The sequence below is a fragment of the Malus sylvestris genome, chromosome 2, assembly GCF_916048215.2.
Source record: "Malus sylvestris chromosome 2, drMalSylv7.2, whole genome shotgun sequence".
NCBI lineage: Eukaryota > Viridiplantae > Streptophyta > Magnoliopsida > Rosales > Rosaceae > Malus > Malus sylvestris.
This window is the reverse complement of record NC_062261.1, coordinates 4670182-4800015: the sequence shown is the minus strand read 5'-3', so window position 1 is coordinate 4800015 and position 129834 is coordinate 4670182. Positions and strand designations below refer to the sequence as shown.

Genomic DNA, 129834 nt, shown 5'->3' with positions numbered 1-129834 from the left:
CCGAATACCCGAAACCACGAAAGTTGTTCTTCAAGATGGAAGAAACATCTTCATCCAAGTTTGAATAAATGGCATCAAGCACTATTAGCAGCAGCAAGTAGACATGAAAGCGGCGCCAATTACTATGACGAAGTTAGTGTTTTTACAGTTTATTTTCAATGTTTAATTATATTACATTAATTTCGTGAATTAATTTCCTAAAATTTTTTTAATTATATTTTCTAGGTACGCCAAGCGGAGGAATTGTATATGGAGGGCAGCTCAAAACCCTTTCAGTTTCACGGTTGTTGGGAAATTTGTAAAGGGTGGGTGTTATTTGAAGATCCACCTCAACATAGAGTGGATCCTTTGGAAGCTGCATCCCCATCTGTAGATATGAATGAAGATGGATCTCCTACCGTTCAACAAACAAGGGTAGAAAATCCGACTCCATCCGAAATTTCTTTACCTAGGCCTATGCGACGAAACAAGGCCCGAAGGTTGAGGGAAAAGGGCAAGGCAAATGCTGATTACGCCGCTCAACATGAAGTGGCGGCCTCATTTCGATTACTGGCGGAGCAAAATGCCCGTGAGGCGAAAGAAAGGAAGTGTAGACATGAAGAGCGAGCCAAACAAATACAAGAAGAGATGGATGATAAGAATATGGAAAGGAACACTTCGAATTACACTCCAATGAGTAAGGCCTATTTTGATAGGAAAAAAAAAGAAATTATGGCTCGGCGGCAATTGTTTATCTCTGACTATACTCCTACAATGGCGGATGATGAAGATAATATTGATTATGGATATTAAATTTAAGTCGTTGTAATTTTTAAATTTAAGTTAATGTTGTTTTTAAATTTAATTTGTAGTGTTTAAATATAAGTTGTTGTTTTTAATTTAAGTTGTTGTAGTTTTTAAATTTAAATAATAAATTATGTTTGGCCCTATGGCCCTTTGGCCCTCGGTTGGAGACAGTTTTTTGTGACAGGGCTAAAACGAGCTCTTTGGCCCTCTGGCCCTCGGTTGGAGACGGAAGCAAATATGGCCCTGTACTGTTCATTAAAATATTAATATCTTGGGGAATCTTGGAGGGCCAGAGGGCTCAAACGAGCCATCTGGCCTGCCTTCGGTTGGAGATGGCCTTAGGGCCGGCCCTGACGATCACACACATTAATGGGAGTAGGAGTAAATACTAAAAACCGTGAATTTGTAGCTCCCATCCACAACGACTTTACAATGGTAGACGTATGCTTTTCCAGACACCCAATCGAAAGTCCACATCCCACCGAAAACATGAAAGGGACATTAGGGCATTAGGCATGTTTGGACTTCAAATTAACATGGAGGTGGATTTTCTGCCCTCCTATTTCTATACTCTTCTCATCATTTCCTATTTATGTGGTCACGGTTAAACCACGTTAATATTTTATATTAATTTTTTTCTAAAAATAATAATAATAAAAAGTAATAAGAATATAAAATGTTGACGTAACTTAACCGTGATCACATAAAATAAGAAGGGATGAAAATAGTATAAAAATGAGAGGCCAGACAATCCATCTCCAATTAACATTGGCTCTATGAGGCTCAGACTCACTTTTTCAGTTAATGCACAGGTGAATATTTATGTTGATAAAAGTGAATGGTGTGCAAGCCCAAGAATTTTAAAAGCATTTTCCACAGGGCTTTATGGGCGGCAAAACCCTCTTTCACACTGGACAGTTACCTCGGTCAGGTTTTACAGAGGAAAGCCACTTTTTGATGAGTTTTGAAGGGATGAAAACTAAGTTGCAATGTAAATTCTTATCTCCTGTCAGTAGTCACATCAACAACTAGGAGGAGAGAGAATTACTTTGAAGGGAAAATATGTTCTATATAAGGTAGCAGAAACGCAGAAAACAATAACACTTAACTCACAATACAAAAACTTGCTGCAACCTACCTTTTTCCAAATTCCTTTGAAATTTGACATATCTCTGTAATTGCATCTGCTACATTGCCTATATTAAAACTTCATTTCAAAAGTTTTATGTCCTTAATTGAGATTGGAAATTTTGAGTGACCCTCCAAATTTTGCCCGAGCTGGCAAAAGTTTTCTGTGTCTTTGCTTTTTATGAAGTATGTACTACAGTTAAATTTGTTTGAAAAAACAGCTTCATCCAAAAGCTTTGTTCATCATTTAGATATAAAAAAAACCTGAGCTCAAAAAGGTGTTTCGTAAACATTTAAAAACAGCTTATTGTCACAGTTTTGAGTGAAAATAAACTGAAAACGTGAAGCAGCAAAAATAAGTTTATTCTCACAACCCAGCAGAAATAGTTTTTTTTCAAAGCACAGCAATATCAAACCAACCCTAAACAATGCATCTTTATTTCACAAGTTTTCATACGACTACAGAATTACAGAAGGATTTTGAAGCAAAACTTAAAAAAAAAAAAAATTAGAAAGGCGAACTTTTACTAATAGAAGTATTGATAGCCAGCAAGTGGCTTTACAAAAACTGAAATAACAAAAGAAAATAAACACAAACGAACAGAAATTACAAATGAGCATCCTTAGCTAGGGCAACAATCCTAGCATACACAGTCTTCATGTCAATCTCCAGCCTCTCAGGTTCTTCAACTGCGATGTTGCTGTTGACCAACTGAGCATCCAAAATATCTACTTGTTGACTTGCACTTCGGGCCTCGACCACTTTCACAGCTAGTTCACTAGCCAAGCTAGCTTTCTCAGCGTTCAGTTTGGCCAACTCTTCCTCTAGCTGCTGAATTTGTTGGTCCACTACAGAAATACTATCCCTAATTTCGGTTCCTTCTCCAATAAGAGATTTCAAAAGAGTAGAGAACTCAGAGTGTTGGGGTTTCATTTGTTGCATATGTTCAGCCTCTTTGGCAGCTTGGAAGTATTGTTCCTGCAACTGCTTTAGAAACTGGAAGAAGGATTTAAAGGTCTTGAATTGCTCTTCGGTGATCTCATTAAGCTCATACAGCTTCTCAAGTGTACTCTCAGCTTGATTAAGCATGTCGCGTTGGAAGTTGACATCAAAACCACCTTCCAACCAGTGTTTGAAGGATTGTTTTAGATCTTGAGCTTGTTGGACTGATGGCTTCTGGCTCGGGGAGTCAACCTTTTGCTTGAGTTTCTGAAGTTCGAGCAAGATCTCAGAGAGGGATATGTTGGGATAAACCACAGCTAGAAGAGTTGGCTGCTCTGGTAAGTTGGAAGATGAGGAAGAAGCCTTTTCTTTTTGCTTGTTGCTCTGAGAGGGTGTGCTAGGCTTTTCCTTGCTAGCATCAGGCACAGAATGAGGAACAAGGAAATATGTGTTGTGAGCTTCTTTTGTCGAGCTAGGGGCCTTCCCTTTCTCCCTTGACGAACTGTCAATATCCACTACTCCAATTGCTGGGGTATAGGGAAGGTTGATAGTTAGATAGGCCTCTTCATGTGTGGCTAGTAAAGATGGAGCTGCTGAACCCTGAAATCGAAGTGTGTGAGGCAATGAAAATCATGGTAAAGTTAAAAAGGATAACTGCAAAAGTAAATAGATAAATGACAACGAATATACCTGTTCGGGAATTGTTGCTACCTCTACAGGCAAATCAACATTCTCAGCCTCTATCAAAGCAACCTTTGATTGCTCGACGACAGGAGGTGAAGGAGATTTGTTGCCCGAAGGGAAAGTGAAAGGCTCCTTTGACATCTTAGGCTCTGCATTAGCACCAGAAGGGCCTGAGGGATGAACTCCTGAACTCCCAACCTCATTAGGATAAAGGATATCTTGGAGAGGTTCATTCATGACTTGATTCTTTTGTTCCTGCTAGAACAAGCGGTTAGTTATCCATGGACAAGAGGCATAAGAGAAAATTAGGATTTGTGAACCACAGAAAAATGTAAATTGAATATCTAAAGGATGACTTATGGCAGCAACAACATTTTTATTGTGGTTTCTCTCGTAAGTTAGGTGAAAACTCACCACCTTTGAAGGAGATATTATAGTCTTGGGCCGAGTCTTTCTTCTGGTTGAACTCCGACAATCCTGTGTTAGAATTCATCGGTAAGTTATATAAACTAACAACTCATCAAAAAGCACTTAATCACTTATTGGCTGCTCCCTTCTTCTTCCTACCAACTGTCCCAGAAGCTTCACCTATTTTGAGACCAGTATCGGGCCTAGTCCTCTTTCTGGTTGAAGTCTAGGAAGCCTCTGAGGCAAGAGTGTTGTGCCTAGCCTTAGTTCTCCTCTATCTGAGCATCTTTGATGAAGATGAAGAGGTAGGAGAAGTTGCTCGAGCCCGAGAACTAGCATCTTTTATGGCTAATCATCATATTGATTCAAGGCTACAACGAGAGGGATCCACTAACTTCCATACCCTTTAAAGGGTTGGGGAACATGAACTTATTCATCTAATAGAGCAAGAAGTCCATGTGCTCTTGATCTCTATTGGTGGAGAAGGACGAGGACGAGGGGCCATACTTGCTTTTAAAATAGCTGAGAAAGCCAAAGTAGTAGGTCGCACAAGCCTGAAACCCTGAAGATAGATACTTAATCTTCACTGTTGGTAGAGTGGCCTCAACTTCTCTTTTCTTCTTCTTCGACTGCAAGTCCCAGTGAGACAACTAATCCTTTGAGACGTCAATACACCTACCTCATGGCCACATACCAAACAGCTGAGCCTCTGAAATCAAAAGTATTGATTGCATTATTCCAGAATAGCAAGGCTGCACTGAGCAGTTCGGGCTTCAGGGTCACAGAAGATTTGGACATCATAATTCAGGTCATAAATCCCATTCAGTGCCCATCTTGCTATAAAGAATGGTTCTCGAGCATCAACCCACTTCGACCACTCTTGACCAGGGGCGGTCGGGAAACCTCTAGAAGCGTTACTCCACCTGGTCGGGCAAATTCCCTTCGAATTAGATTAAGGAGAATGAGAGAGCTAGGTGGCTGGAGGCTTATTGTTCTCAACTACATCTGACATTTCTTGGTACCACAATGGGTCCAAATAGTAGGATTCCCATGGTGAAAGTAGACTGGAAGATTCAGACCACCTTGCACTTTGTAGAGTGTTCAATCGAGTTCTAAGGCTGGTAAGACCTTCATCAGACTCATGACGAGAAGCTGTTGAAGTCGACATGGATGAATTGATTGAGAGTTTGAAATTTTCAGAAACGGATAGTTGAATTCAGTTTTCGGAAGATGAAATTATCGATCTTTCGAAGACTTAAAGTTTTCTGGAAACTGAAGGTGAAGTGAAAATTGATAGCGTGTTCCCTTTTATATCCTTTAAAATTTGCCCGTTAGAGCTAGTGGATTAGAGGAAAAGTTTATGCTAATAACGGTCACTTAATGGTGATAACCCCCTTCCCGACAAGCCGAAGGTGAAAGGTTTTTTATAATTAAGCCAAAATTAAATTGCTTAATTACATTTAAACGGGGTAACATTAGCCCTGTTCGAGGCTCAATCTCTTGTCAGTAGTCACATCAACAACTAGGAGGAGAGAAGATTACTTCGAAAGGAAGATGTTTGAACTAAAGGGAAAATTTGTATAAGGTGGTAGAAAGGCAGAAGACAATGACACTAAACTCATAATACAAAAAGACTTCAAATTTCTGCAACCTACCTTTTCCAAATTACTTTCGTAATTTGATACCTTTGCAGTTGCATTTACGTTTAAAGCTCTGCCACATTGCAAGTAGTATCGATTGTCTGTAGTATCTCCTGTCAGTTGATCACAATGAAAGAAAATCATGAAACAGAGAAAGTGCAACATATCTGACCTTGAAAAAGTTGAACCGGAGTGATAGAATAGAAGTAGGAGGAGGAGCAGAAGACGGGCCTTGAAAAAGAAAAGTACGGGCATCTTTCGAAGGAGAATTCGAGGGATAGGAGTAAAAAGCAATCGTAAAAGAAAAACAATCAGAAATGACACAATCCATGAACGAAAATCTGACCTATATGAACAGGACTGATGAGAGGAAGAGCAGATGATGGGCCTTGAAAAAGCGATGTACGTGCAGATTTCGAAGGTGGTGCAGAGAAATAGGAATCTAATTGCTTCTGTCCTCCACTAGTACTCCCTGCAACTCACATAGCCAAAGTGCCAAGTTTCAAAGAGACAGATTAACGGTCCATTACTAATCAACGGTTCACTACTAATCACATCGATATTGTCCTAGTTTACATCTATATTATAAGAGAGAATTATCACAAAAGAGCCTCGGCAATATTAGAAGTGAAACCTTTCTTTATATATTTTAATTCATTTTATCAATTGATAGTTTTCCGTAGGATTCTTGCATTCTTCGAGAGAATAGCAGAAATCGATTTTAAAAATAATCAGCCAAGAAAACCCATCACTGATCAACCAAAACAAAACAACCCAAGAAGTAAAAATCTGACCTTGACGACCGGGAGTGATTTGGGAAGCAGAAGACGGGCTGTGAAGAAGCGGAGAAGCAGCAGGGTCAGGCTTGGAAGGGGAAGGGGAAGGAGAACGAGAACGAGAACGAGGGGCACATTGGTACCTTTCTTGGCGGAGCCAGAACCGGATGTATCCACTGAGGCTTTGGATCTTTTTACTATTGTAAATTTTGCCGAGGAGTTCGAGTGCCTTCTCCTCCCCCAGCAAACCCAGCCTCCTTCTCAAATCAGCGTCCGGCTGCTGCTGGTCTCTCTCCTCACATATGCTGTTCAGTTTTTGCTCCACCGGCAGGGGCAGAGGCACATGGAGTTGCGTTTCTGGGAAATCGTCTCCGGCAGTGGCCGCCGCTGCTAGGCGTGGCTGGGACAAAGTTCTAATGGCGGAGGTGGGGAGTTGAGAGTAGCTGAGAGAGGAAGCGTCGGGATTTGACAAAACGGGTTCATCGAAACCAACATCCGCAATCTCTGTGTAACTGCGTTTGGAACCGTAATTATGCGGATGATCCATTAGTTAACTTTGTAATTAACTGGAAAGGAAGAAAGGAAGGAGGTTTTCTGAAAAAATCCAGTTGATTTCAAATCCGGTGGTTTAAAAGGAGCTACTACGTACTATTCCTTTTTCCTTTCCATTTCTTCTTCTTCCTGTGATTTGAATTCACATGACGTCCCTCTGCCATGTGAACCAGACCAAGTTTATATTTACACTTTTTTTATCTTGGGATGAACCGGACGAAGTTTTCTGTGTACAGAGACTTTGGATTGGATCAAGACTCCAAGCTGATCCATGCCCGACAAGGTAAAGTGGTCCTTCATCCTTTTTCAACGATAGAAGAGATGACTTCCTCGAGGAGTTACAGTACCTTAGTCACCAAGTATATCATCCTTTTTCAGCTCTTTTCTTTTTCCTTTAGGGCTCTTTTGTGCATGGTCCACTGGTCCATTAATTTTTAAAGAATTTTAACGAAAAGTTTTTGTTACTATTTATTTTAACGAAAAATAATATTTTTACATTAAAAAATCATATTCATTTTAACTTTTGTTCTGTCATTTTCGTTAAAACTCAAAGTTTTCAAACAATTTTCATTAGTTTTCTTTAATTTTTCACCAAACTCAATTTCAAACGGTAACTCACGTTTTAATATACGAAAATTAATGAAAACCTCTATTTTATATTTTTTACATAGTACGTAAATCACGAGGTCATCATCGTTGTGTTCGGTTTAATTATATAATATTTTGTATAAATTCTTTTATGCCTGATTCGTAACAGTAAATCTGCTTTATGTAAATTGTTGAACGACTTTACCTCCATCTCCATGTGCAGCTTAAGATTCTGTATAATGACGCAGATGGAATTTTCAATAGGAAAGACTTTTCAAGCACCAATAAATAATATAATAAGAGAAATATTATCGAAATTCTCTCAAATTGACATTCTTTATAGACTTTTACATCTCATATTTTTTTACACGGATAATACTAAATGAGACTAAATTTGCAAATTGATGTGTTATTGATAGATTGAGTACGTATATCAATACTTAACTAATAATACAATCATCAAATTTTCATTTTATTAGTTTTTCTTTAATTTTTAGGGAACTTTAACGAAAATTTCTCTATACTGTTCATTTTAAAGAAAAATCATATTTTTACATTAAAAAATCAATCATGGTACTATTCATTTTACCTTTTATTTTGTCATTTTCGTTAAAATTCAAAATTTTTAAATCTTTTTCATTAATTTTTCTTAATTTTTAACTAATCTTACTTAATTTCAAACCATAAGTGACATTTTAATATACGAAAATTAATGAAAACCTCTATTTTATATTTTTACATGGTACGTAAACCACGAGGTCATCATCGTTGTGTTCGGTTTAATTATATAATATTTTGAATAAATTCTTTTATGCCTGATTCGTAATATTAAATCTGCTTTATGTGTAAATTGTTGAACGACTTTACCTCCATCTCCATGTGCAGCTTAAGATTCTGTATAATGATGCATATGGAATTTTCAATAGGAAAGACTTTTCAAGCACCAATAAATAATATAATAAGAGAAATATTATCGAAATTCTTTCAAATTGACATTCTTTGTTGACTTTTACATCTCATATTTTTTACACGGATAATACTAAATGAGACTAAATTTGTAAATTAAATGATGTGTCATTGATAGATTGAGCACGTATATCAATACTTAAGTAATAATCTAATCATCAATTTTCATTTCATTTATTTTATAAAATTTTATCTACAAATTTAGTCCTATAATATTATTTTTTTGCATAATATTTATAATATTGAACAAAAATTAACGTTAAAATATAAAATTTACAAAGATTCCACTTTGAGATAGCATTTATGATATGGAAGAATCCAAATAATATTGGGATTGGGATCTGCTGCCTTGCTAAGTGTCAGGGACACAGTAGTGAACAGTTGGATTTTTTTCAGGAGCTTACTAAACAAGGCAAACCCTTTGAGTTCATTGGTGACGGCAGATTTTGAGATTGTGTAGTAGAAAAATTAAATTAAACTTATCCAAAAACAATTAATAGGATGACATGCAAAAATATTTCTCAGGACTTTTGCGTCTTTTCTGCTTTGACAACATACTACAAATATTTTTCAAATGATTATCATATTGTCATTGTGTTTAAATTGAAATTGCAATTTTTGCATGACTCATTTCACACGTATTCTAATTACCGGAACAATTCACAACTCGTAAAAGTAGTGCAAAAATCACTTTCTTAAAGTTTTGTTCCTTCATTCCAACAGAAATTTATTGTCTTTTCACAATTTTCAACTCTTATGTTATTAAATTAACTAATTGATAATCAAATATTTGGGAAATGATTTTTGCTTTTTCATATATAGTCATGAATAATGTTACATTGCATTATTAATACAGCATTTACTTGCACACGTCTTGCATCCAAGCACGTTCACAAGTTATACACAGACTATACATAACGGGGATGCCTCGGTCCTCAGATGAATATTTCAGCCGAGGATCTTCAGCCCCCGTACCCCTTTCATTAGAGGATGTCCTTGAGAACAGAGAACGAGACTTCAAACGTGCGGTCCTCGTGTTTGGTCTTGTAATACTTACAGAGAGCTGAACCTGCAACTCTCCATGCAAACCCACATTTCCTTGCATCTTTTACTTTCCAAGCGTAGTCATACGCGAAACGATATATGGCGAGTGCCTCGTTGAATATTTCATCCAAGGGCCTCGTGCTCTTCTCGAAGTCCTCACAGCCATACAGAATCTGCAAAAATAATTTGAGACAAACCAGTGAGAGCAGAACAGGCACTGGAACATGTAACAAGTCCCGAAATGTTTGTTCATTAATCTTGCCTCTTTATACCGTCTTATGATCTTATCAGCAGCTTGATTCTTGCCCTCTTTGTCATCGTATTGCAAGACAGAGTTCATTTCACTCCTGTACTGCTCGTAGAGTTCGTACAACTTCTTCAAGCACTGCTCGGAGAGGTCTTCAACATCGAAACACGGAAGTTTTTCCACTACTGCATAAGGGCACAAGAGAAAAGTCAAAACTCTTGTTTTTCTATGGATAGCAACGTATGTAATATGATTAGCTAATATTAAAACATTTCATCACCTTTGTCAGAAGTGTCTTCCGGTTGATATTCCTCCACAGCGTCATAAATTTATCCCAAAATGGAAGTTGATTTGTACGATTTGGGCTTACCCATGTAATGAGGGAATAACCGCGGTTTCAAATCATTGGGGATTTCGACCTGTTACTCAGAAGTGAAATCCAAGTTTAAATCATCGGAGATCATACACAAACAGAAAATAACCAAACACTAGCTACTGAGTTCCGATTCCAATGCATGAACTGAAAACAGCAAGAGGGTGAGAATGTTCTTGCACCATATGCAATCGAATCAAAGGGTAATCGAAGAATGTTCTTGCACCATATGCAATCGAATCAAAGGGTAATCGAAGATGGACAAAAGTTCCATTTGTATAACATCCAGGAGAGAAAGTAAGATAATAATAAAGTCATATTGATATCATCCAATAACATGACTGAAGCACGAAATAACAGAACTAACCGTTCGACATTTTTTTGGAGCATCCAAAGCATCGTAGTATAAATCAATCAACCGCAGCATTTTTGCCTTCGTAAGGGTTTTCTCATGACCATCTCTCAGGGTCAAAAATTCATCCATATAAGCCAACCAGTTGTCAGAAGCCGTACTCATCGCAAAACTGAAAAAAAAAACAGAAATTATTTTGAGCACCAGAAACATAAGACTTGCTGTGGATGAAATGTTCGATTTATAAACAAATTTAATACAAATAAGCATGAACCACAGCCAGAGAGTGCCGTTTCAGTCTCAACAAATAGGGAGATCTACCATCCGATATCATATCGAGAAGAATGGAAACCAAATTAAAACGAGGTTCAACAATTACTTGATACTTTGTAACGGTCAAGAACGTACTAAACGTTAATAAGGAAAATTCTAATTTAAAGTTTCCTTTTGCCAGTAGAATTACTGAACTATGCTACCTTAAAGCATTCAAAACGATATCAAAAGGTTCTACTTAAGCTAAGAGCATTAACCATCGAGAAAATAGTAACTGCAACACATTTGGAACCTAAATAAAACCAGAATTTCAATGTAATTCAACCGAAATGGGTCTAATACAGATTCACCATACCTCGGTTCAAACCTAGTTGTCAAGAATTGTTTAAAGAGCGCATCCTCTATATGATCGGGCAAAAGCGCACTTGGTGGTAAGGTGGTGGCAGCTTTGGGCGTTGATGAAGTATCGATCCAAGGTTCACTTTGTTTGAAACATTCTAAAAGCTGAAATAATTCCAAGAATTAATGATGAACAAAATTATTTCCATTCCATGCATAAACTGGTTAAGTAGTTCTAGATGGTCTGTGCATGTTGAAGTTTCAAAATAATGACAAAGTAATCATGCGTAAATGCCAACCCGAGGGTTTCTTGAGACCCAATATAGATCGCCATCAAAATCTCCACCACCCATTTCATCAGCTATTGAACGCGAACCTTTGCGAGAGAAGAATATAGCAAAGCCACTATTTCCAACAAATTCTTTCAACTCATCCACGTAGGTGGCCTTCTGTTTGGGATAAAACTTAAACTTTGGGCTAAAATGGGGGTTAGCCCAAAAGAAGGTCCAGAAGGAGGAAAAGTCCAGGGCCCAGCCGAAGCCTAGAAGAAAGAAGGAGCCTTTTTTCCCGTCCAAGTGCAGATCATTCAAACCACCTGCTCACCTACCTAGAGGTCAAGTGGTGTAGACCAGCCAGCTAATCAGCCCTAAAGTACTTTACAATGGCAGTACAAGTATAAAGTTGATGGGTCACTACCCCTCAGATGCATTCGGGCAAAATCAATACTGCAGGCAGCCAAGCTAAATCGTCTATAAAAGGAGGAAGAAAAATCAGAGACAAGGACTCTCAATCAAACAAACAAATACAAGCATAAACTCTGCTCAAACCAAATTTGCCTTCACGAAGCTGTAGTAAGCCCCCAGCTTTCATCCCTTTCGGGATCAACTTTCACCAGAAAACATTTGTAAAAGCTCTGCTACCATGTTCAAATCTTATTGTAGTATCGATTCCCTCATATAAACTCATCTTCCAATCTCCCTTGTTAACATACAAACCCTTTGTAAATCACAAAGAGAGGAAGTTGCAAGACGATCAGCCTTGCCCAACCTCCTTTGTTTTTGTCTTTCATTCATATATCTAGTAATATGATGTATATTTCCATTTGCATCCAAGTTATTGCTAGCCAGTTTATGATTAAAAGACTTCTAAATTCTAACCATTCGGGCATACAAGATTGATCAATTAAAAGTCCTTGGTCTCAAGGCATAAACAAGAACTCTATGTGGACTTAACCCATCCACGACAATCCTTGATAACAAGAAGTTTGAAGTTACTTGGGGCGTAAGTAATTGGCTTATTCTCTAGTTTTACTTCTGTTATATCATGATTCCCACAAAACGCTTGAGTACAGAATTAACTCTGATAGGAAGCCTCAAGGCCTATACCTAAGGCCTGACAAAGGCACCTATCTGAGTTCATTCTGCTCTGCTAGCTCGGGAAATTAAAGTATAACGGTTGTGATACTTATACAACAATGAAACAACCAATATATGTTCAAGTATTCAGTTAGTTTTGACGGGAAGCCTCAAGGCCTACACTTAAGGCCCCACAAAGACACATTTCATAACTAACTGGGTCTCTCAGATATATACACAATAAAACTTAACATCGGTTTTACATCTATCATGCTAAAGATGGCAGTGGCACGCCTGGATACTTAAAGTTAATTTTGATTGTGAGCTTGAAGGCCTACACCTAAGGCCCTACAAAGGCACCTTTCAGAATTAATTCTGTCATTCTCTTATAGCCCGCCAATAAGTAAAAGCCCGACAGACGATATCAACCGGCGCCAACCTCTCGGGGAGCTGTGTGCTCGTTGGCCAGGAAACGTCCTCACTGGATATTCCGCTAGACGAACACCTTCAAAACATGAACATCACCAAAATGTAAACCTAGATGCCGGTACACTAGCACCTTTCCTTGAATTGGCCCGCTGTCACTGCAAATGTCATTGGGCCGAAAATTAGACCTTCAAACGATAAGTGAACCATATCTATTGACATTAAGATCCGCATGTATCGACTTCAATACCACATATTATTATATGTGTCCATGATATGGTTTAACCTAAATTTCCCTACTCACAAATTATACATTGTTGTATCAGAAAACAAATTTTGCTATGTCCTACAGTCCTAATAGACATTGTTTTAAAGCTCTTAATTGTGTTGAATTTTTAAATATGTATGAATTATAGATCTTTGTGAAATCAACTTCAGATTGATTAGTAGTTAAATTCCAATTATGCACAATTTTGCTTCTCTGGGATTTACCGACGATCTTGTCCATTTGTCTTTTTTATCTCCTCTCTTTTTCTTTATTAAAAGTAAATATGGTCAGGTTGAGGGTTCCATGACAATCTCGGCACTCAGATGGCACGTGAACGAAGTTATTTTTATTCAGGCTAGGATTGTTCTTTTCCTTTTTTCAACAAGTACTGTTTCAGCACCTGAGGTTCGTCAGATCCTTTATGATTCGAAGTAGTTTTTCATATTGCGTTTGATCTCTCCTTGATCTCATAAAACATAATTTCTTTTCTCTTTTGTGGTAGCAACATGACAATGATTTTGAGCTATTTTGTTTTACTTTTCTGATTTTAGGGCACAATATTTGATTGTAGGCAATAAAATATCTGGGTGTGCGTTTATTTTTAATCATCAAAATTGGGTTTCAAGTGGGCGGGCTTTGCTCAAAATATGGGATCAAGATGGTATGTATAATTCTTAAAGATTTCCTTTCATTTTTTATGGTGTCTGCCAACTCACTACATGAAAAACTTGACTATTGACACTGACATTAGATGCGAAGAATGCAGTGAGTAGAAGGCCTATCAATGACTAATCGTATGAGTAAACAACATATGACCGCCTAATCGGATTACCACTAATTGTCCTTTATCTCATTATGTGTAACCAAAGCTCTAAAAAATACTAAGTGCTAAGCGTCGGCTGGGGCCTAGGCGAATTTTTTATTTTTATATAACATATAAATTTAAACGTCTACTTATACTTAAAAAAAACATATAATTGTATTGGGATACGTAAATTGTAAAATAGAATAAAATATAAATTATAAATTATTAAAACATATTGAAAACATGAACTAGAATTATATATAAATTATAAAGTATTGAAACATATTGAAAACAAGAAGAATAATGTATAATGAGTGTTCAATCAAGTATGTAACAAGTTTCATACAATTTATTGAAAAAAGAAAATACAAATTAAAGTTATTTATTTTCTGTCTAAGTGAGAGCTGAGACATAGGGAGTGCCTAGACAGGTCTAGGGCCCCTTTCTTTAATGCTGAAGATATGCAAAAACTTTCTAATTTTCAGCTTGGTATAATCTTGTGTGCATGCAGGAACTATTTCCTGAACTGAAGGCATTTCTTGTAGGCCCTATAGCTTCACGTTTTGTTAGGAACATGTTTAATTCCTTCCTTCTATTTGTTTAATTAAATTTCATAAATATAATTGGGAATTTGGGATGCAGGCCCTTCAAGAATTGACGAGCTGTTTCGTTGTTGTTCATGTAAGTGTTATTGTTCCTTTTTTAAATTTTATATAAAGATGTCTGTATTCTACATCTTTTTAGTATAAAACATATGGTCATATCGACCTGATCTTAACAGAACCTCCATTTGATCTAATTGTGATTGTTGCAAATCACCCCCCCCCTACTAAATGAGTCTTAATTTGCTTGTAAATGATCAGGACGACGTTGTCTTTGCTAAGGGCTCATTTAATGGACTAAGGATAGTCAGGATGGTTGTGGAAGACTGCTTTGTTTATAAAGTTTCTGCTGAATCCCTTATCGCCAGGGTTACAAAGGAGGGTTTGCATGGTTGGAGTGCGATGAATGGTATTCGAGATTTGCATATATGATTTGTTGAGATCTGGATGGGGTTTCTTTTCAATGAGAATTCTAGACGGTATGAATATTTTGTTACTTATATTGATGATGCTTCACGAAAGGTTTGGGTGTATTTGTTAAAATCCAAAGACCAGGTGTTTCAGACATTCCAGGAGTTCCATGCCATGGTGGAGAGGGAAATTGGAAAACCTCTAAAGTACCTTCGTAGCGACAACGGTGGCGAGTACACATCTCACCAGTTTAGAGAGTATTGTGTGAAACGTGGCATACGTCATGAGAAGACAGTTCCTGGAACTCCACAACATAACGGTGTTGCTGAAAGAATGAACCGAACCGTATTGGAGAAAGTCAGGTGTATGCTGAGGACTGCAAAGTTATCTAACCAGTTCTGGGGTGAAGCTGTAAGGACAGCCTGCTATTTGATCAACCGATCTCCATCAGTACCATTAGGTCTTGATGTTCCAGAGAGAGTATGGACTAGTAATGATGTGTCTTACTTTCATCTGAAGGTGTTTGGTTGCAAAGCTTTTGTGCACGTGCCCAAAGAACAGAGATCGAAGTTAGACTACAAAGCTACACCGTGCATCTTTCTTGGTTATGGCGGTGAAGATTTTAGTTACAGATTATGGGACCCATACCAGAAGAAATTTATTCGAAGTAGAGACGTGGTCTTTTATGAAGATAACAATTGGGGATTCGGATAAAGAGGCACAACTAGATGGTGCAGTCAGAGGAGTTGATCCATTAGCTTCAGATGAAGAAAGTCACGATGACATCCCTGAAGTAGCTACCAATGAAGTATCTGCAGAACCAGATAATGCTGATCAGGGGGAGCCTGATCAAGATGTGTCAGACCATGAGATTGCTGATCAAGGGGAGCCTAGTCAAGAAAAGCATATTCAAGGAGAACCCAATTAGGGGGAGCCTCCAGCCCCGCAAGAGAATGAAGATCAGGTCAGAAGATCTAGCAGAAGTCGAAGATTGTCTACCAAGTATTCTTCATCAGAGTATATCATGTTGACTAATTATGGAGAGCCCGAAACTTATGAGGAGGCCAGAGCTCATAATGACAGTGATAAATGGATGAAGGCAATGGAGTTAGAGATGGATTCCTTATTAAAGAATGGTACCTATGAGCTGGTGGAGCTTCCAAAAGGCAGAAAAGCATTGAAAAACAAGTGGGTGTTCAAATTGAAAAGAGACGACAACATGACAAGGTACAAGGCTCGTTTGGTTGTCAAAGGTTTTGGTCAAAAGAAAGGAGTTGACTTTGATAAGATTTTCTCACCGGTGGTGAAGATGACTTCCATTCAAGTTATCCTTGGTAGTCACAAAATCAAAGTTGGAATTCTGCATTAAGGCTGCTGGGATGGACTCCAGGTAACTTGGAGTCATGATCGGAATTCCTCCCTCATGGACTGGAGGGGGAGATTGTTGGTATATGGTCCAGCCCATGATTAATGTTCTAGATTATTCTAGTAAGCAAGAGAGGTTGCTAGAGCATGCTAGACAATTCTAGCATATTATTAAGTTGATGGAAGAAGCTAGAGAGTACTAGCTTCCTTGGTTGCAAATGGAAAAATCTAGAAACTACAATTTTGTGGCTAGTCTAGATCTTTCTATGCTAGAGGTTTGAAGAATACACTAGAAACTAGTAGAATGCCAAACCCTCGCTTATAAATATGGGTGTGATGTTGTAGTGAAGTAACCAATTAAGAACCAAGTGTGAGTAGCAAAGGATCAAGTCCAAAGCTAGAGTTCCACTCCAAGAGTGAGAGTGAGAGTGTTCCACTACACATTGTGAGTGAAGTTTAGAGTGATAGAAAGTGTGTGTCATACTTTCTTGTATCCATCAAGCCTTGTCCTTGGCTTGGTAAGACTACTCTTGTTGTACTCATCTTTTTCATATAGTGAAGATTGATCCTTGTTTTGTGGACGTAGGCATAAATTGTCGAACCACATAAATTCTTGGTGTCAATTTTCTACTTTACCTTGAGCATTCTCTATCTTGTAGTACCAACATTCCTAACAAACAGAACCTCCATTTGATCTAATTGTGATTGTTGCAAATCACCCCCCCCTACTAAATGAGTCTTAATTTGCTTGTAAATGATCAGGACGACGTTGTCTTTGCTAAGGGCTCATTTAATGGACTAAGGGTAGTCAGGATGGTTGTGGAAGACTGCTTTGTTTATAAAGTTTCTGCTGAATCCCTTATCGCCAGGGTTACAAAGGAGGGTTTGCATGGTTGGAGTGCGATGAATGGTATTCGAGATTTGCATATATGATTTGTTGAGATCTGGATGGGGTTTCTTTTCAATGAGAATTCTAGACGTTATGAATATTTGGCTAAGTATACTACTGAGACATTACAACATTCTTCTTAATTGCCTGCATTGCACAATTGACAAGCTATATACTTGACTTGCAAGCTAAGCCACTAACTAACCAAGTAACAACCCTGTACTCTCAGCTAATAAATTCACAATAGCTAATTTGGCAGGCATGTCACCCATTATTCCAACATTTATAAAATTTCTACGATCAATTACAAGAACTACACTAGTATCATATCAGATTACAGAGTAAAGGTTTCCAGTGTATTTGGTTAATTAACACCCACAAGGCGTAAGATTTTTGGTTCTGTGTCATTCTACCAGACATTTTGGTGTGGAAACTTTTCCCGCCTACACCAGCAATATTGTGATCATACGTCGTCACCCGGATTCCTTGTTTGCAATGTTCATCACCATTCAAGGAGTATGGTTATGCAAAACCTTTATAATTGCGTATGGATTATGCTGATGTGGGCAAAAGGTGGATCAAATTTTTGTTAGGGTTTTCTAGTAGCTACCAAAAATTAATTTTGTTAGGGTTCTGTTCTTTATTAGAGTCGCCTTTAATTTTTGCATTTCTTAATAATTAATAAGAACTAATTGAGTGTAAAAAGAAGTTTAGATAATTGAGTTGGGTTTTCACAAGCAAGGGTGGTTTTTAGGAACTAATGTTGGATACAAAGATATAATAAATACATAAATCAAATAGAATGTGAACCACCTTATTGCTAGCCCATTGTAAGTGAGATGTCTTATGTTCGATTCTTGCCAAAGACGAATTTGAACCATATTATTACTAGCCCACTCTATAGCCCCTTAGTGTAGATAAATATCGTTTGTTAAAAAAAATCAAATAGAATGTGACTGTAGATATACAAAACATTCGAATAAAATTATGATATATTTACATTGAGGGGGTTAGAGAATAAATTGGTTGCCACTCGCCAATCCCGAGATTCAAATGTCACATTCCAGCCCAGGCGAGACCACTTTCTGAGCTCGACTCCACCGTAGCACGATATTGTCCGCTTTGGGCTCCGACCACGCCCTCACAGTTTTGTTTCTAGAAACTCATGCGAGAACTTCCCAATGGGTCACCCATCATGGGAGTGCTCTCGTGCGCTACTCGCTTAACTTCGGAGTTCCTACAGAATCTGAAGCTAGTGAGCTCCCAAAAGGCCTCGTGCTAGGTAGAGATAGAAATATACATATAAGGCTTACATGATCCATTCTCCTACGCGATGTGGGGATGTTACATCAAATCTAAGACCTCTCACTTACAAGTTAAGAGAAATACCACTAGACTGAAATACTAAGAGCTAGTTTGATATTGTTGTGCTTTTAAAAAAAAATTGTTTCTATTGTGCTTCGAGAATAAACAGTTGTAAAATAAAGTTGTTGAGTTTTTGATAAACTTTTTTTATAAGTGCTTATAGAAATAAAATAAAAACAATGTTTGAGTGTTTGATAAACCTTTTTTTTTCAAGTGCTTATAACAAAAAAAAAAAAAAGTATCTGAGTGTTTGATAAACTTTTATATAAAATTAATGTGGATATGTTAAATGACTAAAATGATATGGTATTGAATGTGTTATAATAATTGTCAAGGAGAATAATGCAGGGGCAAAAATTTTAATTTTATAAAGTATGCGGAGGTATACGTATTGTTTGAAAATTTCATTAAATGGGCACTGTTCACTATTCTTTGAAAAAAAAACCTTTTTTAAAAGTATGATAGACTCTGTTTCTACTTTTCTACTATCATTAACAATTTTTTTTAGAATTTTTTTTTTTTAAGCAAACACATTTGTTGTGTTGCTCCAAATTTTTAATCAGCTGCTTTTTTTAGAAACACCATAATCTCAAACCAACAGACAAACACAATGTTAATCCACACCTTCTTATTTTGCATTTTATCATTTATTTGTGCCATTTGTTTTATGATAGCCTTTTAGTGTAAGATTTTCATCTAATTTTAATCTTGAACAAAAGCTGTAATTTTATTTTTTTTACAAATTTTTTGTGGCCTTTCGGTTAAGAACTTTTACCTTTGCCTCAAGACCACGATTTGAAATTCCGGCCCCCTTCACTAATATTGCTTGCATATAATAATAACTAGCACGCGTGAGAGTGTTTTTTCCTAGTCATGAGCCCTACGCGGGACTTACAAGTTTTTATTAACTTGGGTTAGACACAACTTATAAATTTATATTTTATTTTCGGTATTTTTATTTACCAAGATACTTTTGTTAGACAAAGTTAGAAATACCAATCAAATCTGCTTTATTACATTGTGATCAAGTACATGAGAAATTTTTTATTGTGACGAGAACACGGATGGTATAACATGTGTTTTTATATAAGTGGTGAGAAATTTTACCTTGTAAGTTATTAACTTTTTGACACATATATCCCACCATTTGTATAATAACATGTGGTGTACCACCGCATGTGCCGGTCGCATTGAAAAATCTCTCTAAGTTGAGAGAGAGTTTCCTCACAAACAAAAGCTCTCATCAGATGAACCAAAGCTAACACACCACCATAAACTAAGGGTTATCATTTGGAGCATACAGAATTTCTGCATTCCTCTGTCTCTTGCCCCTCTCTATCTTCATATGTCGCTTTTAACTTCCTCAGGTTCCATAACCTTTAAATTGTCAAAGTCGTAACATAACTGGCCTGCATCTTGAGCGGTCGAAAGTACTTTAAGCCCTGTACTCGTCTCTTTTAGTCGGCAAACAATCCATTGCCTTGAGCGGTCTAAATCTCTTGGGCTGATTCATGGGTCTAGTACTTTGATCTTTCAGCACTTGTGGCTGTTCTCTTTGTAAAACAATTACTTGTTCATCACGAGGGAACAATTTACAAAACTTTCAAGCTCTCTCTCGCTAATTCTCTATGCACTCTTTTCTGCATTTCTTCAATTCTCACATGGTATCCTCGCCAAGAAACAATCCGCGCTTCCGCAATCTCCTTGAAAATTTCTCTTTCTCTTCTCAATCCTCTAGTTTGTACAACTTCGGAGATAAAATTGGGCAAGTACAATCATCCGATTCCCAAAAAAATTGGAGTTCTTGATCATGAAGATCCACTGTTTGATAAAATGCAGCAGTGAAGAGATTTTTCTCTTCCCACGGTATCAAATCGGCCGGCCTCACCTTCAACAACAGCTGCACCGGTCTAACCTGTGATCAATGTTTTCTACGTAGTTCTACACATATCATGGACACATATAATAATACGTGATATGGCAGGGACACATATAATAAAATTATGATATATTTACATTGATATGTTTCTGGAGAGGAGAAGACGGTCTCTCGAGGAAAGAGCCGCATGCTCAAAATCTCTCAAAGTTTCTAGGGTTGAGGGGAGATTTGCCAAGCTCTTTGGTATTTATACATATCACCTTGAAATCTTCCAAAATCCACCAAATCACAAATCCGTTCAAATCCACTTTCTTTTTCAATACACCTAAACTTTTAGAGACTTTCTAAAATTATGATTGAATACGCCTAAATTTATAGGGAATTGTAAGAAGTTTTTAAGAATCTCAATTGAATACACCAAGACTTTTATAAAGTCTTTTAAATTCCCAATTAAATACACCTGGAATTATTAATTCCCTGAAACTCTCTCGCAATCCTAATTGAATACACCCCCTAAGAGTTTCGAAAATCTTGAGATTCTTAGAGCCAAAAAGGTTGAGGATGCAATTAGAAATTTGGATGAGATTTGCCCTGGATTGATTCGATGATATTGACAACCGATAACTCATTCCTCCCTCAAGTACAATTCAACCAACAAACAAAACCCATTGGGGACAAGGCACAAATGAAATACTTTTTCATGGCAGTAGTAAGCAGTAATAGGTCTTTTAGGCCATTTCCAACCGAAAAGTGCTAAACGTAGCCTCATCCAGAAATATAGCCTGCAAAAAAATATTTTTACATAAACATTGTTAGACCATACTCATATACTATTTCCAATCGAATGGGCTAAATATAGCCCCCTCAATAATTTATTAGTATTAAGTTTATACTTTAAATTTGTTGGTTAATTAATTAAACTACGTTGGATGGTTTCAAATCTAGTCAGTGAATTTGAATCAATTATTGCAACTGAAGAGTTGGGCCCCAAAAAAGAAACTGCGAAAGGAACTACAATTGGCCAACACGATGCCCATATGGCCAAATAATGGCCTGATAGACTCCAAAGAATTATAGCCAAGTCATCGGTTGGAGGTGAGTTTCTGGACAAATTAGGCCATTTTTAGGCTTTTAAACCTTAAGCCATCTCCATTGGAAATGGCCTTAGCTCCTCTTGTTTCTTTCTTTTCTGTGTAGGCATCCCTGTCTCACTTATCCACAAATGGCCCAGCATACCGGAACTCCTCCTTCCTGGCTCATGTCTATATAGGACCACCCTCTTAAATTGAAAACAAGTACATTTAGAAACAAACTATTGAAAATGAAAATCCTAAATAAAATGGTTGGAAAACAAGAAATGAAAAAAAACGATGTGTGAAACAAAGTGAAAATTTGCATATGCTGTTGATGCTTGGTATGTATGGTATGGTATCAGTCGGGAAAACTAAAATGACTGATTTCGTCTAAATGATATTACAACTAATATAGGAAAGGATCCCCCAATTCTCCCTGGTGAAAGGTTTTTGTTCGTCATGATTTCCAATTAAAAAGCAAAACAACTCATTTACTTTCAGATATTCATAGGGTTATGCTTTTGTACTATATTTATCATCAAGGAAGGCTATTATTTTCCAGGCCGTAGAGAAATCATGAAATATAATTTGAGAAAGAAAATCCTAAATAAAATCGTTGGAACCAAGAAATGAAAAAAAAACAATGTGTGAAATGAAGAGAATATTACATCAGAAAAAAAGTTTCAATTTTTACTAATTTTTACCTAATTTTCAGTTTACTGCTATTATGATGCATATCATCTAACAATAAATTAGTCTTATACCTTTGTTTCTCTTTTCTTTGTTTTCATGAGAAATTAATTATCATTAGCAGCACTATAGAAAGTCATCTTTCTGCATTATTCTCTGCTTCATACATAATTACATGATTTTAGGTTTCATATCTAGCTTTTAGTTGTAGATTACTTATTGTTGGAAGTTAATCTGATTCAGCCTCCTTAATATTCTGTTTTAATTTAAGCAACTCAGTTGTAAAAGCTAACGGCTAGATTTTTTAATATCCTTATCTATAGTGTAAAGCTATCTCACGCTGGACACATGTATGTCTCATATTAGAGGTAAGGTGTATGGCTTAGATGAACAATAGCACAGTTGTAATTTGAAGACAATGTACCTGAGGTTGTAGCTAGATAAGGATGAATGTAAAGGAATGAATGTATTAATGAAATCAACTAGAGGAGCAGCTATGATTTGCTTACTCTAAAATTCTCTATAAACATTCTCTGAAAATTCCTTTGTTCTTCATCTTTTCTCTCTTAAGTTTTACCTTAAATCCATCATGGCCTCAGAGCCTTAGTTCGATCTGTGAACTTTAGGGAATTTCCAACAAGAAAACCCTAGAAATCTACTTTTCATTGGGAGCGATGGCTAGAACAGTAGGCAATGACTTGAAAGCTCCAATCTTTCAAGGTGAAAACTAAGACTTTTGGAGAATAAGGATGAGAACCATCATTGAGTCTCATGATCTTTGGGATTTGCTGGAAAAGGGATATGTAACCCCAGCTGTGAAAGAAACTCTCACGAAGGATGCTAAAGCTTTTGCCTTTATTCAAGGTGCAGTCTCTGACATCATATTTCCAAGGATTGCAAATAAAGAAACAACCAAAGGAGCATAGGACATTCTTCAAGAGGAATACAGAGGTGATAAAAAGGTTAGAAGAATGGAACTTACCTCTCTTAGATGTGAATTTGAGTACATTAAGATGAGGGAAATGAACCACTTAAGGACTATCTTGTTGGATTGTTTGATATTGTGAATCAAATGAAGAACTATGGTGAAGAACTCACAAATCAAAGATTAGTGCAAAAGCTGCTTATTAGTCTAACAAAGTCCTATTATAACATTGTGTCACTTATTGAAGAAGCTAAGGACTCATATGTAATCAGTGTTCAAGAAGTGATTGCATCACTAAGAGTAGTTGAGCAAAGGTTAGAAATGCATGCAGTAGATTATACAGCTACTGATAAGGCCTTTCAATCACTCACTATTGGTAAGAAGAACTATAACACTAGTGGACAGTCAAGCAACAGTCAAAAAGAGAAGAAACCATGGAAAGTGAAAAATAAGAAATGGGAGAACAAGGGTGGTAGTCTTGCAAAACCAAATACCACTGAAGGAACACAGAAAGTGGCTTTCAAGATATGTGATAAATTGCATTATGGTGCTTGATGGTTCAAGGGTAAACCCAAATGTCACAAATGTGAAAGATTTAGTCATTTGGCTAAAGATTGCAATAGTGGTAGAAGAAACCAATAGGTGCAATTTGCAAGCCAAGTTGATGAGGAAGAGGCTAATGTGTTCTTTGAATGTAGAGTTGCAACAATAGAAGAAAATGAGAGTGTGTGGTATATAGACAATGGCTGCAACAACCACATGACAGCCCACAGGTCTACTTATTGACTTGGATACAACCTATACTAGCAGAGTTAAAATGGGGAATGGAAACATAGTGGATGATGTTGGTAAAGGAACCCTGATTATAGACACTAAGAAGGGGAAAAGATACATCAGAAAAGGGATGTTGGTACTTGTGGTGGATGAAAACCTACTCAGTGTAGGACAGATGATAGAACATAGGTATTTCTTTCTTTTTGGTGATGATGTGGTTGAAATTTATGATGACAGGACCCTGCAAAATCATGTCTCCAAAGTTGAAATGAAGAAAAACAGAAGATTTCCCTTATTGCTGAGATTTCTTGGGAATCTTGCAATGAAAGCAACTATCAATGAGTCATCTTGGATATGGCACAACTGACTAGGCCACCTCAACTTTCAAAGCTTGAAAACTTTGCAGAACCAACAAATGGTTCTTAGCCTACCTAAAATAAAAATTAAAAAAAAAACTAGTGAAGTGTGTGAAGGATGTAACTTGGGAAAACAACACAGAAGCTTTTTTCCAACTGGTCAAGCATAGAGAGCATTAGTGCCATTGGAACTGATCACAGTGATATTTGTGGTCCAATGAAGACTGCTACACTTGATGGCAATATATATTTTTTGATTTTTGCGCAAAAGAGGGAACATTTCTTTGTACGACCAAGCACTGGAGAAACATCCAATTACACATGTGAAGCAACAAAAAGTAGAACTAATTACCTTAATTTCCACCTTTGTTTGGTGCATCTAGCTCATCGTAGTATATATCAACCAGACGATGTATATTTGCCTTCACTAAGTTCTTCTCATCAATGCTACTATCTCCGAGTGTCAAGTAGCAATCCATCATAGCCAGCCAGCTATCAGCTGCCTCACTCATTGCATAATGAAACAGAAGAAATTCTTTGTGAACTATAATTGAATGAATTGTAATGGATTGCTAGAGAATGCTCACTCAACTCCGACAACAAAGAGAGATTCACGATCCATAAAATACCCAGGACTGAATGTAATACAACCCAATTTGCTATAAAACATAGTCAAATGTATACCTTGGTTTAAATCTAGTTGTCATAAACAGTTTTATGAGCTCCTCTTCTAGGTCTTCTTTGGAAAGCTTAACTGGTTTGATAGAGAGCTCCTCACCAGTAAAACGCTGTCATCTCCCAAAATTTGTTGTAAGAGAGTTCTCTTTGCGGTGTGTAGATTAGGGCATTAGGCACGTTTGGACCCCAAATTAACATTGGGTCTATGAGGCTCAGACTCACTTTTTCACTTAATGCACAGATGAATATTTATGTTGATAAAAGTGAATGGTGTGCAAGCTCAAGAATTTAAAAGCATTTTCCACAAGGCTTTGTGGGCGGCGAAGGAGGATTCTCTCCTCTCCTAATTTCTCTCATCTTCCCTCCCTTCCTATTTGAACGGTCACGGTTAAGCTTCGTCAACATCTTATATTGTTTTTTTTATAGAGACAATAAGACAAAAAACAATGTGTGAAAGGAGGAGAGAGAAGGGGATGAGAATAGGAGGAGAGAGAATCCTACTCCAGCGGCAAAACCCTCTTTCACATTGGACAGTTACCGAGGAAAGCCACTTTTTGATGCCATTTTGGTAGTTTTGAAGGGATGAAAACTCAAGTTGCAATGTAAATTTTTATCTCCTGTCAGTAGTCACATCAACAACTAGGAGAAGAGAGAATTACTTCGAAGGGAAAATATGTTCTATATAAGGTAGCAGAAACGCAGAAGACAAGGACACTCAACTCACAATACAAAAACTTGCTGCAGCCTACCTTTTCCAAATTCCTTTGAAATTTGACATATCTCTGTAATTGCATCTGCCACATTGCCTATATTAAAACTTCATTTCAAAAGTTTTATGTCCTTAAGTGACATTGTAAATTTTGAGTGACCCTCCAAATTTTGCCCGAGCTGGCAAAAGTTCTCTGTCTTTGCTTTTTATGAAGTATGTAGTACAGTTAAATTTGTTTGAGAAAACAACTTCATCCAAAACCTGTTCATCATTTGTATTGAGATGTTGTGAATAAGAAAGCCTCTAAACAATGCATCTTTATTTCACAAGTTTTTATGCGACAACAGAATAACAGAAGGATTTTGAAGCAAAACTTAAAAAAAAAAAAATTAGAAATGCGAACTTTTACTAATAGAAGTATTGATAGCCAGCAAGTGGCTTTACAAAAACTGAAATAACAAAAGAAAATAAACACAAACGAACAGAAATTACAATTGAGCATCCTTAGCTAGGGCAACAATCCTAGCATACACAGTCTTCATGTCAATCTCCAGCCTCTCAGGTTCTTCAACTGCGATGTTGCTGTTGACCAACTGAGCATCCAAAATATCTACTTGTTGACTTGCACTTCGGGCCTCAACCACTTTCACAGCTAGTTCACTAGCCAAGCTAGCTTTCTCAGCTTTCAGTTTGGCCAACTCTTTCTCTAGCTGCTGAATTTGTTGGTCCACTACAGAAATACTATCCCTAATTTCGGTTCCTTCTCCAATAAAAGATTTCAAAAGAGTAGAGAACTCAGAGTGTTGGAGTTTCATTTGTTGCATATCTTCAGCCTCTTTGGCAGCTTGGAAGTATTGTTCCTGCAACTGCTTTAGAAACTGGAAGAAGGATTTAAAGGTCTTGAATTGCTCTTCGGTGATCTCATTAAGCTCATACAGCTTCTCAAGTGTACTCTCAGCTTGATTAAGCATGTCGCGTTGGAAGTTGACATCAAAACCACCTTCCAACCAGTGTTTGAAGGATTGTTTTAGATCTTGAGCTTGTTGGACTGATGGCTTCTGGCTCGGGGAGTCAACCTTTTGCTTGAGTTTCTGAAGTTCGAGCAAGACCTCAGGGAGGGATATGTTGGGATAAACGACAGCTGGAGGAGTTGGCTGTTCTGGTAAGTTGGATGATGAGGAAGAAGCCTTTTCTTTTTGCTTGTTGCTCTGAGAGGGTGTGCTAGGCTTTTCCTTGCTAGCATCAGGCACAGAATGAGGAACAAGGAAATATGTGTTGTGAGCTTCTTTTGTCGAGCTAGGGTCCTTCTCTTTCTCCCCTGACGAACCGTCATTATCCACTACTCCAATTGATGGGGTATGGGGAAGGTTGATAGTTAGATAGGCCTCTTCATGTGTGGCTGGTAAAGATGGAGCTGCTGAACCCTGAAATCGAAGTGAGGCAATGAAAATCACGGTAAAGTTAAAAAGGATAACTGCAAAAGTAAAAATAGATAAATGACAAAGAATATACCTGTTCGGGAATTCTTGCTACCTCTACGGGCACTTCAACATTCTCAGCCTCTATCAAAACAACCTTTGATTGCTCGACGACAGGAGGTGAAGGAGAGTTGTTGCGCAAAGGGAAAGTGAAAGGCTCCATTGACATCTTAGGCTCTGCATTAGCACCAGAAGGGCCTGAGGGATGAACTCCTGAACTCCCAACCTCATTAGGATAAAGGATATCTTGGAGAGGTTCATTCATGACTTGATTCTTTTGTTCCTGCTAGAACAAGCGGTTAGTTATCCATGGACAAGAGGCATAAGAGAAAATTAGGATTTGTGAACCACAGAAAAATGTAAATTGAATATCTAAAGGATGACTTATAGCAGCAACAACATTTTTATTGTGGTTTCTCTCGTAAGTTAGGTGAAAACTCACCACCTTTGAAGGAGATATTATAGTCTTGGGCCTAGTCTTTCTTCTGGTTGAACTCCGACAATCCTGTGTTAGAATTCATCAGTAAGTTATATAAACTAACAACTCATCAAAAAGCACTTAATCACTTGTTGGCTGCTCTCTTCTTCTTCCTACAACTATCTCAGAAGCTTCACCTATTTTGAGACCAGTATCGGGCCTAGTCCTCTTTCTGGTTGAAGTCTAGGAAGCCTCTGAGGCAAGAGTGTTGAGCCTAGCCTTAGTTCTCCTCTATCTGAGCATCTTTGATGAAGATGAAGAGGTAGGAGAAGTTGCTCGAGCCCGAGAACTAGCATCTTTTATGGCTATATCTTCATATTGATTCAAGGCTACAACAAGAGGGATCCACTAACTTCCATACCCTTTAAAGGGTTGGGGAACATGAACTTATTCATCTAATAGAGCAAGAAGTCCATGTGCTCTTGATCTCTATTGGTGGAGAAGGACGAGGGGCCATACTTGCTTTTAAAATAGCTGAGAAAGCCAAAGTAGTAGGTCGCACAAGCCTGAAACTCTGAAGATAGATACTTAATCTTCACTGTTGGTAGAGTGGCCTCAACTTCTCTTTTCTTCTTCTTCGACTGCAAGTCCCAGTGAGACGACTAATCCTTTGAGACGTCAATACACCTACCTCATGGCCACATACCAAACAGCTGAGCCATTCTGAAATCAAAAGTATTGGTTGCATTATTCCAGAATAGCAAGGCTGCACTGAGCAGTTCGGGCTTCAGGGTCACAGAAGATTTGGACATCATAATTCAGGTCGTAAATCCCATTCAGTGCCCATCTTGCTATAAAGAATGGTTCTCGAGCATCAACCCACTTCGACCACTCTTGACCAGAGGCGGTCGGGAAACCTATAGAAGCGTTACTCCACCTGGTCGGGCAAATTCCCTTCGAATTAGAATAAGGAGAATGAGAGAGCTAGGTGGCTGGAGGCATATTGTTCTCAACTGCATCTGACATTTCTTGGTACCACACAGGGTCCAAATAGTAGGATTCCCATGGTGAAAGTAGACTGGAAGGTTCAGACCACCTTGCACTTTGTAGAGTGTTCGATCGAGTTCTAAGGCTGGTAAGACCTTCATCAGACTCATGACGAGAAGCTGTTGAAGTCGACATGGAAGAATTGATTGAGAGTTTGAAATTTTCTGGAACGGATAGTTGAATTCAGTTTTCGGAAGATGATATTATCGATCTTTCGAAGACTTAAAGTTTTCTGGAAACTGAAGGTGAAGTGAAAATTGATAGCGTGTTCCCTTTTATATCCTTAAAAATTTGCCCGTTAGAGCTAGTGGATTAGAGGAAAAGTTTATGCTAATAACGGTCACTTAATGGTGATAACCCCCTTCCCGACAAGCCGAAGGTTAAAGGTTTTTTATAATTAAGCCTAAATTAAATTGCTTAATTACATTTAAATGGAGTAACATTAGCCCTGTTCGAGGCTCAATCTCTTGTTAGTAGTCACATCAACTACTAGGAGGAGAGAGAATTACTTCGAAAGGAAGATGTTAGAACTAAAGGGCAAATTTGTTCTATATAAGCTAGCAGAAAGGCAGAAGACAATGACACTCAACTCATAACACAAAAAGACTTTAAACCTCTGCAACCTACCTTGTCCAATTTACTTTTGTAATTTGACTCCTTTGTAGCTGCATTTACGTTTAAATCTCTGCTACATTGCAAGTAGTATCGATTGTCTGTGGTATCTCCTGTCAGTTGATCACAATGAAAGAAAATCATGAAACAGAGAAAGTGCAACATATCTGACCTTGAAAAAGTTGAACCGGAGTGATAGAAGTAGGAGGAGGAGCAGAAGACGGGCCTTGAAAAAGAAAAGTACGGGCATCTTTCGAAGGAGAATTCGAGGGATAGGAGTAAAAAGCAATCGTAAAAGAAAAACAATCAGAAATGACGCGATCCATGAACGAAAATCTGACCTTCATGAACAGGACTGATAGGAAGAGCAGATGATGGGCCTCGAAAAAGGGATGTACGTGCAGATTTCGAACGTGATGCAGGGAAATAGGAATGTAATTGCTTCTGTCCTCCACTAGTACTCCCTGCAACTCACATAGCCAAAGTGCCAAGTTTCAAAGAGACGGATTAACGGTCCATTACTAATCAACGGTTCACTACTAATCACATCGATATTGTCCTAGTTTACATCTATATATTAGAAGTGAAACCTTTCTTTATATATTTTAATTCATTTAATCAATTGATAGTTTTCCGTAGGATTCTTGCATTCTTCGAGAGAATAGCAGAAATCGCTTTTAAAAATAATCAGCTAAGAAAACCCGATCAACCAAAACAAAACAACCCATGAAGTAAAAATCTGACCTTGACGACCAGGACGGATTTGGGAAGCAGAAGACGGGCTGTGAAGAAGCGGAGAAGCAGCAGGGCCAGACTTGGAAGGGGAAGGGGAAGGGGAAGGAGAACGAGAACGAGGGGCACATTGGTACTTTTCGCGCAGCAAGAACCAGATGTATCCACTGAGGTTTTTGATCTTTTTTTTAGTATTGGAAATTTTGCCGAGGAGTTCGAGTGCCTTCTCCTCCCCCAGCAAACCCAGCCTCCTTCTCAAATCAGCGCCCGGCTGCGGCTGCTTTTTCTCCTCACAAATGGCGTTCAGTTTTTGCTCCACCGGCAGGGGCAGAGGCACATGGACTTGCGGTTCTGGGCAATCGTCTCCGGCCGTGGCCGCCGCTGCTGAGCGTGGCTGGGAAAAAGTTCCAATGGCGGAGGTGGGGAGTTGAGAGTAACTGAGAGAGGAAGGGTCGGGATTTGACAAAACAGGTTCATCGAAACCAACATCCGCAATCTCTGTGTAACTGCGTTTGGAGTTGCTGGAACCGTAATTATGCGGATGATCCATTAGTTAACTTTGTAATTAACTGGGAAGGAAGAAAGGAAGGAAGTTTGCTGACAAAATCCAGTTGATTTCAAACCGGGTGTTTAAAAGGAGCTACTACGTACTATTCCTTTTTCCATTCCATTTCTTCTTCTTCATGTGATCTGAATTCACATGACGTCCCTCTGCCATGTGAACCAGACCAAGTTTATATTTACACTTTTTTGATCTTGGGATGAACCGGACCAATTTTTCTGTGTACAGAGACTTTGGATTGGACCAAGACTCCAAGCTGAACCATGCGCGACAAGGTAAAGTGGTTCTTCATCCTTCCTCGAGAAGTTACAGTACCTTAGTCACCAAGTATATCATCCTTTTTCAGCTCTTTTCTTTTTCCTTTAGGGCTCTTTTATGCATGGTCCACTGGTCCATTAATTTTTTAGGGTTTTAACGAAAAGTTCACGGTACTGTTTACTTTAACGAAAAATTACATTTTTACACTAAAAAGTGAATCATAATACTATTCACTTTATCCTTTATTTTGTCCTTATCGTTAAAACTCAAAGTTTTCAAGCCATTTTCATTAGTTTTCCTTTAATTTTTAGAGAACTTTAACGAAAAATTCCCTATACTGTTCATTTTAAAGAAAAATCATATTTTAAGTCAATTATGGTACTATTAATTTTATCTTTTATTTTGTCATTTTCATTAAAAGTCAAAGTTTTCAAATATTTTTCATTAATTTTCTTTAATTTTTAACCAATCTGACTCAATTTCAAACCATAAATCACGTTTTAATATACGAAAATTAATGAAAACCTCTATTTTATATTTTTTACATGGTACGTAAACCACGAGGTCATCATCGTTGTGTTCGGTTTAATTATATAATATTTTGTATAAATTCTTTTATGCCTGATTCGTAACAGTAAATCTGCTTTATGTGTAAATTGTTGAACAACTTTACCTCCATCTCCATGTGCAGCTTAAGATTCTGTATAATGATGCAGATGGAATTTTCAATAAAAAAGACTTTTCAAGCACCAATAAATAATATAATAAAAGAAATATTATCGAAATTCTCTCAAATTGACATTCTTTATAAACTTTTACATCTTATACTTTTTACATAGATAATACTAAAAGAGACTAAATTTGTAAATTAAATGATGTGTCATTAATATATTGAGCACGTATATCAATATTTAAGTAATAATCTAATCATCAATTTTCATTTCATTTATTTTATAAAATTTTGTTTATAAATTTAGTCCCATTGTATTACCCTTTACACAATATTTATAATATTTAACAAAAATTAACGTTAAAATATAAAATTTACAAAGATTCCACTTTGAGATAGCATTTATGATATGGAAGAATCCAAATAATATTATTATTGGGATCTGCTGCCTTGCTAAGTGTCAGGGACACAGTAGTCAACTGTTGGATTTTTTTCAGAAGCTTACCAAACATGGCAAACACTTTCATTGGTGACGGCAGAGTTTGAGATTTTGTAGTAGAAAAATTAAATTAAACTTATCCAAAAACAATTAATATGATGACGAGTAAAAATATTTCTCAGGACTTTTGCGTCTTTTCTACTTTGACAATGACATACTACAAATATTTTTCAAATGACTATCATATTGTCATTGTGTTTAAATTGAAATTTCAATTTTTGCATGTCTCTTTTCACTTGCCCTAATTACTGGAACAATCCACCACTCGTAAAAGTAGTGCAAAAATCACTTTCTTAAAGATTTGTTCCTTCATTCCAACAGAATTTTATTGCCTTTTCACAATTTTCGACTCTTATGTTATTAAATTAACTGATTGATAATCAAATATTTGGGAAATGATTTTTGCTTTTTCATATATAGTCATGAATAATGTTACATTGCATTATTAATACAGCATTTACTTGCACACGTCTTGCCTCCAAGCACGTTCACAAGTTATACACAGACGATACATAGCGGGGGTGCCTCGGTCCTCGGATGAATATTTCAGCCGAGGAACTTGAGCCCCCGTACCCCTTTCATTAGAGGATATCCTTGAGAACAGAGAACGAGACTTCAAACGTGCGGTCCTCGTGTTTGGTCTTGTAATACTTACAGAGAGCTGAACCTGCAACTCTCCATGCAAGCCCACATTTCCCTATATCGTTTACTTTCCAAGCGTAGTCATATGCGAAACGATATATGGCGAGTGCCTCGTTGAATATTTCATCCAAGGGCCTCGTGCTCTTCTCGAAGTCCTCACAGCCATACAGAATCTGCAAAAATAATTTGAGACAAACCAGTGAGAGCAGAACAGGCACCGGAACATATGACAAGTCCCGAAATGTTTGTTCATTAATCTTACCTCTTTATACCGTCTTATGATCTTATCAGCAGCTTGATTCTTGCCCTCTTTGTCATCGTATTGCAAGACACAGTTCATTTCACTCCTGTACTGCTCGTAGAGTTTGTACCACTTCTTCAAGCACTGCTCGGGGAGTTCTTCAACATCAAAACACGGAAGTTTTTCCACTACTGCATAAGGGCACAAGAGCAAAGTCAAAACTCTTGTTTTTCTATGGATAGCAACGTATGTAATATGACTAGCTAATATTAAAACATTTCATCACCTTTGTCAGAAGTGTCTTCCGGTTGATATTCCTCCACTGCGTCGTAAATTGATCCCAAAATGGAAGTTGATTTGTAGGAGTTGGGCTTATCCATGTAATGAGGGAATGACCGCGGTTTCAAATCATTGGGGATTTCGACCTGTTACTCAGACGTGAAATTCAAGTTTTAAATCATCGGAGATCATACACAAACAGAAAATAACCAAACACTAGCTACTGAGTTCCCATTCCAATGCATGAACTTAAAACAGCAAGAGGGTGAGAATGTTCTTGCACCATATGCAATCGAATCAAAGGGTAATCGAAGATGGACAAAAGTTCCATTTGTATAACATCCAGGAGAGAAAGTAAGATAATAATAAAGTCATATTGATATCATTCAATAACATGACTGAAGCACAAAAGAACAGAACTAACCTTTCGACATTTTTTTGGAGCATCCAAAGCATCGTAGTATAAATCAATCAACCGCAGCATTTTTGCCTTCGTAAGGGTTTTCTCATGACCATCTCCCAGGGTCAAAAATTCATCCATATAAGCCAACCAGTAGTCAGAAGCCATACCCATCGCAAAACTGAAAAAAACAGAAATTATTTTGAGCACCAGAAACATAAGACTTGCTGTGGATGAAATGTTCGATTTATAAACAAATTTAATACAAATAAGCATGAACCATAGCCAGAGAGTTCCGTCTCAGTCTCAACAAATAGGGAGATCTACCATCTGATATCATATCGAGAAGAATGGAAACCAAATTAAAACGAGGTCCAACAATTACTTGATACTTTGTAAAGGTCAAGAACGTACTAATCGTTAATAAGGAAAATTCTAATTTAAAGTTTCCTTTTGGCAGTAGAATTACTGAACTATGCTACCTTAAAGCATTCAAAACGATATCAAAAGGTTCTACTTAAGCTAAGAGCATTAACCATCGAGAAAATTGTAACTACAACACATTTGGAACCTAAATAAAACCAGAATTTCAATGTAATTCAACCAAAATGGGTCTAATACAGATTCACCATACCTCGGTTCAAACCTGGTTGTCAAGAATTGTTTAAAGAGCTCATCCTCTATATGATTGGGCAAAAGCGCACTTGGTGGTAAGGTGGTGGCTTTGGGCGTTGATGAAGTATCGATCCAAGGTTCACTTTGTTTGAAACATTCTAAAAGCTGAAATAATTCCAAGAATTAATGATGAACAAAATTATTTCCATTCCATGCATAAACTGGTTAAGTAGTTCTGGATGGTCTGTGCATGTTGAAGTTTCAAAATAATGACAAAGTAATCATGCTTTAGGTAAATGCCAACCCGAGGGTTTCTTGAGACCCAATATAGATCGCCATCAAAATCTCCACCACCCATTTCATCAGCTACTGAACGCGAACCTTTGCGAGAGAAGAATATAGCAAAGCCACTATTTCCAACAAATTCTTTCAACTTCTCCACGTAGGTGGCCTTCAAAACATGAACATCACCAAAATGTAAACCTGGATGGTGGTACACTAGCACCTCTCCTTGAATTGGCCCGCTGTCACTGCAAATATCATTAGGCAGAAAATTAGCCCTTCAAACGATAAGTGAACCATATCTGTTGACATTAAGATCCGCATGGATCGAGAAAGCAACAATGCAGAGTAACACCTTTAGAACAAATGGAACAAGAAAACAATCCAAATAACTAATACCATATTATAACATATACTACAAACAGTTCTAAATGCAAAATTTAGTTCATAATCTGTAGAAACATAATATACATAATACATTAGTGCATCTATAACTCCTAAAGCAAGAAACTACGAAAACTTGTACAGCATAACCATATAATACCTTCTTATAACATAGATCAAAGATTTTACATCTCAGTTGTTCGGATAAACATTTTACCAAACTACAAATATTGCCGTTGCAGATTAATTCATTCCTTCTATGATTCTATCGTACAACATGTAATCAAGCGATTGTATTTTATGAAATTGTTTAATGAATTTTGTGTAACAGGAGAGGATTAAAAAATGCCAGAAATTGTACATACAGAAGAACGCAAACTTGATCCTTTTCCAGAATCCCTGTTGGATCAGTAGTCCCCATCAACATGTAACTCTGAGGACTAGAAATTTTCCCTCTTTTAAGACTGGTATTTTCCTCTTTCTTCAGGAATGACAAACGATGTTGCAAATATGATTCTTCTAGAGGAATATCAGAAGAGATCATCTTAAACGTGTTGTAGTCATCATCCATCCCGCCGTAGCTAAAGGCAACTGCAAATACAGAAGATGAAGGAACGAAACCCATCAAGGAACTAGAAATAGTGAAAGGAAAAATAAATTTGATAGAATGTTATTTAATCCATGGACATGTATCAAAACAAGAATTTGGCAGCCATTTGAAAAGAAAGAAATATCAGCTTACGTTTGGCTGCTGCACGCCTATTGCAGAAAACACCATGAGTATTTTCCAGATCTTTCATCAGTAACTCCATGAAATAATCTTTCGGCACCCCTCCATGGCATAGAAGGGCTATTAAATTCCTTGAAAATTTTGTATTCCTAGGCTTTGTACTGGAAGATGAAAACGTCAACTTAAAATCTACGCCTTCAATAATTTGCTCTGCATCTGAAATTCTCAACTGCAGGGGGAGCAATACAAACTTGGCAAACATACATGCTAGATAATGGGTGTACCTTACTCCAACTATCTCCAACGAATTCACTGTTTGACCATCCAGCATCTGTCGATCTGTCTCAACTTTAATCATTGATGGTCGAATCTGGATCGTTTTTTGTGGTAGCTACAACGTTGGACATAGAAGATTGTAAATAGTATAGGACGTCAGAAATTTAGATAATGAAGAAAACAATGTTAATCAGAACTATTCTCTAAAGTTTTCATTATAATGCATGAACCTGTAATTGGGGTTGTATTATTTCGATTTACTTCAGTAATGATGAGGGCATTTCCATAAGTAAATGAAAGAAATCATACCTTTTTATTGACCAGAAAGGTTCCCTTCACAGCACGGCCCTTGTAGAAAAGTCGGAACTGCATGAGCAAAGGCTACAGGGGGAAAGCAGGGGGAAAACAAAAGCACAAAGGAAATGAGAATATATTGAGTGAACTTAATTCAAAATCTCCAATTTACCTAAAATATAGAATCACAAACCTCAAAGTATTCATTGCTGAACTCTTTTTTCAGTAATTCTTTCGGACAAAGTGAAGCCAAATCCTCAGATATGAATCCAGTTCCATCTGAATGTATAAGAGGCTTCCCGTCTCTATAGATACGATTTTCGTATGCATCCTGCAGTTTATTGAAAACAAAAAATAAAAAATAAACTGCATGGTAAGATTAAACAAAAGAAAAGGATATCTAAATATAATTAGGAATGGCAAGATTTACTGGAAAAGATAGTTTGAGGATCGTACCAGACAATAATCATCATCAATGTCGTCAACCCTCACAAGAGACCAATCTTTTACTTCTAAGCTCTCTGTCTTAGACAAAATGAGCGAAAACCTGAATCCCCGAGAAAGATGATAGCTTAGAACCTTAAGGAAAAATGCTTCCATACAACATCAAAAAAGAAACTTTTTGTGTTATAGACAACGACATACCTAATCATGTAGTTGCTCACAGTGGACACAGTATGTGGATGCATGAAAATGCATCTGGCTTCATGAATCGTTTTATTAGATATTTTATAATCTTCTCCCCTGTCAATCGCGGCACTAGAGTCCACACGGATAAAGTAACACTTCACAGGTGATGAAGTCGGGCTTTTTTTCTTTTCTTTATTGCCACCATCTTTGAACACTGATTCATAACCATATTAAGAAAGACAGAAATAATGATCAATCGTACTAGAATTCTCAATAACTGAATGAAATGAACACAACAGATTAAACTGTTGAATACACGTTAAAAGTTCACCAGTGATAAATGGTCTAAATAACATAAAAATCAGTTTCAAAAATATAGAATCCCAAGTTTAAACCATGTCATCATTCTCATCCTACTTCCAGTATGTGAAGTAACATGATAAACTATACTTTTGAGCCAATCAAGAAAAGAACAAGAAAGAATAAGATCAAAGTGGTTAAGGAAGTAAAACATCTTCAAAATTGTGAATTCAAATTTCACATAAGAAGGCATTAAAGACATACCAAAGAAACAATATCGGCGCAAACCAACAAGAATCCCTTCTCTAGCGACCTTGCTATAGTCAGCATAAAGGTCCCTCTGCTTCCTGGTATCCTTCACATCGGCAAATTTCACCACTAAAATGCTGTCGTCTCCTAAAACTTTCTGTAGGAGAGTTCTTTTTGCGGTGTGTAGATAGGGGCCCTGAAAAATAACAATATATCAGGTATTCGACGTCAAGAAGGAACTACAAACAGATTACCCATATGCAAGCATGGCGACACGTGTTTGTGGGCGATCACATTTATACTGGGGGTAGGAGTAAAAACCTTAAAATTGTAGCTCCCATCCACAGCGACTTCACAATGGTAGACGTATGATTTTCCAGACTCCCAATCCAAAGTCTACATCCCACCGAAAACATGAAAGGGACATTAGGGCATTAGGCATAAATACTAAAAGTAATGGATATAAGATTGGCTGATGCCAGTACTAAAGAAGCCAGTGGCAGTGAACAGCGTTAAAAGTCCAATTTTCTTTACAGGAACTTCAATAAAAAGTAGGCCAAGAGTGAAAACCAACCAGCAAAGATTATGGTAATTCACTAATTTAAACATAAACCAGCTTTGAGAGTGATACTCACCCATTGTCGGTTTTCCTTGCGAGCATATTTCCTACCCAAAGTTTCCCAAATTGTGTTCTCAAACAGCTGCATTGGCATATCTTTCCAACTTCTAATAGTCTCTGGTGTTAGAACATCTTCTAACTTCATTCTAAAAAAATAGATACATAAGTAAAGACACCTAAAAGCAGGCAAGTAAACGGTTTAACCAAGAGGAAATTCAGAAGTAGAACCAAATAAGCCACAGTCCAACTTTCACATACCCTCCGGCGTAATTTAATATCAGAAACTGTCTCCTGAATTCAAGTTCGCCTAGAGCTTCTAATTGTGCCTGCCCATCGTGTCTTGGTTGGTCTACAACCAAGGACTGATTAGTGAGAGCTCCAAAAATAGATAGCTATCACAAACAAACAGTTGATCACGATGAATGAAAATCATGAAACAGAGAAAGTGCAAAATATCTGACCTTGAAAGAGTCGAACCGGAGTGAGAGAAGACTTAGAAGTAGAAGCAGAAGACGGGCCTTGAAAGAGAGAAGTACGGGCAGCTTTCGAAAGAGAATCCGAGGGATAGGAGGAATACAATGGCCTCTCTCTTCCTCCACGATCTGCAGGTTGCTCTGTAACTCACATAATCGAGACAAAAAATGGGTTAAAAGAAAAACAACCAGAAATGACACAACCCATGAAAGAAAAACTCAACGCGAAAACCTCACCTTGACGAACAGGAGTGATAGGAGCAGATGATGGGCCTTGAAAAAGAGATGCGCGTACAGATTTTGAAGGAGCTGCAGCGAAATAGGTATGCAATTGCATCTGTCCTCCACTAGTACTCCCTGCAACTCACATAACGAAAGTGTCAAGATTTCAATGGGACGGACTAACGGTCCACTACTAATCACACCGACATTGTCCCAACCAACAAACAAGAGAATTGTTATAAAGGGTCATCGGCATTATTAGAAGTGAAACCATTCTTTATACATTGTAATTCATTTTATCAACCGGCAATTTTCCCACGTGGGATTCTCGCATTCTTCGACAGAAATAGCAGAAATCGGATATAAAAATAATCAGCAAAGAAAACCCATCACTGATCAACCAAAAACAAAACAACCAATGAAGTAAAAATCTGACCTTGACGACCAGGAGTGATTTGAGAAGCAGGAGACGGGCTGTGAAGAAGCGGAGAAGCAGCAGGGCCAGACTTGGAAGGGGAAGGGGAAGGAGAAGGAGGATGAGGGGTACATTGGTACTTTTCATGGTGGAGCAAGAACCAAATGCATCCACTGAGGGTGCTGATGTTGTTAATGTCACCAAGGAGTTCGAGTGCCTTCTCCTCCCCCAGAAATCCCAGCTTCCTTCTCAACTCGGCGTCCGGCAGCGGCTGCTGTTTCTCCCCACATATACTGTTCAGTTTTTGCTGCACCCGCGGAGGCAGAGGCACGTGCAGTTGCGGTTGTGGGCAATCGTCTCGGGGAGTGGCCGCGGTTGCTGGGTGTGGTGGGGAAATGCCAATGGCGGCGGTAGCGGGGCGGTGAGAGTAGCTGAGAGGGAAAAGGTCGGGATTTGAGAAGACGGGGTCATCGAAATCAACACCCTCAATCTCTGTGTAACTGCGTTTGGAGTTGCTGGGACCGTAATTAGGCGGATGATACATTGATTAACTTTGTAGTCAACTGGGAAGGAAGGAAGCAAGGAAGGAAGGAAGGAAGAAAGGAAGGAAGAAGTCTCAAAAGACTGGAGCTTTTTGAGTTCAGCGTTGAGTGTGTGTGAAATTAAATAATTGCAGGGAGGGAAGTTTGCTGACAAAATCCAGTTGATTTCGGAGATGGTGGTTTAAGTGGAGCTACTACTTTATACTGTTACTTCTTCATGCCGTTTCTTCTTGTGCTTAGGGCTGGTTTGGGAGTGAGGTGCTTAAAAAAAAAGCACCAATGAAAAAAAGATATGAGGGTTTTAGGTGTTTGATAAACTGAAAAAAATTGCTTATTTTGAAAGCTGCTGTGAGAATAAGCTGAAATCAAAGGAAAAAGCTGAAGCTGCTATTTGTAGCTTTGGAAAACTGGCTTTTTTTCAAAACACACGGAACTACAGTGCTCCTTTAATGAAAATATCCACTATCAGAATGTTTTTTTTTTTCCAAAAGCACTTTTATAAAAAAGTTTACCAAACACTCTGCTGATTTATTTCACAGCCGCTTATTCTCACAACAGTTTTTTTTTCAAAGCACAGCAATACCAAACCAGCCCTTATTCACACGACGTGTCCCTAACTGGGTGACACTAGCCCGCTCTTAGTTTTATTAATTAATCATTCTCAGTAAAATAGTTTTGAGAAATTTTATTTAAATCAATCTAATCTATTTCTATATCGAACTTACTCTTTGCACTCATTTGATTTTTAACTAAACTATTAATATCTTTTTAAACTCAAATTTAATACCTAATAAACCCCCATAAACCCTATTCAATATGTGAATTACTTTTTACGCCCATTTGATTTTTAACTCAGAAGCTGCCGCAGCAGGCTATGTTCTTCAAAACCGAGTGCCAATTTTTCTTAGTGTCCTCATTTTTCTTGAATTCCCATAGCTTGCATTTTTGCAAAGTCTGCAAATTTGCAAGATAAAAATCAATGGCTCTTAAGGCTGTTCATGTCTCTGATGTTCCAAACCTCGATCAAGTCACAGAAAATGTTGCCGCATTGGCCGTACATTGATGCCATGATTTTGGGGTGACAGAGAAGAAGAAAAAATATATAAAAACAGAAGAAGCAATCCTTGCAATATCTGCAAGTTTTTTTTGTATTTTGGGTGCAGATTTTGTATTAGGACTTTTATGCAATACTATTTGCACCAATAGCTACATTGATGCCATGATTTTGGGGTGTAGTCAAACTACACCAACATAGAAGAAGAAAAAATATAAAAACAGAAGAACCAAACGGAATCCAAGGTCCTTGCAATATCTGCAAGTTTTTTTTGTTTTTTGGGGTGCAGATAGATAGTGGAAGACTAATTGCAGCAATTTGCTGTTGCAGAAAGATAAGCAAACTATGCAGGATTGATTGAAAAAAAAAAAATTTAAAACCAACATACTCATCTTCTAAACTCTAAAAAGTTGAAATCAAACGAACAAAAAAATTAATAAACGTAGGATGAACAAAGAATGATCGTAGGGTTTAATTATAGTGTTTGGGTTTATTGATAAATTTGAGTTTTATTATTAATTTCATTTTATACTTAATAGTAATTATGCAATAGGATAAAATAGGCAATTAACATTTAAAATTTTAAGTTGCGTGTAAAAAAAGGTTACATGAGTTTAAATAAAATTTCCCCATAGTTTTTTATATTGGCTTATTTTTAGTTGCGCATCAACTTGATTTTGATATCACTAGATGTAACTCACTCAAAAGTTCGCTTTACCTTCTTAAATAGTTTATCATATTTTGGTTTCTTCAATCAAATAGCCTTTAAAGTCGCAAATGTGGATAGGTAAAAATGTAATACAATTTCATTTTAACTATACCTCATAGAAATTGATTTGATCTCAGTTTGCATCTTTGGAACTTGATTTTGATTTCACTGTGGTCCTTGAAACAGATTTTTATCACATTTTTCCCATTAAAACTCTAAAAGTTGTCATTTTATAAATCTCCACTATGAATTGTTTGAATGTTAATGCATGGTGGAGATGAATTTGATTATAAATCTCCACTATGTGTCCACATTCAACAATCATAAAATATTTATTTTAAATGAAGAAATTAAAGATCGGAATTTTTTTGGGTTTATGTGCTTGAGTTGCAGAGATCTAAAAAAAATAAAAAAGAATTTGATTAGCCTAGTGCACTCAAATGATACCCAACTGATGACATTTGTTTCAATTCGACGGATATCAAATCAATCTAGAGAAGCAGTGAGAGGAAGAGGCTGGGTTGATAGTGAGCAAGAGAGGAGGAGAGTTGTCGCCGGCGAGATGGAGATGGTAATGGTAGGTAAACGACGCCAGAAAATCAAGCGAATTTTGACTTTCGAGTTTCAGTGAACAAAATAGGATCAAAATAGAGCGAATTTGATAGAAAAAGCAGAAACATTTTAAGTTTTAAGAAGTAAAATAATGAAGTTTGAGTTACAATAAATAAAATAAAATTAAAATTGAATTTCGATAGTTAAAAATAAGGAAAACTAATAAAAATGGCTTGAAAACTTTGAGTTTTAACGATAAGAACAAAATAAAGGGTAAAGTGAATAGTACCAAGTTTGATTTTTTAATGTAAAAATATGATTTTTCGTTAAAGTGGTTAAAATGAACAGTATCATGAATTTTTCCGTTAAAACTCTCTTAAAAATAAGCCTTTTATATTTGGCCGAAAAAGGAAATGACTTCAATGCTACGTTTGAATTTTAATTAACGATGAATCTGCTACATTTACATTACTGACCTACTTTATCTCCACGTGCAGCGTCAGATGAGATTTATCTATCTGTTCTCCTTTTGTCAAATCCAACTTTTGAGATTCTCTCCATAATGCAAATGGAATTATGATTAGGAAAGACTTTTCAAGTAATTGGAATAAAATATAATTGAAGAATTTGAAAAAGAATGTGTAGACGAAAAAAAAAAATTAAAGTGTGAAAATCACTTTTTTTTTTTAAATTACGATCGATTTCTGTCTTTTAACAAATATTATTAATTTAGGCCACTTTTATTTATTTTTCTTTATTTTTGAATTCATTGAAACATTTAGGACCACTTTTATTACATTACGTCTTATTTGACAACAAAAAGAAGATTTAGGGTGATGTGTTACCGATGCGAGATAGACCGGTTGATTACAGTAGCATGTTCATCCTTTTGGATCCGAGTCAGAATTCCACGACTCTGTTAAAATAGTTTAGAATAAAATATAAACTCAGTGATACTTTCAAACAAGTTTTGAACCTTTAAAATTAGAGAATTTTAACAAAAAGCACCCGGTATTGTTTACTTTAACAAAAAACCACATTTTTACACTAAAAAGTCAATCCTGGTACTATTCACTTTACCCTTTATTTTGTCCTTATCATTAAAACTCAAAGTTTTCAAACCCTTTTCATTAATTTTCCTTTAAAATTGATGAATATACATGTGTAATTCACATTCACAACTTCATTCAATCAGGTCACAAATATTTCTTGACAACACACAAAAAATTGAGGATGCAATGAAAGAATTACAAGTCGCCAAGTACATATATGTAAGAAAATCTTCTCATCTGCAGAGCAGAAGCAAAGTTTGTAAGACGAACAAAAGCAGTGACTCATACGTTATTTCGATGGAGCCTGTTAACTTCGACAACATATATATATGCTCGACATTTCGCACGCGCGCATCCTCGACAAAGAATGGAGATAAAAGCAACTATATATACCTTCATACAACGCATTCTGTGAATTGTCATTTTTGCGGAAGTAGCTTCAGGCATGGAGCAAGCAACTACCAAATCACGGTAAGTTAGTGTTACCAAGTCCCATGGACTCTGCGACTTCTCTAGCGGAAAAATTGTCTGCTTGAGCCTGCATATAGAATCCACATTTAGAAGATATACATACGATATTGTATCATGACCGAATGTTGGCTTCTCATACAAATTATAATGCTGAAGTAGTATCCATACCTGAAGGCTATGCAGCAAATACATCAAAAAGAGATGTACAAATACCTGCGGCATATGATTTATTCTGGTTATTTTGTAATTCAATACGCTCTAAATAGTATGTCTGCCTTTAAACACGTGTTTAACTTTTTTACCAGGTAGAATAGTAAGATAAGTCGAGCTGTTGGATACCGCCAGAGAAATCTTGTGGCCCTGACTGCCCCTGAATCTAACATTTTTGCTGCCTTCTGCAACTGCATGAGACGAGGTGAAATGTAAGAGTGAGGAACGGAGAACAAGAATGGTGATAGATGTAAGAAAATTATTTACCTGTATGCTTGCCCCAGCCATATGACGATGATGCAACGGAAGAGTCCTGAAGATGTTATATTTTCGTTAAGTTCCATCTAAAGACGAACAATTATAACATATTACTTGGTACTTAACAAGATGCGAAAAGAATGAAGGGAAATCATGTAAAAGTTCCTTTTAAAAGAGTCAACATACTCAAGTGCCTTCATTTCAGCGTCTTCTTCCCAGGATGCTGATGCCCGACGGGAAACTCTACTTCTTTCAGCCTCCACCTGCATATAATATGGATTCACAATTTCATATAGAGAAGGGAACATATGTCGTACCCAGTGCACAAGGCTCCCGCTTTACGCAGGATCTGGGAGAGGTGAATGTCGGCTAACCTTACCCCCATTTATGGAGAGGCTGCTCCCAAGTCTCGAACCCGAGACCTACCGCTCATGGGCGAAGGCACTTGCCATCGCACCAAGTGCGACCTCTTAGAGAAGGGAACATATGAGACCGAAAAATTAAAAGTAAATGGACTCTCAAATCTATACAAAAACTATCATGTAAGCAGCAAAAAACACCTAGAAACAGACCTGTGCTTCCTGGATACGCTTAATTTCCTTTTCCAAGTGAAACTCTGCTGCAGCTTTTTCACTAGCCATGGTTTCTAATTGTGTTTGCTTGTAGTACTGAAAAATAAATGGAACAAGACATGTCAATAAAGACACAATATCTGACCATTAAATTAGTGTTCTTGAGTGACATTACCAGTAGATCAGTGAGTTCACGATAGCGTTTCTCTAGCTCCATGTGTTCCTGCAAAATGCAAAATATAACCAGGAAATAACATAGAGCTCGAGATAACGTAGTAAAAATCTTCGTATGATGAAGATATATGAAAAGAGAGGCAGCAGTATCACCTGGCGTGAGTAATGCTCTGCATCCCTCTTCATAGAAGCCATTTCAACTCTCATTTTTTGTACTTCAGCCTGAAATCAAGCATTTCAAGAAGCGTTATATAAACAAGTTGTTCGACAAGGCAAAAAATTCAGAGCACAAAGCTATAAACTGATAATAACAACACTGTTGGGCAACAAACAAAGGACTCGCCTCCAACGAAGAAAGCTTGCCCTCTGCATCCCTCTGACCTTGGCGTGCACGTTCCACTTCTTCCTGCCATGCCTGCACCTTAGTATTCACAACTGTAAGTGAGTACAATAATAACGTGGGGAAGCTTTAAATATGCTCAATTAATTTGGGCTGGGCTGGGTGCCCATGTGACAATGAGACGATACTTGCTACCAAGTAATAGAAATCACACTTGAAGTTTAGACTATAACAAAATGCAGAAATAAAATGGATATCACAAAGAATACCTGAATTGCTTGATTTGCCTCTTCTGGCGACTTCTTTTGCCCACGCCGAACTTTAGCTTCCATTTCTTGCAGCTCTTGATTTAAATTGGCACATTCAACCTGATGGCACATAATGTTAATTATCCAAGGATCTTAAGACAGTATTATGTTCCAGACATGAACAAAAACATTAGTACAAATATAATATAGAATGTTTATTATACCTCAAGCAATGCCATCTTCTGCTCAAGCTCTGATGCCTTTGCAATCCTCTCATCTGCTATTCTCTGAATAGGGAAGCACTTGGAACGTTCAGTATATTATGCTCAAACTCACATATGTATAATTCATTGAAATCCCAGAAAAGCATGAAAATTCAATGTCTTCAGAGTTCAGAGACAGAACATGGAATCATAGATACAACTCCTGGAAAAAAGCTCATTGACGAAACAAAATTTGTAAAACTTTCAAAATATTGTAACAAGTTCATCAGAAATAAAAACCTAATATGCAAGCACTATTATATGGTTCATGTATAAAGGAACTAAGAATGTCAGTAATCATAAGCTTCTAAAGAGAAGAAAGAGAACAAAAAACTCAAAAATATAATGGTATATACATTTTTTTTAATCAAGTAATGGTGCATAGCAAAGAGTCACAAACTTGAGAAGCGCTCACTTTACCTGGATCCTTGCAAGGGCTGTGGATGCCTCAAGGGCTCTGTGTTCCAGTTCTACTTCCCTTTCCATGGCAGCCTGTTTTACCAGAAAGTGATTATCGCAGTGTAAGAAAATAACCAGAAGTACAGAAATTACTGATAATACTAATGTTGTAGGTACATACCATTTTGGTTGCACTATGTGCGGCACGCTCTTCTTCTGCTCTACGTTCTACAGTAGACAACTCCTCTCGAAGAGCCTAAAGAATATTTTCCTAATATTTCAGGTTCAAATGATAAGATCCAAATACACGCAAAGAAGAAAAATCATAAACTCTAACCTGCATCATCCTTGTCTCTGTCAGCTCCCTATTTCTCATCATAGACTCCATGTTTGCCTGATTGGAAAATAATAATAATCAAGCTATTATTTAAGCCTCAAACTGGTCAAAAATCTAAGTCAAGAACATTCATAATTGCATGAACAGAATAATGAAAAAGTTGAACAAGGTACTTCACACAAACCAGGCATAGAGAGAGAGAGAGAGAGAGGAATATCATGCATCAATAATTAAATGTGGTGCATGTAATGAACCTGCAGCGATGCCAGACTCCCTTCAGATAAGGCAGCCTGTTTCTTAAGTCCATCCATGGAACTGACAAGTGCCTCAATTTCCGAATTCTTTGCTGCCAAGGCCTCAACCATATTTGACTCTATTCTCGTCACTTCACTTTTAGATGTGGACAAATCTTTTTGTAGTTGCTTTATGTGAGCCTCATACGACTTACTCAGCTCTCTCTATCAAAATAGCAGTAACATGAGACACCAATAGTGTTAGATCATATGCCTCAAAGGTTGAAACTTCACATAACCTGAAATAAAAAATAGGAATGTATCTCACCTCAGACACGAGAAGCTCCTCTAGCTGTGCATTTTCAGATTTGTATTCTTGAAGTCGGGATGAAAGTCCAGCACAAACCTAATAGTCAATAATAACCAAAAGATTAACAAAGACCTAAAACAGGAAACTTCAAACCAATAAGAAATTTCTAAAGGGGGCAGAAAGCTTCTTAGAGCATATGTGAAACAGGCTTATTCGACTTATGGTGACCTTTTACGAGAGATCGGCTGAAAGAAAGAAAAACAGAAGTCAGTAGAGCTTACCCTTGCTAACCTTGCTTCTTTAGACTGACCAGTGGAAACAGCAGTTTTAAGCAATCCTTGAGCCTGTAAACCAACTAAAGAAACTATTCAATCATAGCCTATATGGCAAGTTAACTAGATTCAAAGCAAAAAGCATAGACGCACACGAGATATCACCTCGTAATAAATAATTTACCTCCTCAATTTGATCCTGCTCCTGTACTTTTAAAGGAGAGCTACCAGATTTATGCTCAATTGGCTTACTTTTCTCAACAACTGGTTCCTCATTGCCATCAGCGACTTTCGGTTGGGTTTCTCTGTTACTGATGGCATCTGTATTTATAGACTCTGTTCTCCCTTGGTCAATTTCTGGATGAACATCTGAATTTCTAGATTTGTTATCTTGGCCAGCACCAACTGATTCAACCTGATGGTTTTCATCCACAACCTCAACTTCTTTGGCAGGTGATGGCAAAGGATGTTCTTCACGACCATCCGAGTCAATCTCATTGACAAGCTTACCATTAGAAGTTGATGTATTAGCCTCCCTATCAGTAAGACTTGTTGAAGCTTCTGCTTGTTCAGCATTACTTTCACCAACTTCAATTGCCCGTGCCTCTGTTAAGAGAATGTTTATTGTGGGATCTTTCTCATGATTCTGTTGCTGCTCGTTGAGGGTTTGACTTGTAGGATCTGCAGAGGGTGCCCCTTCATTTTCCTTTAGATGAGCATCACTGTCTTTTTCAGGTGTCAAGTCTGTTTGTGATGTCAACGTACTAATCTGCTCACGTGCAGAATCACTCATTTTCTGAGATTCATTTGTGGACTGTCTCTTTTGAGCCTGAAAATATCCAATGTAGACCACAAACTTTATATACATATATTCATGCGTGTGTGAAATATAGCATGCTGTATTTTCATGAGTAATCTGGCAATACCTTGGTCTTCGAATTTTTTCTCTTGGCTTGAGATCCTTGCCCATTAGAAGCTTCAGAAAAGGAAAACATAAATAAAAATTTGCAACAATTAGGTGGTCTTCAAGGTCATCTAAAAGACAGTAACTTGATGAAGTAAGAATATTCTAGGACCCATTAATAAGGCTCTGAACTGCATCCTAACAGCATATGTAAAAACAACGAAGAGGAGGCACCAACTCATTAGTGGGTAAAGTCTTTTGGCAGCGTCCAGACTTCAAACCAAAACAAAAATAAAAAGATGCAGGGCAATTCGAAGAATACCTGGTGATTGGGAAGGCGACTGATCATCCAACTCACTGACAACCAGCTTTGCCCTTCGATCAACAACTTCAAACAAATCTGAGGCCAAAGAAAAAAGTTACAAACTTTACACATCAAGGGCACAAGAAATGTCGCAGTAATACAAGGAACTCTGACATGGAGCTTCTACAGGGATGATCTATATATTCAAAAATACTATTTAATCACCGTTTTTCGGTTTATGATGACTCCAAATTGAAATTTCTATTTCAAAATGAAGTTCTAAACACAATTCAATAAAGAAATGCCCAATGCCAATGACATCAGAATCACCAAACATGCAAATCCAAACTTAACCCGGTTATCGCAACCATATTATCCATAAAACACCTCAAATAATTACAATTAGTGATTAAGCATAAGATCAAACCCAAAACACATTCAAAATCCATAAGCAAACCAAATTAATTAACAAAAACAAAAAATTAATTGGAACAAACATAGAGGATCCGAACCTTCAGCAGCCTTGAGCCACGAAGACATTGTTACGAAACCGAATTCGGATCTACCAACAACCGCGGCTTAGAGACTGACCAATGGAGCAGCTTCCATGGAAGAAATGGGAGAGATTGCCAAACGGAAAAGCTCGAATTCGAGAGATTGCCAAACCGAAAAGCTCGAATTCGAATGCGTAAAAGCTTCCTGCGATCTGCGTGATATGCGTCCTCCTCTCAACTCGCTCGGGGAGGCGTCAAGGCAGTCGTGACTCGGGTGAGTTGTGGCTCAGTCGTGACTCGTTAGTTGGGACGAAGGTTTTGCGTTAACGAGTGAAACTGAAAGGAACAGAGACGAGTTTGTTCAGGTGAGATCACGACCACCGTATCCGTATTTAGACGTTTCTTTGCCACGTGGATAATGCGTAAGGACAACGTCGTGACGTTGACTAGTCTGGTGGATTCATCATTGGGCTTTTGGACCAAATAAAACATCACTCGGCTTAAACTATTGGCCCATCAAATGTTGTTAGATGTTCAAAACTTAGGCCTAAAACTATATGGGCCTTATAATATTTTGATAGATACTTTTTTTTTCTAAGTCAAATTTTGGGTACTTGCCAACGAGAGTTGGTTGAGTTGGTAAAGATCGTTTTCTTTGTTAAATCAAGGTCTAGGTTCGAGTGCGGCTGCCGGCAATCCTTCTGAGTGGGCGAACTGTAAAAATCAAAAGATGAGCTAAAACCCCATCTGTAAGTTCTCATAGAGGCTTGTGGTATGTCTTGGCCCTGATGAAGTAGCCTCCTCTCAACCTAAACTTAATATTTTGTAACCGAAAAAAAGTATGGGCACTTGATTTTGTTCGAAAATGGTAAGTATATTGAGACGAACAATTGTTTGGCTCCACAAATGCTTTTGGCAATATTTGGAAGAAACACTTAAAAGAGCTTGTAGATTGTAAAAGCGTTTTTAGCGCTCTCTTCAAAAGCATTTTCAAATGCTTTAGAAAACACTTTTTTTTCATAATAATAATGATTTGGAATCTACTTCAAGAAAAAGCACTTATGAGTATAATGATGTTCCTGACTGCTTAAAATAAAAGCGCTTCTGAGAATTCTGCTGATTGATCAATATCAATAGTAGTGCACGTACATTAATTAATTATATGAAGGTTTAATCAAATATGAAGATTTGAAGAGAAAGTGCTTAACAATTTAATTGTGTCCAAATCAAACAAGTCCATATCAAATAAATCATGCACGCATGCATGGCACTCGTCTACTAGGGCGGCTGTGCCATTGGCTCCTCAGAATTTCAGCAATTAAACCAAAAATAAATAAAAAATAGATATGTATTAATATTGATGTTAATACACACACACACACACACACATATATATACACGACACACACACACACATATACATATATATACACGACACACACATACATATATATATATATATATATATATATACACGATGATGATTCATATATATTAGTTGTATGCATTTGCAAGATAAGCATGGGATGAAAGCATCGATCGATAAGAGAGAGAGAGAGATAGGAGGCTCTTAACTGTTTGAGAGAGACGATTCGTCAATCATGCAACTATACATCGCAATCTCCCACCTACTCTTTGCAATTACTGTCGTTTTCTTCCCTTCTTTTAGTTTACCATTTGTTTCTTCCTTTTTTTTGACTCCTCAAGATCTATAAAGCTAATTCTGACAATCTTTCACCTCCTTTTTTTAACCAATACAAGATATCTGACAACTTCTTCAGCAAATTCTGAAGTATATACCTTTAATCATATTTATCAAGAAGCTAATATGACAGCATATGGATTTGCTTCTTGAATTAGTTTATAATGACGATCATTCTTTTATCTGGTTAATAACTTTCCAAATGTAACATTGCATAGGTTAAAGTTTGATTTGTATGGTTTTAAGATCCGTCGAGGATCCTCTTTGTAATGTTATTTCAATTTTTCAAAAATAATAATAATAAAATATGTATAGACGAGTTTATTGAGCAGTAAAATATAGTAGTTAATTTATTCAGTGGGTTAATCAGTTCATCATAGTAGCATGCTGGGTAATAAATATTAATTTATTTCCTCTTCGTATGCATGCATGTGTTGTTGCCCAATTATCTTCAGCAGACTCAAGTTATTTTTGTGTTTCTTTTCAAGAAACTACTCTGTTCTCTATGTATTACAAAGATAACTTTCCCGGATTTTTCTTTGGTAAGATTTGCACGCCCACGTATCATTTTTACGTTGGAGAAGTGATCAAAATATGGAAATAAAGAAAATATGAGACGAACCCTTCAGCTGCTATCATGCAAATTAAATATAGCTGAAATGAAAAAAGAAGAATATATAAATGGGAAGGAAAAGAAAAGTTAGGATCGGAGTTGATCCCCGAAGCCGATAAGCTTATAATGATACCAATTGATTTTAAGAAACTTTAACGAAAAACTTTCGGTACTGTTCATTTTATTGAAAAATCACATTTTTACACTAAAAAGTTAATCATGGTACTATTCACTTTATCCTTTATTTTGTCCTTATCATTAAAACTCAAAGTTTTCAAACTATTTTCATTATTTTTCCTATGATTTTAAGGTGAATTTCTAATTTTCTTCATGGTACTAGGACAATGTTATTTTAGGTGTGAAGCCCAAAGCCTAATGATCCAAATCGTTTGTCTTTTATGTTTTCCCTTAAATATCAAGTCCAAAAAAAATCACGCAAATCTGAAGTCATATGATAGTTGGACTATATTTGTCCATTTTCTTTACAACAAATTAATGTCTTAATCATTTTAAATTTGTTTAATTTTTTATAAAGATGATTTATGAATGCTTTTTTAAAAAATAAACAGATTAAATCATTAACATACATTATAAAGTGGGCCTTATAAAAATATTTGTAAAAAATTGTGTAAAAAAGTTAATTTCACGAATTTAGCTCCACACACATATAGACATATAACACAATAATCGATGTTCACAACACAACGTTCCCTCCCATCAAATTTGTAATAATGTTATTTTCTCTCTCAAAATTATTGTATTTTTTCCGTTAAAGGAAGGAAGATGTCTACTGATTGCCCATTTGTCTTTATTATACGAATAACCTGCCCCAACTTAGAGAGAAATTTTTTATTGTCATCGGAATACATCACCTGTTTTTATATAAGTGGTGATAAATTTTATTTTTTAAGTTAACCTTTTAACATACATATTTCACCATTTATATAATGACACGTGGTATATCACTCATTGTTCCGATCACACGGAAAAATCTCTCCAACTTGCAGACTGAAAATCTGTCCATTAGTCGAGGCTAATGGACGACAAAGACGTTGCTGTCAACTTCAACATTTCTTATTTAAATCACAGACACAATTTGATTAACCACTAACCTAAAAACGAAAAGAACAAGAAACTGAATTATACAATTGAGTACAAATGACCAAATATCTGGACAAACTCATCGAAATGGTAGTATAGCTAGATCTGAAAATTTGTGGCTATCTTTATTTTTCAGTTCTGGACCATCGATCGGCGAAATTGAATAGTAGCTCCCCTAACAACGTAATCAAATTTCGAACCAGATCAACCACTAGTATCACCATCACAAAGAGTGGACTACACAGATAAAAACCCTAAACCCTAATAAATCCAAAGCTCCTCCTCACCAACCTGGAAAGGCAATACATTAAAATCCCACACACACGAGAGACCAAGACAAACATAACGCTCTCTCAAGTCTTCTTTACCATGCAAGTTGCAACTACAGTCGCAGTAGGTACAAGGCCATAGCTTTATAAAAAGAAGAGAAAAATTCACACACATATATGTTAATATATGCACCCTTTCGCTTTTTCTCTTTTCTTACAGCAAACATGTTTTTTTTCTTCTTTTCGAAAAGATAAATCTCGGTACAAATTCGAAACAGTGCAATTGTTGTGATAGGTGAAACTTCGAGGAAAAGATTGATGGAATCAAATTATACTTTCAAAAGTCGATGAAGTATATAGCTCGGTTTCACAATCCTTGCATATTAGGTTCACTCAAATATTACACACAATTTCAACATAAACAAAGTAAACACAACATAAAAAGGCCAAAATAATAGGAAAACTACAACTCAAGACATTCAGGAAGACCCACATGTGAAGACAACAAAAAAATTTAAAAAGACACAGTGGGAAGGAAAATACAAGAATCAAAATTATTGCTCTCCAAAGGGAGAGCCTTGGTTTCATCTAAATCTTAAAGTCTAAAAGCAACTAGTAGATATCCACGTTAAGCAAACACACACCCAATTTCCAAATCATTTTATGTTTTTAATACAAAACTTTTTATCCAAAATAGTCCCTGAGATTTGTATAACACATTATTTTGATCTCTGAAATTGAAAATCAATAGAAATGGCCATTGAGATTGTCCACTATCCATTATTTTGGTTATTCCGTTAAAAACTCCGTTAAGTGTCCGAAACTATTGGCCGGAAGTTTGGGCAATCTTCAAAGCTTCGTAACTCAATCGTTTCTTAACCAAATTCGACCCATAATATATCAAAATGAAGGTAGGAAAGTGTAGAACAAGATTATACCTATTTAGAAGTCCAATGGTTGCCGGAGATGGTCGGAAAATAGTCTGACTGATCCGCAGGAAAACTGGAAAACTCGCAGGAAACTGGTTAAACTTTAAACGTTCATAACTTCTTCAATACTCAACGAAATTGAGTGATTCAAAAAAATGAAAATCATACTTCTTGACAAAGAGAATGGTAGCTTTCTCGATGGCTAACTCGTCGTGGTTTGGCCGGAAAATGGTTCAAAAGTGACTAACTCGATGACCAAGACAGCCACTTTCAAGCTATTTTCCGACCAAACCACAATGAGTTAGCATTCAAGAAAGATACCATTTTCTTTGTCTCGTCAAGAAGTATGATTTTCGTTTTCGAATCACTCGATTTCGTTGAGTATTGAAGAAGTTATGAACGTTTAAGTTTTACCTAGTTTCCGGCGAGTTTTCTAGTTTTCCCGCTGACTAATCACTTTTCAAGCTATTTTCCAACCATTTCCGGCAATTATGGGGCTTCCAAATAGGTATAATCATTTTCTACACTCTCCTATCTTCATTTTGATATATTATGGGTTAAATTTAGTTAAGAAACGATTGAGTTACGAAACTTTGAAAATTGCCTAAACTTTCGGCCAAGAGCTCCAGAACACTTAACGGAGTTTTTAACGGAATGATCAAAATAATGGATAGTGGACAATCTCAGGGATCATTTATATTGATTTTCAATCTTATGGACCAAAATGATGTGTTGTGCAAATCTGAGGAACCATTTTGGCTAAAAAGCCTTAATAAAAAGATCAAAAGTAAATACTTCGCGTGTGTGAAAAATATATATATATATAAAACTTCTTTCTCATATCATGCATTCAGAATCCAATTATACGTACGTAGATTGAGTGATGTTACATACATAACCGGCACATACAAAAATCCTTTGTGTATGTGGAAATATACATTTATGTGCAAATCACAAAGCTGATAGATCAGAAACAAATTAACCGTGGAGTACTCAAGGAAATTAATTAACCGAGTTGAAATTAAATGTTGTGTCCATTCTCCCATCTCATCGACCACGCATGCCATGGTATGATGGAGATTCAAGGGCAGCCGATCGTTTCTGCAACTTGAGATCCTTGTAAAACCTCTTAATAAACTCCTCAGCTTCCCTGTCCACCTGGCTATCACCTTCGTCCTTTAACGGAAACGGCGAGTCCGTTATCCTCAGCTGCCTCACCATAGGGCTCTTCCCAAACCCTGGCAATGTCACAAGCGGGGAGGCCTCCACCGCAATCTCATTATTCAACATCTCAAGCACCTTCTGAACCGCAGTCATAGTGCTAACGTCGTCGTATTGGTACGCACTGGTTGCTTTGGGAAAATAGTGGTTGTGGTGTTTGTTGCGCTTGTTGAAATGAAAAAGGTTGTGAACGGCGGGGCTGTTGCTACAGCTGAACTCGTACTCTCGGGGAGTGACGAAGGATAGGGCCTCGTTTGAGCGGCAGCTGAAGGCGGAGTTGTGGTGGAGCATGAGGTTGTTGGCTATTGCCTTGCCTGCTAGCTTGCCACGTTTGAGCATCAAATGGAGGTCGACAATAAGCTTGCTCTTCGATAAGCTTTTGCGCAACATGAAGAACGCTATGCGTACTAAGTTCCACAATTTCTTTGCCACAACCGGCGGGCTTGGTTCTACTTCCATTTGTATAATTGGGTGATAGAGAGAGAAAGAGAGAAAGAGAGAGAGAGAGAGGGACAGAGATTAAGAAGTTTTTTTTTTTTTTGTTAGTTCGAGCTTGTGAGGGGAAGGGGAAGGAGGTATATAAAGGGGTTAGGAATTATTATTTAATAAATAAATAGATTAAGTTGATAATTATGAAGTGGTAGCGATTTATATCATTCTCTTCTATGGCGAGTGAGTGTTACAATCTTAAGAGAAAGATCAAGAAATGCAAAATAAGTAGGAGAGTTTGTCTCACGCGGTGTGATGAGTGAGGGAATTGGCATTTCCAAATGGATAGGAATTGGTATTTCTAATTATTTGTTATTTGATTGATTTAATATTTTGGTTAGTGCTTATATATATATAAGTTCCTATGATTGGCTTCGTCAAATTACTAGAACGTCCCTGTGATAGGAACCAAATTACTTAAGTATGCTCCCATATGCAATGATTAAATATCTCGGGAAGGTCCCAAGTGTCAAATACACGCAGCCTTTGCCCTACATATTAAGGTATTTGCATCTTAACTTTTTCCATTTGTTTCCTTATGAAATTCAAATCATCCTTCAACTAGTGTTTATGGTGCTTTGAAACGTTCAAGGCTCAAGCATTAAGTTCATAGATTAGAATCTTACTGTATATGTTAGGAAATAGTAACAACATTATTGATTAAATGACATTCAAATACAAAGTCTTGAGTGAGTATATTTTATATAACATTCAGAATTCTCAAACCAGACTAAACAGTGACCTATAGAAAAATCAAACTTCGTTAGACGGTATGTAAGATCTATCATATATTTGAAAGATCATATTATGTACACACTGATGGAAGTTAGATCATAAAAGTTAAAAGTATATGAAAAAAGAGATTGATATTTAAAAGAAATGATAGCTAGTAATGGTTTGTTTAGGTGTGTTTTTATTGCAAGCACAAAATATGTTTAGACAGAGAATTTTTTCTAAGTGCTCAACATTAAAGCTTGGAGGGATACAGAAAAATATATCAGTTCCTTTACTTATATTATGATGTATGGAGTATCACTTAAATACCCGATACCTGAAAAAATATGTCTTTAAACAAAAGCAACTTTGATATTATCAAAAGCATATGCTTAATATGAAACATTTAATCTTATGCTTAATATGATGAGTAGATTAGGGTTTCACATTAACATGATTATGACAATAATACAATGTAGCGGTGTATATTTTTCTAAAAAACTTCTCAACTCGGTCAAGCTTAGTCTCCGACAATCCAAAGTCCTAAAAAAACCGTTGTAATTAAAGAATAAAAGTAATTCTAGAGATAGTTAAGAGTGCTACCTGATTAGTTGTTAATTGTTATATATATATATATATCATATCATATCATATACATGTCACATCTATACTCAATTATGATTAGTTGTAATTAATTGTTAATGTCAATTCTTATTTATGCAATAATTAACAACGGTCGGATCTCTCTAACGATGCTCAAAACTGAGTGTTTTTTCTTTGCTCTTTCAAGCTGCAGACATTTAGCCAATGGCGTGGAAAATAATCTTAGTTGCTACAGCGCCCATGAGAGGGATTGGATGGAACCCAGCCAGCCTGACAAAGGTTGACAGAATTGAATTAGAGGCACCTACTCTGAACACGTGGCCCACTGATTTGAGGCCGCAAATGAATCTTTCACCGTACACGCGTATACGAAAACCTACCTTTTTGCGTACCCTAAAATTGGGCGTTCACATGAATAAAGCAAGACACCCTGGGGACCTCTAAAACCCTAATCACATTTTAATTTTATTGTTCTATGTTTATTTTTCCTTCTCCTCAGATTGGTTTGGTCAATAAATGAGCTAACCTATTAAAATATACATGCTAATAAGTAATAACACACATTGTTCAACTTGATCAAGAAAAGCATAAATGGTAGCCGGTCACCATATTGCTAGGAAATGCTTTTCCTTTTTTCAACTCCAAACGTTATGCTTTTCCTTTCACGATCGACCACCACCTAACCAAATGCTAGGAAATGCACTTTGCAAAACTACTTCGCTTTGCGTGCTAATGTAACATGTTTTGAGGTTTGCTTCCAAGGTGGACGACTTTGAGTTATTGATCTGTGGGAACAAAGAGTCGAGGTATTAGCAATTCTAAGTTATTTATGTTAGTAAAACCTACACGCATTGTAATTGACAATTATTCATATCTATGTGGACGACTTAGAACTACATTGATTTGTATGAGAATTATTTTATACTCATTAATGATTGATCATAATAAGTTTTGCTTCCAAGTTGGACGACTTTGAGTTGTTGGTTTGTGCGAGACTTGTTGCGAGATTTGCATAAATAAATGTTCAACTCTAACCAATTATGAGTTGTTAGGACTATTAAACTATATGCGTAAGAGAATTATTGTGTGATTGACTCATCCTTATTAACGATATTAACTCATACTCATTAACGATATTAATCAATTGCATGTATAACACATGAGGATGTGTTGAATCTTTAAGATTAACCCTTATCGTTTTAATGCAGATTAAACACGTGTGCAAGTTAATTATGTTTAGTGATTAAGTCATATACCTATCTAATTAGGAATGCAATTTGGGCATGTGTACTTTTCCAAGTTCTTTGAAGTGAAAGCTATAAACATCCTTTACAATTGGTTCTCATCACACAATTTATCTCTTTCAAAAATTTGTATTTGTGAAAATGATTGGTCCGAGCCGAATTCTACATATGCATGCAAATGGAAGGCACGTGACACATTAATATGGATTCAAATTGATATATCGATGCATCAGTTTGTAGCACAATTGAATATTCATGTATTAATTCACGTTCTTGAATTTGAATCCCTTCTTCTTCATTATGGCTTGCATAAAAAAAAAGAGTATGAATAGTTAGCTTCTAGGAGTCGAGATTCTCTTTGAATCTCCGTATCTGGAGTCCAAATATTTAAAAATCTAGACCGTTGAAAAGAGAGAAAGAGAGATCTGAACTCTAGGTTTGTGTGAGATGAGTCACTAGAATAGGCTAATGAAGGCTGAAAGTTTTAAATGAGTGGTCCAAATTTTTAGATTTGTCGACTCCAAATGCATAGATTCGGAGAGGATCTAAATTCAACTTCTAAAACTATAATCCATAATCAATTGTGATTTGTGGTGGTGATTGATCCAAATTCTTACTCCCACTCAGCTAACATATATTTAACTTTGTATTCAAAAGAAAAAAGTAGGAAGAAAAGGCTGTATATGACCCTTTTTTTTTTTTTTTTTTTTTTTTGGGAAACTGGCTGCATATGACTTTGGAAAAGGTTTAAATGAAAAATTAATCTTCTTTTTAGGGTATTCACTGAAATTTCTTTTCTGGTTGGGCCACGACCCACGAACATAAAAGCTATTCAAAACCCTTTTTTTCTTTAAATCACACCAATGAGCCGTAGCCACGAAAGAATCCTAAGCTTTGGGGACCTAATGCCATTTGTCAACTACTAGTACCATTGCCTAGTGGTTGTCTAATTTGATTAGAAGGGTTATATTCTAGACGAAATTATATTTAGCATTTTTGATTGGAAATAATTTTATGATTAGTATTTATTTTGGTGTTCCGAAGCAATTGATATGTTAAATATTTTAATCGTTAAATTTTTATTTAAAAATATAAAAAAATTAACGGTTAAAGTATTCGAAATACTAGACACTTAGAACTTTTGTCTTATGATCATTGTGCTCATGTATTGTATGCGGTATTTTGTTCTGATATTTTTTGGTGGGGCTTTGGGGTCCATATCATATTCATGGGGTATGTTTTTTTTATCAAACTATTTGCCCTCTCTTTAATATATTTTGCACGATTAAGTTGAATTTTCAAGTTCGAAATTTCCTTTTTGCCTTATATAATTTTAGTGGAAATTGTCATGGATGTAACTTGTATAATTAAGTTTCCATTAATTTCTTTATATTTTAATTGTTTGAAGGATAATGTACTTTACGAAACATACATTTTCATTTACTTTTGATGGTATGCATTTGTGAAAATTTTATCATTTTCTAGTGTATAGTATGCAGCAAACAATAGAATATAAAGTTATTTCCTTCTTTTGGTAAAAAAAAAAAAAAAGTCAAAATCTTAACAGTAATTAAAACTCCGAGTCTACGATTGTATTCTCATAAGGGTAAAGCAAGAGAAACAAAATTTGTAGATCAAATTTGCAAAATAAATAATGTGTCACCAATAGAAATAAACACGTTTATCAGTACTTAAATTATAATTCAATCATAAGTTTCTATATTATTTATTTTACAAAATTTTATCTACAAATTAGATTCCCATCATTACCCTTTTCGTAAAGAGTAATTGAAGAAGTGTTTTTCATTTTGCTTTTGTAACGTTGCATCCCTTCATGGAAGGAAAAATAAAGGTGACAGAAATATTAATTTAAGTTAATTATTTAGCTCAAACTTGTTAATTAAGTTAGAGTTAATCACATTAAATTGGTTTCAATTTGCTGGGATTCTTTATGCTTTTATAATTGATTTATAGTACTATTAATACAGCAAAAACAAAACCCATCAACATCAGTAGGGCACTGCATGTTTTTTCACGTCTTTTTATAAATCATTTAGGCTACTTTTTGTCTTTGCTTCGAGTGGGAGTGTGGGAGTGTGGAAATGCAGAACATAGTGTGTGTTTTATTCAAATGAGGCACGTCATGTGAGGACTTTACGAATTGGGATTGGTTTGAATTGCTTTTAGGATTGTCGGTATAAATTTTAGAACGCCAATACGTACGTTTTGACTAGATTTTCTATTGGCAAGTACTTTATATATATTTTTTAAATTGTTAGAGATATTTCAATAATTTGTGATAAAAATAAATAATAAATGCGAACAACTAATTAACAATGTATGAACAATGAAATAATATTAAATAGAAATATTGAAGATCGAGACTTGCGTACAATAATGTCCTTGAAACAGAAATTTCGTCCCTACTTAGTGTTTGTAGTTATACAAACGTTTGCTTCATCAGGATTCAAAGATCAAGTCAAAATTCCAACACTGGAAAACTTGACTTCTGACAAATTTTTGTGCGGTTCTCTCAGAAATGATATTTGTGATTGTAGAAGAAGAATGTTGATTTTCTGTATTATAAATGCTATGCAGATGGATGTATATGTAATAGGTGCATGCCTGTTCGCAACAGGTATGAGAAATGGATGTATCTGTTGGGAGACATTTTCTCTATAAGGGTGCTTTGCTCTATGGGTTCTTTTATCACTCTTCACAAACTTCATCTGAAAGGATGAGTCTGTTGATAAAAAATAATAAAAAAATAATTAATTAATTAAATTCGAAATTAATTAAAAATAATTAATTAAATTCCAAATTAATTAATTAAAATTTTTAATTATTAGAGCCCAAGCCCCAAGGTCTAAGGCCCATCTTTTGATAATTAATTATATATTAATTATCAATTAATTAGCACATCCCAAAGCCTAACCTCAAGGGTAAGCCTAATTTTATTCTCCAAGGTCTATCACTCCAATCACTTTCTATAAAAGATAAAGCCTTATAAAGTGAGGAAACCTTTTGGTAGTGACCAATGTGGGACAATGAAATTTCTACTTCAAATTTCCAACAATGCCCCACATTTGAGTTGAGATTTTATTCAAACACCACCAATTTACTTATAACACCCCACATTTGAATTCAAATGTAAATGCAAATGTATGACTAGGTTGCCTAAAGTTTAGAGAGAATAGACATGATATGCAGCGAGTGAAGTGTTTTTTGGACTTGAACTTACCCTAGTGAAAACATATCGGGTTTACTTGGTGACGCAGTGGATGTGAAAGATCTTGAACTGTTCACCTTAGTAGTAAACCGAGACAATATGCTACACACATATCATGTCTGCTACACATCAATTCATACAGTTGTGTTCATTTTGGCTCTGAACAGATCCCGAATATCGTAGGGAGCTTTACAGAATTTAGTCAGTTCAATTCTCATAAATGCAGCCCCATTTACTCCTATATAGGTGACATTAATTAAGAATAATATGCCATATTCCTCTTGATAACAAGATATTAATGTTCTTAAATGTATAAAACATAACCCCTCGAATTCAACAAACAACACACATTTTATCATAAGAATGGGTAAGTTGTGTGTTCAACTTGTGAATCAAACCCAAGACCCATATTTTGATAATTAGCACACCCTAAAGCCCAACTCCAAGAGTGAGCCCAATTTTATTCTCTAAGATTCATCACTCCAATCATTTTTTATAATAGACAAAACCTTATAAAGTGAGGAAACCTTTTGGTAGTGATCAATGTGGGACAATGACATTTCTACTCAAAATTTCCAACAAAAATCTCTTTTTGTGTCTTCTAACGTCTTTTTCCACTCCTTTTACTATGAGTCTTCATCTCACAGCCGCATTTTTTAACTAGAGAAATCGTTTGTATTCAGTAAACTTGTTCAAACCACTTTAACTGATTTCCCTACGTGAAGTGAGATTTTTAGATTCATGATAATGATTAATTTGATGGTGGCTTCAACTCAACATCTGCTCTTGGGACTTTTCCGTCTACCTGTTCCATTCGATCTTCCAGCTCTACGAGAGCTTCAAGTAACAACTAGTTATATTCATGGTGGGCTCTGTTGCATGTAATGGCCTTAAGAGCTGCCATGTGGTTTATGCCTTGTGGTGTTTGGCGGCCCTTATCTTCGAGACTTCTGGAAACAGTAGCAGTATATAGCCTTATAGGACGCAACACCACACTCAAAAAATTAAGATATTTAGTACATGTCAAGGGTACACAATTGTTGTTATCTACACTCTACACACACACACACACACACACACACACTACATTCTTTTGCAAAGTGTCCGAAATTGATCGGCCACACTCTTGTACTCCAATGAGATGGAGTTTTGTGGCTCATCCGTGGGTTTTGAGCTATCGCCACTGACTGCCAGTGTCCTTCGAGGAAGATTAACCCACAACTGATGAATGGCCTTATGTTGGTGTATAACCCTCCAACCGATTTCTTGTGTTAAAGGAAATGTTTGAATTTCATTTTATAATGTTTGTCTTGAGATGTATGGGAGTCGTTGGATCATAGTTCAAACGGCCTCTTAACATTTTTTTTAAGTGATAGATTATAACAAGTGTAAGCATCTCTTAAGGTGACTAAGATTTGTTTCGATGTAAAAAAGAGAAAGATCTCCCGTCCTCTCTCCTCTAACGGTAATATCACACTTCTTGTATGAAAGAACAATGCAATGTACACATCATCATCTTCTACATTCTCTCTACAACTATTACCAGAAATCCAAAATGTATAAATCCTTCTTTGAAGCTCAGAAACATAACCATAAACACTAAACGTTGGGCCACTTTCCTATTAGTAAAGAGAAATTAAACAGTTGTGAAAATCACTTTTTATTTTCGTAATGAGAAATTTTTAGTGTGCCAAGTGGTATACTACAAGTAGTTGTAATCATTTTTTCAAATATCTAACTACTTGTATTATGACATTTTATATACCGAGCCGTTTTCTGGCGCATTGAAAAATCAATGATGTTGGTGGGGAAGAGATCCCCTCCGAATCTCTCTCACAAAATCCTAGGGATCTGGAGATTGTGTCCTTGAAATTTGATCAAACGGCTACAAACAGAAAATCTTTATAAAAGTTATAATAATTGTAACAATTTGATCAAATTTTAAGAATTCGGATCTTTGGATCCTAGGGACTTGGCGGGAGAGATCCGGATGGGATCTCTTCCCATGCTGGCGAGAGTAAAAAAGCAGAGTGTAGACGTGTCGACGAGCCATTTGCCCAAATCGCCGTCTTTTATTTCCGTAACCGGCGGAGGAAAAAGTTGGGTCGTCGTTTCCGAAGGCGGCAAGGGAAGCACAACATTCAAGAAAGCACCGCTCATTCTTCTTCCGTTCCTAAAAAACCCTAATACTCCAACATATTTGCGAAAAAACCACGTCTGTGAAAGCTTCTTGTCCGCCGGTCAGGAAGGGCATTTTCGGATTCACAACAAAAAAGTAACCGCTATTTCGTATTTTTTCCATCATTTCTTCCTCCCCAAAAGAACAAACTTTGAAATAAATCACAAGAAGAAGAAAATTACAGCCGCAGTCAGATTCTTCAATTTCCATTCCTGATTAGAAGGTAAGATTTTAACTCATTAAATAATTTAAATCTTTATATTTTTCTGTGAATTATTTCTTTTCTTTTTGTTTTGGTCTAAATTTCTGAATAATCTGTATGTTTATTGCTCAAGTAATTGAACTTTTTGATCGCCGTTGTGAATTTATTGCTGTTGAAATTCAGTGGAAAAGAAAGAAATCCAAGTTTTGAATTTTCCGGTTCGATGTTTTTGTTTACCAGAAATATTGGAAGCTTCCTGAAAGTTATGGACTTGACTTGGATTTGGACTTAGTTGACTCAAAAATTCAAACTTTAGTTCATTTTCCTGCATTTTCTCGGAAACCAAACGGAGAGTTATTTTGGTTTTTCTGTTTTCTGTTCATAAACTTTGGTTTAGTTAGTAGATCGTTGAACATTGTCGGGAGGAAATTTAATTAAGAAAGATATTAAGGTCTGAATTTGATGGGGAGCGGAGTTCTCTGATTGGAAATTTGCAAAACCTAATTGGTGATAATAATTTGGGATTTTTCGTTTTTTGGATGTTGATAGCAAAACCCTAATTGCTGGTTTTTGGTTTTTTTTTTTGGGGGGGGGGGGGGTGGTGGTGGGGGTCTTTCATAAATGAAACCGTGACTTCCTTATCGGTGTGATGATTAATCGGGAACTGATAAGGAGCTTGTCTTTTGAGCAGTTGTACAGAGTTTTGATGAATAACCAGTCTACCGGGCGTAACCAGAGACCCGCCAAAGGGTTGAAGGTGAAACAGGCAATTCAGATTGCATTGATTTTGGCTGTCTGCTTCTGGTTGCTATACCAGATGAAGCAGTCACATGGCAAGGACTATAGTGAAAGTTCAAAGGACAAGGCCAGCGAAGAACGCGGTTCTGATATTTTAGGGCGTAAGGGGAGTGCAGGGTGGTCAAAAGGTGGAGCTGTGTCTGCATCAGAAGATCCGAAACATGTAGGAGAAGAAAGTGTAAAGAAAGAAGATGGAAATGTTGAAGAGAAAAATGAAGAAGAATCTTTGCAGAATGTAAACGAAGCGAATCAGGTTGAAAAGGAAACAGAAATTCAGAAAACAGAATTGAACAATAAAGATGATAATTCTGAAGGTGAAGTTAAAGGAAATGATGAATCGGTGGGGCTCGACAAGAGTTCTTCGCATGAAGAAAATTACCAAGAGGGGCTAGGTACGCAGGCAGTTTTCGCTGATCAAGATGGTGCGAAACATGTGAATCATGATGAAGTAGGAGAGGACAAGGAGCAAATACCACAAGATAAGCACGACAAGCAAGAAAATGGAAAGGGACAAGCTAAGGAACCAAAGAGATTGGAGGAATCTCGTACCACTGACAAGGAGCCCAAGAGTACAACATACAAGGACATTTCAGTACGACGTGGTGAAAGTAAGAATGACTCTCTTGAGGGCCAAAATTCAGTCGTAGACGGAGTGGTCCATGGCTTTGATGATGTGAATGGCGTGCCAGTAGATGGCCATGATCTCATAGAATCCATAGTGACTGGAACCGGCGGTGATCAAGCAATTACCGGACATCAGGAAATGAATTCGAGTTCTAACAAGCAAAGTGAAATAAGCAAAAACTCAGTAAATGAAGAAGTTGGGTCTAAAGAAGGAACAACTGGTGCTGATTTGGAAGCCAAAAGCAAAATCTCAGTACAAGGCTCGAACATTGACATTAAATCGAAGGTGGAAACAAGTTCAGACACCTTGAGGATCGATAGCGTTTAAGAGACTACACAGGGGGGCAGTTCCATTTCAGATTCATAGCAGAAACAAAATGTCATTAACATTACAAGTATCTGCACAGGCAGAAGAAACTAGAGGTAGAAAGTGAGTTGAATTAGTAGCATTTCTTCTTGAGTGACATTGTACAGTCTAATTTCGAGTTTTCTTAAAAGTCGTTGGACATTTTCTTGGCCCTAGATCCGAGAACAGGTGATAGTTTGATGTCGAATAGTATACATACGTACTAAAATGTTTACTTTCTCAGTGCTATTTCAGAAATAAATTTTCGGTTTCGGTTAGTAGTACCATTCAAGCTGGTCCTTTACTTCTCCAATTACTATTCTTCTGATTCAGCGATCTCATCATCAAGATGAAGCCTACCATCAATCACTACTTACTAGGGATCACTAAGAGGATAAAAACTTGCCTATAACGAGATGCTAGTATGACGGCATCCCAAGCCATTTACATGTACGTGACAATGTATGATTGGCCTAAGATACAACCGCAATTGCATCCCAATATTATTGCAGGACTGTTAAATATGGATTGATAGTGACGTTTTATATATTTTTCAGGTGCATTTGTTGCACCGGACTATCTTGAACTGGATTAACTTGAGGGATTAAGCTGAATTGGCTTAGAATAGACTAAGCTAGACTAACTTAGTGAATCGTTTGATGCACTTGGACTAAAAAGCCGGATAAATAATATTATATTATTTAATTAATAAATATAAATATTTTATTATTATCCTATATTTTTCCTCCTCTTTTTCTTCCTTCACCGTCACTCTCCTCCTCTTTTTCTCCCTTCTCCGTCCCACCCTTCCTTGTTCCAGATAAGACATCTCAATTCTAGTCTCTATCTCTCTCTTTTTTTTGTCCAACTCCTTTTCGATTCCAATCTCTCTCTCCTCTCTCCCTCGCTCTAGCTCTGTGTTATTCAACGAAACCTCACATCTCCATTTTTTCCGACGAGTTGCAGGATTTCCATCGTGTTTTCCGGCCAAACCTCGTCGAATTGGATGAGGTTAGCACCACCAACAAATTGCTATCCATCCCTGGACACATATCGAAGGTTTGCATGCGCAAATCTGTCATAGATTCGAAGAAACCCAAACATGCCGAGGCTTTCGGGCCAATTTCCGACCACCTCCGACCACCTTTTAGCCTTGATTCAGGTAGAAACGGAATCCCCTCACTCCCAGCTTCAGTTTGGTATATTTTTTTATGTGAAAATTGGTTGTGAAACGTATTTGAGAGAGATAGTCGAATCGGAAAGTTAACGGCAGTGTGTGGTCGGAGGTCACAAGGAGTGGCCATGAGTAGTCGTCAAGCAGGACAAGGATGAGAGAGATGATGGTCTTAGCTAGTCCCATGGTTCTCGGGGGTACTCGCTAAGACTGGATAGTCCTGCCTTTAGTCGAGGCAAGTGAGAGCTAGTCTCACTAAAGCTAATCCTTGATGGGAACAAACATGAGACTTGACTAACCCTTAATTTTGTCCAGTCCAGTGAACTTTAACGAGGGCAAACAAATGCCTCCTTCTAGTTTCTTCCATACCTCGGAAAGGAGGGAGAATCTTCAAATTTTACCACATAAATTTGACGAAATCTAACTCAATATCTCTGACGTGTGGTGCTGATCAAAGTTGTTAGGCATTGTGCAGTCCTTATCTTTCTCCAAATTTCTGGTACACGAGTGCTTTGTCTCATTGGACAAATTCTCTTTTTTTTTTTTTTTTTCCTGATGGCATCATCCGTCCAATAAACGCTTGTCACGTGATGAATTGGTGATAAGAGAGTATCTCTCGTCTTATTGAACTTTGCTTATCTCACCAAGATCTTATGACCATAAGTTCATATTCTAGAAATTATATGCACATAGAGAGCGGTGATATATTTTTTTTTTTGGAAATCATAGAGAGCGGTGATTGGCACTTCAAGAAAGTTATTCTACAATTGTTCACACGTAATTCTTCCAAGTGTTTTTATTAGAAGGAACGGGTGCATCGTGAAGTGCAGATAACAGCTCCCATACAGATGAAGCCTCTATATAAAGCCTCTTGAGAGAAACATTCTACAAAGCATCCATTTGTTATTAGCTTTCTTGTCCTGCAAACCAAATGGCACTTGAGAAACAATTGAAATGGGAAGGAAAGGCAAGTGCAGAGCTAAAAGGCCCCAAAGCAGAGCAAATTTGGCCTCTTTTGGAGGACTTCTTTGGCCTGCACAAGTGGTTCCCAACTCTCACAACTTGCCTTGGTGTTGAAGGCACACCGGGGGTAGCCGGGTGCGTGTGGTTCTGTGCTGGGGTCAAGACTCCGGTTGATCATAAAAGTGACCAGAACCAAGACCAAGAGAAGGTGAACTGGACTAAGCAGAAGCTGCTGAGTATAGACCCAGCAAAAATGACATATAGTTACTCTATCATAGATGGGAATATTGGGTTTAACTCGTACATTTCGACCGTTCAAGTGGTGCTGAAGGACGCCGGGTGCATGATTGTGTGGAAGTATGAAGTTGAACCAGTGGAGGGATGGAGGCTGGAGGATCTGGACCTGCTCATTGGCACTGGTTTGCAAGTCATGTCTAGCAGAATGGAAGCCTCTCTTGAACTCCAAGTTGAATAATTGGAAACACAAAAGTGATTTGGTAGAGAGAATGGAGAGTGATTTGTATAACCCTGCAATAAAACCGGCAACAAAATCCAGTAAGGTTGATAAGTTGTCGGACTTGGAGCTCCAGTCGTTAAGAGTAGTTACCTCTGTTTCAAGGTGGATTTGGATTTACCTAATTTTTTGGAAGGATGATCTATGAATAATGAACTAAAAAATATAAACGGTTTTGATCATTGAAAAAAGTGAGAGTGAACACCACAAGGTGTCCCTGAAATAAACAAAAGAACCCTAGTTTTGAATTCGAGTAAATTCCATGATTCAGACTCGTTGATGGGAATATCACGTATGGATATTTACAATTTTGGTGAAAGAGCAAGGCAGATTACAGTCATAAACATTAGGGTTAAAGATGATGATACAAGTAATATTTCAACATCATGGTACAACTTCCGTACAAGTACAGCAGCTATTAGTACTTGTGTCACATCTTGTTCTCTACCAGTATGTGAATCACCTACAAAACTGAGGTCAGATTCTACAGTATGCAGACTGGATGCGGGTGCCCGAATGAGCAGGCAAGCCTCACGAACTAGGCCATTCATAAGCCTTCGAAAGCACAAGCAGACCGCTACTCACTTGCATGATGTTCTCTTTAACTGACTTCCGACATGATGGATCTACTCATCGTCTAGTTCATCAGGTACATGTAACTTCTCAATGTCAGCCTGTTGAAAAATCAAGAGACAAGCCTCGGAGTAAGATGCAAATGAGAGCTACGATTGTGTTGCGATCAAAGCGCATATAGAAAGTTATCAATATTGGATGTTAATAAAGACTAAGAAATATGCTCAAATCTCACCTTAAATGGTTTCAAATCCAATGCATAACCGAAATGAAGCATTGCTTTCTCATGCATGTTACGCCGCTTATAGATCTTACCCATCAAAGCGTACACACTACTTTCACGAGGAGAATATTCTTCTTATCCGCCCTAATAGCCTTCTCCGTCCCACCCTTCCTTCTTCCAGATTAGACATCTCAATTCCAGTCTCTATCTCTCTCTTTTTTCTGTCCTACTCCCTCTCAATTCCAATCTTTCTCTCTTCTCTCCCTTGCTCTAGCTTTGTGTTATTTGACGAAACCTCACATCTCCATTTTTTCTGACGAGTTGCAGGTTTCCCATCATGTTTTCCTGCCAAACCTTGTCAAATTGGATGAGGTTAGCACCACCAACAAATTGCTCTCCATCCCTGGACACAGATTGAAGCTTTGCATGCTCGAATCTGTCATGGATTCGAAGAAACCCAAACATGCCAAGACTTTCAGGCCAATTTCCGGCCACCTCTGATCACCTTTTGGCCTCGATTTTGGTAGAAACGGAATCCCGTCACTCCCAGCTTCAGCTTGGTATATTTTTTTATGTGAAATTTGGTTGTGAAATGTATTTGAAAGAGATAGTCAAATCGGAAGGTTAATGGCAATGTGTGGTCGAAAGTCACAAGGAGTGGCCATGAGTAGTCGTCGAGCAAGACAAGGATGAGAGAGATGATGGTCTTAGCTAGTTCCATGGTTCTCGGGGGTACTCGCTAAGACCGGATAGTCCTGCCCTTAGTCGAGGTGAGTGAGAGCTAGTCTCACTAAAGCTAATCCTTGCTGGGAACAAACATGGGACTTGACTAACCCTTTTTGTCTAGTCCATTGAATTTTAAAAAGAACAAACAAATGCCCCCTTCTAGTTTCTTCTATACCTCGGAAAGGAGGAAGACTCTTCAAATTCTATCGCATAAATTTGAGGAAATCTAACTGATCAATATCTCTGACGTGTGGTGCTGATCAAAGTTGTTAGGCATTGAGCAGTCCTTATCTTTCTCCAAATTTCTGGTACACGAGTGCCTTGTCTAATTCTCCCTTTTTTTGTTGTTGTTGTTTTTTCTTTCCTAATGGCATCACCCATCCAATAAACCCTTATCAAGTGGTGAATTGGGAGATATTTTTCAATGTGACCGGTATACGGAGTGATACACCACGTGTCCTTATATAGATGATGAGATATGTGTGTTAAAAAGTTAATAACTTAGAACATAAAATTGTCCACCACTTATAAAAAAACACATGATGTACCCTCCGTATTCCAGTCACAATCAAATTTTTTTCATGAATTGGTGATAAGAGAGTATCTCTCATCTTATTGAACTCTGCTTTATCTCACCAAGATCTCATGACTGTAAGTTCATATTTTAGAAAGGCTAAAAGGTCGTACCCAGTGCACAAGGCTCCCGCTTTACGCAGGGTCTGTGAGAGGTGAATGTCGGCTAGCCTTACCCCCATTTATGGAGAGGCTGCTCCCAAGTCTCGAACCCGAGACCTACCGCTCATGGGCGAAGGCACTTGCCATCGCACCAAAATTCCTTGAGATTTGTATAACTTATCACTTTGGTCTCTGAGATTTCAAATCAATAAAACTGGTCGCTGAGATTGTCCACCATCCATCACTTTGGTCATTCCGTTAAAAACTCCGTTAAGTGTCCTGGAGCTCTTGGCCGGAAGTTTGGGCAACTTTCAAAGCTTCGTAACTCAATCGTTTCTTAACCAAATTTGACCCATAATATATCAAAATGAAGATAGGAAAGTATAGAATAAGATTGTACTTATTTGGAAGCCCAATGGTTTCCGAAGATGGCCGGAAAATAGCCTCAAAGTTGACTGGTTCGAGGGAAAACTTGAACACTCGCCAGAAACCGGGTAAACTTTAAACGTTCATAACTTCTTCAATACTCAACAAAATCAAGTGATTCAAAAACAAAAATCATACTTCTCGATAAGACGAAGAGAATGGTACTTTTTTCAACAGCTAAATCCCCGTGGTTTGGCTGGAAAACAGCTTGAAAGTGGCTAACTCGACAAGACCAAGACAGCCACTTTCGAGCAGTTTTCCGGCCAAACCACGGCTAGTTAGTCGTCAAAAAAGTCTCTTCGTCTCATTGAGAAGTATGATTTTTGTTTTTAAATCACTTGATTTCGTTGAGTATTGAAGAAGTTATGAACGTTTAAAGTTTACCCAGTTTCCGGCAAGTTTTCAAGTTTTCCCTTGGACCAGTCAACTTTGAGGCTATTTTCTGGCCATCTTTGGCAACCATTGGGTTTCCAAATAGGTATAATCTTATTCTACACTTTCTTATCTTCATTTTGATATATTATGAGTCGAATTTGATTAAGAAACGATTGAGTTACAAAGCTTTGAAAATTGCCCAAACTTCTGGCCAAGAGCTCCGGGACACTTAACGGAGTTTTTAACGGAATGACCAAAATGATGGATGGTGGACAATCTCAGGGACCACTTTTATTGATTTGAAATCTCAGAGACTAAAATGATGAGTTATGCAAATCTCAATGATCATTTTGGCTATTTAGCCTTTTAGAAATTATATGCACATAGAGAGCGGTGTTTGGCACTTCAAGAAAGTTATTCTACAATTGTTCACACGTAACTCTTCTAAGTGTTTTTATTAGAAGGAACGGGTGCATCGTGAAGTGCAGATAATAGCTCCCATACAGATGAAGCCTTTATATAAATCCTATTGAGAGAAACATTCTACAAAGCATCCATTTGTTATTAGCTTTCTTGTCCTGCAAACCAAATGGCACTAGAGAAACAATTGAGATGGGAAGGCAAGGCAAGGCAAGTGCAGCGCTAAAAGTGACCAGAACTTGCCATGGTGTTGAAGGCACACCAGGGGTAGCCGGGTGCGTGTGGTTCTGTGCTGGGTTCAAGACACCGGGGGTAGCTGCTGAGTATAGACCCAGCAGAAATGACATATAGTTACTCTATCATAGATGGGAATGTTGGGTTTAACTCGTACATTTCGACCATTCAAGCGGTGCCGAAGGACGCCGGGTGTACGATTGTGTGGAAGTATGAAGTTGAACCAGTGGAGGGATGGAGGCTGGAGGATCTGGACATGTTTATTGGCACTGGCTTGCAAGTCATGGCAAGCAGAATGGAAGCCTCTCTCCAGCTCCAGGTTGAATAATTGGAAAAACAAAAGTGATTTGGTAGAGAGAATGGCAAGTGATTTGTATAACCCTGCAATAAAACCGGAAACAAAATCCAGTAAGGTTGATAAGGTCGGACTTGTAGCTCCAGTTGTTAAGAGTAGTTACCCCTGTTTCAAGGTGGATTAGGATTTATCTTTTTTTTTTTAGGGATGATTTATGAATGATGAACTAAAATATAAACGTTTTTAATCGTTGAAAAAAGTTAAAGAGTGAACACCACAATATGTCCCTGAATTAAACAAAAGAACCCTAATTTTGAATCGAGGTAAATTCGACGATTTAGACTTGTTGACGGGAAGACCACGAATGGATTTTTAGAATTTTGGTGAAAGAGCAAGACAGATTGCAATCATAAACATTAGGGTTAAAGATGATAATACAAGTAGTTTTTCAACATCATGATACAACTATCCGTACAAGTACAGCAGCTATTAGTACTTGTGCCACATCTTGGTCTCTACCAGTATGTGAATCACCTACAAAACTGAGGTCAGATTCTACAGTATGCAGACTGGATGCGGGTGCCCGAATGAGCAGGCAAGCCTCACGAACTAGGCCATTCATACGCCTTCGAAAGCACAAGCAGACGGCTACTCGGGGCAGAGTCTATTCAGCCGGATAACTTGCACGATGTTCTCTTTAACTGACTTCCGACGTGATGGATCTACTCATCGTCTAGTTCATCAGGTACATGTAACTTCTCAATGTCAGCCTGTTGAAAAATCAAGAGACGAGCCTCGGAGAAAGATGCAAATGAGAGCTACGATCGTGTTGCGATCAAAGCACATATGGAAAGTTATCAATTTTGGATGTTAATAAAGACCAAGAAATATGCTCAAATCTCACCTTAATGGTAACGACATCGGTTGAGGATGGTTTCAAATCCAATGCATAACTGAAATGAAGCATTGCTTTCTCATGCATGTTACGCTGCTTATAGATCTTACCCATCAAAGCGTAGACACTACTTTCACGAGGAGAGTATTCTTTAACCTCCTCTCAGACCGCTAAAGCTTCATCGAACTTTTCTAAGCTCATTAGTATACTAGCCTTATGATACATTGGAAGTGGATTCTTCTTATCCGCCCTAACAGCGTTCTCCATCATCACTAGAGCTTCTTCGCTTCTCTGTCATATGATACAAACACATTTCAGACGATTGAATAATAAAATAAGAATCATTTCGTAAATCAAAAGCGTAGACACTACTTTCACGGGGAGAGTATTCTTTAACCTCCTCTAAGACCGCTAAAGCTTCATTGAACTTTTCTAAGCTCATTAGTATACTAGCCTTATGATACATGGGAAGTGGATTCTTCTTATCCGCCCTAATAGCCTTCTCCATCATCACTAGAGCTTCTTCGCTTCTCTGTCATATGATACATACACATTTCAGACGATTGGATAATAAAATAAGAATCATTTCGTAAATCAAAAGATTTCTAGGCCGTAACATTAGAATGGATATGCGAATGTAACCTTTAAAGCGTGCAGTGCTGAGGGAAGATAAGTCATTATAACAGAAGAACGTGAATTGATTTGGAAATATTGGAAGCTTCCTGAAAGTTAAGGACTTAAATTGGATTTGGACTTGGTTGACTCAAAGATTAAAACTTTAGTCCATTTTCCTGTATTTTCTCAGAAACCAAACAGAGGGTTATTTTGGTTTTTCTGTTTTCTGTTCATAAACTTTGGTTTATGTTATGCTAGGATAGCACCAAACCTTATGGAACCAACTCTTGATAACCCACAGGAAATATATCAAATGAAATGCAAGAACAAAATATTAAAGACATCAAGATTTTAACGAGGTTCCTCAACAGTTAGTGTAACTGGAGTACGTCCTCGGAGCAGTAGGAGCTCACCCAATAATCCACTATCAACCAAATGGGAGTTTACAAAGTGTTGGCAATCTCACAACCCAAATAACCCAATACACCCAATAGCTCTCACACACCACAGAAACAAATAGAGAAAGAAATATAATGAATAATTTCTTCTCTATACATGTAGCTCAAAGCTATTACAACAATAACTATGATGGATGATTGCTAACCAAAAAGAAGAGCACCTTCTTCTTCTTTTCTGCTCTCAGTTTTCTGCTCTCTGCAGCTCTCTTTGCTCTCTCAAAGATGGACTACTAAAACAGAAAATGGTGCACACTCCTTCCTCTCTCTTTCTCACTTCCGTATGCTAACATTCATCCATCCTAAAACAACTAATAAACAAAACCAAAGTAAAGACATAATGATTACTTTACAAACATCATCATGACTTTCCTTTTTTCTTTTCAACAAACATAATCATGATGCCTTTCACTTGGTTTGTTTATTAGGAAAGGTGATGGCCACTTGGCCACAATTCAACAGTTTAGTCAGTAGATCGTTGAACATTGTCAGGAGGAAATTTAATTAAGAAAGATATTAAGGTCTGATTTTTTTGGGGGGGGGGGGGGGGTGTCTTTCATAAATGAAACCTTGACTTACTTATCGTTGTGATGATTAATCGGGAATTGATATGGAGCTTGTCTTTTGAGCAGTTGCACAGAGTTTTGATGAATAACCAGTCTACCGGGCGCAACCAGAAACCCGCCAAAGGGTTGAAGGTGAAACAGGCAATTCAGATTGCATTGATTTTGGCTGTTTGCTTCTGGTTGCTATACCAGATGAAGCAGTCACATGACAAGGACTATAGTGAAAATTCAAAGGACAATGCCAGCGAAGAACGCGGTTCTGATATTTTAGGGCCGAAGGGGAGTGCAGGGTGGTCAAAAGGTGGAGCTGTGTCTGCATCAGAAGATCCGAAACATGTAGGAGAAGTAAGTGTAAATAAGGAAGATGGAAATGCAGAAGAGAAAAATGAAGAAAAATCGTTGCAGAATGTAAACGAAGCAAATGAAGTTGAAAAAGGAAACAGAAAATCAGAAAAAAGAATTGAACAGTACATATGATAATTCTGATGGTGAAGTTAAGGGAAATGATGAATTGGTGGGGCTCGACAAGAGTTCTTCGCGTGAAGAAAATTACCAAGAGGGGCATGAAGGTAAGCAGGCAATTTTCGCTGATCAAGATGTTGCGAAACATGGGAATCATGATGAAGTAGGAGAGGACAACGAGCAAATACCACATGATAAGCACGACGAGCAAGAAAATGGAAAGGGCCAAGCTAAGGAGACAAAGAGATTGGAGGAATCTCGTACCACTGACAAGGAGCCAAAGAGATTGATGGAATTGAGTGTTGAGGAAAAACTAGAGTACACAATTCTAACATAAGTGTTGGAGAGACAAAACAAGTAAACAAATTACTTGTATTACACTCACAAAATATTACAACACTCAAACTCTCAAGAACATACTTGAGAAACTATGATACTCACTCACTTTCTAGAGACAAACCCTAGATCACTCAGACTCTTCACAAGACTACTCTTACTTCTCACTCTCACTTGGTTGGTTGGTTGATTGGTTGCTTGATTGATACAAATGGTGTGGATGCCTTCTCATTTTATAGGCATGGATGGAACCTTGGAGAAACATGTAATCATCATGCTAGAGATATCTAGATAATTTTACTAACTACTAATCTTGCATGTTGGTGGAAACCTCACCATTCTTCTAGACTCTTCCACCAACTTGAACTTTGCTAGAATTCTCTAGCATTTGTATGGATCTTTCTTTGTCAATGGGCTGGATCCATCTTGGGCCAAGGCAAGATTTCACTTCAACAGAAACACCAATTGGGCTGGTGTTGATCTTCAACACTCCCCCTCAACACCAACTCATTCTTTCCTCCATGCTGAGTTGACGACGAAATTTTTCAAACTTGCCAGTACTCAAACCTTTAGTGAACAAGTCCGCAACTTGTTCATATGTATTGATTTGTCTCATCTCAATCTCTTCTTGCAAGACCTTCTCTCTAATGAAATGATAGTGTACCTCAACATGTTTAGTTCTTGCATGAAAGACTGGATTTTCCGCCAAGCGAATTGCCGATTGGTTATCACAGTACAATGGTACTAGATAGTCTACTAGTTGATGTAAATCACCCATCAACTGTACCAGCCATGCATTCTCTTGAGCTGCCATTGTTGTTGCTCTATACCCTGCTTCTGTGGTTGACAAAGACACTGTTGGTTGTCTCTTGCTGCACCACGAAACTACTCCAGAACCAATTCTGAAGACATACCCAGTGGTTGATCTTCTGGTGTCATGATCTCCTGCAAAGTTTGCATCACAATAACCAACTAACTTGTAGTCTTCACCTTTCTTGTACAAAATACCATAGTCAATTGTACTCTTCACATATCTCAGTATTTGTCGAACTGCATCCAAGTGAGGCTTCTTTGGATTTTGCATGTACCGACTAATCACACCAACTGCATAAGAAATGTCAGGTCGAGTCAAGGTTAAGTAGATCGGACTACCTACCAATTGTTGATACATCGTCGCATCTTCCAAATCTTTTCCTTCATGGCATTTGGCTCTATTGACGTCGAAATCAGCTTGCATTCGAGCATTTCGAACATCTTCAACAAATCTTTGGCATACTTCTGTTGACATATAAATATTCCTTCTTGTGTGCGATCAACCTCTAGACCAAGGAAATGCTTGAGTTGACCAAGTTTTTTCATCTGGAAACGGACTGATAAATTCTCTTTCATCCGAAGAATTTCTGCCTCATCATCACCGGTTATGATTAAGTCATCCACATACACTAGCATGATAGCTAGCTTTCCTTCATTGGCTTTGACAAACAGGCTGGAATCTACAGGTGTTACTGAATAACCACTTTGTGTGAGAAACTCTGCAAGCTTACCATACCATGCTCTTGGTGCTTGTTTCAAACCATAGAGTGATTTCCTTAACTTGCACACGTACTCAGGATGAGCTTCAGTTTTAAAGCCCATTGGTTGCATCATGTAGATCTCCCGATCTAACTTTCCATGCAAGAAAACATTCTTCACATCCATCTGGTATAGATTCCGATCTTTGTTAGTTGCATGTGCAAGTAGGACTCGTACTGTTGTAAGTTTCGTCACTGGACTAAACGTTTCATCATAGTCTAGTTCATACTGTTGAGAGAAACCACGAGCTACCAATCGTGCTTTGTACCTCTCGATTGACCCATCTGGACGACGCTTTATCTTGTAAACCGACTTGCAGGATATGGGTTTCACATCTCTTAGCTTTGGCATGAAATCCCAAGTCTGATTTTGCTGAAGTGCATCGATCTCTTCTTTCATAGCTGTCATCCACTCAGAACTCTGCGATGCTTCTTCGAATGTCTCAGGCTCTGTTGCTTATTCAATTATGGCTATATTGGCATATTTAGGATTTGGCCTTCGTGTTCTTGTTGACCTTTGGAGTTGAGATTGTGGAGTTGATTCTTCCGTTTCACTAGGCCCACCTTCTTCGTTTGGTTGTTGATACATGCCAGTTTGCCAAGGATTCTGAGCCACTCTTTGTTCAACATCATTGCCATTTAGATCTCCTGATTCATCTGAACTTGGTTGGAGTTGGATAGTATGCTCCCCCATATTCAGTTGCAGCTTTTCTCCAAATTCTCTAGAGTCTGGTAGCACCTCATTCTCTTAGGACCACTAAGAAGACGCTTCATCAAACACCACATCTCGTGAAGTGTAACATCTTCCACTTGTTGGATCGTAACATTTCCACCCCTTTCTTTGGCTGTCGTATCCCACAAAGATACATCTAACAGCTTTCTTGTCAAACTTGCTCTGTAAATGATTAGGAACAAATACATAACATACACAGCCAAATACTCGAAAGTAGCTAACTGTAGGTTTCATGTTCCACAGTTTCTCAAAGGGCGAAACAAATCCTAACCTCGGTTGAGGAAGTCTATTGATCACAAAGGCTGCAGTCTTCATTGCTTCAGTCCAAAACCTTCCCGGTACGTTCTTTGCATGTAGCATACTTCGACAAATCTCTGTAAGATGTTGATTCTTTCTTTCCGCTACGCCATTCTGTTGTGGCGTGTTAGCACATGTGAACTGGTGACATATTCTACATTCTCATAGATATTGGGAAAACTCATTCGAGGTATATTCTCCTCCATTATCTGTGCGTATGCAACGGATCTTCTTTCCCACTTCTCCTTTAACTATCTCTTTAAACTCTTTAAATTTTGAAAATGTTTCAGATTTTCTTTCATAAAGAAAACCCACACATACCTGGAAAAGTCATCAATGAACGTCACCATGTACCGCATCCCACTTATCGATGATTGCTTGACGGGCCCGAACACATTGAAATGAACCAACTCCAATGGCTCTTTCGCTTTAAACTTTGACTCTTCGTATGGTAATTGATGTGCTTTACCATACTGGCATCCTGCACAAACCGTGTCTGTTCTCACGTCAAGTTGAGGTAGCTTTTTAAGCATTGACTTCTTCATCATCACATTTAGCTTGTGATAGCTAACGTGATCCAATCTCACGTGCCATGATTCTGCTATCTCGTTCTTCTTTGTCTTGTCTACGTATGCAGTTTCTGACACGCCCCGACCCCGATATTCCCTGAATATCAGGATAGGCACGTGCTGGCCAACACCCGAGGTGACGAAAGCCATTTATTGAATACAAGAGTAAAGATTAGGAGAAAATATATATATAAGATTATCATAAGGTCTAAAGGAAATAAACAGTGCTTAAGAAAGTGGCTAGAGTGCACATAGCATGTTCTAATTTGAGATTTCAAAGGGAAAGACTATTACAGATATCACACAAAGAAAACAGACGCAGCTACTGGTAGGGGAATGCCTCGTATATTGCGTTGTAGTCCTCGTCCCTAAGATCTGAATGGGGGCGCAAAACAAGGGTGAGTGGACCAAGTTTATATACATACATAATACAAAAACATTTATAAACATACTAACCCCCATAGTTAAGATAATGAAAACTACTAAATAATAAGTGATAGGTTTCTCAAAACCTCTAGCATGCCATAAAAATAATTCATATATCTCTCTCCAAATCAATCTTAGAAAATCATATCAGAAATCATATCAGGAAGCATAACACAAGTTGTGCTGCTAGTGAGTGCACTGAATAACAATACTTCCGGCCCAATGCCTGCACCTTAGTCTCTGTGCCCGTAGCCAGAGATATCTCCATCCCGGCCCAATGCCTGTCTCTGTGTCCCTCAGCCTTTCGCTAGGGATTATTTCTCTTGGCCTCAATGCCAACACCAGATCCTCGCCCCAGGCAGCATAGTGTTCACTTGGTACGCACAAAACATAATTCATCTCTAAAATACAAATTCGTAGCCTCTATACTACGAAGAGGTGTTCGAAAGTCATTTGGAACACATTCTTAGCATCCTATCGTCATCGATCAGATAGTCTACCAGAATGAGGGTTCTATAGAAAATACAATATAATGAAAATAGTTCAAAAAAAATATATATATATATATATATATATATATAAAATCAATCATAATTAAATCATCATGCTTCCTATAAAGTATTCCTCAAATCAATAATTCTGCAAGGCATGCTATTAAATTATGCAATTCTATCAATAAAACATGCAATTTTCGAAGGTGGTCCACTCACAAATACTCCGAAGCAGCAGAATTGTGCGGAAAAAGATTAAGGAAGTCTCCACTAGCAACTTCACCTAAGCACGAGAATGTACAATTTAATAAACTACCCAAAAGATGGAATTTTAGGAAATGGAAATGGGTTTTGGGTTGAGTGGGTTAGGGACAAGAGGTGGTTTGGGCTTAGCCCAAACCCATACTCACCAACACACACACATGCAAAGCATGCACTGCACACACACGCGCATATATATATATATATATATATATATATAAACACACACACACACAGCATGCATAAGCATGCGCTGCACACACACATGCATATATATATATATATACACATATATAAGCACATACACACGCAGCATGCATAAGCATGCGCTGCACACACACATGCATATATATATATACATATATAAACACACACACACATGCCTATATATATATACACACACACATATATAAACACACACACACACACACGCAGCATGCATACACGGCATGCACAGCATGCTCACACACACACACATGGTTCACGCACACACACACCATGCACGCCTGCACCCCGTACACACACACACACACCCACGAACTCGTCGGAGTTCGTCGTCGGAACCGGACATGCATGCACAAAGGATGGCAAGGGTTAGGGCTTGAATGAAGGGTTCTAAAACTTCACAAATATACCTAAGAACTCACCTGGACGCACTGCAGCAGGTTTTGGGAAGAAATGGACCTCGAACTCGTCGGAGTTCGTCGTCGGAGCTTATTGGAAGAAAGCATGGGTGTATGGTGACCTTTACTTTTCCATGTTTTCCTCACCTTTACTTTTCCATGTTTTCTGCTCCATGTTTTCTTACTTTTCCTCCCTTTCTTTCGGCTTCTGTTTTCTTTTCCTTTCTTCCGCTCATTTATATGAGCTTTCATTGTACTTAGTTTTACATAATACAAAATATAGACATTCAAAATTCAATATGGTATCAGAGCAGTGACCCTAACCGGCCTATCTCTGTGATGTTCTCTTGAGGGATTTGTGAGCTTCTTGTCCTTCAATCATGGCTGAAGAAATCTTAGTAAATTTGGAAGGAGACGGCTTTCATGCTACTCCACCATCACCACACTCAGATATTGATATCAACCCAAATCAACGTCTTAGTTCTGTCTTGCTAAATGAGTTTAACTATCTTCCATGGGAGAGAGCAGTTTCTCTTGCTCTGGGAGGACGATCAAAGCTTGGTTATGTTAATGGTGCTATTCCAATGCCTGAGACTACCTCACCGGAGTATGATGCTTGGCTATGCAAAGACCAGTTGGTCATGTTGTGGCTACTCAATTCCATGGATCGTAAGATTGCAGAAATTTTTAGCTATGCTGAATCCTCCATGACTCTTTGGAAAAATCTCAAGGAAATGTATGGAAATCAGAACAATGCGGCTAGAGTGTTTCAGTTAAAGAAGGACATTGCTGGTTTGCAACAGGAAGGAAAGCCATTTGTGCAACATCTTGGAAAGCTGACCACTATGTGGAACGAGCTGAATGTGTATCGACCACACACCATCGACGCTGCTGTGCTAACTAAAAGAGCCGAGGAAGACAAAATATTCCAACTCCTAGCAAGTCTGAGTCCTGAATTCGAAGATCTTCGAAGTCATATCCTCATGAATCCCGACCTGCCTTCTTTTTCAAGTGTGTGTGCCACAATTCAAAGAGAAGAGGTTCGAAGGAAAGTCATGACCATGGACATGAAGGCAAATATACCAGAAGCTAGGGCTTACTTCTCTAACCAAAAACTTGGTGAGGAGAGAGGCTACAAAGGAAAGAAAACTGGCTTAAAATGTAGCCATTGTGATGCTGGTGGGCACTCAAGAGATCGATGCTGGATTCTTCATCCAGAGTTAAAACCAAAGTTTCCTAGGGATAACAAAGGTGTCTCGAAAGGCTCGTACAACCCTTCTTACAAGGCAAATCATGTTGCCACAACTTCTTCTGATGGAGCACTGAAGTTCACCACTAATCCAGCTGCACTGATCAACGAGTTTGCTATGTTTCTTCACAAGAAACAAGGTCTTGGAGATAGTGAAGGACCACTAAATCAGTGTGACAACAATCAAACTGCACTACTAGGACAGTTTGCTGGCTTCCTGGCTGGAAATGAAGGCGTGGTACAAAGGGACATCCCAGGTATCTTACACTCCTTCTCAACTGCTCTCAACATTGGTAATGTGCATGATTATTGGATTATAGATTCTGGAGCCACTGATCATATGACTAACAAGTCTACAAACTTGCATAAATTTGAAAAATTTTCTATTCCATCCCAAGTGTCAGTTGCCAATGGAAAAAATGCTATGGTTGTGGGAAAAGGAAAAATACATTTGATCTCAAGTGATGTCGAGTCTGAGGCTCTTTATGTTCCCCCATTCCCTTTTCAACTTTTATCTGTTAGCAAGATCACAAACTCATTAAATTGTCTTGCCATTTTCTCTCCCAAAAATGTGATCTTTCAGGATGTAGTCACCAAGAAGATGATTGGTGAAGGATTTTTCTTAAATGGTCTCTACTATCTTTCCAAGCATATTCAAGTTCCCAAGGTTTTTCAAGTCACTTCAAGCTTAGCTCAAGAACAACAACTTTGGCACCAACGCCTAGCACATCCTTCTGAAAAAGTTCTATCCACCTTGTTCCCAAATATGTGCAAAGTTACAAGTCCTTGTGATGTTTGTCATTTTTCTAAGTTTACTAGATTACCATTTACTTCCTCTTTGTCTAGGGCTAGTAACCCTTTTGAAATTGTGCATTCTGATGTTTGGGGACCAACTATAGAGTCTTTTGATGGATACAAATATTTTGTAACTTTTGTGGATGATTTCACAAGGATTACTTGGTTGTATCTTTTGAAATTTAAAAGTGAAGTGATGGAAGTTTTTCAAGATTTTCATAGACTTGTGGCCACCCAATTTGCTTCAAAAATTCATATTTTACGATCAGATAACGGCACAGAATATATGTCTCATAACATGTCACACTACTTGAGCACGCATGGTATATTACACCAAACAAGCTGTGTTGGAACACCTCAACAAAATGGGGTGGCCGAGAGGAAGAATAGAGATCTACTTGAGAAGACTAGAGCTCTTATGTTTCACATGAATGTGCCTAAAAAGTTTTGGTCTCAAGGAGTCCTTACTGCGGCATATCTCATCAATAGATTGCCTAGTAAAGTGTTGAATTTTAAATCACCTTATGAGGTCTTGAAAAATAGAAAGATCAACTTTTCCCATTTGAGAGTTTTTGGGTGTACATGCTTTGTTCACATTCAAACTCAAAATCGTGACAAGCTAGACCCAAGGGCTTCCAAATGTGTCTTTCTAGGTTATTCATCTACCCAAAAAGGTTACAAGTGCTATAATTCAACAACTAGAAAAATGGTTGTTTCAAGGGATGTTAAATTTGAAGAACATGTTCCTTACTTCTCACAATCACTGGATTACTCTAGACAGGGGGAGCATTTGATGGACTTATTTCCTTTTCCATATCCAAACGGAGAAGATGCAACATGCACTCCTAGTGATCATGTGCCGGATGATGTTAACCTTCACTCGGTGGAACATCTTGAAGATGAAAACCCTTCCTCATCAGAGATTCACACTGCACCCTCCAGTGATCCTTCCAACCATGATGTTGTTCAAATACCTGTAGTTCAATCTCCTACAGTTCGTCGCAATCCTGCACGAGAGAGGAAACTTCCATCCAAGTTGCATGATTATGTGACCTACACTGCCTGGTATCCCGTGACTGATGTTATTGATTATAGCAAAGTCTCATCTTCTTTTGCTACATTCCTAAGTGCCATTAATGAAGCTCGAGAACCTCAAAGTTTTCAAGAAGCCAATCTTCACAGTGAGTGGAGAAATGCTATGGCAGAGGAGCTTCAAGCCCTCCATGAAAATAACACATGGACTATAGTGAAACTTCCAAAAGGAAAGAAGGCAGTGGGGAGTCGTTGGGTGTACAAAACTAAGTTTCATTCAGATGGCACAATCGAAAGGAATAAGGCTCGCTTGGTTGCTCGAGGTTTTACACAAACCTATGGCGTCGATTATAAAGAGACATTTGCTCCGGTGGCAAAAATGAACACTGTTAGAGTATTGTTGTCGGTTGCAATTAACAATGCATGGCCTCTCTTTCAAATGGATGTTAAAAATGCTTTCCTGCATGGTGAACTTGAAGAAGAGGTTTACATGAAGCTACCCCCAGGTCATCCTCAATCAAACAATCCAGAAATGGTGTGCAAACTCCATAAATCCATTTATGGTCTCAAGCAAAGTCCACGTGCATGGTATGCCAAGCTCAGTCATGTTCTGGAAAGGGTTGGTTTTTGTCGAAGTATTGCGGATTCTTCCCTATTTGTTCGTTCCAGCTTAGTGGGTAAACTAGTTGTGCTCATTTATGTTGATGATCTAATTGTGACATGTGATAATATGTCAGAGATTAATGCTCTTAAACAGTATCTCAACAACAAGTTTGCTATCAAGGATCTTGGCACTCTCAAATACTTTCTGGGCATCGAGATGGCACACTCTCACAAGGGTTTCTTCCTCAACCAACGCAAGTATGTCATGGATCTTCTTCACGAAGCAAAAATGACAGATTGCAAGCCTGCTCGTACCCCCTTGGATAGCAACTTGAAGCTAAAAACTCACGGTGATCAAGTTCCCAATTTAAGTTACTATCAAAGAATGGTTGGCAAACTCATTTATCTGACTATCACACGTCCTGATATATCATATGCTGTCAGCATTGTTAGCCAGTTTATGCACTCTCCAAGCATGGATCATTTGAAGATTGTTCATCGTGTGCTACGTTATCTTAAGGGTTCCATTGGTAGAGGAATTCTTATGCGCAACAATAGTCACACTCAGATCTCAGGCTATACCGATGCTGACTGGGCAGGCAATTCTCTCGATCGCAAGTCTACCACTGGGTTTTGTACGTTTGTGGGAGGCAACCTAGTTACCTGGAAAAGCAAGAAACAAAGTGTTGTTGCACGCTCTAGTGCAGAGGCAGAGTATCGTGCTATGGCGTCCACTGCTTGTGAACTTATTTGGCTCAAAAGCCTTCTGTTGACTTTAGGTTTTCCTCATCAACAACCCATGTCCCTACACTGTGATAATCAGGCCGCGATGCACATTGCATCGAATCCTGTATTCCATGAGCGAACTAAACATATTGAAGTTGATTGTCACTACGTCAGAAATCAAGTTCAGTCCAAGGTGATCGACACTCACTACACGCGCAGTCATGATCAACTTGCGGATATTTTCACAAAAGGATTACCCTCTGCTGATTTTCAACGTCTTTTGTTCAAGCTTGGATCAATTAATCCCTTTGATCCAGCTTGAGGGGGAGTATTGGAAGAAAGCATGGGTGTATGGTGACCTTTACTTTTCCATGTTTTCCTCACCTTTACTTTTCCATGTTTTCTGCTCCATGTTTTCTTACTTTTCCTCCCTTTCTTTCGGCTTCTGTTTTCTTTTCCTTTCTTCCGCTCATTTATATGAGCTTTCATTGTACTTAGTTTTACATAATACAAAATATAGACATTCAAAATTCAATAGAGCTAGATTATTGGCACAGAGAAAAACTGAGGTCAAAACCCTTGAGTTTTGTCATAAAACCAACATGCATAAACCAAAAATTTGAAGAAGGAACACACTTCTCACCTGGGTTCGAGTTTTAAAGCTTTTAAGCTCTCGGTTTCAATGGCAGAAAACTCCACGATGCTCTGATGGCGCATGCAAGGGTACTATTGAGTTCGTTAAGTCTCAAGGATTCCAAATATATAGATTTTGGGGTTTGATTTGTGAAGGAAGTGAGGTGAAAGCTAGAGAGAAGCTCTCGGAGTTTAGAAAGTGAGAGAGAGAGAGAGAGAGAAGAAACCGAAAGAGAGAGAGCACTGAGATTGGAAAATTGTTTCGGGAAGAGAGGGAAGAAGAGAGAGATCTGAGAGCTGCCACATGGCAGTTTAAGAACAATAGAAATTCTAGATTAAGGGTTAGGATTAAAAGAGAATAAGGGACTAAATTGATAGATAACAAATATGTTCTAGGGGAAAAATAGAGATAGAATGAAAATATGGGGGTGGGGTTTAACAGTTTCTGCTGACATTACATAGAATGACTCTTGCTGTGAGAGCTGACTCTTGCTTCTCCATAGCAACGGATACTCCAACGTCCCATTCTTCCTCCAAGGCTAGAAACGCAATGACGTCCCAATCATCTTCACTTTTCTTCTCTGAGTTAGCGATGTTACTCTCTGCAGGCTTTTCAAACTAGCAATCCTTCACTATGTGGCCCTTCTTTCCACAATTGTAACATTTTCCCTCAAACCTTTTATTATTCTGGGACTAACCACGGTTGTCGTGATACTTCAAAGCTCCCCCTGGTTGAGAAATCCCTCATATTTGATGACCTTTTGCCTTGTCACCATTTCTTTTGGATCCACTACCAGCACGCTACTTAAAGCTACCTTTACTTTTGGTGTAGAGCGCTTCCTCTTCACCTTTTAACGAGACCCCTCCCATTTGCTTTGCCAAAGCTTCTTGATCGGCAAGCAAATTCTCAAACTCAGTAAGTGATGGTTGGGTCGGACATCTTTGTACAGCGGCAACAAAGCCTCTATATTTGGGTCTCAATCCATGGATAATTATTCTTTTTATCCTGGATTCTACAATGGCAGCATTAGGATCTAACTTAGAAATTTCACGGCAAATAGACTTTACCTTGTGAAAATATTCGGCCATCATCATGACTCGTTGGGCCATTGATAGCAACTTATTCTCGAGAAGCTGGAGTCTTGTATCGTTCCTCTTTGAAAAGAGTGGCGAAGGTGTCCCATGCTTCTTTTGGTGTCTTGGCCTTCCGTATGTGCTCCAACATGTCATCTTCAATGATAGGATTAAAAGCACACTACAAAGTAGCACACAAATGTCCTATTGATTTTCCTTATTAACACTAAGATTTGTCAATTGTAGCATATGAAAATAAGGGTCTTTCCCGCAGAAGATTGTTTTATCTAACTACTTAAAATGTCACAAAAACTGGTTGCTGTCCCTACTGACCAGCCACCGAAAAATAATTATTAGACTGACTTACACTAATCTAAAGTCTACGAAATTTTATAAGCAAACACTAGACACACAGAGCTACACTTCTACAAATTTTTGGATTAGATTTGATATTTAAATTAAATAAAAAAAAAACATGACAGAAACATATTTTAAGTAGTTCACATATTAAGAAAAACGAGTTAGGGGAATTGCTATCCACCACCAAATAATCATGCAAACATGTTATGTTTCATTCAAATTCCTTTTACTTCCGGATGAAGATGCTCAAGTTGGCTCAATGTTAGAACTCAACCTATTACTCTTTCTTACGTAGTATGTTAAGAGATTGGCGTTTTCAACTTAACTTAGTCCCTAGCATGCAATCTAGATGGCGTGTTCATAGATTTAACAAGTAGAAATCATTAAGAACGAAAAGAGTTTGAGTCATCACAAGGCATCGTAAGTACTGGCGTTGTCTTACTTATCCTAGAAATTGGTTCACATGTTAATCGCAATTAACAAGTACTACTTTAGAACAGATGTAGGTCCTCATTCGACAAGGGCAGGCACACACATACTCATAGCATTAGAATCCTATATATGCTTACTACGTATGCATCCATAGAAAACAAATAAAGAATTCATCAATGAGACAAGTAGTGAACCAAGTTTCATCCATTCATAAAAATAATTTAACGAAATGTCATAACAAGATTGCAATCATATTCGGGGCTTCAAAACAGCCCCTAACTACTAAAAATTTAGTTACACACAATCCTTAAGTTAAAACAAAAGATAGACATGAGTTTGAGAAGATAGAACCGAAAGAAATCGACCGAGGCCTCCTTCCCCATTTCCTTCCCTTTTTTTCTATCTTTTTTTCTCTAAAGAACTCCCCTTTGCTGCTGCAACCTGCAGCCTTTATGCCCATGCTTGCTGCCCCATTTCTGCTCCATAACTCACCCCACTAACAGCCATTTAGTGATGACAATAAGTGAGAGGAAATTGTAAAACAATTGTAACTCTTTGGGCAACCTTTATGCCAATTACTCCCACTTAATCCTCATCTTTAATTCCATTTCATCTGATATTTGAAGAGATGTCAGCTGGCTTGTTCTTGGCTGCAAGTTTTATTGGATTTATTGCCTTCAATGCAGTTACAAACTGCACAGCGTCTTGGAAACCTTTCAGTGTTAAAACGACCATAACTTCTTCTACAAAAACACTATTAACAATCCGCGAAATGTTCCAGAAAATAGACATCCGTAGCTTTCTAAGCATATAGTGCTCATTCTCTAATTCATTCTGAGCTGTTCGCAACTTGCTTCCAAAGTCAGCTGACCTGCACAGGCAGTTTTTGACGAATTTGTTACTATAAATCCTACTTGTGCTATTTTTCTTTTATTTGCTTGACAAATCCCACAAAACACAAAAAAAAAGTAAATAGCTCAAAAATATAAGGAACTAACTAAGAAAAGACAAGTGAATTTGATGTAAAATATATATAAATATGAGCTTATCAAATACCCCCACACTTAGCTTTTGCTAGTCCTCGAGCAAAACAAAGAAAATATGAAAAAGTAGCAACATGAAAAACAATAGATTCCCCCTATGTGACCCTCATAGAATTTCATTCAAGAAAACAAATCATCAAAAACCTTAGCTAGCACCAAACAAGCTAATCCAAGCTCATCTTCCTTATTCAAATGTTAGCAGTAACCTTTTAATCATCCATGAAGTGTAGTGTGTGTAATAGCCATGCTTATGCAATTTCAAGTTTTTTTTTTTAAAAACACCACATGCTAACTAGTGATCTTCTCACGGGACATACACTCAATCACACATATGTTTAGTTTAACGTGTTTCGCTCAAAGAATCAAATGTGAAAGATCTACCATAAGCTTGCATAAAGATCTCATCTCCACAATCATAATTGCAAAACTTAAATCAAGAGGACTTTTATTGGTTGTAATGAGGCTTAGGGAGAGGGTTATAGAAATGAAAGGATAGGTAAACACAAGTTCCAAGCTACATTGCAAGCAATTCTCTTGTTGAGATTTACAAGAACTCAAGCTCTCCAACCATTCTACTAATACCTCCAACCACACCCCTAAACTGAAACTTAAAAAAAAAAAAACTTTTTATTTGCTTTGTATACAATTTTTCTTTTCTTTGTCTTTTTTTTTTTTTTTGGAACCAATTTTGCACATAACTAAATACAAACATGAAATACCCCCACACTTATTCTTTTTTCAAACTCCTTCAAAGTACTTCACAAACATTACTCATAAGACAATCTCACATTGCTCACTAGCTAGCTTGGAAAGGGTAAGGAAAAATGTTTAAGGTATAAGGGTAGACATATCTGGTGATAAGAAATAAAAGGCTCAACATATACGGCTCAAATTGGCAATCTAATAATATCATTTTCTTTAGGAAACATGCTTATTTGGGCCATGGTGATAAACCTAATGCCTCTATCCTTTTCAAGTTCATGCAATCAATGACAAACATTTCAAAAGATCGTTACACAAGTTCTAGAGATGTAATTCACATAAGTTCATCACACATGAAAAAATATGAGTGTATGAAAAATGCACACACTTTCAATAGGCTCAAAAACTCACATAGGTTGTATATGGACACTATATTCACATGTGAAGCTTTAAGTCATACTTTAGTTTCACATCAACAAGGCTATGTGCATTTGGTTTTTCAAAGATGATTAAACATGGACAAGGCTAACAAGAGAATAAGGAATTTCACACAACACATGCTTACTAAGTTCTTGATCACCGTGGTTCAAATTCAATCCAATTATATCATTGGGTCGGGAAACTAACAAAAATCTACTTCAAAACGATAAAGAAAATAAGACAATATTTTTGGATTTTCAAATTTTCTGAATGTTTTTTTTTTGTTTTTTTTTAAATAAACAAAACTAATTAAGAAAACAAAAAGAAACAACGCGGAAACAAATCAAACCAGTTCTTAGTCAAAGGTACGAAAATTTTCAATTTGGTCATTTTTTCAATCCTTACCCCCAAACCTAAACTGGACATTGTCCCCAATGTCAAAAAAAAAAACACATTAATGCATAAAATAAAAATAAAATAAAATAAAAATAAACAAAATAAAGCATTTGGACTGAAAACTTCCCCAATTTGTAGTAAAATCAAGTGATGACCCCCAAACTCCAATTTTACAATCAACTTCAAGGGTGGACATAACCAAATTTTCCTACAAAGAAAAGAAATAAATCAGTTTAGCATGCAAGAAAATTCAGAAAACAAAAACAAATGGAAAATTGAAAATGACATAACAAGACAATGACTAGAAATATTGGGTTGCCTCCCAATAAGCGCTTGCTTTTACGTCCGCAGCCGGACGATACCAAGAGTAATCATCCAAGGGGAAATGGTTCTTGGATCTTCGAGTATGCATATACTACGAAGAGTACGTGACACAAAAACAAAAACAAAAACACTAATTAGACAAGAAAATAAAACAATAGAGAAATAAGTAATTAGAAATAACAATCCCTGGCAACACGGCGCCAAAAATTTGATAGGATTAAAAGCACACTACAAAGTAGCACACAAATGTCCTATTGATTTTCCTTATTAACACTAAGATTTGTCAATTGTAGCATATGAAAATAAGGGTCTTTCCACAGAAGATTGTTTTATCTAACTACTTAAAATGTCACAAAAACTGGTTGCTGTCCCTACTGACTAGCCACCGAAAAATAATTATTAGACTGACTTACACTAATCTAAAGTCTACGAAATTTTATAAGCAAACACTAGACACACAGAGCTACACTTCTACAAATTTTTGGGATTTTTGGATTAGATTTGATATTTAAATTAAATCAAACAAAAACAGGACAGAAACATATTTTAAGTAGTTCACATATTAAGAAAAACGAGTTAGGGGAATTGCTATCCACCACCAAATAATCATGCAAACATGTTATGTTTCATTCAAATTCCTTTTACTTCCGGATGAAGATGCTCAAGTTGGCTCAATGTTAGAACTCAACCTATTACTCTTTCTTACGTAGTATGTTAAGAGAATGGCGTTTTCAACTTAACTTAGTCCCTAGCATGCAATCTAGAATGGCGTGTTCATAGATTTAACAAGTAGAAATCATTAAGAACGAAAAGAGTTTGAGTCATCACAAGGCATCGTAAGTACTGGCGTTGTCTTACTTATCCTAGAAATTGGTTCACATGTTAATCGCAATTAACAAGTACTACTTTAGAACATATGTAGGTCCTCATTCGACAAGGGCAGGCACACACATACTCATAGCATTAGAATCCTATATATGCTTACTACGTATGCATCCATAGAAAACAAATAAAGAATTCATCAATGAGACAAGTAGTGAACCAAGTTTCATCCATTCATAAAAATAATTTAACGAAATGTCATAACAAAATTGCAATCATATTTGGGGCTTCAAAACAGCCCCTAACTACTAAAAATTTAGTTACACACAATCCTTAAGTTAAAACAAAAGATAGACATGAGTTTGAGAAGATAGAACCGAAAGAAATCGACCGAGGCCTCCTCTCCCCTTTCCTTCCTTTTTTTTTCTATCTTTTTTTCTCTAAAGAACTCCCCTTTGCTGCTGCAACCTGCAGCCTTTATGCCCATGCTTGCTGCCCCATTTCTGCTCCATAACTCACCCCATTAACAGCCATTTAGTGATGACAATAAGTGAGAGGAAATTGTAAAACAATTGTAACTCTTTGGGCAACCTTTATGCCAATTACTCCCACTTAATCCTCATCTTTAATTCCATTTCATCTGATATTTGAGGAGATGTCAGCTGGCTTGTTCTTGGCTGCAAGTTTTATTGGATTTATTGCCTTCAATGCAGTTACAAACTGCACAGCGTCTTGGAAACCTTTCAGTGTTAAAACGACCATAACTTCTTCTACAAAAATGCTATTAACAATCCGTGAAATGCTCCAGAAAATAGACATCCGTAGATTTCTAAGCATATAGTGCTCATTCTCTAATTCATTTTGAGCTGTTTGCAACTAGCTTCCAAAGTCAGCTGACCTGCACAGGCAGTTTTGACGAATTTGTTACTAAAAATCCTACTTGTGCTATTTTTCTTTTATTTGCTTGACAAATCCCACAAAACACAAAAACAAAGTAAATAGCTCAAAAATATAAGGAACTAACTAAGGAAAGACAAGTGAATTTGATGTAAAATATATATAAATATGAGCTTATCATTCAACTGTGGTTTTTAAGGCAAACATAGCCTTACCTGCCTTGATCTTCCATTTCCTCAAAATGTCGCTGGTGTCTTCTTCCGGCTTCGTAACTTCATTACCGCCAATGACATCCCAAAGATCTTGGCTTTGTAGGTAAGACTCCATACACGTCGCCCATGTATTGTAATTTTTGTTGTTCAACTTCTTGATTCCTCCAACAACTTGAAGATCTCCTATCGTGTCGGCAGAACTTCGATAAGCCAAACAAGATTAACGAATAATCTTGCGAAGTACTAAACTTCTCACGATTCTTAAAAACTTCACTAGAGATGGTCCCTAATCATACCGCTCTTATACCAATTGTTGAGAAGAAAAAAACTTAGAGTACACAACTCTAACATAAGTGTTGGAGAGACAAAACAAGTAAACAAATTACTTATATTACACTCACAAAATATTACAACGCTCAAACTCTTAAGAACACACTTGAGAAGTATGACACTCACTCACTTTCTAGAGACAAACTCTAGATCACTCACACTCCTCACAAGACTACTCTTACTTCTCACTCTCACTTGGTTGGTTGGTTGATTGGTTGCTTGATTGATACAAATGGTGTGCATGCCTTCTCCTTTTATAGGCATGGGTGGAACCTTGGAGAAGCATGTAATCATCATGCTAGAGATATCTAGATAATTCTACAAACTACTAATCTTGCATGTTGGTGGAAACCTCACCATTCTTTTAGACTCTTCCACCAACTTGAACTTTGCTAGAATTCTCTAGCATGTGTATGGATCTTTTTTTGTCCATGGGTTGGATCCATCTTGGGCCAAGGCAAGATTTCACTTCAACACAAACACCAATTGGGCTGGTATTGATCTTCAACATTGAGTACTAAATAAAGGACATTTCACGTCGTGAAAGTAAGAATGACTCTCTTGAGGGCCAACATTCAGTGGTAGACAGAGTGGTCCATGGCTTTGATGATGTGAATGGCGTGCCAGTAGATGGCCATGATCTCATAGAATCCGTAGTGACTGGAACATGCGGTGATCACGCAATTACCGGACATCAGAAAATGAATTCGAGTTCTAACAATCAAAGTGAAATCAGCGAAAACACGGTAAATGAAGAAGTTGGGTCTAAAGAAGGAACAACTGGTGCTGATTTGGAAGCCAAAAGCAAAATTTCAGTACAAGACTCGAACATTGACATTAAAGCGAAGGTGGAAACAAGTTCAGACACCTCAAGGATTGATACTGTTGAAGAGGCTACGCAAGGAGGCAGTTCCGTTTCAGATTCATAGCCGAAACAAAATGTCATTAACATTACAAGTATCTGCACAAGCAGAAGAAACTAGAGGTAGAAAGTGAGTTGAATTAGTAGCATTTCTTCTTGAGTGACATTGTACAGTCTAATTTCGAGTTTTCTTACAAGTCGTTGGACATTTTCTTGGCCTTAGATCCGAGAACAGGTGATAGTTTTATGTCGAATAGTCATACATATGTACTAAAATGTTTACTTTCTCGGTGCTATTACAGAAATAAAGTTTCGGTTTCAGTTAATATTACCATTCAAGCTGGTCCTTTACTTCTGCAATTACTATTCTTCTGATTCAGTGATCTCATCATCAAGATGATGCCTACTATCAATCACTACTTACTAGGGATCAGGAAGAGGAGAAAAACTTGCCTATAAGGAGATGCTATTGTGGCGGCATCCCATGCCATTTACGTATACGTGACAATATATGATTGACCTGAGATACTACTGCAGTTGCATCCCAATATTATTGCAAGGCTGTTAAATGGATTGATAGTGATGTTTTGTATCCTTTCCTAGTTTCTTCTATACCTCGGAAATGAGGGAGAATCGTCAAATTCTATCACATCAATTTGAGGAAATCTAACTTAATATCTCTGACATGTGGTGCTGACAAAAGTTGTTAGGCGTTGAGCAGTCCTTATCTTCTCCAAATTCATATTACACGAGTGCTTTGCCTCATTGGACAAATTCTCACTCAATGTCTCTTTTTTTTTTTCTTTTTTCTTTTTCTAATGGGATTATCCCTCCAATAAACGCTTGTCACGTGATAGCCTTCTCCACCATCACTAGAGCTTCTTCGCTTCTCTGTCATATGATACAAACACATTTCAGACGATTGAATAATAAAATAAGAATCATTTCATAAATCAAAAGATTTCTACGCCATAAAGTTAGAATGGATATGCGAATATAACCTTTAAAGCGTGCAGTGCTGGGGGAAGATAAGTCATTATAACAGAAGAACGTGAATTGATTTGGAAATATTGGAAGCTTCCTGAAAATTATGGACTTGACTTGGATTTGGACTTAGTTGACTCATAGATTCAAACTTTAGTTCATTTTCCTGCATTTTCTCGGGAACCAAACAGAGGGTTATCTGGTTTTTCTGTTTTCTGTTCATAAACTTTGGTTTAGTTAGTAGATCGTTGTACATTGTCAGGAGGAAATTTAATTAAGAAAGATATTAAGGTCTGAATTTGATGGGGAGGGGAGTTCTCTGATTGGAAATTTGCAAAAACCCTAATTGGTGATAATAATTTGGGATTTTTCCTTTTTTTGATGTTGATAGCAAAACCCTAATTGCTGGTTTTTGGTGTTATTTATCATTTTTTTTTTTCTTCTTTTTTTTGGGGGGAGGGGGGGGGTGTGGTGTTTTATATTTTATAAATGCAACCTTGACTTGCTTATCGTTGTGATGATTGCCGGTCGCAACCAGAGACCAGCCAAAGGGTTGAAGGTGAAACAGGCAATTCAGATTGCATTGATTTTGGCTGTTTGCTATACCAGATGAAGCAGTCACATGGCAAGGACTATAGTGAAAGTTCAAAGGACAAGGCCAGCGAAGAACGCGGTTCTGATATTTTCGGACGTAAGGGGAGTGCAGGGTGGTCAAAAGGTGGAGGTGTGTCTGCATCAGAAGATCCAAAAACATGTAGGAGAAGAAAGTGTAAAGAAAGAAGATGGAAATGTTTAAGAGGAAAATGAGGAAGAATCTTTGCAGAATGTAAACGAAGTGAATCAAGTTATAAAAATATTATTAAACAAACGAGAATGCCAGAACAACTACAAAATCTTAATAGACTACATTATAACTAGCTTGTTTTCTAATGAATAACATAGCACCCTATTTATAATAAACTAACCATAATCTCTAACAAAACCTCATTCTAACGGGCTAAGCCCAGAAAACCAAATATTCAAATAAACCAAAATACTAATATTTTCCAATACCCCTTGTCAAACTTATGGCGGTATACGACATGGTTTTGCAAACAAGCAAATGCGAACTGACTCCATTAGGCGGAGAGACTGACAGACAAGCAGGCTCTGCAACGCGGGCAGGTAGGCTTCGCAACGCGAGCAGACAGACTTCGCAACGCGGACAGACAGGCTCCGCAACGCGGATAGACAAAGGCTCTGCAACGCGGATAGACAAACAGGCAGATGGTAGATGGATATAGATTCAGATGGCAGAGAACAGACAAATTCAGGCAGATAGATTTCGTTTGAGCATAGACCTTGTCACTAAACGGATGAGATTCCTATAACCCAACGCTCTTTTTTTTTTCTTTTCTACTTTTTTTTTCCTCTCTCTTATTCTTTTTTTTTTCCCTTTTTCCTGTGGTTTTCTCCAGACAAACCCTGCAAAACACGTCAAGTGCAGAAAGCTGGGTTTTAAGCTTCGTTAGAAAACGGTGCGAGTGCAGGAACAAGGTATCGATGCAAACGGATCGGACTGTAGCAACACGGGGCAACGACGGCTACGGATCTGGGTGCAAGCGGGCTCGATGACGACGAAAGATGCAGATTGGTGTGACTCAAAGCAGGAGGTTCTGATCAGACAATGGAAACGGAAATGATTTATGGGTTTCACGGCTTCGTATCCTACATACTTTTTCTTTCAAACTAAACCCAGGACAACTAAATCAGAACAAACAAACAACAAACAAACTGATACGAAAAAGACAAGACAAACAAACTAACTAGCTACCAAGAACAGATTCAACCCCAAAAGATCAAACCTGCTCTGATACTAAGTTGAATATCATAGTGCGCAACGAACAAGTCTACAAAATAATAAAAATATTATTAAATAAACGAGAATGGCAGAACGGCTACAAAACCCTAATAGGCTACATTGTGACTAACTTATTCTCTAATGAATAACAAAGCACCTTATTTATAATAAACTAACCCTAATCTCTAACAAAACTTAATTCTAACCGGGTAAGGCCAGAAAACCAAATATTCAAATAAACAAAAATACTAATATTTTCCAACAGTTGAAAAGGAAACAGAAATTCAGAAAAAAAATTGAACAATAAAGATGATAATTCTGGTGGTGAAGTTAAAGGAAATGATGAATCGGTGGGGCTCGACAAGTGTTATTCGCACGAAGAAAATTACCAAGAGGGGCTTGAAGGTACGCAGGCAATTTTCGCTGATCAAGATGGTGCGAAACATGCGAATCATGATGAAGTAGGAGAGGACAAGGAGCAAATACCACAAGATAAGCACGACGAGAAAGAAAATGGAAGGGGCCAAGCTAAGGAGACAAAGAGATTTGGAGGTATCTCGTACCACTGACAAGGAGCCAAAGAGATTGATGGAATTGAGTACTAAATAAAGGACATTTCACGTCGTGAAAGTAAGAATGACTCTCTTGAGGGCCAACATTCAGTGGTAGACAGAGTGGTCCATGGCTTTGATGATGTGAATGGCGTGCCAGTAGATGGCCATGATCTCATAGAATCCGTAGTGACCGGAGCAGGCGGTGATCACGCAATTACTGGACATCAGGAAATGAATTCGAGTTCTAACAATCAAAGTGAAATCAGCGAAAACACGGTAAATGAAGAAGTTGGGTCTAAAGAAGGAACAACTGGTTCTGATTTGGAAGCCAAAAGCAAAATTTCAGTACAAGACTCGAACATTGACATTAAAGCGAAGGTGGAAACAAGTTCAGACACCTCAAGGATTGATACCATTGAAGAGGCTACACAGGGAGGCAGTTCCGTTTCAGATTCATAGCCGAAACAAAATGTCATTAACATTACAAGTATCTGCACAAGCAGAAGAAACTAGAGGTAGAAAGTGAGTTGAATTAGTAGCATTTCTTCTTGAGTGACATTGTACTGTCTAATTTCGAGTTTTCTTACAAGTCGTTGGACATTTTCTTGGCCTTAGATCTGGAAACAGGTGATAGTTTGATGTCGAATAGTCATACATACGTACTAAAATGTTTAGAGTCTGTTTGATACTCTACTTGAATCCAATTTTTTAAACTCAAAAACAATTTTCAAATTTTAAGCCTTAAAAACTTGTTTGATAGGACTATTTTCAAAAACTGAACTCAAGACTAACTCAAAAATATAGTCTATTATCTAAGAACATAAAAAGTGAGTTTTTAGAGTTTTTAAATTTAAACTCACTCATTTCTTTTCTTTCTCTCCTCCACACTCTCACTTCAAATCTATCTCTCTCTTTTCTTCTTTCTCTCCTATCTTTTTTTTACCTTTTTTGTCTCTCCTCCAATCTGCTCTCTTCATTCTCTCTGTTATTTCTCTCACTCCTCTTCCTCTCTATCTCGTCCGATCCTCTCTCTTATTTCTCTTTCCTTCAATCATCTCTTACTTTCTTTCCTCCTCTCTCTTTTTTTTCTCACTCATGTGACCCCTTTTTTTAGATCTCTTTGTCTAGTTTAAGTCGTAAGATTTAAAAAGTTTAAATTGCAAACCAATCAAGTTTTTGAATTTTAAAGAAAATTGTTTTCAAGAAATCTTCTTAAGAAATGTTTTGAGAAATGATAAAAATTTTCAAATAGGATACCAAACAGGCCCTTACTTTCTCGGTGCTATTTCAGAAATAAAGTTTCGGTTTCAGTTAATATTACCATTCAAGCTGGTCCTTTGTTGTGCTAGGATAACACCAAATCCATTGGAATCAACTCAAGCTAACTCATAGGAAATATATCAAATGGAATGCAAGAACAAAATATAAAAGATACCAAGATTTTAACGAGGTTCCTCAACAGTCAGTGTAACTAGAGTACGTCATCGGAGCAGTAAAAGCTCACCCAATAATCCACTATCAACCAAATGGGAGTTTACAAAGTGTTGACAAACTCACAACCCAAAACCCCAATACAACCAATAGCTCACACACACACCAAAGAAACAAATAGAGAGAAATATAATGAATAATTTCTTCTCTATGCGAAGCTCAAAGCTAATACACAAATACAACTTTGATTGAGTGAGTACTAACAAAAAAAGAAAATCACCTTCCTTTCTTATCTTCAAATGGGGGATGCGGCACCTCTTTTCTGCTGTGTGTTTGCCCTCTGTTTTTCTGCTCACTCTTTTTCTGCTCACTTAAACAAAAGGGCAACAGCTGCCCTAATTCATAACCTAGCCATTCCCATGGCTTTTCACATGGGTCAAAGAAAAAAACAGGACTTTAGACAAGGTGCCTTTTTTTCTCCCCAAAACAAGGAAGAGACACAATGATGTTGTCCACTTTTTCTTTTCTTTTATTTAATCAAAAGTTGGCCACTTGGCCACTAATTCAACATCCTTTACTTCTACAATTACTATTATTCTGATTCAGTGATCTCATCATCAAGATGAAGCCTACTATCAATCACTGCTTACTAGGGATTAGTAAGAGGATAAAACTTACCTATAACAAGATGCTATTGTGGCGTCATCCCAGACCATTTACGTATACGTGACAATATATGATTGGCCTAAGATATAACTGAAGTTGCATCCCAATATTATTGCAGGGCAATTAAATATGGATTGATAGTGATGTTTTGTATACTTTCCTAGTTTCTTCTATACCTCAGAAAGGAGGGAGAATCTTCAAATTCTATCACATCAATTTGAGGAAATCTAACTAAATATCTCTGACGTGTGGTGCTGATTAAAGTTGTTGGGCGTTGAGCTGTCCTTATCTTCTCCAAATTCATGGTACACTAGTGCTTTGTCTCATTGGACAAATTCTCTCTCTCTCTATCGTTTTTTTTTTTTAATAGCATCATCCATCTAATAAACGTTTGTCACGTGGTGAATTTTTCTAAACTCATTATGATACATGGGAAGTGGATTCTTCTTATCCGCCCTAATAGCCTTCTCCATCATCACTAGAGCTTCTTCGCTTCTCTGTCATATGATACAAACACATTTCAGACAATTGGATAATAAAATAAGAATCATTTCGTAAATCAAAGGATTTCTAGGCCGTAACATTAGAATGGATATGCGAATGTAACCTTTAAAGCGTGCAGTGCTGAGGGAAGACAAGTCATTATAACAGAAGAACGTGAATTGATTTGGAAATATTGGAAGCTTCCTGAAAGTTATGGACTTAAATTGGATTCGGACTTGGTTGACTCAAAGATTAAAACTTTAGTCCATTTTCCTGTATTTTCTCGGAAACCAAACAGAGGGTTATTTTGGTTTTTCTGTTTTTTGTTCATAAACTTTGGTTTAGTTAGTAGATCGTTGAACATTGTCAGGAGGAAATTTAATTAAGAAAGATATTAAGGTCTGATTATTTATTTTTTTGTTGGGGGGGTCTTTCATAAATGAAACCTTGACTTACTTATCGTTGTGATGATTAATCGGGAATTGATAAGGAGCTTGTCTTTTGAGCAGTTGTACAGAGTTTTGATGAATAACCAGTCTACCGGGCGCAACCAGAGACCAGCCAAAGGGTTGAAGGTGAAACAGGCAATTCAGATTGCATTGATTTTGGCTGTTTGCTTCTGGTTGCTATACCAGATGAAGCAGTCACATGGCAAGGACTATAGTGAAAGTTCAAAGGACAAGGCCAGCGAAGAACGCGGTTCTGATATTTTAGGGCGGAAGGGGAGTGCAGGGTGGTCAAAAGGTGGAGCTGTTTCTGCATCAGAAGATCCGAAACATGTAGGAGAAGTAAGTGTAAAGAAGGAAGATGGAAATGCAGAAGAGAAAAATGAAGAAATATCGTTGCCGAAAGTAAACGAAGAAAATGAAGTTGAAAAGGAAACAGAAAATCAGAAAAAAGAATTGAACAGTACAGATGATAATTCTGATGGTGAAGTTAAGGGAAATGATGAATTGGTGGGGCTCGACAAGAGTTCTTCGCATGAAGAAAATTACCAAGAGGGGCATGAAGGTACGCAGGCAATTTTCGCTGATCAAGATGGTGCGAAACATGCGAATCATGGTGAAGTAGGAGAGGGCAAGGAGCAAATACCACAAGATAAGCACGACGAGAAAGAAAATGTAAGGGGCCAAGCTAAGGAGACAAAGAGATTTGGAGGAATCTCGTACCACTGACAAGGAGCCTAAGAGATTGATGGAATTGAGTACTACATACAAGGACATTTCACGTCGTGAAAGTAAGAATGACTCTCTTGCGGGCCAAAATTGAGTGGTAGACAGAGTGGTCCATGGCTTTGATGATGTGAATGGCGTGCCAGTTGATGGCCATGATCTCATAGAATCCGTAGTGACCGGAACAGGCGGTGATCACGCAATTGCCGGACATCAGGAAATGAATTCGAGTTCTAATAATCAAAGTGAAATCAGTGAAAACACGGTAAATGAAGAAGTTGGGTCTAAAGAAGGAACAACTGGTGCTGATTTGGAAGCCAAAAGCAAATTTTCAGTACAAGAGTCGAACATTGACATTAAAGCGAAGGTGGAAACAAGTTCAGACACCTCAAGGATTGATACCGTTGAAGAGGCTACACAGGGAGGCAGTTCCGTTTCAGATTCATAGCAGAAACAAAATGTCATTAACATTACAAGTATCTGCACAAGCAGAAGAAACTAGAGGTAGAAAGTGAGTTGAATTAGTAGCATTTCTTCTTGAGTGACATTGTACAGTCTAATTTCGAGTTTTCTTACAAGTCGTTGGACATTTTCTTGGCCTTAGATCCGAGAACAGGTGATAGTTTGATGTCCAATAGTCATACATACGTACCAAAATGTTTACTTTCTCGGTGCTATTTCAGGAATAAAGTTTCGGTTTCAGTTAATATTACCATTCAAGCTGGTCCTTTACTTCTGCAATTACTATTCTTCTGATTCAGTGATCTCATCATCAAGATGAAGCCTACTATCAATCACTGCTTACTAGGGATCAGTAAGAGGATAAAAACTTGCCTATAATGAGATGCTATTGTGGCGGCATCCCAGGCCATTTACGTATACGTGACAATATATAATTGGCCTGAGATACTACTGCAGTTGCATCCCTGCATCCCAATATTATTGCAAGGCTGTTAAATGGATTGATAGTGATGTTTTTTATCCTTTCCTAGTTTCTTCTATACCTCGGAAAGGAGGGAGAATCGTCAAATTCTATCACATCAATTTGAGGAAATCTAACTTAATATCTCCGACATGTGGTGCTGATAAAAGTTGTTAGGCGTTGAGCAGTCCTTATCTTCTCCAAATGGTACACGAGTGCTTTGCCTCATTGGACAAATTCTCACTCTCTGTCTCTTTTTTTGTCTTTTTTCTTTTTTTTTTCTAGTGGCATCACCCGTCCAATAAACGCTTGTCACGTGATAGCATTCTCCATCATCACTAGAGCTTCTTCGCTTCTCTGTCATATGATACAAACATATTTCAGACGATTGAATAATAAAATAAGAATCATTTCATAAATCAAAAGATTTCTACGCCATAAAGTTAGAATGGATATGCGAATATAACCTTTAAAGCGGACAGTGCTTAGGGAAGATAAGTCATTATAACAGAAGAACGTGAATTGATTTGGAAATATTGGAAGCTTCCTGAAAATTATAGACTTGACTTGGATTTGGACTTAGTTGACTCATAGATTCAAACTTTAGTCCATTTTCCTGCATTTTCTCGGAAACCAAACAGAGGGTTATCTGGTTTTTCTGTTTTCTGTTCATAAACTCTGGTTTAGTTAGTAGATCGTTGTACATTGTCAGGCGGAAATTTAATTAAGAAAGATATTAAGGTCTGAATTTGATGGGGAGGGGAGTTCTCTGATTGGAAATTTGCAAAACCCTAATTGGTGATAATAATTTGGGATTTTTCCTTTTTTTGATGTTGACAGCAAAACCCTAATTGCTGGTTTTTGGTGGTTTTTTTTTTCTCTTCTTTTTTTGGGGGGAGGGGGGGGGGGGAGGGGGGGGGGGTGGTGGTCTTTTATATTTTATAAATGCAACCTTGACTTGCTTATCGTTGTGATGATTGCCGGGCGCAACCAGAGACCAGCCAAAGGGTTGAAGGTGAAACAGGCAATTCAGATTGCATTGATTTTGGCTGTTTGCTTCTGGTTGCTATACCAGATGAAGCAGTCACATGGCAAGGACTATAGTGAAAGTTCAAAGGACAAGGCCAGCGAAGAACGCGGTTCTGATATTTTCGGACGTAAGGGGAGTGCAGGGTGGTCAAAAGGTGGAGGTGTGTCTGCACCAGAAGATCCAAAACATGTAGGAGAAGAAAGTGTAAAGAAAGAAGATGGAAATGTTGAAGAGAAAAATGAGGAAGAATCTTTGCAGAACGTAAACGAAGAGAATTAAGTTGAAAAGGAAACAGAAATTCAGAAAAAAGAATTGAACAATAAAGATGATAATTCTGGTGGTGAAGTTAAAGGAAATGATGAATCGGTGGGGCTCGACAAGTGTTCTTCGCATGAAGAAAATTACCAAGAGGGGCACGAAGGTACGCAGGCAACTTTCGCTGATCAAGATGTTGCGAAACATGTGAATCATGATGAAGTAGGAGAGGACAAGGAGCAAATACGACAAGATAAGCACGACGAGCAGGAAAATGGAAGACAGAGAGGTCCACTGACAAGGAGAGATTTGGAGGAATCTCGTACCACTGACAAGGAGCCTAAGAGATTGATGGAATTGAATACTACATACAAGGACATTTCACGTCGTGAAAGTAAGAATGACTCTCTTGAGGGCCAAAATTGAGTGGTAGACAGAGAGGTCCATGGCTTTGATGATGTGAATGGCGTGCCAGTAGATGGCCATGATCTCATAGAATCCATAGTGACTGGAACAGGCGGTGATCACGCAATTACCGGACATCAGGAAATGAATTCGAGTTCTAACAATCAAAGTGAAATCAGCGAAAACACGGTAAATGAAGAAGTTGGGTCTAAATAAGTAACAACTGGTGCTGATTTGGAAGCCAAAAGCAAAATTTCAGTACAAGACTCGAACATTGACATTAAAGCGAAGGTGGAAACAAGTTCAGACACCTCAAGGATTGATACCATTGAAGAGGCTACACAGGGAGGCAGTTCCGTTTCAGATTCATAGCCGAAACAAAATGTCATTAACATTACAAGTATCTGCACAAGCAGAAGAAACTAGAGGTAGAAAGTGAGTTGAATTAGTAGCATTTCTTCTCGAGTGACATTGTACAGTCTAATTTCGAGTTTTCTTACAAGTCGTTGGACATTTTCTTGGCCTTAGATCCGAGAACAGGTGATATTTTTATGTCGAATAGTCATACATACGTACTAAAATGTTTACTTTCTCGGTGATATTACAGAAATAAAGTTTCGGTTTCAGTTAATATTACCATTCAAGCTGGTCCTTTACTTCTGCAATTACTATTCTTCTGATTCAGTGATCTCATCATCAAGATGACGCCTACTATCAATCACTACTTACTAGGGATCAGTAAAGGATAAAAACTTGCCTATAACGAGATGCTATTGTGGCGGCATCCCAAGCCATTTACGTATACGTGACAATGTATGATTGGCTTGAGATACAACTACAGTTGCATCCCAATATTATTGCAGGGCTGTTAAATATGGATTGATAGTGATGTTTTGCATCCTTTTCTAGTTTCTTGTATACCTCGGAAAGGAGGGAGAATCTTCAAATTCCACCACATAAATTTGAGGAAATCTAACTCAATATCTCTGACGTGTGGTGTTGATAAATGTTGTTGGGCGTTGAGCAGTCCTTATCTTCTCCAAAGTCATGGTACACGAGTGCTTTGTTTCATTGGACAAATTCTCTCTCTCTCTCTCTCTCTCTCTCTCTCTCTCTCTCTCTCTCTCTCTCTCTCTCTCTCTCTCTCTCTCTTTTATTTCTTCTTCTGGTGGCATCACTCGTCCAATAAACGCTTGTCACGTGGTGAATTGGTGACAAGAGAGTATCTCTCGTCTTATTGAACTTTGCTTTGTCTCTCCAAGATCTCATGACCATAAGTTCATATTTTAGAAATTATATGCATATAGAGAGCGGTGGTTGACACTTCAAGAAAGTTATTCTAGAATTGTTCACACGCAATTCTTCCAAGTGTTTTTATTAGAAGGAACGGGTGCAACATGAAGTGCATATAACAGTTCCCATACAGATGAAGCCTCTATATAAAGCCTATTGAGAGATACATTCTTCAAAGCATCCATTTGTTATTAGCTTTCTTGTCCTGCAAACCAAATGGCACTTGAGAAACAATTGAAATGGGAAGGCAAGGCAAGTGCAGAGCTAAAAGGCCCCAAAGCAGAGCAAATTTGGCCTCTTTTGGAGGACTTCTTTGGCCTGCACAAGTGGTTCCCAACTATCACAACTTGCCGTGGTGTTGAAGGCACATCGGGGGTAGCCGGGTGCGTGCGGTTCTGTGCTGGGTTCAAGACTCCGGTTGATCCTAAAAGTGACCAGAACCAAGACCAAGAGAAGGTGAACTGGACTAAGCAGAAGCTGCTGACTATTGACCCAGCAAATATGACATATAGTTACTCTATCATAGATGGGAATGTTGGGTTTAACTCGTACATTTCGACCGTTCAAGTGGTGCCGAAGGACGCCGGGTGTACGATTGTGTGGAAGTATGAAGTTGAACCAGTGGAGGGATGGAGGCTGGAGGATCTGGACCTGTTTATTGGCACTGGCTTGCAAGTCATGGCTAGCAGAATGGAAGCCTCTCTCCAGCTCCAAGTTGAATAATTGGAAACACAAAAGTGATATATTAGTCTCTCTGTTGAGATGTTTATTGTATAACCCTGCAATAAAACTGGCAATAAAATCTTGTAAGGTTGATAAGTTGTCAGACTTGTAGCTCCAATCGTTAAAAGTAGTTACCCTTGTTTCAAGGTGGATTTGGATTTACCTAATTTTTTGGAGTGATGATCTATGAATGATGAACTAAATATAAACGGTTTTGATCGTTGAAAAAAGTTATAGAGTGAACACCACAAGGTGTCCCTAAAATAAACCAAAGAACCCTAGTTTTGAATTCGGGTAAATTCGACGATTCAGACTCATTGACGTGAAGATCACGTATGGATTTTTAGAATTTTGGTGAAAGAGCAAGGTAGATTACAATCATAAACATTAGGGGTTAAAGATGATGATACAAGTAGTTTTTCAACGTCATGATACAACTATCCGTGCTTGCGTCACATCTTGTTCTCTACCAGTACGTGAATCACCTACAAAACTGAGGTCAGGTTCTACAGTATGCAGATTGGATGCGGGTGCCCGAATGAGCAGGCGAGCCTCACGAACCAGGCCATTCATACGCCTTCGAAAGCACAAGCAGACTGCTACTCCGGGCAGAGTCTTTTTCAGCCAGATTACTTGCACGATGTTCTCTTTTACTGAATTCCGACATGATGGACCTACTCATCGTCTAGTTCATCAGGTACATGTAACTTCTCAATGTCAGCCTGTTGGAAAATCAAGAGATGAGCCTTGGAGTAAGATGCAAATGAAAGCTACGCTTGTGTTGCGATCAAGGCACATATGGAAAGTTGTCGATATGGGGTGTTAATAAAGAGTAAGAAATATGCTCAAATCACCTTAATGGTAGCGACATCAGTTGCGGATGGTTTCAAATCCAATGCATAACCGAAATGAAGCATTGCTTTCTCATGCATGTTACGCCGCTTATAGATCTTACCCATCAAAGCGTAGACACTACTTTCACGAGGAGAGTATTCTTTAACCTCCTCTAAGACCGCTAAAGCTTCATCGAACTTTTCTAAGCTCATTAGTATACTAGCCTTATGATACATTGGAAGTGGATTCTTCTTGTCCGCCCTAATAGCCTTCTCCATCATCACTAGAGCTTCTTCGCTTCTCTGTCATATGATACAAACACATTTCAGACAACTGAATAAAAAAATAAGAACCATTTCGTAAATAAAAAGATTTCTAGGCCGTAAAGTTAGAATGGATATGCGAATGTAACCTTTAAAGCGTGCAATGCTGAGGCAAGATAAGTCATAATAACAGAAGAACGTGAATTGATTTGGAAAGCCGTCCAGAAGTGATGCTCCGAGAACTCAAACTTCTCTTGGCGATGGTATACCATTCCAAGGCCATACCAGGCGTTATAATGCCTTGCATCAATACGAAGTGCGGTCTGATAACTCTTTATTCCATTCTCAAAATCCTCTAGAGCTACATATCTGCAGATAGATAATTCCACGACAACGTAACTATCTGGTACAAGGTCAGAACTAACCATCAAATTACGAGGAACTTCAGTTTCATGAATTAAAGGATGAAGGGAAGGAAAAGTCTTGTCCATACTCATGACCACAAAGGGTATGTGCATATGTGAATCTTGGATTAAGTTGAACAGCTCGCTGGAAATTTTTCAGAGCAGTTTCATGGTCTTTTTGCAAGCTATAGCAATTTCCCATTGCAACCCTGCAATACCATTCGATAAGAAAGAAATAAGTCTTTATGACTGACAAGAGATACTAAAAAGAAAATTGAGATTTGAATGATGTATTATTTTGCAAAATTATGATATAGCTACCAAGACTGAGGAGCTAAGCGGTCCGTTGATATCAATTCTTGAGCCAGGTAACTTAACTTCATATCTTCCTTCAAATGCTGCAAAGAGTAAGAATACTCTTCAGTGCACAACAATTATTAACAGTAAAGTACAGAGAAAAGCTAAGCCACACAACAATGAAAAATTAGTGCCTAGCTTGATTTCAGAAGGATTAGCTGGACAGGAGGGCAACCCAACTGACCATCTAACGTATAACGAAAGCATCCTCTGGAAACTACAACACTTTTTTTATCCAAATCATCTAACGTATAACGAAAGCATCCTCTGGAAACTACAACACTTTTTTTATCCAAATCATAAGACAAAACAAATTTTTTTTTCAAAGGTTTTTGAGCTACATCAATTTGGGGACTCACATAAAGAACTGTAGAATACATATCCATCCCTTCTAAACTGTAAGGTGATGCCTGACGGGCAAGACTGAAGGCCCGATCAGCTTCTGAATAGTCTATCAATTCACAATAAGCTTTTCCAACCTGCAATTGAAGAATGCCAAAATAGTCAATGATATGCAAGTATTATAATATGTAAGGGCAAAAATCATTCAAAGGAGCAGCTGCAAGGGATTTGAGTTGGTGTGGGTGAACATGAAATTATTGAAAAACATAGGCTTAGGTATAGAAAAATCATGGAAGACTATCTGAAGTGTAACAAAAGAGAGAATGAACTAAATACAACTAAAGCCATGGAAGACTATGACAAATCGTACCACTCATCTGGTATCAAAAAGGTAGACTATACGAAGTGTAACAAAAGAGCGAATGAAATAAGTCTAAAGATGAGATAAACGTGTGACAAGACAAATTAATTAAGTTCTGATGACAGTGGGAAATCAAACAAATAGCAGAAAATCCCGTGTTTTTCAGATCTGATGAGAAAGATATTATTTTCCTTTTAGTTTTTGAAACTAGCAAACTAACTTATACAGACATCCACCAACAGCAGAAAATAGGTGAATGGAATCCTGTATTAAGAATCCAGTGCTGTGTACAAGGTCATCACACCAGGAGACTATATAGAAATACAGCCAAGTTTTCTATATAAAAAAACTACCTGGGAAAGCACCCATCCAGTATTGTAATGCTTGTATGGAAGTTTGAGATAGACATTGAGTGCATCCTGCGCAACAGAGTCAATATTAGATAACAAAATACAACCTCAACCTAGGAAAAAAATATTAAATCATTTTATTCCACAGTAACCAAGTAGTACCTGACATCTGTACATGCAGGAAAGTCTATAGCCCTCCCCAAGGGTTCTCAAAAGACTCAATATTTCTGAAGCACCAGTGGCAACTCTTGAAACATTGATAATACCACCGGTACTTGACAAGGTTGCTCCTTCTTGTTCAAGATATCTAGTATCACTAGGAGCAAAACCAGAAGCTACTGTCACAGTTGTTGAACGGGAATCATCATATGTCTCATTGCGCATTCCTAAATAGGACCCAAGTTTGGAAATCACAACTATTAGCAAAAAATCCATTGGATGTAACATGCGTAGAAGAATCAAGAGTATCCTTGAATGGAAAGTTTGTACTTATATTATCCAGGAAACGCTATTAAACTTATATGAGCAAAGGAAGTGAAAAGACTTAAATCACTATAATGCAATTTGTCATTTCTCTATTAATAGAAGAAATTAAGTATATTGGTGATAAAATGGCTTCTTGTGCCTGCTAATCTCTATATGGTAGTATAGTTCACCAAATGACTCAGAAATGAGAAGATGCATCACCTTCATCAACATTTTCATTGGGCCATGGCTGCCCCTTACGATTTGCGAAGGAACGTGCAACAGAGCTCAGCTTGGAACTTCCAAGATATTTAGATGAATTGGTAGTTCCATTTCCGGCTGTCACTGAGGCACTGACATTAGTGTTGGCCCCCGCTTCAGCAGCAAGTCTATTGCTCCGCCGGTTGCCAGAATCAAAAGACAACCTGCTTGAAATCTGCAAAGGAAAGACAAATAATTGTAAGAAGTCATTGACCTCAACATTCCAGAAACAACATGAAAATGTCACCAGGAAATATACAGGGACAAGAAAACCCATTTATAACTAATTACTCAAATAAGGTGCTAAAGGCAACATCACTACCAAATAAATAATCTCATTGTAAGCCTACATTAAACCACAAAAACAAGAAAGCATAGACTCACATGAAATTCAAACAATATCGAAACATTACATGTACTCGAATAGTTAAGGTATAGCAAGGAAAAGTACGAAATCAGTGACATTAAGAATTGTATCAATGGAAAAAAAAAATTATTTGAATTATGAATAAGTGGAGCCTGTACCTTGCGGAGTTTTCCTTCATCAACAAACTTTCTTCTGGGGGCTTGAATTGTAGAGTTCACATTTGACTTCAGAGAGCTATCAGTACCTGTGCTCAGGTTTGGGCCATTTGGCTGGCCAATTCTACAGAGAGCTGGTGGAGCAACACCTGACAACTGCAAACAGGGACAGATCAGTGATGATACAAGAATTTCATATTTTTGTTTTGACAAATATAAGTTTCAATGTTTTATTTCAGGTACCCACAAGCAACATGAGATGACAACTAAATCGTATATATTGAGTGATTATGTCCTAAAGACTCTAGCATTGAATTTGTTTTAGATTTGGTCCTTAATTTTAGAGGCGTGGGTGTTTATACATAACAGTAGCCTGCAGTACCAGATTCCCATAAGTTTATATTCTTCAAATTATCTTTGCTTTAAGGCTTTCGGAGATTTTTAAGGAGTAAAATGATTTTTTTATGAATCTTGGTTAGCAATGTGCTTATTGGGTAGGTGTCTTAATTGGGAACCTTAGCTGCCTGCTGTGCGAAATTTCAGCAACAAGGTTTCCTCAAATCAGCCCCTCCTTCCCTCCTTTTGACCCATAATCAAACCATACTTTGATATACAAATCATAAACCTCTTCTCCTACAGCCTTATGTCTTTCGACCACAACTTTCCAAATCCTAAAGCCTGGCATATCCAATTGTAGGCAATATTTGCACTTATCCTACATTAATTGGTCTAATTACAAAGAGACCAAACATATCAGTAAAGAAACCAAATACTTCCTTTCAAGACAAAACCTACCTGAAGTGGTCCAGACACATAGTTACAATAGTTACAAAGCCATAACAGACCTTAAATCATTTGATACCAATAGTAAGATAAGAGTAAGCAGTGGTATAAAGGACAGAGATACAGCAATAAATGCAGGACTGCTAGAGAAAAATTGGAGGGGACAACTTATATATACCTGCATGGGCATTGGGGAAGGAGTGTTAAAGAAAGATGAACCAGAAGTGCCATTTACAGGATGACCAGACACTCCGCCCAAACTAACATGAGAATTTCCAGACAGATCTCTTGTATTATTTCCTTGAACATGTTTCAATTGTCTCTGGCCAACATCTTCAGAGCTAAAATTCCTGCCAGAAACTAAATTGCAGTCCTCATTCAGGGTAAGTAAACTTTGAGAAGCTAATCCATGATGTAGATACTGTTTTTGTATGGAAAGAACGGCAGCTTCACCAAAAACTACAGCTGCTTCTTCAGCAGCGCCTGAAACAACGGAAAATACAAAGCCTCAACATATGCATCTGAAGGCACCAAATCGCCATAAATAATCAACACAGAATTTTCGATTTAGTAAAACCATTAATTAACCAGTTGCAAAAAAACTATATTATTTTCACAAGATGCCAAAATTATATCAATAAAAAACGTCCAAAAGTAAAAATTGTGGACATGGGGGCCACTCTAAAAGTACATTCATATAGAACAAAAGGCTCTAATCTGCCTACACTATTACTTTCATGTGTGTAACACTGTACAGACCTAATATGCACAGCTCTTCGTAAGCAGTCCACATACAAGGATCAATAGTCAAAGCCTGCTTAAAGTGATGGATGGCACTTTTCCTTCTGTCAGTATACCTAGAACAATACCAATTATAAACAATAAAATCATGAGAGGTACAATAAAATCATACAATCCAGCATACAATTACTGTAAAGTACGGAAAGAGATACTTAAGTAGTTGCAAGACGCTACAAATTCAACTAAAAGGTAGCATACCTAAATTAATATAACACAACAAAATCCTCTATCCCAAGAAACATGCAAGCAGAGAGACAGAGGGATCAGTTCAGAAGAGGACACTTTGCCAATCAGAAGAATTTCACAAGCACCATCAATAGTTCACCTAACACTACTAGAAGGAAGAAGATTCAAACCTAAAGACCTCAAAAGATATTTCTTGGAGGAACAACAACCTTACTACTAGAATTTACATCTTAAATGAGCGTATGTTTTTTGGTTCAGCCTGATAAAATAGATTGATTACATCAATTTTAACCATCATCACAAACAAATCCTTTTCAAGAAACTTATAAAGTATCCCTGTAACAAAGGTAATGCATACACAGAAGCTCCAGAAGACAGGAGACAAACCTGTATATAAGCCCTAAAAGGTAATGACCAGCTGCGCCATTTGGAACCTGCCAAAGGAATAATAAGCAAGTCATCTGCTGTTAGAAACCACATGAACAGGCTGAAAACTGAATACCAATATCAACATTTGGAACACTTAGCAGAAATTACATAATGTCTAAAGGGTTAATGCCATTCATTTCAACTCCTATTATGTAGAAAACAATGAAAAATGTTTTAGGAAGCAAGACTTGAAAAAGTAACTATGTAAGTATTACTTTAGAATCATGCTCCAAATAAAATAGAGTTCAATACCTCTGCACCAGGCTCATTAGCAGGACATAACGCTGCTTCTGCTTCACTTAGAAGATCCATCTGAAAGCATGATAGTGCAAACAAGTAGCGGGATTGAGCCACTTGTGTTCCTTTATAAATCATCAGAAAAAAAGAAAAGAGGTCCATGTGGATGAGAAATACTACGATGGAAATAATAAATTAGCAACAAAAACCCACAATGAAAAAAGGGGAGTACTTAATATGACTTGCTTACCCTTTAAAATATGATATACAGCATAAGCTTGGTTGCTTTGCAAGTAACAGCCAGCTAACAACTGTAAATTCGTCTGCCATATAACAAATTTCGTGTCAACTTCTGAAAATCCCATAACTGATCCGATTAATGCTAACAAAAATAGCACCAATGTAGTAAGTAAACCCCATTTAGAAATCCCATTATCTAAAAGCCCACACCTTTATGCTTCATTCCAAAAGAGCTACCACAAACAATTTGCAGTCCAGAGCTCCAATAATTCAAAGCTCATAAAAAAACTGAAAGTAACTAATTAACCTTAAAAGAAAGCATTTTGTTCCAGAAAAAAAAATGTGAACCCCTAAAGATTCTAAAGCAACAAAACCCTAGTTCTCAAATTACAAAACACTAAATTACTCGGGCATAAGTAAAATCTTCACAAATTACTGGTAAACTAAACACGAAGCGTCGATCAACATAATAGAAGCGGTAATGTCCCCCAAACACAAGAAAAAGAAGAAATTTCATTCCGAAGACGGCATATCTCACATTTTCTCTTTCTTTCATGGGATTTTCTCGGCAACCAAACAAGCAGGCGATGAAAAGAAAGAGAGTGAAAGAGTAGGTGGATAAGAGGTACCTCGGAGGGGAACTCGGCACAGAGGCGTTCGCATACGAAAATGGCGTTCCGGTGCATGAAATCACGGAGACTGTGCTGGACACAGTCTCGAAGTATCGCTTCCATGGCTGCTTGTTCTGATTGGGAGCAGAGAGAGAGAGAAGAGAGAAGGGGGTTTTGGTTTTGGGTTCAAATCAGGGCGGCACGTGTGATCTCCTCATTTCAAATCACGCGTCAGGCGACATTGTCTTCCTTTTTATTTTATTTTTCCTTCTCTTTTTTCTGGATTTCAAAATACGTCCCAAAAAATAAATAATGAAAAAGGGAGATAATCTTGCAACGGTCAAAAAAATTAATTTTATAGCTCTTTTTAGGAAAATGATCATCTCCGAATCCTTTCCATCCAGATCCTTCAAGATTGCTTGCATCCCTTGCCTGGAACAAGGCCTCGAAGCCATCACAGCTTCTTCTCATTCCTCGAACAAGGCGTCATCAATCTCATCTACAATCTCGACGATTTCATTGTTTTCTCTCAACCCTTTTACCGTTAACACCATTGTTGCGGATCTCGAGGCAAAGGTCCCAAAGCTTTTGTTGTCATCACAGCTTCTTCTCATTCTAATGGCGTCAAGGTCGTCTGAACGTTTTCCTGATCGTTTGATTTTCGATTGAACTGACATAGTGAAGGATCCGGAAGATCCGAATAAAAGCAATCTATAGAGAATCATATTCCTTTTTTTTTGTTATAGCATAAATGATTTTCTATACTATAATGACGAGATAGTTTAGACCCGAATCAATAGGTTAAAAAATAAGACCCTAACCACTAAGTCAAGTCACCATTTATTTTGTACATGTTAATAAAGATAAAAGAAGTTTAAAATTAATATAGTTTCATGAGCTAGCAAACACAAGATAATACCATAATTAGAATAATTCTAATAATTATACCAATAAATTTCAACTAGATAAATTCTAAAGTCATCGTCAAGGAATCAAGTGATGTATTTATTAGTTAAACATGACTCAACAATTTACGATTGGGCCGGCCCATATGGGGGGGCCCAAAAATTTCTGGCTGCGAAGCAAAAACAACAAAAACAAAATAAAATATAAATACCTGGGAAATAAAAACCAACCAAAAAAAAAAACGCATCACGCATGCTAGCGTATACCGTTCACTTCAATGACCGACCAGACTGAAGCGCCACCGCCGGGTCAGAATCCTTTAGATCACGATGATCAGACGGCGGACGACGATCCGTCCTCGACGGTCCTCGATCTCACCAGCTTCCAGCTCCACGACCTCGACTCGGTCGAGTTACCGCCGAGTCTAACAGAGTTAGACCTGACGGCGAACCGCCTCACCGGTTTGGACCCTCGGATTGCGACCCTCTCCAACCTCAAAAAGCTCTCTCTCCGCCAGAACCTCATAGAAGACGCCGCCGTCGAACCGATCTCCGGCTGGGACGCCCTCTCCGATCTCGAGGTAAATAAAAGAAGTTAAAATGTTTTTTTCTCGGCGGTTTGTCTGGTACCCGGGAAAATAAATTAAATGTGATTTTCTCGGTGATTTGTTTGGTTTCCGGGAAAATAAGATTGAATGTTATTTTCTTGACTGTCTGTTTGGTTCCCGGGAAAATTAACAGTTTTGAGGGATGCAGGAGTTGGTGCTGAGGGATAATAAGCTCGGGAAAATACCTGATGTCAGCATATTCACGAAGCTTCTGGTTTTCGACGTTTCGTTCAACGAGATTACATCGTTACATGGATTGGCCAAGGTCACCAGTACCCTCAAGGAGCTGTACGTGTCTAAAAATGAAGTCACCAAGATTGAAGAAATTGAGCACCTCCACGAGCTTCTGATTCTCGAGCTCGGTTCGAATCGATTGCGGGTTAGTTCTATTGAGCGTTTGAGATTATGTACATGGAAATTATTGATAATGTAGCAAAACTAGCATCCGGCTTGTTCTGATTGTATGATGAAATGCAAATCAGGTGATGGAGAATTTGCAGACCTTGACAAAATTGCAGGAGCTGTGGCTGGGGCGGAATCGGATTAAGGTGGTGAATTTGTGTGGGTTGAAATGCATCAAGAAGCTGAGCTTGCAAAGCAATCGGTTAACTTCAATGACGGGATTTGAGGTAAGTGATTTGCCACCACGATTTGTGTGAGGCGGAAATCTCAAATGCATTTGTTGTATAAATATTGAAACTTTATATCGTTCTACCTTTTGCAGGAGTGCGTTGCTCTAGAGGAGTTGTACTTGAGCCATAATGGTATTTCGAAAATGGAAGGCCTCTCAACATTAGTCAACCTACGTGTCCTGGATGTATCGAATAATAAGCTAACATCGGTGGAGGGTATAGAAAGCCTAACAATGTATGTATTAGACCTCTTTGTCGCTATTGGGTTTGATGCTGGTCTTGTCGGTTCTATATTCTTATGGGAATCTTGTGTTATAGGTTAGAAGATCTATGGCTTAATGACAACAGCATAGAGTCACTTGAAGGCTTTGCCGAGGTTCTTGCTGGTTCAAGAGAGAAGCTCACTACCATCTATCTCGAAAAAAACCCATGTGTATGTTTTATCTGTAACCTGCAAACATACTATATTTTAAGTTTTACTGTTGTATTCATTTAACATGCTTAGATTCCGTTTAAGGAAGTTTAAAATTAGCGTGTTCATAAATGCCAAGTGGTACGAGAGTTCATGCAAGTCTAATGCTTTGGTCAAATAAATATAGTGGCGAAACGTACTACCAGCTGCAGCAATATTCTGATATACATACATGTTTGTTGAAAGTGCAGAGTCCGTTAGAGAAAAAGGAAGAATAGTGGTTGCAAGATTTCGTAGGTCTGGATATATATTACATGTTTACATCCTTTAGGGTTATCATGAAGGCAAACCATACTATGTGTCTATGAACTAATTTCAAGTAACAAAGAAGACTGTCGAACAGATAACGACAATGTACATAAATATATAATTGGTTCTGCATTCCTTTCTGTGTTGATATGCTTTGTTTGGTTTGTTGATAAATGTGTTTCATATGCTTTTAGAATTATTTATATTTGGTCATGCATCTCGTATTGCAGGCAAAGTCTCCAAACTATGCTACTACCTTGAGACAAATCTTCCCAAATATCGAGCAAATTGATTCTCATATGTTTGCATAAAAGTTTTCACGGCTTCAGCTCTCTCAACATAATTTTCATGGAGCACCACCGCAAATACAAAATTACAATGTAGGTATTCTTTCTCGACTATGTCCCAGTGGTTATGGCAGTGCCTCCTTAAAATGAACTTATTTGTAATGGTCGAGTTTCATGGATGTTGTTTGCAGGTAAACTGTTGCTCGGAAGGCTGCTTCCGGAGCGCCAGAGTGCCGAATTTGAAAAGAGACTCCGCAAAATAGTGATAGATTTCTATATCATGGATGGCTCAAGAACTCACTCGAAAGTTGTTTAAAACGAATTTTCCGTATTGTTTTCTGAAGTTATTTAAACCACCCTCCTCTTACTTCTTTTCCTTTTAATCCTTCTAATTTATGTGTGTAATGTTGAATCTATCATTTATCAATCCTTAGTACATGACTTTTTGATTGCATCATTTCTGGATGCCGAGAAGGTGCTTTAAACTTACAGATGTAATACTAGATTTACTTCTCCATCGACCTCCACATCGCCGAGATATTTTTAGCGTATCGATAACACGGTCCGATACAACAAGTGTCCTCGGCACACCAAAAATCTCTTCGCATTGCCATTTCATTGTTGATGTGTTATCCGTGCATACTCGTACGTTGCGCGTTGTGTATTAGCAACGTTCTATCACACATTCTTTACCTTATAAAGCAACCCGAAGAGTGCATGATGGCTTTTTCGGAATTAGAACTCCGGGATGATGCAATACCTATGAAATATTCCAAAGAGATCGAACGAAATTTTGCACAAGTCACATAAAGTAGGGATGGTAACCAAAAACTGCATCAAAGAAAATTGTAAAAACATCTTACAATTTGAAGTATGAACATTTATCTCCACAAACATAGGCAGCCAAATGCTGTCAAGAACTAAAGAGCCACATTCATAACTTTCTAGACCAAAATAGATACGTAAATTTAAAGAGTTGCAGTTCCGAACAGCTTAGCGACCCCTTTCAAAGCCAATACGAGTTCTGCTGGAGCCGCCTTCATAGTCATCTCGCATGGAAGAGCCGCCACTTGCTCTCATTGTTCCTCCTGTTCCAACCTTATCAAGCGCTTTCTTGCCGCCCTTCTTCACCTCTGTCAAGAACTGGTCAAGACCAAATGGATCAGCTTCTTCCACAGCATCCTTCTCAAACTCGACTGGTCTATCTCTTGGCCCTGCCCTCTCAGCAGCTCCTCCAAATCCTCTGTCGGGTTTGAAGCGATCAGTCTTCATAATCTTATCCAACTGCTCATCAGCACCGCCATACATTTCACCGTCAACATCCTTTTTAGGCCTGTATAGAGTTGAGAGTGTCGGCTGAGCAGTAAACAAGCCTTTGTCGTAAACATTGTACTGGTCATCAGTGGCAAACCCGGAGTCCATTCCTTTCTCCTGGTTGAATAGCCTCTGATCATACATAACCTCTCCCCCTTTGCCTGCTCCCGCCGAAGCCATGCCAAGAGCAACTTTCTCGCTAATATCACGATCTCTATCTCTCGTAATTTTACTTTTCTTCCCGACTGCTACATCTTTGGCCTCCAACCTTCTCTCCCTTTCTCTCTCTTTGCGCCGCTCTTCGCGGATCTTGTCCCTCCCAATCCTCTCTTCTTCCTTTTCTCTTGTCTCCTTCGGATAATCCATTTCCTTTTCCCTTGTTGGACGCCCATAATCCCCTCTCATATCAGTATCCATGGCTGTTCTGTCAGAAGCCATTGGAATAGCTGCAGGGGGCACAGCACCTGTTCTCTCAGAACGAGCTTTCTGCGCTAATGCCCTCAACTCCTGCTCTTTCTTTTCCTTCTCCTTCATCAACATTTCCTTCTGAACTTTAGATCTCATAGCAACTGCCTCTCTAGCCTTCTGCTCCGCAACATACAAAGACTCAGAGAGCTTTGCAAAATTATCATTAATCTGAACATCTTGAAGGCCTCTCCCATCAGCTGCAAGACGTTTGTCCAATGGAATTGTATACCCTTTTGGGTTCTTCCAGTTTGAAATACAAGGTGGAATCTTCCAATCCTGCTGGTCTTTCACAGTCACCGGCCGAGGAGGGGAATGCATGACCGGGACAGGTGGGGATCCAGAAGCCCTCGGAACACGCTTATGCTTGAACTTCGGAGGCTCAAGTGGATCCACAGGCATCTCGTTCATCATGATAATCCTCTCCTTGGCACCAGAATTAAATGCCTCCGATTTCTGTGACGGTTTATACTTGATATATTGCGATTCTGATGACTGCTTGGCCACATTTTTCGGCTGTGCAGCGCTCAATCTCACATTCACAATCTTCTCAAGCGCAGCTTTTGTTTCTGCCGTCGTTTCTTCAATCACCTTCTGCTCCTCCTCATCCTCATCCTCTTCCATTTCCTCTTCCGCATCCTTCAAAATTTTCGGCACAATATCCTTATGCTGAGAATACACAATCTTTCTCGAGTTCTCATTCTGCTTAACAATAGCATCATATGCAATCTCCCCATTCGCATCAACCGAAACTGGAAGAATCTTCGTCCCGGGTTTCGACAACTTGTCCCTGCCCATGCCAAGAGGGTACTGAGCAATGTGAATCTCCGGGAAAGCACCGCCTTCCCCGAAATCCTCCACCTTCCTAGGAACAAAGCCTTGACGCTTCAAGTACTGAGGCACAGGATTAGGTTTAACGACAGCTGCAGATCTTTCTGCCTCGGCAGAACTGAACCGCTGCTTGAACCACGGATCGTTCGAGTGGTCGTAATAAGTCGTTGTGGTTGCCGCCGGCGGCGGAATCAGCTCCTTCAGAGACGTCATGGTCGATAATCTCCTCCTCCTCCAACCCCAAACTGTTCCAATTTCACAGGGTACCAAAATAAATAAATAAATTCAAAACTTCCGAATAACAAAATTTAAAATTAAACAAATAAATCGAGTTCATATATTCCTGTCGATACCCAATCAGATTGAACTCAAAATATTCAATTTAACAATCAAATATTAATCAAACAAGCAATAATTTACGATTAATTTACCCTAAGAACGCGATTAGAACACGAATTTTGAAAAACCCTAACCTTCGATCGGGCAAAAAATAAGAACAAATTGAATTGGAAAAATAAAATAGCGGATGGATAGAATCGAATGCGAACCTGATTGGCAGCGTTAGGGTTTCTGAGATTTTTGTGTTGGTCGAAGAAGGGTTTCTGAGATGAGATTGGGCGGTGGTTTAAACTTAAATGGATTACTGAGTTGATAAAAAGGAATTTGCACTAATAGTCCCTGTAATTATTTGGATTTTATTTTTGTCCCTATAATTTTTTTCATTTAATTTTACCCTTGGAGTTTAGTTTTGTTTGCACTTTAAATGAGTTGACATTTTCATTCTTGTCCACGTCATCATTAATTTGAAAGGAAAAGGGATCATCTCTGAATCCCTTCTACCAAATCCACCAATTTGGCTTGTTGAAATTTGATCTAACTGCTAAAGTTATTATAACTTTTAAAAGAACCCCTATTTTTAGCCGTTTGATTAAATTTTAAAGGTCCGAATTGGTAGATTTGATGGAAGAGATCCGGAGAGGATCCCTGTCCATTTTGAAAAACCTAGTTTGGATGCAAGGAACTTGTATCTCAATTTAATAAGAGCGTTCACCCTTACTCACAGTTTATTAGTTTTGATTTCATTTTCGATTTCTTCTTCACTTCTATGCCCCCTTAAAAATATGAGTCGAAAAAGTTTTAGTTTGTGTTAAGAAAAATGAAATTACATCAATGAACGTGAAAATTGAGATAAAATAAAATGATTATTAGTGTGATATCCTTTTAATTTTGGGACATGGTTCATATATATCTTAGTTACGTACTCAGATTTATGGAAAGACATAGCTTAGTTCGTTCAGCTTCACCTATGCCAAAAAGTCAAAAGAAGCATTTGTTTGATTTGATCCAATCCATATTCGATTTGGGGTGGAACCAAGATAATTTTTTCTCTGTTGGATTTCTACTCCAGAAAACTTCTTCCATTGCCGAATGTGTTGCTTCAGATATATAGGAACTGCAATGGAGCCATATATATTGTAGAATAATCAGAGAGACGGGCCATACGGCCCACTTCCAACAACACCGATGTTGTCCCCACTTAACCACCTGCACAATCCGTCAGGTGTGGGGTTTTATCACAAAAGGCCTCGGTATTAGTTAGAGTGGGGTTAGGATATTTAAACTCTTCTTTTGTCATTGATACGGCCAACTTCCAACAACACCGATATTGTCCCCACTTAACCACCTGCACAATCCGTCAGGTGTGGGGTTTTATCACAAAAGGCCTCGGTGTTAGTTAGAGTGGGGTTAGGATATTTAAACTCTTCTTTTGTCATTGATACGGCCAACTTCCAACAACACCGATATTGTCCCCACTTAACCACCTGCACAATCCGTCAGGTGTGGGGTTTTATCACAAAAGGCCTCGGTGTTAGTTAGAGTGGGGTTAGGATATTTAAACTCTTCTTTTGTCATTGATACGGTCGATGTGGGACATTTCAGCATATATCTCAGTTGCGATTCGTTCAAGAGAGAAGCTCACTCTCTCTCAGTTGTGATTTGTTCAAGATCGAAGCTCACTCACTCGGTTGCAATTCATTTAAGATTTTCTAAATTGTGTTAATAGTACTCTTACTGTTGTTATTTTCCTTTTTACTTCAGTTTTTATGAGGTAATGTTGTTTAGTCCTTGTCCTTGGTATGTTGTTGTTCGTGGCAGGAATTTCCGTTGGGGATGTTTCCTGGCCGACGAGCACACAGCTCCCCTGGAGGTTGGCGCCGGTTGAGGGCTGTTGTCGGGCTTCTGCTTCGTTTCCGGGCGTTGTCGGGCAAGTCTCGTCGGGCAAGTTTTGTCGGGCAAGACTCTTCGGGCAAGGCTGAAAGAGAAGAACATCGTTAACTTTGAGAGGTGCCTTTGTAGGGCTTTAGGTATAGGCCTTGAGGCTCACAATCAAGGTTAACATTTAGGTGCTCAGGCGTGCCACTGCCATCTTTAGCATGGCAGATGTAAAATGGTTGTCGTGCTTTCGTTGTATATATGTATGTATCCAAGAAACCGTGTTAGTTATAACAGGTGCCTTTGTGGGGCCTTAGATGTAGGCCTTGAGGCTTCCCATCAATAACTAAACCAGTGCTCGAACGCATCATATTTATTCTCGTGATTGTAGGAGTTTTCTAACTATTATATTTCTGATTACCCGAATCCAAGAAGTAGAACGAACCCAAATGGGTGCCTTTGTGGGGCTTTAGGTGTAGGCCTTGAGGCTTCCCATCAGAGTTCATTCTTATACTTAGACTCTTGAGATCGCTGAATGGGATGAATCCAAATGGATACCTTTGTAAGGCCTTAGGTGTAGGCCTTGAGGCTTTCCATTAGAATCCATCCCATGCTTAAGCATTCTATGATAATCATGATATAATAGAAAGAAAACTAGAAGGTAGGTTGATTACTTGCGCCCCAAGTAACTTCGGACTTCTCGTTTATCAAGGATTGTCGTGGATGGGTTAAGTCCACATAAAGTTCTTTTTTATGCCTTGAGGCCAAGGACTTTTAAACTAATCAGATTTACATGCCTGCGGGCTTAGGACTTGGATCTGATTTAAGCATTGAAGATATATTTAAATCGGATCTAAGTATTGAGAAAGCTTTGTCATCATGATTTTGCTAGAAACAACTTGCATATAACTAAAAATATACAACATATTGCTAGACTTTAAAGAAAGAGAAGACAAAGACAGAGCAAAGCAGGTCGGGCAAGTTTAAACCTTATCAATTAAGGCTGATCGTCTTGCAGGTCCCTATCTTTGTAGTTCTGTCAAAGGTCTGAAAGTTTAGAGGTGGAAAGGGGAAAGGAGAATACAAAAGGGTGAATCGATACTACAACAAGTTCGAACAAGGTAGCAGAGCTATTACAAAGTTTAGGAGAAAAGATTATCCCGAGGGGGATGAAAGCTTGGGCTGACTACAGCTTCGTTTTGAAAGGCAAATCTGGCTTTTTGAGTAGAGTTTGTGCTTTTGTTTGTTTGTTTGAGTGTCTCTATTCTGTCTTCTCTTCCTCCTTTTATAGACGACTCGGTTTGGCTCCTGTAGCGACAACTTTGCCCGAATGCGGTCTGAGGGTGATGACTCATCAGCTTTATTACATGTAATGCCACCATAAAGTACTTTATGGGCTGTGCAGTCTGATCAGTCTACACCACTTGGTCCTTGGGTAGGTAGGCAAGTGGCCTTTGTGAATTGTATCAAGTCAGAAAAGGCCCTTTCCTGCTTTCCCAAGTTTCGGCCGGGCTTTGATCTTCTATTTCTCCAGGCCTCCTTTTAGGCCGACTCCATCCTTGGGCCAAAAATCAAGTTTTAATCCAAACAGTGCCCCCTTCAATTAATGTGAAGGTTGGAATCCCAAGCGTCGACATTGATTGAATACCCGCATGCATGCATATCCGTCCTTGGGAATTGGTGCTTCCGGTGCCCCTTGCTCTTCTCACGACTCTTGAACTGTCCTTTGAGCCCTATAAAATCTAGCTCGGGACTTCTCCTATCAAACTACCAAATTCCCTTTGGCTCTGGTCTTCAACTTCCATCCATCTTGAGCGTTATTGTCTTCTCTTAGCAACTGAGAAATGGGTTCCTTAGGTTTTGAGTGGAGTTTCCTAAAACTTCCCTTTCGCAAGAAAATGAGGTTTTACCTGATGACTGCTATCTCCAACACCCTTGGTCGACCGCCCCTCTATCTCCAACACCCCTGGTCAGGCAACTTCCTCTTGATGGTTTGCCTTCCCGCAAGTTGCGGTGATAAGTTGGGCTTCACCATCATATATGGTGACAGCCCCGTCGGAGGATCCTCTACCAGGCCCATGTTGGCCGCACAACCCGATCACCCGATTGGGTTCCATCCATGAAGACATTGGGAAACCAGCCGAAGATACCACCATACTCAGAGAGAATCAAATGTAATACATAGGATTGGAACTCTGTAAATTTCATCAATTTGTCGACATGAAATAAATACTATTTTAGCAATTTCTGTCTTTCTGCCTTCTTTGAATGTTTGATGAACAAAAAACACTGCATATGAGATTCCCAAAGCTCGCTTCACTCTGCCCCCTCTTCAATGTAACAATCCCTAACATCCCATAATGTAGGACAATATTTCTTTAAGAATCTAACATTAATGGGATGTTTCTGCCCATTTCCTTCGAGGTCCGCTAGGTAGTATCATCCTTTATTCAAGACTCGATTGATAATGAAAGGACCTTCCCATGTCGGGCTCCACTTTCCAAAACCCCGAAGCTGAGCTCCTAGCGGGATGACTGTTTTCCATACTAAATCTCCCTATTTGAAAGACTTTACCTTCACCTTCTTGTTATAAGCTCGGGCAACAACTATCTTTCCTTCTTGAATCTGGTTCAAGGCTTCAATTCGGGCTGTATCCAGGTCTTCAATACCTTGACACATGGCCTCGATATATTCTGCACTATGTAACCCAAATTGGTTTTGAATTCTTACGGAACTAACGTTGATCTCCATGGGGAGCACTGCATCTTGCCCGAACGTCAAAGCATAAGGAGTTGTGCCTGTCCCCGCTCTTTTGGAAGTCATGTATGCCCACAACGTGTTCCCCAACATCTCATGCCACTTTTCTGGACTATATCACCATTCTTTTAATAATGTTGACCAGGATCTTGTTGCTAGCTTCGGCCTGCCCATTTGACTGAGGGTAATACGGACTGGATTAGATCATCTTTATCTTGTACTTGCTTGCAAACTCCTCGACTTCTTTTGAAATAAAAGATGGCCCACGGTCCATCACTATAGTCTCGGGCACCCCATATCTGTGCAGGATCTTGGTCTCGATAAAATTCTTGACTACGGTGGAAGTTATGGATTTTACTGCTGATGCTTCCACCCATTTGGTGAAGTAATCCGTTGCTACAATTATAAAAGTATGCCCTTTACTGGAAGCTAGATAAATTTGCCTGATGAAGTCCATCGCCCATCCTCGGAACGGCCAAGGCTTGACCACTGGATTCAAAGGTACTGAAGGCACGTGTTGGAGAGGTCCATGCCTTTGACATTCTTCACAACCGCGGGCATAAGACTTGCAGTCTTTTTCCATGTCGGGCCAGAAATAACCGTACCTTCTGAGTAGCCATCTCATCTTTGTCCCTGCTTGATGTGCTCCACATATTCCCTCATGTACTTCGGCCATCACTCTCATGGATTCTTCATGGCCTAAGCATTTTAACAGTAATCCATCTGGGGTTTTTCTTAGCAAGTTCTTCGCCCATAAGACATATTTGGTTGCTTGCTGCCTATTCTTCTTACTTGTAAGTGAAGAGGGATCCTTCAAATGATGAATGATGGGTGCCCTCCAATCTTCCATCTTGGTTTCTAGAACCATTACATCCAAACTAAATCCCCTATCTAAGATGGAATGAAGGTTTCTTGTTTGGATCTCGACACCTATTCCATACTTTCTTTCCTGTATTGGCACTCCTGAGGCTAGTTGCGCCATTTCATTGGCTGCTAAGTTAGATCCCCTAGGAATATGATTGACCGATATCTCAGACTCCCAGAAACTCAACAATTGTGTTGCTGCCATATAGTACCCCGCCATAGTGATATGTCTGCACTTGAACTCGCCATTTAGCTGGTTTATTACCAACTCTGAATCACCAAAGACTTCTACTTCTGCTGCCCCTAAATCCAACATGATTTCTAGACCAATAATCAATGCCTCATACTCTGCCCGATTATTAGTATTTTCCTGGTAATCGAGCAGGAATGAGTAATAATGATAAACCCCCTGAGGATTTATAATCACAATCCCAGCCCCTGCAGCCTTCTGAGTGTGAGATCCATCGAAATACAGCTTCCAAGGAGTAATCCAGAGGCCCGTTACTCTTCTTATCTCTTGCTGGATCCAATCTTCTTTGCCCGAAACATCACTTCTTGGTGGGATCCAAACGCTAGTAACCTCCAAACTTCCTGGGATATTGATTACCTCACTTTGAGGTTCCTGATGCTCGGTCAAGAAATCAGCAATTGCTTGGCCTTTGACTGCCCTTTGGGGTACATATTGAAAGCTGAATTCTGACAGTGCTAGAATCCACTTCCCAATCCTTCCTGCTAGCATAGGTTTTGACAACATGTACTTTATCACATCTGTTTTGGCAATGATGTGCACGTGACAAGGTAACATATAATGCCTTAGCTTGCTGGCAGTAAAATATAGAGCCAAACACAATCTCTCCACCGGAGAATATCTTGTTTATACCTCGGTCAAAATTCTGCTGAGGTAGTATACGGCCTGCTCCTTTCCACCTTCATTATTTTGAGCTAGCAAACTCCCAATCGATTTTTTCGAAGCAGAAATATACAGCTTCAAGGGCTTTCCCCTTTGAGGTGGTACCAGCACTGGTGGAGAAGTTAGGTAGGCCTTGATGCTGTCAAATGCCTGCTGGTGGGTCGGCCCCCACTCGAAATTCTCTTTATCTTTCAATCTTAGTAGAGGAGTTAGCGGCTGGATTTTGCCCGTTAAATTGGCAATGAATCTCCTCAAGAAGTTGATCTTGCCTAGTAGCCTTTGAAGCTGCACTTTGTTGGTGGGTGGAGGTGACTCCAATATTGCCCGAGATTTGTTCTTGTCCACTTCCACACCTCTCTGATGCACCAAGAATCCTAAGAAGTTACCCGCTCTTACTCCAAATGCGCACTTCTTTGGATTCATCTTCAATTTGTGGATCCGCATCCTTATCAATGCTTGCCTGAGATCTACTAGATACTGTTCTTTTGTTTTAGATTTCACCACAATGTCGTCGATATATACCTCCATGCTCTGGCCAATTAGATCATGAAAAATGGCATTCATTGCCCTTTGATATGTTGCGCCAGCATTCTTGAGCCCGAATGGCATGACCAGATACTCATATGCCCCCACATGACCAGGACACCTAAAAGCTGTTTTATGAATATCATCTGGAGCCATCTTTATCTGGTTATATCCGGCATTTCCATCCATAAAAGATAAAACTTTATGCTTTGCTACTGCATCTATGGATAAATCAGCCATGGGCATGGGGTACTCATCCTTTGGTGTAGCGCCATTAATATTTCTGTAATCAACACAACATCGTACTGCTTTTGTTACAGCTTTTAAAACGGGTACGATGTTGGCCAACCACTCCACATATTTGGCTGGTCTGATAAAGCCAGCTTTCACTAGCTTCTCAATCTCTTCTTTGACCTTTTCTTCTATCTCCTTTGACATCCTCCGTGGTGCTTGCTTGACCGGTTTATATCCTTCCTTGATGGGCATTCTATGTTCCACCAAGGTTGGATCTAATCCTGGCATCTCGGTATAATGCCAAGCAAAACAGTCTTTGAATTCTTGCAAAAGACAAATAATCCTGGCCCGATCCTCGGCCCCTAATAAACCACTGATATGTATTGGTCTTGGATCCTCCTCTGTGCCTAGATCAATAACTTCCAAAGGATCCTGAACTTCGGGTGATGGCTTATCAGGTTCTGCACATAAAAATTCGACCAACTCTGGGCTCTCGGGCAAGTCGTCTGGCCCATCTAGATCATATATGCACTCGGCTATTTGAATGGCCTTATCCAGTTCTTCACTGCAAGATTCCTCTCCATTTCCATGCTGGTTGGTCGAAACTTCTTCTTGCCATTCTTGCTCTTCCTGCTCCCTCTCTAGTCTTCTTTCCTTCCTATATACCAACAGTCTTTTAATCAGGGATCTGACTGTCATGACCTGATCTTTCTTCTTTTGTTCAGTCATTGATGGTGTAGGGAATTTGGTACGAGACAGGGTCTATCCCACTCCTCCTTAGTAAGGATCATTCCTTGTTCCAAAAGCTTTTGGGCCGTCACCTTGGTAGGGCGGCCGTTCTTATCAGCTCCTGAACATTTCAAGATTCCTACATTGGGATTGTAGAAACTTGCTTCCGCAACATTGGCTGAGGGGAGGAACGGCCATGTTTCGGCCTCTACTATCTCCCAAAAGCCTGGTCATTCAATACCCACCTCATGATATACAGCCACTTGTTGATGAAGAGTGGAAGGTATGGCTAAACTTTGATGGATCCAATCTCTTCCGAGTAAGGCTCCGTAAGTGGAGGTGCAGTCCACCACAAAGAATGCCAGCATTATCTTTTTGGATCCCAAGTCCACCTCCAAAGGTAATATCCCATGAGTCTTAGTGATAGCACCTGAGAAGCTAGATACCGTAAGGTCCGTGGGAATAAGATCTTTCGTGCCTCTCCCCATCTTCCTCATCTGCTTGGCCGGTAACACGTTAACAGCTGCTCCTCCATCAATTAAAATTCTTTTGAAGGGCACACATTCCAAGTGAGCTGAAACATATATAGGCTTCAGATGGTTGGCCAACGAAATACTCGGGCGGCTGAACACCATTTCGTCTGTGTAAATCCTTAGAGGACCACCTTTGGATGCTTCTGAGGGCTCAGCCTTGCCCGAGTCTTCTTCTTCCGCTATCTCTACATTGACTTGTGCCATCATTGGCTCCGTTGTTAAGTAATCACCCTCCATAGTAGCAGGCTGATCAGGTCTGGCACCAAACGTGGCGGATAATATATACGCCATGTTGATGTGAAAATTGCTGGGCTCGAATACATCCTCCTTCTTGCTCCCAATTTGGTCCATGAATTCATCTAACCAGGCCATCGCATCGGCTGGAAGCAGAGGTTATGTTATCCCCTCCTGTTGTGGTTGATCCATGCCCTTGTACAGCGTTTGTTTTAGAACTTCACCAAAGGGATCCACCAATGGCAGAGAAAGTGGTCTTGCAACAGTTCCCATGTGAATAGGCTCCGGCTTCCATCCAGGAGTTGGTACCATGATCAGATCTTCTCGAGCTCTTCTCAAGATCCTATACTTCCCAGGATGTTGGCTCTACGGCACATGATCCCCCACCCCCTCTGCTTTGCTGTTGGCTTTCTCTACCTCCTTCTTATTTCGCCAACGGAGCTGGCTACTACCTCCAGATGTTGCTCTTTCCAACTTTTGAGTTTTTGAGGTTTCAGAGGTAGTGGGGGTCTTCAAGGAATTCATGTAGGCCTTGTGCTCCCTTTGAACCCTCCTGATCATAGAGGCTCCCATTGGTTTGGTAGGCTGTCCGTTCTTCCCGACTACATACCATTTTCGCCCGAAGTGGGCAGGATTCCCTTTTCTGCCGGGATTAGCTATCCCATCAGTTCTCTTGACTTCCCTCCCCATCTGGCCATTCTGAGGATGATCTGCACCTCTTTGGATTGTGGCCTCCATTTTTTCTGCCTCGTCAGAAGCTTCATGGTTTCGAAACACTTCTGACAAAGCCTTGGGTTGGGAATCACCTCCTAAGCGTTGAAAAACGCTTTGGGATGTGTCCTTCCTTATTGCCTGCTTATTTTTTTTGCGGGCTTCTCTTCTTGCATCTTCTTCAATCCTCCTGATTAACTCGTGATCAATGAGGACTCCAGCCGAGGGAATCTCGAGCTCACACTCACACTGGCATTTACTGCACATAACCATCCCCTTGATTATGGCAGCCTTTAGATGCTCGGGTAGTTTGTTTATTCTCTCTGTAGGTTTTTTGGCCAGTCTTTCTTTTTCTTCCCTTGTAATCTTCCCTTTTCCTTTCTTCGCCCATGTCATATTGAGCATATTTATAGGGGCCTCTGAAAAGGGAAATGCAGGGTTGATTACGTCCATCCCGTCTGGCTGGCTGTTCCTACGTCTTTTTCCTTTGCGAGGAACCACATCTATATCACTTCTAGAGCCCGTGGAGGCTTTCTCCAAGCGTTGCAGCATTTCAAATAACGTGGTCTGCAAGTCTTCTGGCATATCTGTTTCTCTATCTTCTGATTAGAGGTCCCACTGGGCGTGCCAAAACTATGTTCGTGGCAGGAATTTCCGTTGGGGATGTTTCCTGGCCGACGAGCACACAGCTCCCCTGGAGGTTGGCGCCGGTTGAGGGCTGCTGTCGGGCTTCTGCTTCGTTTCCGGGTGTTGTCGGGCAAGTCTCGTCGGGCAAGTTTTGTCGAGCAAGACTCTTCGGGCAAGGCTGAAAGAGAAGAACATCGTTAACTTTGAGAGGTGCCTTTGTAGGGCCTTAGGTATAGGCCTTGAGGCTCACAATCAAGGTTAACATTTAGGTGCTCAGGCGTGCCACTGCCATCTTTAGCATGGCAGATGTAAAATGGTTGTCGTGCTTTCGTTGTATATATGTATGTATCCAAGAAACCGTGTTAGTTATAACAGGTGCCTTTGTGGGGCCTTAGATGTAGGCCTTGAGGCTTCCCATCAATAACTAAACCAGTGCTCGAACGCATCATATTTATTCTCGTGATTGTAGGAGTTTTCTAACTATTATATTTCTGATTACCCGAATCCAAGAAGTAGAACGAACCCAAATGGGTGCCTTTGTGGGGCTTTAGGTGTAGGCCTTGAGGCTTCCCACCAGAGTTCATTCTTATACTTAGACTCTTGAGATCGCTGAATGGGATGAATCCAAATGGATACCTTTGTGAGGCCTTAGGTGTAGGCCTTGAGGCTTTCCATTAGAATCCATCCCATGCTTAAGCGTTCTATGATAATCATGATATAATAGAAAGAAAACTAGAAGGTAGGTTGATTACTTGCGCCCCAAGTAACTTCGGACTTCTCGTTTATCAAGGATTGTCGTGGATGGGTTAAGTCCACATAAAATTATTTTTTATGCCTTGAGGCCAAGGACTTTTAAACTAATCAGATTTACATGCATGCGGGCTTAGGACTTGGATCTGATTTAAGCATTGAAGATATATTTAAATCAAATCTAAGTATTGAGAAAGCTTTGTCATCGTGATTTTGCTAGAAACAACTTGCATATAACTAAAAATATACAACATATTGCTAGACTTTAAAGAAAGAGAAGACAAAGACAGAGCAAAGCAGGTCGGGCAAGTTTAAACCTTATCAATTAAGGCTGATCGTCTTGCAGGTCCCTATCTTTGTAGTTCTGTCAAAGGTCTGAAAGTTTAGAGGTGGAGAGGGGAAAGGAGAATACAAAAGGGTGAATCGATACTACAACAAGTTCGAACAAGGTAGCAGAGCTATTACAAAGTTTAGGAGAAAAGATTATCCCGAGGGGGATGAAAGCTTGGGCTGACTACAGCTTCGTTTTGAAAGGCAAATCTGGCTTTTTGAGTAGAGTTTGTGCTTTTGTTTGTTTGTTTGAGTGTCTCTATTCCTGTCTTCTCTTCCTCCTTTTATAGACGACTCGGTTTGGCTCCTGTAGCGACAGCTTTGCCCGAATGCGGTCTGAGGGTGATGACTCATCAGCTTTATTACATGTAATGCCACCATAAAGTACTTTATGGGCTGTGCAGTCTGATCAGTCTACACCACTTGGTCCTTGGGTAGGTAGGCAAGTGGCCTTTGTGAATTGTATCAAGTCAGAAAAGGCCCTTTCCTGCTTTCCCAAGTTTCGGCCGGGCTTTGATCTTCTATTTCTCCAGGCCTCCTTTTGGGCCGACTCCATCCTTGGGCCAAAAATCAAGTTTTAATCCAAACAGTTGTATATATCAGTTTTGGATGCTGAGAAGTGGCTTTGGATTAACAAGTTTTATGTTTCAATATATAGCTCCTTGCTCTGCATGCCATTGTT

The 129834-nt window shown here is 38.3% G+C and overlaps 11 protein-coding genes, 1 long non-coding RNA gene and 4 pseudogenes across 27 annotated transcripts; 8 read left to right on the top strand and 8 right to left on the bottom strand.

Moving 5' to 3' along the window:
- Positions 1 to 2422: 2422 nt before the first annotated feature.
- LOC126596303 (uncharacterized) lies at positions 2423 to 7263 on the bottom strand. 2 transcript variants are annotated; one of them, XM_050262846.1, is made up of 6 exons: positions 6384 to 7263; positions 5936 to 6061; positions 5605 to 5702; positions 3956 to 4018; positions 3548 to 3799; positions 2423 to 3457 (listed from the first exon to the last, which is right to left on the bottom strand). In XM_050262846.1, the coding sequence occupies exons 1-6, from the start codon at positions 6910 to 6912 to the stop codon at positions 2522 to 2524; spliced, it is 2004 nt and encodes a 667-aa protein (XP_050118803.1). In that variant the 5' UTR covers positions 6913 to 7263; the 3' UTR covers positions 2423 to 2521. The 2 variants fall into 2 exon arrangements, with proteins under 2 accessions (XP_050118803.1, XP_050118813.1); XM_050262856.1 differs by lacking the exon at positions 3956 to 4018 and having other exon boundaries at positions 3548 to 3796; positions 6384 to 7259.
- A 1997-nt stretch (positions 7264 to 9260) lies between these two features.
- On the bottom strand, positions 9261 to 39745 carry LOC126596248 (probable RNA-dependent RNA polymerase 5). Of its 3 annotated transcripts, none has more exons than XM_050262771.1 (21): positions 39018 to 39739; positions 38597 to 38716; positions 38348 to 38500; positions 38145 to 38235; positions 37903 to 38032; positions 37589 to 37663; positions 37283 to 37463; positions 36734 to 36932; positions 36545 to 36635; positions 36282 to 36419; positions 36104 to 36175; positions 35803 to 35909; positions 35531 to 35679; positions 35154 to 35379; positions 34427 to 34652; positions 34142 to 34287; positions 33532 to 33688; positions 33115 to 33253; positions 32850 to 33019; positions 32613 to 32760; positions 9261 to 9540 (listed from the first exon to the last, which is right to left on the bottom strand). In XM_050262771.1, the coding sequence occupies exons 1-21, from the start codon at positions 39538 to 39540 to the stop codon at positions 9455 to 9457; spliced, it is 3327 nt and encodes a 1108-aa protein (XP_050118728.1). In that variant the 5' UTR covers positions 39541 to 39739; the 3' UTR covers positions 9261 to 9454. The 3 variants fall into 3 exon arrangements, with proteins under 3 accessions (XP_050118728.1, XP_050118735.1, XP_050118742.1); XM_050262785.1 differs by lacking the exons at positions 9261 to 9540; positions 32613 to 32760; positions 32850 to 33019; ... (1 more) ...; positions 33532 to 33688; positions 34142 to 34287 and adding exons at positions 9809 to 9947; positions 10043 to 10181; positions 10503 to 10659; ... (1 more) ...; positions 11399 to 11545; positions 12960 to 13013 and having other exon boundaries at positions 34628 to 34652; positions 39018 to 39743; XM_050262778.1 differs by lacking the exons at positions 32613 to 32760; positions 32850 to 33019 and adding an exon at positions 9778 to 9947 and having other exon boundaries at positions 9261 to 9688; positions 39018 to 39745.
- On the bottom strand, positions 26059 to 30782 carry LOC126596268 (uncharacterized). 6 transcript variants are annotated; one of them, XM_050262795.1, is made up of 7 exons: positions 29969 to 30782; positions 29566 to 29688; positions 29397 to 29450; positions 29240 to 29325; positions 27590 to 27652; positions 27182 to 27433; positions 26059 to 27093 (listed from the first exon to the last, which is right to left on the bottom strand). In XM_050262795.1, exons 1-7 carry the CDS (start codon positions 30504 to 30506, stop codon positions 26158 to 26160), a joined length of 2052 nt encoding a protein of 683 aa, XP_050118752.1. In that variant the 5' UTR covers positions 30507 to 30782; the 3' UTR covers positions 26059 to 26157. The 6 variants fall into 6 exon arrangements, with proteins under 6 accessions (XP_050118752.1, XP_050118768.1, XP_050118777.1 ...); XM_050262811.1 differs by having other exon boundaries at positions 27593 to 27652; XM_050262820.1 differs by having other exon boundaries at positions 27182 to 27430; positions 27593 to 27652.
- A 3221-nt stretch (positions 39746 to 42966) lies between the features above and the next one.
- Positions 42967 to 49060, bottom strand: LOC126596235 (golgin candidate 1-like). Of its 2 annotated transcripts, none has more exons than XM_050262760.1 (21): positions 48713 to 49060; positions 48219 to 48296; positions 47919 to 47968; positions 47177 to 47821; positions 47002 to 47064; positions 46739 to 46816; positions 46432 to 46635; positions 46178 to 46234; positions 46022 to 46096; positions 45862 to 45933; positions 45403 to 45465; positions 45200 to 45298; positions 44934 to 45005; positions 44744 to 44812; positions 44592 to 44639; positions 44417 to 44512; positions 44031 to 44107; positions 43854 to 43899; positions 43679 to 43777; positions 43545 to 43589; positions 42967 to 43443 (listed from the first exon to the last, which is right to left on the bottom strand). In XM_050262760.1, exons 1-21 carry the CDS (start codon positions 48738 to 48740, stop codon positions 43372 to 43374), a joined length of 2136 nt encoding a protein of 711 aa, XP_050118717.1. In that variant the 5' UTR covers positions 48741 to 49060; the 3' UTR covers positions 42967 to 43371. The 2 variants fall into 2 exon arrangements, with proteins under 2 accessions (XP_050118717.1, XP_050118709.1); XM_050262752.1 differs by having other exon boundaries at positions 44934 to 45011; positions 48713 to 49059.
- A 5068-nt stretch (positions 49061 to 54128) lies between these two features.
- Positions 54129 to 55093, bottom strand: LOC126596227 (uncharacterized). The gene has a single exon (XM_050262743.1). It carries the CDS (start codon positions 54986 to 54988, stop codon positions 54356 to 54358), a length of 633 nt encoding a protein of 210 aa, XP_050118700.1. The 5' UTR covers positions 54989 to 55093; the 3' UTR covers positions 54129 to 54355.
- Positions 55094 to 62944: 7851 nt separating this feature from the next.
- On the top strand, positions 62945 to 100604 carry LOC126596161 (uncharacterized). 4 transcript variants are annotated; one of them, XM_050262681.1, is made up of 3 exons: positions 62945 to 63210; positions 63881 to 64955; positions 100323 to 100604. In XM_050262681.1, exon 2 carries the CDS (start codon positions 63896 to 63898, stop codon positions 64937 to 64939), a length of 1044 nt encoding a protein of 347 aa, XP_050118638.1. In that variant the 5' UTR covers positions 62945 to 63210; positions 63881 to 63895; the 3' UTR covers positions 64940 to 64955; positions 100323 to 100604. The 4 variants fall into 4 exon arrangements, 2 of the variants coding, with proteins under 2 accessions (XP_050118638.1, XP_050118622.1); XR_007613888.1 differs by having other exon boundaries at positions 62947 to 63210; positions 63881 to 65146; positions 100514 to 100604; XR_007613889.1 differs by lacking the exon at positions 100323 to 100604 and adding an exon at positions 93003 to 93127 and having other exon boundaries at positions 62947 to 63210; positions 63881 to 65146.
- Positions 66999 to 71875, top strand: LOC126596184 (lachrymatory-factor synthase-like). 2 transcript variants are annotated; one of them, XR_007613907.1, is made up of 2 exons: positions 66999 to 67665; positions 71683 to 71875. XR_007613907.1 is itself a non-coding variant. In XM_050262700.1 (1 exon), the coding sequence occupies exon 1, from the start codon at positions 67063 to 67065 to the stop codon at positions 67567 to 67569; it is 507 nt and encodes a 168-aa protein (XP_050118657.1). In that variant the 5' UTR covers positions 66999 to 67062; the 3' UTR covers positions 67570 to 67733. The 2 variants fall into 2 exon arrangements, 1 of the variants encoding a protein (XP_050118657.1); XM_050262700.1 differs by lacking the exon at positions 71683 to 71875 and having other exon boundaries at positions 66999 to 67733.
- On the top strand, positions 71196 to 71689 carry LOC126596195 (uncharacterized; annotated as a pseudogene).
- LOC126596156 (uncharacterized) lies at positions 74168 to 92982 on the top strand (annotated as a pseudogene).
- On the bottom strand, positions 79089 to 79942 carry LOC126596221 (uncharacterized). The gene is made up of 2 exons (XR_007613919.1): positions 79880 to 79942; positions 79089 to 79254 (listed from the first exon to the last, which is right to left on the bottom strand). It is a non-coding gene; the product is annotated as an uncharacterized LOC126596221 (long non-coding RNA).
- Positions 94242 to 96622, top strand: LOC126596212 (uncharacterized; annotated as a pseudogene).
- Positions 98034 to 100345, top strand: LOC126587279 (uncharacterized; annotated as a pseudogene).
- A 512-nt stretch (positions 100605 to 101116) lies between the features above and the next one.
- Positions 101117 to 112198, bottom strand: LOC126596137 (cell division cycle protein 27 homolog B-like). Of its 2 annotated transcripts, XM_050262631.1 has the most exons (16): positions 111990 to 112196; positions 111371 to 111443; positions 111136 to 111245; positions 110842 to 110888; positions 110227 to 110324; positions 109646 to 109950; positions 108688 to 108840; positions 108124 to 108337; positions 107599 to 107822; positions 107440 to 107505; positions 106743 to 106862; positions 106348 to 106424; positions 106116 to 106235; positions 105772 to 105991; positions 105380 to 105661; positions 104894 to 105247 (listed from the first exon to the last, which is right to left on the bottom strand). In XM_050262631.1, exons 1-16 carry the CDS (start codon positions 112092 to 112094, stop codon positions 105200 to 105202), a joined length of 2262 nt encoding a protein of 753 aa, XP_050118588.1. In that variant the 5' UTR covers positions 112095 to 112196; the 3' UTR covers positions 104894 to 105199. The 2 variants fall into 2 exon arrangements, with proteins under 2 accessions (XP_050118594.1, XP_050118588.1); XM_050262637.1 differs by lacking the exons at positions 104894 to 105247; positions 105380 to 105661 and adding an exon at positions 101117 to 101176 and having other exon boundaries at positions 111990 to 112198.
- LOC126596173 (lachrymatory-factor synthase-like) lies at positions 103694 to 104692 on the top strand. Its single transcript, XM_050262694.1, has one exon. It carries the CDS (start codon positions 104019 to 104021, stop codon positions 104523 to 104525), a length of 507 nt encoding a protein of 168 aa, XP_050118651.1. The 5' UTR covers positions 103694 to 104018; the 3' UTR covers positions 104526 to 104692.
- A 903-nt stretch (positions 112199 to 113101) lies between the features above and the next one.
- Positions 113102 to 115581, top strand: LOC126596127 (protein phosphatase 1 regulatory inhibitor subunit PPP1R7 homolog). 2 transcript variants are annotated; one of them, XM_050262611.1, is made up of 7 exons: positions 113102 to 113457; positions 113633 to 113863; positions 113967 to 114113; positions 114209 to 114351; positions 114435 to 114549; positions 115068 to 115217; positions 115316 to 115581. In XM_050262611.1, exons 1-6 carry the CDS (start codon positions 113155 to 113157, stop codon positions 115146 to 115148), a joined length of 1020 nt encoding a protein of 339 aa, XP_050118568.1. In that variant the 5' UTR covers positions 113102 to 113154; the 3' UTR covers positions 115149 to 115217; positions 115316 to 115581. The 2 variants fall into 2 exon arrangements, with proteins under 2 accessions (XP_050118568.1, XP_050118577.1); XM_050262620.1 differs by having other exon boundaries at positions 115068 to 115221.
- A 355-nt stretch (positions 115582 to 115936) lies between these two features.
- On the bottom strand, positions 115937 to 118369 carry LOC126596120 (SNW/SKI-interacting protein A-like). The gene is made up of 2 exons (XM_050262601.1): positions 118283 to 118369; positions 115937 to 117979 (listed from the first exon to the last, which is right to left on the bottom strand). Exon 2 carries the CDS (start codon positions 117945 to 117947, stop codon positions 116118 to 116120), a length of 1830 nt encoding a protein of 609 aa, XP_050118558.1. The 5' UTR covers positions 117948 to 117979; positions 118283 to 118369; the 3' UTR covers positions 115937 to 116117.
- Positions 118370 to 129834: the final 11465 nt, after the last annotated feature.

What these genes read in the sequence shown, in the direction of transcription:
- LOC126596235 (XM_050262752.1), bottom strand. Translation starts at nt 48,740, where the DNA reads ATGTCTTCGTGGCTCAAGGCTGCTGAAG. An exon ending in AGGAGCTTCTCGTGTCTGAG is followed by an intron (nt 46,636 to 46,738) that starts GTGAGATACATT and finishes CTATTTTGATAG; the next exon opens with AGAGAGCTGAGTAAGTCGTA. An exon ending in TGGCTGGGGCAAGCATACAG is followed by an intron (nt 43,778 to 43,853) that starts GTAAATAATTTT and finishes CGTCTCATGCAG; the next exon opens with TTGCAGAAGGCAGCAAAAAT.
- LOC126596268 (XM_050262795.1), bottom strand. Translation starts at nt 30,506, where the DNA reads ATGGATCATCCGCATAATTACGGTTCCAGCAACTCCAAACGCAGTTAC. An exon ending in AATCCGTCCTGGTCGTCAAG is followed by an intron (nt 29,689 to 29,968) that starts GTCAGATTTTTA and finishes TGTGAGTTGCAG; the next exon opens with GGAGTACTAGTGGAGGACAG. An exon ending in TCCGGTTCAACTTTTTCAAG is followed by an intron (nt 29,326 to 29,396) that starts GTCAGATATGTT and finishes GAGATACCACAG; the next exon opens with ACAATCGATACTACTTGCAA.
- LOC126596161 (XM_050262681.1), top strand. Translation starts at nt 63,896, where the DNA reads ATGAATAACCAGTCTACCGGGCGTAACCAGAGACCCGCCAAAGGGTTG.
- LOC126596184 (XM_050262700.1), top strand. Translation starts at nt 67,063, where the DNA reads ATGGCACTTGAGAAACAATTGAAATGGGAAGGAAAGGCAAGTGCAGAG.
- LOC126596248 (XM_050262778.1), bottom strand. Translation starts at nt 39,540, where the DNA reads ATGTATCATCCGCCTAATTACGGTCCCAGCAACTCCAAACGCAGTTAC. An exon ending in TTGATGATGATTATTGTCTG is followed by an intron (nt 36,420 to 36,544) that starts GTACGATCCTCA and finishes AATAAACTGCAG; the next exon opens with GATGCATACGAAAATCGTAT. An exon ending in ACAACCAGGTTTGAACCGAG is followed by an intron (nt 33,689 to 34,141) that starts GTATGGTGAATC and finishes TGTTTTTTTCAG; the next exon opens with TTTTGCGATGGGTATGGCTT.
- LOC126596227 (XM_050262743.1), bottom strand. Translation starts at nt 54,988, where the DNA reads ATGGAAGTAGAACCAAGCCCGCCGGTTGTGGCAAAGAAATTGTGGAAC.
- LOC126596173 (XM_050262694.1), top strand. Translation starts at nt 104,019, where the DNA reads ATGGCACTTGAGAAACAATTGAAATGGGAAGGCAAGGCAAGTGCAGAG.
- LOC126596303 (XM_050262846.1), bottom strand. Translation starts at nt 6,912, where the DNA reads ATGGATCATCCGCATAATTACGGTTCCAAACGCAGTTACACAGAGATT. An exon ending in AATCACTCCCGGTCGTCAAG is followed by an intron (nt 6,062 to 6,383) that starts GTCAGATTTTTA and finishes TGTGAGTTGCAG; the next exon opens with GGAGTACTAGTGGAGGACAG. An exon ending in TAGCAACAATTCCCGAACAG is followed by an intron (nt 3,458 to 3,547) that starts GTATATTCGTTG and finishes CTTCGATTTCAG; the next exon opens with GGTTCAGCAGCTCCATCTTT.
- LOC126596137 (XM_050262631.1), bottom strand. Translation starts at nt 112,094, where the DNA reads ATGGAAGCGATACTTCGAGACTGTGTCCAGCACAGTCTCCGTGATTTC. An exon ending in CTTCCCCAATGCCCATGCAG is followed by an intron (nt 108,841 to 109,645) that starts GTATATATAAGT and finishes CCCTGTTTGCAG; the next exon opens with TTGTCAGGTGTTGCTCCACC. An exon ending in TGTATTCTACAGTTCTTTAT is followed by an intron (nt 106,425 to 106,742) that starts GTGAGTCCCCAA and finishes TACTCTTTGCAG; the next exon opens with CATTTGAAGGAAGATATGAA.
- LOC126596120 (XM_050262601.1), bottom strand. Translation starts at nt 117,947, where the DNA reads ATGACGTCTCTGAAGGAGCTGATTCCGCCGCCGGCGGCAACCACAACG.
- LOC126596127 (XM_050262611.1), top strand. Translation starts at nt 113,155, where the DNA reads ATGACCGACCAGACTGAAGCGCCACCGCCGGGTCAGAATCCTTTAGAT. An exon ending in CTTCAATGACGGGATTTGAG is followed by an intron (nt 114,114 to 114,208) that starts GTAAGTGATTTG and finishes TACCTTTTGCAG; the next exon opens with GAGTGCGTTGCTCTAGAGGA. An exon ending in GGTATAGAAAGCCTAACAAT is followed by an intron (nt 114,352 to 114,434) that starts GTATGTATTAGA and finishes CTTGTGTTATAG; the next exon opens with GTTAGAAGATCTATGGCTTA.